The sequence below is a fragment of the Schistocerca cancellata genome, chromosome 4 (assembly GCF_023864275.1).
Source record: "Schistocerca cancellata isolate TAMUIC-IGC-003103 chromosome 4, iqSchCanc2.1, whole genome shotgun sequence".
Taxonomy (NCBI): Eukaryota; Metazoa; Arthropoda; class Insecta; order Orthoptera; family Acrididae; genus Schistocerca; species Schistocerca cancellata.
In genome coordinates this window covers 297,220,534-297,327,920 of record NC_064629.1, presented here as the reverse complement: position 1 = coordinate 297,327,920, position 107,387 = coordinate 297,220,534, and the positions used below count along the sequence as shown (strand labels likewise).

Sequence of the window (107,387 nt, the reverse complement as noted above, 5' to 3'; positions counted from 1 at the left end):
CAAGAAACCGCTGCTATTGAGGATATTGATCTGCTGAGTGACAAACCTTACACACAGTGGACTCGTGGAGCAAAAAATGAGTAATGTCAGCATGCATATGGCATTTGTCTTCGATGTATAAGTGGAATCTTATAGGCTTCTCTATTATGTGATTTACGATGTTCAATTACATTGGTAAAACGGAACCTGCAACTGTGTAGAACACAACAATGTTCTCTTGAATTACAGTCTGTTGTTGCCAAATGTAAAATTATTGTGTTTTCCCAACATGTAAACAGTTGGCATCAAAGGCTGTATTCTGTAATGTTATTTCATGTGTCTGAAATGTTTCCGATATTCACGTGCATGTTAGCTTCTTTACAGGCACGGATTTGAACGTAGGGACGCTCTCAGACCATCTACTTCAGAGTTCTCACTTTTGCTGTGCTCTGATGACAGTTTCGAAATAACGAGGACATTCTTCAATGATGGGTAGTTTTTGCAGCAAAATAGTGGATCGTTTTTTCAATTTTACGCAGGGTGGGCTTGTTTAGGAAGTGTGAGGTAAGGTAACAGATCTGGCAGATGTATCACTATAAAGCACCGACCTCTGAAGTTTGGTCATCTGTAATTGACAGCAGCGTTTCAGTTTTTGTTTCCACGTAGTTAGATGTGACAAGATATCGGGAGGCAGGGGAAGAGAGAGATTTGAACTGTATCTTGCAGTCGGAACTAAATAATTACACCGATTTTGCTGACATAACTAAAGGAAAATGTATTGCGCCTATTTTCGTGGAAACAAGCTTGTTTTTTGTTGTCCCGGTTGTGTGTTCTTTTAATAGGCGATAGCTTATGCTTACTTCCCCTGCAACGGATGTTTGGAAAACCCATCTGGACAGTTTTCCGGAATTTCGCTGTTTATCCATAGAAGTCCAGCCTTTCTGAAAAATGCGTTTAAAGGCATGCAGGAAGCGCCCATCTGCGATTTCCACAGATCGAAGACAGTACGTCACTGCCAGAAGATGGAACTCGTTGTGGACCATCAGCGACAAGATAGAACATCAGTTTAATTGATTTGCATATCAATTTGATGGCTAAAGTGTCCTCGTGCTGCCATCACCCTGCTCCACCTGTATGAATACTGGCATTGACCCGTTCATGGACATCCATGAGAAGTTCAGTAGTGTATTCCTGGACAACTTATTCTTTTCCACCACACCTGAGTTTTCGTAGGATGTAATGCTAAAGAAGACGCATGTCACCATCGAATTTTTATTGATGTTGATACGTTGCTCATCTTCGAATACAGGATTTGTGGGGGGCCTTTGTCAGTACATGCGCAGGTACAGGTACACCAAGGCGAATAACGCATGAATGAGTGATGATTAGTACAGGCCTTCTGATGATTTAAGTTACATCCTTTACCTGAATGTAAACACCCTCTGTAGGCATGCCATACAATGATGTCTACCATATGGAGGGTTCCAATGATTATCCAAGCAGGATATCCGTATATTTATGGAAGGAGCAGTCCCTGATGTGACTGAGGAGCTGATGAGTGATACATTCTGGAGGTAGAGCTGGAATATTCCAACCATATGCACACTGATCACAGTGACTTGCCTCCGTATCTGGAGTACTTATCCCAAGAAATGGTTCCTTCCCGACGCTGCCGACAACGCTGGGGAACAAAAACCGATTTATTGTTGGCTACAGAAGCCTCCAGTCCTGTCTCAGGATTAAACATGGGAATAGTCGCTGTGGAGGTGAGAAGATTTCAGTGCAGTTCACGAAACCTGCCTATATCAGCATGTGTTCTCAACCTCTCCAAACTCCCCATTTACCAGTTTAACTATGACTTTGCTAAGGGAAGATTCTCAGACCCCAAGTTAGTTTATATGGAAACAGTTTCATCTATTGTGTGGAAGGCTGCAATCCATACGAAGGAATTAGGTACAATTACAAAGAATTCGACACGTCTGATTATGCAGCCAACAATCCTTTTAAGATAACAAAAAGGTTATCAACCTGATGAACACAACGCAAATTGTTCACAGACTATGAAGTTTGTGGAGCTCAGATTCAAGATGAATGCCTACTGTGTAGACACAGCCAGTACCCAGAGGTGGGGTAAGGACGTGCATCATGCAGCCTCAATGGCTCTCACGACTGAAGATTATAAGAAGTGTCTTCTCGAAAGCATTGGTGCAGCTCCACGTATGGTGCGCCAGATAATGTTTCATGAGGCCATGAGGTCCACACCGCACTGGAACAGGAAGTAAGGCTGTCCCATCATGATGGCAAACAGTTTATCAGTGGGTATGGGATCAGGACCCTGCGGTACTCATTATCCCCTGGAGTGTGAGTGTGCGACTATAAATAGTTGGTGTCTATGTGTGAAAGTTTGACGAGCCATATTATATATCACTGTATATATTATAAATAGGAAGACTTGATTAAGAGCTATTAAAAGAAACCAGATGTAAATATTGTATGAAAGCGTGTATACAAATATGGGAAATGTAGTATTTAAGTTCTCGTACCTGATAGTCATAAACTTCCAGAAAAAAATATTTTGGAAGTGAGAAATATGTATGTTTGCAAATGCAAAATTTCAGTTTTTTGGTGTATATAAGGAAAAAATTGCTTTGTGTAAGACAACCTCACTATATGTAGGTTAATTCTTACAAAGAAAAAAACAGCAACCAGCCACTATTAATAGTGGCGGATTGCTGTTTTCTTCTTTGTAAGAATTAACCTACATTAATTTTACACAGCCACGGTCTCACCATGTCAGTTTCAGACAAAATAGCAACCTCACTGTATGTGAACAAAGCTTTGTAAGGAAAAAATTGTTAACAAAAATGATAGTAATTCAGAAATATGCGTTGTGTATCTCACAAACAAATAGCCCTTAAATAAAAAATTTAATAAACAAATGATTGTAAAAAATCTATTGCATGTGAAAGAACAATGTTAACAAAAATTAGCCAATAAATTGCAAGTTATTTCTTTATATCACTTATTTAGAAACCCTTTTACTACAGAGTACAAGTGAACTATATGTAGAAAAATATTGTTATTGTTTGTAACGAACTAGCACCTGTCCCCATGAAGCTGAGACACGCAGTTGAGCTAGTTATAAAAGATGCTCAGGGGCAGGACGAGGGGGGTGCTCAATTCTCATAGGCCCAGATGGGGGTTGCCTCTATTTTTATGTCATGTGACGATATTAACTTGAATGCATGTAGCACAAATGCCTGAGTGATTCCCCTGGATGACTGATCAGTTCCTGGTGGCTGCCCAGGGGACAGGAAGTTTGTTTTTGTTTTGTTTTGTTTTTGGGCTGAAAAACAACTAGGGTCATACGTGCCCATGTCAGAACTGTAAAGCACGAAGTCAAAGAGAGGAGTTAAAAACGACTACACGATAATCCCAATCAACAGAAGGGAAGACAGCTAAAAGCAAGGACGTGGAGAAAGGTCTATAAAATATACCGTAAACAAACAGAGGTCCTGAACTGAAGATTAAATGTCCTTCGCAATATTGCTACGACGGATAAAAAGTAAAAAACGCGGTCGAGAGTCCGCTCGTCATCCGTTAAAATCGCCGATAACTCAGACGGCCAACACAAATGAGAACGTAAGTAGGTAAAGAAAGGGCATTCCGTCAGGAAATGGTTGAGGGCAATGAGCACGAATGCGATGGCTAAAAGACAGTGCCCGATATGCAACCTAGTTAATTATTTCCTCATGGCGAGATGGCGTAGGAGGAGGTCGTCCAAGTCACTGGGAGGAGCTTAATAACGCGGTGGTCGTTCCCATGAATGGAGTGCCAGTGGTGATGCCAAACTGACACCACCTGCTGACAGACAGCAACACGGAGATCAGAGGGAATGTGAGAACCAGCCAGCTGAAATACAAGGACTGCAGCCTTGGCAGCAGCGTCAGCAACTTCCTTTCCTGTCAGATCGACATGGCCAGGAATCCACATAAACATCACAGTGGCTCCATCAAGAGTGAGCAAGTGACAGCTTTCCTGGACCCGTTGCAATAAGGGATGGACGGTGTACAGCACACTGTGGCTCTGAAGAGCACTGAGGGAATCGGAGCAGATGACTCAATTGAAAAGCCTGTGTTGTTGATACAGGGCAAAGAGCACTGGTGTAAATATTGAGCAACATTCTAGCAGCCAATACCGGAAAACGTTGGTGCCAATGACGAAGGCGCACCTGACACCAAGGACTATCTGAGAGCCATCAGTGTACAAAAAGATACTATCGGGAAGTTCCGTGGGAAGTTCCGTGCGAAGGTCGTGAAACTGAAGGCGATAGAGCGATGCTGGAGTAGTGTGCTTAGGAAGCGAATGAAGGCCAAGGTGAACATGGGCCGCCACATGAAGCCAAGGTGGTGAAGGGTTCACACCCATTGCGAAAGTGACAGGTAGCGTGAAGGTAAGGTGCTGGAGCAAGAGACGAAATTGAACTCCAGGAGGTAACAGGAGAGGGACGCGCCCCATACTGGCAATCAAAGGAGTCATCAAAGGAGGCGGCATAAGGATGGTTGACCACTCATGGCAAACAAAAGACATGCATATCTGCTGAAGAGAAAGTCACGGCAGTAGGACAGAGGTAGTTCAGCAGCTTCTGCATACAGACTCTCAACTGGGCTAGTGTTAAAGGCGCCAGTGGCTAAATGGATGCCACAGACGTGCAGATGCATCAACGAAACACCCTTAGTCTAGTTTCGAACAGACAAGGGACCAGTACAGATGGAGGAGGGTGGTTCGATCTGCTCCTCAGGAAGTACCACTGAGATCACATAGGACATTGAAGGAACGCATACAGTGGACTATCAGGTAAGACATGTGGGAGCATCACGAAAGTCTCCTATCGAGCATGAGCCCCAGGAATTTCTTTGTTTCAACAAATAGAAGAGCAACAAATAGAAGAGCAACAAGCCCAAGACGTAAAGATTCAGGAGGACACCAACTGCAGCACCAGAAATTCATACAAATCGTTTTATCAGTGGAAAAACGAAAGCCATTGGCGATGCTCCATGAGTAAAGACGATTAAGACATCGCTGAAGAAGCCGCTCAAGAGACCAGTCCATGCAGAAATGCAATAGATTGCAAAATCACCAGCGAAAAGGGAGCTGGAGATGTCCTGCAGGAGATATGCCATTTTAGTGTTAATGGCGATAGCTAAGAGGACGACGCTCAGGACGGAACCCTGAAGCACACCGTTTTCCTAGATGAAGGTGCCTGCAAGGCAGGACCCACACGTACCTTGAAAAACCAGGTCTTTTAAAAATTCCGGAAGGAAATGGGGCATGTGGCCACAGAAGGCCCACATGTAGAGAGTACGTAGGATATCAGTCCTCCAGCAGGTGTTGTAGGTTTTCTCCAAATCAAAAAACATGGCCACAGTCTGGGATTTCCGCAGAAAACCATTCATGACATGGGTGGACAAAGTGAATGCAGAATGGCGCACTAAATCCACATTGTGGAGTTGTTAGCAAACTGCGAGACTCAAGCCATCATACTAACACCGGGCAAGAATTATACACTGCATGACCTTGCGAACATCTGGTGAGAGAAATGGGGCGGTAGCTAGAGAGCAGGTGTTTGTCCTTACTGTGCTTAGGTATGGGTGTGACAGTGGCTTCACGCAGTGTGTGGGAAACGTGCCCTCTGCCCAGATGCAGTTATACGTATGAAATAAGAAGTGCTTGCCCACAAGAGGTGCTGCAACATCTGAATGTGGACGGCGTTTGGCCCTGGGGCGGAGGATGGTGATTAACAGAGTACGATCTAGCTCAATGACAGTAAATTTTGCATTATAGCACTCAATATTCAGACAAGAAAATGGTATTGCCTGAGTTTCCTCTGCTCGTTTCCGATGGAGGAAGGCAGGGTGATAGTGGGAAGAGCTCTAAACCTCCGCAAAATGGCGGTCCATGGTGTCTGAGATAGTAATAGGGTCCACTATGACATCATCTGCTACAGTCAGGCCGGAAATTGGGGAATGGACCTTGGTCCTGGAGGGCCATTGGAGGGTGGCCCACAGGACAGAAGAGGGAGTGAAACTGTTAAAAGAACTAGTAAATGAAATCCAGTCAGCTTTTTTGCTATTCCAAAGAATTCGACGACCAATATCGCTTATAATGAATTCAGTTTGCCGTCGTAGGATGTCTGTCAAAAATGCAGAGAGCACGTCTCCGAGCGCGAATTTTGTCGCTGTCCCCCTCAGTCCACCAAGGAACCAGGACACGGCGCAGTGAAGAGGAAGTGAGAGGAAGTGAGAGGAATTGATCGTTCTATTGCGGTAAGGATAACATTTGTAACGTATTATACCTGGTCATCACAACTGGGGATTTCTACCTTGATCAGACTATCGAGCAGCCTAGTGTAAATAACACTATGGGAAGAATTGAGTGTTCTGTGGGTCTCGACATGAATGGGATAGCCTTGGAGGAGCGGAACAGCAAGCAGTTCTTGTGCTTGAGAATCAGAAGTAGTAGCCAAAAGCGAAATGCCATATCGTAAACGAGAGGAGGATTTCACAGGGCCAGAAATTGCATCAGCACCTTTCTGAATAAGAAACGAATTTGCCATTGTAAAGGACTGACCGTCTTCAGTACGTGAAACCACGAGGAACCGTGGTGCAGCTGGGAGGGTCTTTGAATCAGGCGCTCGATTCCGTTTACGTTTCATGGATGTTGACTATGAAGATGATTGGCTCACTGCAAGAAAATCCTCCACGATTGCCAGTGTCCCTGATAGCGCGCTCCTTCTTACTGGTGGGCCCTCAGGGGGGGAGGGGGGGCTCACCGACTTTAGGTGATTGTTTACACCTCAGTTCACACCTCCCCAACACCTGACACATGGACCAATCGGCAATTTTTGAAGGTAGTAGCTCAGGCAATAACCCCTCCCTGGGCCGGGCCTGTATTAGGGGTAAGAGCAAACCCTACCTGTAGACCTGGGGCTGAGAATTTCGCGTTACCCGTCGCCTATTACGCGTCGGCCGACCTTTAGGAGGGCACAGGAAGGAAGATAAAATAAAGGGACCTCGAACGCCGAAGCAGAAGAAGGATAGAAGAAGGCGAAGGAATAAAGAAAAAAGGAACGAAAAACAGTGGTGAGACTCTTCTGATGTCAGCTACTGAAAATGTGGAACACATTCCCAGAAACACACCAGACATATTCTCCAAGGAAGGGGATTAGCAAGAGGACTGACACGCAGGAAGAAGGGAAAAAATGGAGCAAAGGCTGGGGCCCTGTGGTAACCAAACTCGAACCCGTCAAAGAGCGGAGAGCCCCCATAGGGGGGCGGGGGTGGGGAGGAGGGAGGGAGAGTGGGGGAAGCAAGGTGCCCAAGTGTGTAACCCGACCTCAGATGTTTAACACGACACCAGATGCGATAGGATCGTTATCTCAGCTTGAATGCTCATTGGATAGCTAGTGGCGTCAGGCTCTACTGTGGCTGCCGGCGGTCTCGTGACAATCAACATGCTAAATAAGTTGTCTTGACAGGGGAATTCCCTGTTGCACAGCTGGGAGGCAGGTGAAATCATCCTTATCTAATGGTATGGGAGCATGACAGGCAAAACTCTTCTCTCAACTGACAAATTTCAGCTTTTACAGGACTAAATCTTTTGTCTAAAAATCTTTCAAGATGGCATCAAGATTAAATTCACCTTTTATATCGTTTCCGCGACAAATTATTCACAGCTGTTAATGACGTAAAGAAATTATCTGCAGGAAACTTCATGAACGAATTGTCCATCTGATGGAACCTGTTTTTAGAGTTCAGTGCCTAAACGAATACTTTAAGTTACGCAAAAAAGTATTATTAGGAAGTACTGTCTACAGACAGACACGGAATTCTATAGTGAGAATGAACAGTTGCGACGCAGTTACAGGCATTATTTGTTTTTTTCGCAGTAACTCCATGAAGAACAATCGGAAGACCTGTAACGTGCGGAAGAGCTACACATCAAACTTTCTGCTTTAGACATCATTATTATGTTTCCTAATTTATCTTGCGCTAGGACCCGTACGAATTATACGGCGTTTATAATAAATAAATTATTTGGATTATACAGTGTAATAAGTTATTTAAGTTTTAAGGATGTTCTAATAAACGATGCAAAACAAGTTTGAAGAGCTCGATAAAAGGAGTCTCAATTTTCCAGGATACCAAAAAATTCATGACAACTTCCTAAGTTCTGGGAAAGAACTGTAATGCAACATTTAGAAATAGAGCTTGCCTATAATCATGTTTCTTTTAAAAAATGAAGGGCGATGAAAACGTAGTTCAGATTCAGAGCACGCCAAGAACGCTGAACAATGGCATATAATATTGTTTCCATTTTCAAATCATATTTTTAGGCATTGTTAGTGGTTGGTGACATGGACAGACTGAAGTAAAGGTACATCATTCTCTGAGAAACCTGTATCAGCTATTTATTGTTTGTTCATGCTTCCTGCAAACCGCACGAGTTCATAGTGCAACGGAATGCCACACGTTTTACCAGCTGCCGCGCATTACTAAACAGTCCCTCTGAAATGGAAGTTTAATACAAGATACAAATTACTTTTGCATGCATGGTGGACAAACTGTTCTTAATGCGGCTGACCTCATATTGCGTGTTGCCTTTCACAGATAGACGTCTCTAATGCATATATTTTTCTGGAATTCAGTAATTTATAGAATTTTTTCTTCAAATACAAAACATGCCGAAATGTTATTCACAACTTGAAAGCATCAGTTATACTAAAACGTTTGAAGATTTTGTGATTTGACATTGAGCTTGCCTCCCCCTTCGAATAAATAAAGAGGTTTCCTAATGGCAGACATTGCAACGCCTTCAGCCTATCATTTTCATCAGAGATATGAATTTGCTGAAGTGTTTTTGGTACCACATGGATACATATAGTATCTAATAAAAATTAAAGTTTTCGAACTCTTTTTTGAAAGTATCTGTACGCAGAGAGCATTGTACAGGTTTGAAGCGTGGACGATGAACCGGCTGGACAAGGTAACAGATGATTCTGAAATTTGGTACTACAGAAAAATGCTGGAGATTGATTGGTATACCGAATAACCAGTGAAGTGCTGAATCTAACTGGGGTCAAAGATTTATGGAACAACTTGACTGCAAGAAGGGATCGGTCGAAAGTATACATCGTGAGGCACTAGGAATCAAATTTACTAATGGGAATGAATTTTAGGGGAGAGGGAGGAGGAGAAGAGAGAAAAATTGTAGACGGAGAGCAAGGCTTGACTACAGCCAGCAGGTTCAAATAGATTAAGGCTGCAGTCGTTATGCAGAGATGGGAGTTTCACAGGACAGACTAAGGTGCAGACGTGGTACATCAAACCAGTATTTCGGCTGGAGACCACAACAATGGACGCTCTCAACAGTGAAGTGATTGATGGCCGTTACCTTAACAGTGGAGCCTTGGCCCCACACAACACCGCCTAGCTGCGTCTCAGGAATAAGCTGCGTCGGAGGATGTGAGCAGATAATACCTGCGGTGTGTGCCACATCGATACACAGATCCGCTGCTGCGGCCAAGACTTAGTGCTACATTTCCAGTAGCGAGCCGCTGCATTTTATGACCGTTAATGGTCCGATAGATGGGACATCTGCAGCTGCTACTGCTACGACAGTTCACACTGTGCTCCCTATGACGTGTTGTATGTGGCCAAGCCTCTGATGCTCATGGCGGATTCACCATTTTAACCACGTTTATTTGAAATGAAAAACTTTTTACAATTTATTCCAAACAACGTTTACTTTGTCATCCATATTTCGCCAAGCCACCATCTGTTTCACAATACTTGTGGACGAATGGGTAGGTAGGGACTTAATTCTATAGCTACTACTAAGACATATCTTCTCTCTCTCTCTCTCTCTCTCTCTCTCTCTCTCTCTCTCTCTCTCTCTCTATCTATCTATCTATCTATCTATCTATCTATCTATCTATAAACAATACCCGTTTCTTTTATTTGTACATTTGTATCTTACTACGTGCCATACAGCCAATCAGAAATCTATTTTTAAATACTTGGTGATTACCTGGTATTTTGCAAGGTAACGCTCTCCTTGGCGGTCACTACACAACATCGTTTCATTCTTTTAGTCTTTGGACCCTTCACCATACATAAATTATGCTTTATGTAGGTACATACGTGTGTAGGTAAGTGAATAATTACTTAAACAAAATGAGGTGGAAATCTAATATCCTGCTTTCAGTTCCTTATAGGAGATTCTAAGAGTACCCTCTGCCGTACACCTTAAGTTGGCTTGCAGAGCCTAATTTTAGATGGAGATGCAATTACATCCCTAATAAGTCAACAAAACCATGCTAAGTACGGTAACAGCGTGTTTGTGGAGTAGCTTGAAAATTCCAGCTAAAAATTAGTGTCATATCACCTTGAAATGAATCAGTAACTTATTGTCACAGATTTCTAGTTTTAAGAAGAATACAAGGAGTGCACGTTTTATCATCGTAGCAGCATATGCAAAACACGAAATAACTATTAGCTCTGAACTGGAGACAAGTACTGTGTCGTCAACGTATTAGAATCAAATAGGATGCAAGTCAACGAACTTGGGATCAGAACCGTATCGTCAAAATATAAAAACACAGAAACATATACAAAACTTACAGTGACTTTGTTATACTGTACGAACATAAGTAATCTAAAGGTTCTACAGAGGAACACTCTTAAGTCAAAATATATGTTAAAGGAATATAAAGCAGTAAAAACATGATAAAAGGGAAGAATATTTTATTGCACATTTGAGGTGTAAACAGCCAACAAAATTTTTGTATTAACTGTAGTATAATAAAATACCATATGATGGCTCTAACACAAATAAATTATCAAATGCAGATAGACAAAAAAGGTGGGATACCCTCTAGTATGTTTCTTCCAAGTCTCTACGAACAGAGGACCTTTGATAGTCCCATGTCCATACGAACACAGTTTCGACAGCCTGAATTAAGACATCTTGAGACTTCTGTCCATTTCAACAGGCTGAATATTAAAACTAACACACAACTATTATTAAATAACGTAAATTAACATTTATCTCCACAAATCGAGGAGTACTATAAAAGGCGAATAAAGTGTAATCGTGGTCCGTGGCAGAAAGGTAAGCTCCAAACATAGGAGAGAATCAGATAAAAATGTTATTGTTTCAGAGTTACAGAGAAATTGCCTAGAAGAACCTCCGTTTCTTATTTTATCCAAAAATTATTGAAATGATTGTAATTTAAAATTTGTTTCAATATGTCAATAACGCGTCAAATGGCCAACTGTGTAGCATATGCAAAGCTTCATCTAAATTTTTACGACTTGCCTCTTCCTGTAAAGCTGAGAAAGCTGAGCTTGCTCGCACTAGGTAGAACGTGTTGTCCGAATCTTGCAGTAAGTGATCCTACAATCTGTGAAATGTAAGAATAAAAATCTTCAAGTGTACCACAGACGTCTTCATAAATCCACAACTCGGTGAATTGGTTACTTTGCCTGACTGTTGCGAAAACTAATACGCAGCCCCGTTTTGCTATTTTATCAAATATTGTTTTAATAGGTAAATAGAGTTTCTTACCTTTTCTCTGGTATATACACAACTAATTCGGTTGCCCCTCATTGTAATGATATGTCTGGGGAAAGGTGTTACGTACAAGAAACGGTTGATCGTTTTTCCATTAGAACCACAAAACGTTTGAAATAATCAACTATCGTGTTTTCACATTTTCAGTTTTAGCAGGAGTTAAGAGCAGCATCACTGCAGCATTATTTATTAGCACATAATGCCATTAATATCGCTGCACTAGAGGAAATAATTAGAATCCTACACTTTTAGGAACTGGACGTTCTAATACATTCCCAATTGTCGTTGCTCTTCCAGGCAGCGTATCTGCAGTTCTGACTGCTGCCGAATTGAGCACAGGAGGGAAGAAAGTCTCACGTTCAATAGTTGGGCCACTGTGAAACATTGATTCAGGGATTCGAGTAACCGAAATCTCTTCTCAACATCTACTTCATCTCGACAGCCAACCTTTGGCTATATGGAAACTGACGATTTACGTTTTTCATCTGCTAGTAGCACATTTACTGAAGAAATTGAGAAGAGAACGAAAAAATTAATCGTTCTGAGATAATGAAATGATTGGGCGATTAACACAGTTAAGCGTGGAGGATTGGGAACCATGGAGTGTGTGTGAAAGACGATTCATACGTTCATGAGTATAACCATCTTACTCTTTAACGGAAGTTAAAATTCCTAATAAGCATAGGAAAACATAAATACAGTACTAATTACAAAAGTGAAGAACTAAAAGTGTCCTAGCTTATTCAGGCTATTCTACGTATATCTCTAAAATAAAAATATTTAAAGATTTCTTCTGTGATGTTTGTTATTGTCTCAGCTCTTCTCAGTGTATTGTCCTTTACAGTGAGGATTTCAAATATTCCCGACTGCATCTGAAACAAAATTTTGTGATTAGTCTAGAAGTATCGCGAAAGTTATTATTCAGCACAAACGGGGCACACCATGTTACACAAAGACAACATGCAATTATCCTTTAGAAATTTACTCCTACGAGTCTTACTCATAATAACAAGGTTAAGAAAAAAAAGCAATTACACAGATTTATAAGCCTCAGAAAAGAATACTGCTTGCTTTCTAACTACTAGTTGTTATTACAATGGGGCATTAATAGAAACAGTAACGCGCTCAGGCCATGTTGTTCAACAGTCAGTCATTCCGTGCTCTTAACATTATGAAAAACAGTTTATCTTCAAAAATAGGTTATATAATTAGGGGTGGGGGTTTAAACTTTTGAGGTAACGTGCACATATGAAGATTTCGAGTTCCTGCATTCACGTCGTTGGTGAAAGTTACTGTGAACATTTGGACAATGGCAACAACAACAACAACAAACCCCGTTTACATTACCACGTACCTGAAGCTCCCGAAGAAACATTTCTAGAGGTGGCTTATTAAGAAACATGAAGAATGGAGAAGAAATATATGGAGACAGAAACATTATGAGTAGTGTAAAAGAATAACGTCTTGCAGATATGAAGCAAAGCACTGAGTGCACCGCAGTACTGAACCAGTGGCTGGACTAGCGAAATTTCTGGTAAAAACCACTGCATTTTTTTTATCGTTACATAGTGAGGGACGCGTACTGTTTAGTTGCGAGATGTGCCTAGGAGTGACGTTCTCACGGCCTGCGGGTAGGCACGAGTTGTCAGCTGTCTGAGAATCAGTGAGGCTAGGGACTGATTTACGGCAGTTCGACGGAAAGAAAGATTTTTCGGTACAGCGCAAGGGTGAATTGTACACGTCTGAAGTACGGCGTTAAATAATACACCGAATTTGTCGTCGGTATCTGAAAATAAATACGAAGTTGCACATATTTGCCGGATAACACAATGCATACAATCAATCCGCATAAACTTATTCGTTCCCTCACTAGAGCAGAGAGGCACCATTAGACGGTAGTAATCTCACGCAGGCTACGCTTTCTCTACCATGTCTTAGTGACCGAAAAAAGGTAGTCTTTAAAAGTCGTGCTTCAGAAATTTTCTGAGTAATTCCAGCAATGTTAGAGGCAGAAAAAATTTCAGGAATTTGGGAGAAATCAGGAAGTGAGTCCCAAAGAGTCCTATTTTTCGTTACTCCTATTCCCTATGTAGTTGGTTGTTTGTTTGTTGGGGAAGGGGACCAAACACGAGGTCGTCAGCCACATGATCTAAGGCGGCAAAAACGAAGGGGGGAACTACTCGAACAGCATAGCCCAGTTAGGGGGAAGGGGAAGGGAAAACGGAAGAAAGATAAAAGGAACATTGGGGGCAGCAGAAAGTGCAAAGAATGGAGGAGGAGGAGGGGGGAGGAAGGGGAAACTACGAGAGCAGGGGTGACCCAGAGACACTAAGTGCATTGGGGCACCATCTCCACATCATACTATGATCATGACACAACAGGGACAACAAACGTGGAAGAAGACACCAGAAAAGGAAAACAAAACTGAATGAAAGGCCATACAAAACACAGGGGAAAAGGTGAGGAAGAACCTGGCCAGTGTGTATGCAAGGCCAAGGCCTCAATAACCAACCCCATGATAGCAGAGGGATTTCAGTTGCAGAGGAAATTTTGGTACTAAAACCTGGGAGGACAAACCACTTTTGCAAAGAAAACAGAGGAGAGACCAATGTTAGGGTCGCCCACAAACACCTGGGACAAAGGTGAGAGGGCATAGTCAGTGCGAAGCGCCATAAGGCAGGGGCAGTCCAGCAAAATATGGATCACCATGAGCAAGGCCCTGGAACGACAAGGGGGGAGGGGGGGGCAGAATAAGCAATCGTGGTTGAGCATAGTATGACCGATATGAAGACAACAGGAATTTATAGGTTCCTGCAGCGTGACGTGGAGGGAAGAAAGCCATACGGTGGGTGTCTTCTCGATTGCAAGAGGTTTATTGAAGAGAGGGATAACCACCACTAACACCACCACCACCACCACCACCACCACCACCACCACCACCACCACCACCACCACCACCACCACCACCTCAAAGTCACCCCATGACTGAGAAAAAATGCAGTTGAGAAAAAGCCACAAATTGGCCTCTGGGAGGGGTCACGGAAAATGGGGATACCAATGTGTTCGAGAACCAAAAGAAAGTCGACCTAACAAACAGCAATGCTAAGATCCACGAGAAGGTCATCCACAGCAGAGACCAAGAGGGTGGTGGGAAAAAAACACCAAATGATAACATTCCAAAGCTGAAAAAAATAGGAGAGTTGAGCAGGGGGAGTGTGGATACTGATGGCATAGGGAAGCAGGATCTGCGACCACCAAACCGAAAGGGGAGGAATCCCAGCGCCACCAAGAGGACTATTGACAGGGCTACTGCACAAGGCACTGGTGGGCAAATGGATAACATGAAGGTGGACTGGGTCTATGGGGAACATTGTAGAATGGTCAGATGATCCATAAACTTCACAACCACAGTCCAAAGGCGACAGAACCATTGCCCAATAAAGGTGGAGCAGAGTCTAATTATCCACACCACAAGATGTGTCGGTTAGGAAGAGAATGACTGAGGTTATGGGAACAGCTAACCTTCAGAAGGCAGATATGGGGTAACCAAGTAAGCTTGCTGTCGAAAAGAAGATCCAAGAAATGGAGTGAAGGGGGATCATGGTCAGGTGTTTGATGTCGAGGTATAGCTCCGCACCTCAATGGACCATTGTACAGGGAGAGAAACTCACCACCCTCGACTTAAGGGGAGATGACTGAAAACCATGAGAGAGTGTCCATGCACGAAGTTGCCAGATAACAGGTTGGAGCTGTCACTCCACAGAAGCTACTGAGTTAGAGGTGGCACAAATAAATAAATCATCCACATACAGGGCTGGGGATGACCAACAATCCAGCAGGGGCCAGAAGTATACAAAAGTGATGAGGAAAGAAGGACACTTAATACAGAGTCCTGTGGAATGCTATTCACCTGGGTCTGAGGAGAGCTGAGAATGGTGTGAACTAACTCTGAACGACCATTAGGGCAGGAATTGGTGAATAAAAATCAGGAGGGAGCCCCAAAGACCCGCCTATGAAGCACTAGTGGGGTGTGTCAAGCTATGTCATAAGCATTGCTAAGATCAAAGGAAATTGCAACAAGATAACAGCACTGAACTGCAGTTTCCAACTGAAGCAGATGATCAATCAGACTGTCCCTCCTGAAGGCTGCACTGGTTAGGAGATACATGATTCTGAGAATCAAGGACTGAGCTGACAAGTCATCATACATTCGAATAACTTGCAGGGGGCATTGGTCAGACTGACTGGCTGGTAACTATCAATGAACGATGGATCCTTGATGGGCTTAAAGACAGAAAACACAAGTTCGTTGTAGGATTCCGCCTGACAGTATGTGAAACATAAATGGGTAGCTTCTGGCCATAACCCACTGTTTATAGAGGAACACCAGTCGATAGGAAGCGAACGCTGATGCCATTGCAAAATGGGCCAGAAGGTGTTCTACAAGAATTGATGGATCTGTACAGAAGTCACATGGAAGGGCAAGGCCCAGAAAGGAAGACCGCCACTGACAACATGTAAAGTTGCAGAGTGTAGCCCACACCCACGACGATGCGACCGAAGAATCTAGGGAGGAGGCAGAACATTCCCCCACCTGCCTGCTCTGTTTGATTAAGAAACGGTCTTTGTCACAAAGATGTTTAAAGGTAATAAGACCAGTGGAGGACAGGTGCCACTTAAGATGTTGCGATGGTGATCACAGATGGGGATGGCAGTGGCAATGGTTGTGCTCCACCAGGGAAATGACCTGCTGCAACTGGGATCCACTGAGCAGGCAACGGCAATGCTGGTGGTGCCAATTATCTTATTGGACAAATCACAATCGACTTCATCAATATAACCTGACAAAGAAGATTTAAACACGACCTGAGAGGTATATAGAGACCAGAACGATAGAAGACTCACTAGGGTGACATGACCATTGGGAGGTGGGAGGGGAATGAGAGAATCAACAGGAAGTGGTCACTATCTTAGAGGTCACCATGTTGCGAAGAGTCTAAGGATGGAAGAAGGGGAGGAGAAATGAGTGAAAGATCAGTGGTATTGGAAGTGCAGTAGGTGGCACTAAAATGAGAAAGGGATCGATAATTAAGAAGGCACAGGTCGTGGTCTGCAAGAAATTGGTGAGTGAGGAGGGCAGTTAGGGTAGCAGGGCTTCTCAGGCGGGAGACAGATTGCAAACCGTGACTATAGGAGTTCAAGTGCTCCAGATGGCCACTACTTCCCATGTTGTATGGAGGAGGATCCATGTACTAAAACTGCGCATACCGATCAATGAACAAACGCCACTGGAAGCCCTTAGAGCTCAAACCCAGTTCTGACAGAATTAATGGAACCCACTAAGGGTCAGTGAGTGCGCATCAGTAAAATGAGATTTCTGGAGAATGACAAGCTGCTGAGAAGAAGGAAGTAAGTGACAGTATTATCTATTACAGTTCCATTGTATAAGCACAGTGCTGGGATACAAATGGGAGGTGAACTAACTGGAGCCAGTCACGCTGCTAAGCTACCATCTGTTACCAATGGGGATAGGGTGACATTCGTAAATAAGAGGTCAGACTTGTGAGGGGAGGAGGTGGTACCTGTGGGGGCACTGGAAGGGCCTTGTCCTGGGACTTACGTTTCTCCTCCTCCTCCTCCTCCTCCTCCTCAGTTCGACGAGGGCAAAGCTTCGGCAAGATTCGGAACTGAGAGAATGGGCGGCCTTGGAGCACATGTACTGTGAGTCCTGCAAGCAAGTTGGGGGCAGCAGGCCTCTGGCCTGACGCGGACGCTGGGGAAGAGGTCCCTGGAGGGAGCCCCACCACTAGCAGGAGCTGAAGAAGGGCAAGGAGAGGGGTTGACACATGGAGGGTTGGTGTGGGAGGGAAGGGGGGAAGGAGAGGAGGGCAGGACTGGGGTAAGGAGGGGGAGGAGGGGTGAAAGGACGTAACAGAGGCCAAATTAGATGTCAACAACACAGGATGAAGACTGTCATATTTTGGATAAGCCTCAGTGTAAGATAATCTATCAAGAGACTTAGACCCCAATAACTTGTTCATTTCTTATAAACAGGCAAGCACAGAGAGTGACAGTCATGAGAATTCACACACACGGGTGGCAGAACAGAGGCCTCCTCATTGAGTGGATGGCCCCATTCACCACAAAGAGGGTCCGTCATACAGCGAGAAGGTATGAGCGAAACATGATCAAAAAACCTTCGTGGGTAGCAGGATGTACAGGTCCATGTCACACCTGTAACACACAACCTTGAGCTTCTCCAGGAGGGTCTCTCTCTCTCAATTGCCAGAATAAAGGCACTGGTATTGATGCAATTGTCCTCATGACCTTCATGAATGCACCAAAAAATAAACTCCCATTATAAAAGTTCGGCCCAGAATTCATCACCAGTTCGAACGATTAAGCCACTTTGAAACATGACTCTCTGAGCCATATTCAAAGACTGGTGAGGAGTAATGGACACCCACTTTAGAGTGGGGTGGCAGGAGAAGTTCTGATCACCAGTGAACCTTACCTCATCTTACTGAGAGACTCCACTTCACCGAACTTGTCTTCGATATTTTCCACAAAAAATAATGATGCTGGTGAAAGTGTCCTCATCAGTCTTAGTGCAGACCAGGTAGCCCCAGGGCATAGCCAGGCAAGGGAAGGCTGCATTGTCATAAGAAGCAGCATTAAATGATCAAATACCAACTGAAGAGATGGCCAGAGAGGAACAGCCAGTTTTTTGGAGCTTAACGAGTTTCATACGCAAAGCACCCGTCCTGATACCTCCCACTCCGATTCCGTAGGCGCCACCCAGCCACAGCAAGGCCTGTGTGACAGCAGCTGTTGCCACGAGTTCCGAGGCACCAAAGTGACAAGCAACCACTCCTGAGCACGTGCAGGGAGGCCTCACCTCAGGCATCAGAAGTGTGATCCTCTTGTTGTCAAAGGGTTCAGCCATATGGGTACCTAACAGCCCCACCAAATGGACTGGCAATACATCCTAGTGACCTAGGGGGGTGAGGGGGGGAGGGGGGGAGAGATATGGTGGGGAAGGAAGAGGGAAGACGAAACCATACTATAGATGCTAGGGAGCGGGTTTTTCCCCCAAATGGCTCACACTACAGAGAAAATTCGGACGCTGAGGTGAAACGCCGAAGGGGAACCAAAAACACCAAAAATGAAAGGTGAAAAAGAAGGCAATTGGAACAAAACTGTAAGGAATACGGGAAACCAGGTGGAGAGAGGTCGACCTAAGTAGGAACACAGAGAGGGAAAGGAGGAGGCAGAGGGGAAGTAGTGAAGACAATGGGGGCAGGGCACAGGGAAGGAAATGCAGCCTGGGAATGAAGACCAGGCCGCAATAGGTCGGGGCCCTGTATGCACCATGCAGAAATTCACGAAAGCCATGAGCCCTTGGGGGGGGGGGGGGGGTAATCCATACATATGGTGAATAACCTTCGACTTAATATTCATCACGTATTATTGGTTCTTTTTGCAGCTGTATCAGAGTTTTAATGAATATTATCAGAGAGAAAGCCACAGAAGTAATTATTCATGGTATTTTTGGAAGAATACCCTTCAAATGTCTTCTCCCTCATTTTTGAGGGCACACACTATCTTCGGCTGTATGCCGCAATTAGTCTTACAAAAACTTGTTGTAGCACATGAACAGGAGTCAGTAAACACTAGAACGATCTAAATTTTTGCCTTCATGTATTGATAAAAAACTGAAAGCACCGTAACACTGAGCTGTTCAAATAATAAAGTTCAGCTACATTTGCTCTTTGTGTATTTGCTAACCTTAGAAACGAAGGAACCATTCTCGCAACCTAATTTGCTATTTCCATTCAATACCTTATGGAATAATTTTCTGGGGTAGTTCATCGTTTAGAAATGTGTGTGTATGTATATTGCTAATGAAATTACACATAAATAATCCATTACAGTTTCACAAGAACAGAATACCTACACTGAAGAACCAAAGATACTGGTACACCTGCCTAACATCGATGAGGACCCCCAAGGGCTCGAAGAAGTGCCGCAACACAACGTGGAATGGACTCGACTAATGACTGAAGTAGTGCTGGAGGGAATTGACACCATGACTCCCGCAAGGCTGTACATGAATCTGTATGAGTAGGAGAGGCAGAAATCTCCTCTGAACTGCACGTTGCAAGGCATCCCAGAAATGCTCAATAATGTTCACGTCTGGGGAGTTTGGTGGCCAGCAGAAGTGTTTAAATTCAGAAGAGTGTTCCTTGAGCCACCCAATAGCAATACTGGACGCGTGGGGTGTCGCATTGTCCTGCTGGAATTCCCCAAGTCTGTCGGAATGCACAAAGGTCATGAATGGATGCAGGTGATCAGACAGGATGCTTATGTTTGTGTCACCCGTCACAGTCTTATCTAAACATATCAGGGGTCCCATCTCACTCCAACTGCAGACGCTCCACACCATTACAAAGCCTCCACCAGCTTGAACATCCTCCTGCTGACATGCACGGTCCATGGATTCATGAAGATGTCTCCATAGCCGTACACGTCCATCCGCTCGATACAATTTGAATCTAGACTCGTCCGACAAGGCAACATGTTTCCAGTCAACAACAGTCCCGCGTCGGTGTTGACAGGCCCAGGCAAAGTGTAAAGCTTTGTGTCGTGCAGTCATCAAGCACGCACTAGTGTGCCTTGGGCTTCGAAAACCCATATCGATGATGTTTCATTTAATGGTTCGCACGCTGACACTTTTTGATTTCCCAGCACTGAAATCTCAAGAATTTGCGGAACGGTTGCACTTCTGTCACGTTGAGCGATTGTCTGCAGTCGTCGTTGGCCCCGTTTTTGCAGGATCTTTTTCCGGCCGCAACGATGTCCGAGATTTGACGTTTTACCGGATTCCTGATATTCACGGTACACTCTTGAAACGCGGGAAAATCCCCACTTCATCGGTACGTCGGAGATGCTGTGTCCCATCGCTCGTGCGCCGACTGTAACACCACGTTCGAACTCAAAACTTGATAACCTGCCATTGTAACAGCAGTAACCGTTCTAACAACTGCGCCAGAACCTTATTGTCATATACAGGCGTTGCCGACCGCAGCGCCGTATTCTCCTGTTTACATATCTCTGCATATGAATACGCATGCCTGTACTAGTTTCTTTGGCCCTTCGGCGTATAACATTAGAAGAAAAAATGACCTTTAGTATCTACTATTAAAGCTGTCAGTCACAAGGAGTTTAATGTGCATCAAAATATTTTTGATGATTTATCCAACAACGTAAAATATCTGATAGGTAGAAACGCAAGTTTGAAATCAGATGTATGTTTGGATCGTCATCTTTCACAGCGTGTGTTATGATCTGTCGCTGGTTTTCCGTCTTAAGCTCACTGCAATTGCTGAGTATTTTTACACCAGATATGTTTCTATTTTATTTACCTACAATTTACTTGTGGCGTTTGCGTCTTCTACATCTCCATCTACATATATACTCCGCTAGCCACCAAGCGGTGTGTGGCGGAGGGCACAATTCGCGCCAAAATCATATTTCCCCCCTCTGTTCCACTCGCGGATCGCGCGAGGGAAAAACGACTATCTGAACGCCTCAATACGATCTCTTATTTTCCTTATCTTTGAATTATGATCATTACGCGATTTGAAAGTTGGTGGTAATAATATATGCTCTACATCCTCGGTGAAGATTGGATTTCTGAATTTAGTGAGCAGCCCCTTCTGTTTAGCGCGTCGTCTATCTGCAAGTGTGTCCCACTTCAAACTTTCTATGAGATTTGTAAAGCCCTAAATGTACCAGTCACGAATCTTGGCGCTCTTCTTTGGACCTTCTCAATCTCTTGAATCAGACCCAACTGGTAAGGGTCCCATACAGACGAACAATACTCTAAAACTGGACGAACTAACGTATTGTAAGCTATTTCCTTTGTTGAAGGACTGCATCGCTTCAGGATTCTACCAATAAACCGCAATCTAGAGTTCGCCTTACCCGTTGCTTGTGTAATCTGATCATTCCATTTGAGATCATTTCGAACAGTCACACCCAGATACTTGACTGATGTTACCGCTTCCAAAGACTGATCATTTATTTTGTACTCTTACATTAATGGGGATTTTCGCCTTGTTATACGCAGTAGGTTACACTTACTAATATAGAGATAACTGCCTGTCATTACACCACGCATTTATTTCCTGCAAATCCTCATTGATTTGTTCACAATTTTCGTGTGATACTACTTTCCTGTAGACAACAGCATCATCGGTAAACAGTCTAAGGCCGCTGTCAATACAATCAACCAGATCGTTTATGGCCGGCCGGAGTGGCCGTCCGGTTCTAGGCGCTACAGTCTGGAACCGAGCGACCGCTACAGTCGCAGGTTCGAATCCTGCCTCGGGCATGGATGTGTGTGATGTCCTTAGGTTAGTTAGGTTTAATTAGTTCTAAATTCTAGGCGACTGATGACTTCAGAAGTTAAGTCGCATAGTGCTCAGAGCCGTTTGAAGATCGTTTATGCAAATCGTAAAAAGCAGAGGACCTATTACGAAGCCCTTGGGCACACCTGAAGTTACTCTTGCTTCTATTGAAGTTACCCCGTTCAGGACGACATATTGCTCCGTGTCTGTTAGAAAACTTTCTATCCAACCGCATACGTCATTGGATAGACCGTAAGCGCGCACTTTTTGTAGCAAGCGACGGTGCGGAACTGAGTCGAACGCCTTTAGAAAGTCGAGAAATATGGCATCAATCTGGGAGCCAGTATCTAGAGCCTGTTGTGTATCATGCACAAAGAGGGCCAGCTGTGTCTCGAATGACCGCTGTTTCCTAAAACCGTGCTGGTTTCTGCACATGAGCTTCTCAGAGTCTAGAAAGGTCATCATCTCTGAACATAAAATATGTTCCATGATTCTACAACAAATCGATGTCAGTGAAATTGGCCGGTAATTACGTGCATCCGATTTTCTACCCTTTTTATAGATTGCTACGACCTGGGCCTTCTTCCAGTCCAGTGGAACTTTCCGCCGTTCCAATGATCTCTGATAGATGACGGATAAGAATGGTGCTAACTTTGTAGTATAGTCAACTATAAAATCTTACGGGGATACAGTCTTGGCCAGATGCCTTTCTGACGTCTAAGGATCGTAACTGTTTTACAATCCCAGATACACTAAACACTGTCAGCCATCCTTTCGTTTGTTCGATAATTGAAAGGGGGAATGGTGCTGCAGTCCTCTATCGCAAACGAGTTTTTGAAAGCTAGGTTTAGAATTTAGGCCTTCTGTTTATCATCATCAGTTACATTACCCGAATTATTTGTAGCGTTCATAGATTTTACGTACGACCAAAATTTTTTGGGGTTATTTTTAGAATCTGCAGATAAAATATTGCTTTCAAATTAGTTAAAAGAGTGTCTCATTGTTCTTCTGATCGCTGCTTCCATTTCGCATAATTTCTGTTTGTCAGCGGGGCAGTGACTACGTTTAAAACGACTGTGCAAAATTCTCTGCTTTCTCAGCAACTTCCTAATATGTTTTTTGCACCGTGGTGGATCCTTTCCTTCCCATATACTTTTGCTAGGCACATACTTCTCTAGCACATGGTGGATAATACCTTTAAATTCCGACCAAAGATGCTCAATATCTTTGTGTCCTGCGGTGAATGCTTTGAGCTCACTATGAAGATATTCATTAATGACACTTATTTGCTTTTCCAAACAAGAAAACTCTACGCTGTTTTTTTTCCATCTTCCACTGACATAGAAGCCACAACGACATTATGGTCGCTAATACCTTCTTCTAGATTAACTTCCTCAAAAAGATCAGGTCTGTTTGTCGCCAAGATATCTAACATGTTCCCATCTCGAGTTGGTTTTCTAACCAATTGCTCAAGGTTGTATGTTGAGAGCGCTCCTAGAATAACTTCACACGAATCTTTGCCTCTGCTTCCTGTGATAAACGTATAGTTTTCCCAGTCAATGGATGCTAGATTAAAGTCTCCACCTATAACTAATGGATAATTTGGATATTTACTTCCTATGTACTCAAGACTTTCCCTGAAACGTTCTGCGACGTTTGTAGCGGATGCTGGTGGTCTATAAAAACATCCTAACACAATGGTCAATCCTTGTCTGACAGCTTTATCCAGACTATTTCACAGTCCGACGCAGTATCGACCTCAACTTTGTTTAAATAGCTCTTAACTGCAATGAACACACCACCTCTTGTTCACCTACTCCGCAAACCACCGTTTTTTATTTCGCTGTTACAGGAGAATGAGGTATAACGAAACGGTTTCACATTCACTCTTGACAATTTTTTTTAGTCTTTTTGAAACCAGTTGCACCTCACTTTGTAAAACTTAACAGAATCATCTAGTAATGTTTCATGTTTTCAGCACTCAGCGCAACATTTTTGTCTATTAGTTTGTTTTCTGTGAAGGTGTGAGCGTTACCAACCTGTGAACACAATAATTTGTTTCTTCGTGTGCGCGCGCTCGAGAGAGAGAGAGAGAGAGAGAGAGAGAGAGAGAGAGAGAGAACAAATGTCATATGTTCAGCACAGATGTGGATGGGTGGGCGAGAGTAATAAATCGAGTTGGTAGGGGGGGGGGCAGTGATAACAGGGAAAGCAACTGGCAGACGACTGTGGTGGTCGTCGGTGGAAACTAACAGGTGCAGGACGGATATGCACAAGAACATGGGCGATGGCTACCATCTTTGCAGTGAAAGCACTGCAGCCATCTGGCAAGGGTTGTTCATTACTTCCTATGTGAATAATCAAAGCCAGCATGGCCAGCAACCCTGAAGGCACCTGTGTAGACTATTTCTGAACACCAAAATGTGCCAAGAATTTGTGGAGAGCCTCAGCTTGTAATGAGTCTTTTGGGTCTTGTGATAGGTCGAGACAGAAGTGTGGAATAGAAATGCACCATGGATGTGTACACGAGCAGGCCCAGAGAACAGGTGGTAGAGGAAAAAGGAAAGGAAAGGAACTGCATTCAGATGGCGATCCTAACTAGACCTCAGCTGCCATTGCAGGAGGTGGATCTCCGTATCTATAAAAAGGAAATGGTAGTTCAGTTGCTCCATGTAGCAGTGGACATTTAACATAAAAGCGATCAACTGTTGTTGGCGCAGAACCTGCCATGGTGGAATCCCTGCCTCTGCTAGGAAGCTGGTCATGGAGCTAGTCTGAAATGCGCCAGTTGCCAGCCATACCCCACAACTGTATCAGGCACAGCATCTGTAACGTCAAAGGTGATGTTGAGCCGTGTGTGTAATCTAGACAGAACTCTACTAATGCTTTTTAGAGCTTTAGCACAGTAGAATGATCCACACTCCAGTTGTTGCTTACGCATTGAAGAGCATTGAGGTGTCACCAACACGTCTGGTTTAATTGAAGATGGGGGAGCCGTATCAACCAGGCGTCAGAGACCAATCCCAAAAAACCACATTGAGGGACTGGTCATCAAAGTACAGATCCGAATAAGGATGACTGTACAACAATGACAAATGTATAATACAGGGCTTGATAGCCAAAAATTGGAAGCCATAAGTGAGAGCCCAAGAATGCGCTCTGTGTATTACTCCTTGCAGTCTGCATTCAGCAATGCCCATCACAAACGATCAAAAATAAATGGAAAAGCCATCAGCTTGGAAAGAGGGGGCACTTTAGACACCACAGCCGCCCCCAAACAGTTGATAGTCATAATAATAAAAAAAAAGAGGTACACTCAAAACAGAACCCTGCAGAATCCCATTCTCCAGCAGATGAGAGGTGCTATGGGAGGAGCCAAACTGTACCTGGACATGAAAGAAAGTTCTGGATAAAAACAGAGTGGGCCACGGAGGCCCCAGTCATGTGAGGTGGCAAGGATGTGATATTGTAAGCTTTATGGCGATCAAAGAACACTGCAGCAAGAGACTCCAGGTGGACTAAATTATTTGCAGCACAGCAGCCTCATCGAAAACCACACTGAGTCGAAGTCTAAAGATCCTAGGATTCTAGGATCGAATACAACCTTAAACTTCCAATTCCAAAAATGGAATAGCGATATTTTCTCGCCATTGGGAATGGAATTCTCTCTCGCTCCAGAGACAAAGGGCAAGTAGATGACATTGGCTAGCCACTGAGTAGTGTAAGCTTTTGATTGTGCACTCACTGGAGTGCACGATGGCAGTCTTTAATAGCTGCAGCAATTTCAGGGGTCCACCAAGCGATAATCATCCATCAAGGAGAACTAAGGAAGAGGCAAATGTTGAAGCAGCTGTCTAAAGGATGGTGTCATTCGAACTCCATATGGACTCATCAATGTTGTGTTGTGGTAGAGCAGTTTGGGTAGTAGCCAATGAAAAAACATCCCAATCCGCATTAGTGCAGGCCCACATGGGAGGGCATCAAGGCGAGTGATGATGAAAAGTAAGACGATAGGAGAATGACCACTGCTGCAAAAATTGCCAAGCACACCCCTTTTGAATGAGTGGGGGGGGGGGGGGGGAAGAATCCAGGGCTACAGATTGAAAGGTCAGTGACTGAGCAAGTGCCATGCACCACACTTAAGTGTGTGGGAACTCCAGTATTTAAGAAGCAGAGATCAATCCCTGCTAGCTGTGTTCAACAATCTTGCCCCAGCTGTCACTCCTCACACTACCACCCAACACAGGGTTATGGGCGTTAAAATTCCCAACGAGAAGGAAGGGAACTGTCTAACAAGGGTAAGAACAGCAGGAAGCTTAGGAGGCTGGTCTGGATGGAAATGGAAACTGTGTATCCTTACAGCAGAGTCTAAATGGAGCTGAACAGCCGCCACTTCCAGCACAGTGTGAAGAGAAACCCAGGAACTAACAATGCCCGTGTGAAACAATATACAGACACCACTGTAGGCTTGTCGAGGACTGACTCGCTTCCACAGAAGTCTTTTATACCACGAAGAGTCGACGCATCAGTATCCACGAAACTAAATTCCTGCGATACGTTACAGTGACATGGGAGGAGTCATACAATAGGCCGAATGGATGCAAACTGGCCAGAATCCATGAATGATAAGATTGGACCCTGATTAACAGGGAAAGGGAGACACCCCCTGGTATGTATGATGTGGGTTCATCTCGAGACTTGCGCATCACCACCACCACCACCACCACCACCACCACCACCACCACCACCACCACCACCACCACATGGATGAGGTGTGGTTAGGAAGAGAGAAGCTCACAGCAATATCAGGATCTGAAAGAACGAGTGGCCTTTAAACTCAGAAAGCCTGTGTCCCCCATTTGAGGCTAAGTAACATGTTTCTTAGCCCGGAGACGCCAGAGAGGGGTTTTCCTAGATGAAGTCCAATGCCTCGAAGATGACAGGGAAGAGTGTCTCTTCTTCAGCTGAGAAGGAGTTGTTCCGTGAGAGGAGGTAATGGGAATCGACAGAGGAGGAAAGGGAAGGCGGAGAGGATGGAAGTAAGGAGGAATGAGGAGGAGGAAAGGATGCAACAGAAGCAAAAGTAAACTTTAAAGATACTGGGTAGAGACGATCGAATTTCTGTCAGGCCTCAAAGTAGGATAGACGGTCGAGACTTTAATTCCTGAACCTTCCTTTCCCTTTTATAGATCAGGAAATCTGGTGGGCTAGGAGAATGTGGGCCAGAACAGTTCACGTGCTGGATCGATAAGGTGCAAGGACTTCGTACATTGAGACGGTCGCTACCAACTGGATTAGACTCACAGCACTAAGACATGTGAGTGGTGATGGTAAGGATGATATTTGGTTTGTGGGGCGATGAACTGCATGGTTATCAGCGCCCATAAAAATTTCCAATCCTTACATGGTTCAGTCTCGAATGGAGATGAAATGATGGGAACAACACGAACACCCAGTCCCCAGGCAGAGACATGTGAGTGAAATGTGAACACCGGAAAGGGTGCATTGAAGTTAGGATATAGGCTTCATGTCACAACCTTAACTATAACTTTAACTTTGTAGGGAATGGTATCCCTCTCAAAAGCCAGTATCAGCACGATTGTCCTTAGGACCTCTTGGGACTCGCCAGACGAAATGAATGCTGCACCATGCCATATTAGTCCCGAGTTCCTAATCAGACTGAAGAATTAGCTTCCTAAGGAAAATTATGCCCTGGGCCATATTTAACGTCTGTTGAAGAGTAATGCTACCTGGGATGTCTCCTAAGCACTCATAAGCACAGAGGGAACCCTACTGACTGGCAGAAGACGTTTTAATGAGTAGGAAGCCAGATACCATAGTACAAAGGGAATGAAATTCACCAAACTTATCCTCAATATGTTCTACAAAAAAAGGAAAAGCAGTTTCATAGTGGTGCAAGTCTTCCCATTATCCCAGAACGAACGAAGTATTCATCGCAACTGGCGGGCCTGGCGATCCTCCCATGGCATTGCCAGGGAGGGAAGGCCAAACAAGCAAAAGTAAGAAACCCAAGAGAACCAGTCCCATCTGAAGGTATGGCCGCAAGAAAGCAGCCATAAATATGGAGCTTAGCACACTTCATGTGCAAAGCGTCCACCCCAGTATCACCCGCTCTGATCAGGGGCTCACCTCGTAGGCGTCACCCAGCCGCACCTAGGGCCACCTGGCACAGCTTCTGTTACTGGGATTATTGATGCCCAAAAAGACAAGGAAACACTCCTGGGCATAAAAGAGGTGGTGACAGCTTAGATACTGGATGAGTGAGCTCTGTGTTGTCAGGGGCCCAGCCAGATTAGTACATGAGAGTCCCAACACAAGGACTGGCTACCATCCTGATGACCCAGCGAGGGTTGGGGTGAGGGGTGGGGGAGTGTGTGTGGTGGGGAGGAAAGGAGGAAGCGGAATCCACGCCATAGACACTAGGGAGAGAGTTCTTCACCAAATGGCTCATGCTATGGAAACAATTTAGGAAAGGATGTCAAACCCCAAAGGGGATCAGAAAAAACCGTAAAGAAAATTGAGAGAGGTAACATAAGGTCATGAAGGAACAGCGGAAACGAGGGAATAGCTGGGTTGTTATTAAAGGAAACACTGAGAAAGAGAGAGGGGAGGGAACACCGAGAGAGAAAGGGGGGAGGGGGCAGGACGGGGAAGGTGAAGGACGGAAAGAAGTGGGTATGGGGAAGGGAACGCAGCCTGGAAGAGAACAAAGGCTGCAGCAGCTTTTGGCCCCATGCACGCCACACATGTACCCACAAAAGAGCTGGAGCCCCTATGACATAATCATGAAAGAAAAAGCAGTTTTTTCCAGAGTATGTGACGGGAGGTAAAAGCACCGAAGTAAATTGTATGTAAAAAAAACCAAAACACTTTTGGCGTAAAAATACTGAAATTGCGGTAAGCTGAAGACAGACCCAATAGTAACTGAAGTTTTAAATCTAATGTAAGATGATTCCTTCTGGACGTATCCTCTTATTTCCCAGCTGAATCTTTGTTTAAACGTGGTTGTCCGTGGAAAGAAACCTAGTTTTACGTGTAGTTGCGAAATTCAAATTACAAAATAGAAGTTCATTAGTGTTAAAACTGATCATTTATCCGTATCCTGTAAGCTGACTGGTTCCACGTCATTTCGGTAAAAAAATGGTCGTACAAATGATCTATGGAACATTAACTGTGAAAGGAGGTCTAGGGTTTAACGTCCCATCAACGACGAGGTCATTAGAGAGCTCAAGTTCGGACTGGGGCATTGTCCTTTCAAACAATGCCTTGGCATTCATAGGAAGCGATTTAGGGAAATCATGGGAAACCTAAATCTGACTAGCCATAAGGGAATTTCGAAAGCAACCTACCGAGATCCTAAGAGTTTGTCACTGGTGATGTGTATCGACAACCTCAGCAGAGCTACGCGCACAGCCCATGTACTATGATCTTGAAAACACTCCTTTCAATGAAGTAGGAAAATATATTTTACTTACCCTCACACTGGAGAGTGCAAAAGAATGAGGGGGTGTCACACGATCACTCATCAGTCTCGTCGAACTCGTCAGACCCCTCATAGTCTGACCAGCTGAAATCGGACTCGTCGCTGCTAGAATATTCTGAGTCAGAACAGCTGTTTCCACACGACATGTCATGCAATTCAGTGCAGTCTTCAAAACTGGTGATGCAAAAGCTATTGGAAGACTCTTCGACGCCATTGCTTTCAGAGTGTGCTTTCACCATGTCGTTTTCTCCTGACCAATCACTGGATTTGCTCGAGGCGCAGCCCAACGGCTCGCTAGAACTGTCTTCTTTGTGGAAGGTGCTGCTTGCACAACTGCATTCTCCGACTGCAGGGGAACTGTCAGAAGCACGATGTGCTACGGCCTGTGGGAGCGATAGCAGTTCACCTGTTTCTGACTTCATAGTCTCATTTGACTCAGATATCGAGCCACCAATCTCTGGCTCCTGGCAGAGTGCTCTGCTCTTGGCGCACCAGCTGTTCCATAAGGCAGTTCGAAGCAGATGCTGCCGCTGCTCCTGGCATTTCTTACTCCGCTCCTGCGCTTCCCGTGCACGTTTCCTTATTGGATCCTGCAAATGAAAATTCTTTAATGTTCTAAGGAATTTAACAACCGACTAAGAAATATGAAGTCCTTATCCTAGCATTGCAACAAAAAATTGTTCAAATGGCTCTGAGCACTATGGGACTTAACATCTGAGTCATCAGTCCCCTAGAACTTATTACTACTTAAACCTAACTAACCAAAGGACATCACACACATACATGCCCGAGGCAGGATTCGAACCTGCGACCGTAGCAGTCGCGCGGTTGCAGACTGAAGTGCCTAGAACCGCTCGGCCACCGCGGCCGGCAGCATTGCAACACAACGTGAAATTAAAATGCATTATGAATGTTTTTTTTCACACACTATCGGTTTCACCTGTTAATAGCTGATGACATCAGAGATTGCTACAAGGGCGACTCCTGTTTACGCAAGATGTTACAGCATACAGCCCCTTTGACTATGCATAAGAATCTGCAGATTTTTTTCGTGTAGTCCGCTATATACCGAATATCCATCGGGATATCGCCTGCAATTTATTTATTCCATTGGTTGGTTGGTTGTTGGCGTTAAATAGACAAAGTGCAAGGTTATCGGTCCATTCATCCTGTATGCAAGGAAACAGGAATAATCCTCAGAAGAAGGATGCAAAAGGCAAATCTGGGGAAGGGTGATTTTAAGCAAGACACAATGAGAAAAGAGGTAAAATCAAGGAGAAGTACGGGAGGAGTGAGAGGGAGGTAGGTTGGCGAGCCGCTCTGCCCAGAGTCGAGTTGAAGGTCCCCAGAGCATGGTATGTGGTGGGAGATGCACCCTCTTCATCCTACCAGCACCACCACACCATCTTTTACTCCAAGAAAACGAGCAGCACCGACAAGATGATTAAAGGTCAGGGAAGATACAATATTAAAAACGGTACACATAAAAGAACAATGAGAATAAAAATGTGGGAAGAGTAGGGGCCAGGCCAGACAACAGGGCAAGGGCCGCTATGGGACCACTCAGCTAGAGCAGTTAGGGGTGCCCCTTCACAGCCTCAGGCACTCAATGAGGCCAAAGTGTCCCACCTCACAGAGACTAGTAGAAACCACTTTCGTGGGTGAAACGTAAAACTGGAGTAGCTGATTCGGCATCGTCTACTAGCACCAGAGATAATGTGTCAGGAGGATTAAGAGATCGCCTCAAAGCAGCCAAATTTGGTCTGTCTTTTAAGACGTGGTTCGTCAGGTGGGCACCACATTGACAGTAAGATGGGTCCTCACATCGGAGAATGTGGATGTGGTTCAGCCAAGTGTGGTCAATGTGCAGCCAACAAAGGACAGTGGAATGCCTGTGAGAAGTGTGAACATGGTCATAGTCTCCTTTATTGCCCTGAGTGTGGTGAGTCCAGGATGGACCATTCCAAATTCCAGATATCCAACAACTTATAGCGTAAAGTCGACCGAAGGTCCAGTTCTGGGACCCCCATTTCCTAAAGTGGCAGCCGGCCATTGTGGCCGAGCGGTTCTAGGCGCTTCAGTCTGGAACCGCGCGACCGCTAGGGTCGCAGGTTCGAATCCTGCCTCTGGCTTAGATGTGTGTGATCTTAGGTTAGTTTGGTTTAGTTAGTTCTAAGTGCTAGGGGACTGATGACATCAGATGTTGAGTCCCATAGTGCTCAGAGCCATTTGAACCATTTGAACCTAAAGTGGCATCCTGGTAGCCAACTTTTCCAAGTGGTCAGCATGTCCAGTCCCTGAGATCCCAATATGTCCAGGGTTCCAAACAAAGATGACTGACCCTCCAGCTTGACTGAGGTCATAAAGATGACCCTGGATAGCATGACTAATAATAGGTGACAAGGTTAGGGCTGGCCTACAGCCTGAAGGCAGCTCAGGCAGTCGCTGCAGATTAGAAACATCTAGCTGGTACTAGAATGGCCACGACTAAGTTCTCGTTTCACAGCCACCATTTCATCAGTGAAGACACTGCATCCATTCAGCAATGAGGATAGTTCACTGCACTTTGCATGTGTGAATGCAAAACCAGTTTGTACATTGGCCATTGAACTGTCAGTTTATACCACTTGTGAACCTGTAACTGCATGAAGGACAGCCAGGAACAGGTAGCAAAACACCATGGGGTCAACAATCTTTTAGTCCAAAGATAAATCTAGATAGACTGGAGGCCGTGGTGAATGCCATGGAAGTGTACGTGATTACTCCCTGACAAGTGGTAACAGTGGGGAAGTTTGAGTTCAGAGTAGAGATACTGTAGTGTAACAGCAATTACGACCGCAGTTAGGGTTCTCTGTTGTGGGAAGTTGGCCGCTCTACTAGGAAAACAGGCAATAGTTTGGATGCTTATTGGAACTGCAGATTTGTATAGCATTACAGAATAACTGTTGTTGATGCCTGATCCATAGTGGAGGGACCACAGCCTCTGTGAGTAGGCTGTTCACAGGGCTAGTTTGAGAAGCTCCTGCTGGAAGTCGGACCCCACAGTTTTATATCAGGTCCAATACCCGCAATGCTGAGGGTGATGCCAAACCATATGCCACACTCTCATAATGAAGACATGACAGGATCAGGGCTTTGTAAAACTGCAGAATTGTAGCGCAGCCTGCACACCAGCTGTTGTTACTGACACAGTGAGTGTATGAAGGTGTAGCCAGCACCTTTGCTGAAGTTTATGAAGATTGGGAAGCCACATCAGCTGGGAATTGAAGCTAGCTGCTGCTGCTGCTGCTGCTAGACCTCTGATACGCTCTAAAATGAGAGAGATATTTGATAGAGAGCCTCACAGGACCCCATTATCTTTGGTATGGGGGGGGGGGGGGTGGTTACTGTGGGAAGCATTAACTCGGAACAAGAACTTCTGGACAAAAATAGGTAACGAGCCCCAGAAACAATAATCATGTAAGGTAGCAAGGATTTGGTGCTGCTATGTGATGTCATAACCTTTTTGGAGGTCAAAGGAAACAGCAGTAATGTGTTGGTGTCCGACAAAAGCAGTCCAGATGGCAGACTCCAGGCAAATCAAATTATCAGCAGTAGAACAGCCTCAGTGGAAACCATCCTGGGACAGAGACAGAAGGTCCTGGACTCAAGGAGCCAACACAGCCACTGGCTCATCATGCATTTGAGCAACTTACAGATGATCTCTAGAGGATGCTTACTTGGTTTCGGTACGAGGACAATGGTGCTTTCTCGCCATAGAGGTGGTAACTCACCCTCACTACAGGTACAGTTGAAGATTGTAAAGAGATGATGCTGATCGTCCACTGATACGGGTTTGAGCATTTGATTATGGATGCAGTCTGGCCCTGGAGTTGTATCAGAGCATAGGGCTAGGACACTGAAAATTCCCACTCACCAAATAAAGCATTATAGTGCTGAAGGTGGCATTTAGTGGAAGTTAAGTGCAACTGCACCACCCACTGTTTAAGGACGCGAAAAGTGGGTTGATAGCTTTCAGATGCAGCAGACCAAGCATAATTCAAAACCAGTTTTCGGCTTTACAGCGTCTAGATTAGTGAAGCCAGCACCACTCAAATACCAAGTATACCTGCACAGGACTGGAGTCCATAGAGGCGTTTGATCTTCACCCAGATCTACAAAGAAGGTGTATATTGTCCAATGGTTGACACATACCACTCCCAGTATTCTTGCTTATGTCATTTTATTAAGCACTGGACCTGGACACAGAGCAGTTGAAAGGCAATAAGGTGGATGCCATTTATGATGCTGGAGAACCTGCCTGAAATCTCTTATGGCCTCAGTGATTTCCAGAGTCCACCTTCCCACATGGCGATACCGAGGAATAGGGGATTGCTAAGTCGGCTGCCAATAGAATGGCTGCTGTTGCATTCTGGACAGCATTGTTAATGCTTCCATTTAGTGGGGAGCTCAGAATGACAGTGGAGGTGAGAGCATCCCAGATGGCGTTGTGGGGAGCCAGTCTAGACTGACAACCAGGTGAGTGATGTTGAGGGAGGCACAGGAAGATAGGGAAGTGGTTGCTATGACACAGGTCATTGTGGACCCTCTAGTGGATGGATGGTAAAAGACCAGGGCTGCAAATAGAAAGATCAATGGCCAAGTAAGATCCATGTGCCACACTGGAGAGAGTAGAGACACCAGTTTTCAAGAAACAGAAGTCGAGATCCGCTAGTAAGTTTTCGGTAACTTAAGTGCTGCCAGTGATCGTGACTCCACCCCCAATGAGTTATGAGCATTGAAGACTCCAAAGTAAGGAAAGGTGGGGGAGGCTGACAAACCGATGCAGACAATACGTTATGAGGCACTCCACCATTGGGATGACGAAAATGTTTTGATTTGTGGGACACTTAACTGCATGGCCATCGGCGCCTGTACAAAGTCCCAATTTTTACACTGTCCATCTTCTATTCACAATTCAATCTACTCACTCTCACAAATAATGAAGATGAAATGATGAGGACAACACAAAAACACATCCCCAGGCGGAGAAAATCCCCAACGGCCACAGCCTGAAAATTTGTATGAAGAGGCACAAGTTCGCTATATACAGAGTTCAAAACATATGTGCAAACTCCACTTGACACTATCATGATCAGCACGATTCTTAAAATATCTCCTAAGCCTTGAAGGGGTGGGGGTCCATGTTGCTGGAAACCAAGTTTCCTGAAGGGTAATTCAGAAAGCAGGGTATGAGCATAAGAGATCTTACCTCAGCCAGGTAGTGGGAAAAAAATCATAACTCCACTGGAGAATTGTGCTGTCAGTTACTGTGAGGGCATGAAGGGACCAAGGAAGCAGGTTATGTTCCATGTTCGCCTGCTGCCACTGGCTGAGAGGTTATCAACACACACAGGTTCTGAGTCATGTTATGTTGGCATTCCCCAAAGAAGTGTTATAGGTCCTTTGCTGTTCCTTATCTATATTAACGATTTGGGAGACAATCTAAGAGCTGTCTTAGGTTGTTTGTAGATGGGGCTGTCGTTTACCGAATAACAAAGTCATCAGAAGATCAAAACAAATTGCAAAACTATTTAGAAAAAACATATCTGAGTGGTGCGAAAATTGGCAGTTGACCCTAAATAATGAAAAGTGTGAGGTCATCCACAGGAGTGTTAGAAGGAATTCGTTAAACTTCGGTTACACGATAGATCAGTCGAACCTGAAGGCAGTAAATTCAAGTAAATACCTAGGAATTACAATTACCAAAAACTTAAATTGGAAGGAACTCACTGAAAATGTTGTGGGGAAGGCTAACCAAAGGCTGCGTTTTATTGGCAGGACACTTAGAAAATGTAACAGATCCACTAAAGAGACTGCCTACACTACGCTTGTCCGTCCTCTTTCTAGAATACTGCTGCGCGGTGTGGGGTCCTTACCAGATAGGACTGGCAGAGTACATCGAATAAGTTCAAAGAAGGGCAGTACGTTTTGTATTATCGCGAAATAGGGGGGAGAGTGTCACTGAAATGATACAAGATTTTGGGCTGGACATCACTAAAAGAAAGCAGTTTTTCGTTGCGACGGAATCTTCTCACGAAATTCCCATCAGCAACTTTGTCCTCCGAATGCGAAAATATTTTGTTGACACCGACCTACATAGGGAGAAACGATCACCATGATAGAATAAGGGAAATCAGAGCTGGTATGGAAAGATATAGGTATTCATTCTTTCCGCGCGCTGTACGAGATTGGAATAGGTAATTGTGAAGGTTGTCGATGAACCCTCTGCCAGGCACTTAAATGTGATTTGCGGAGTATCTATGTACATCTGGCCACAGAAGCAGAACGTGTGGGATCTGATGGCGTGGGAGCCGCCGGAATTTCGTTCGTCTTTGAAGACTTCCTTTTCGTCTTTATTTTCTTTAGCAGGTTTGGATGACTGGGAGGGATTCTCTGAATTAGTTTCAGGGACTGACAAAGGTTGTGAAGCACTATGACCAGCAGCCTGTCGCTCTTTCAGCGACTGGCCGCTATCTGGTTGCAGGTCGGCAGAAACCTTTGAGGGGAGTCTCCCAAGAGACCCCACCTGGCGTGAGAAGCCATACGCGGGTGATGTGTCTCCAGCTGAAGGATGAGGAACAGTACCCCCAGTGGGTGGAGAGCCATTGCGCCCATAGGCTAACAGCCCTGAAAGCTTGCTGTACGAGCCGTAAAAAGACGAGAATACTGTCTACAGAGAGGGCGACATTTTTCAAACTGTAGCGTATAACATTGTCATGCACACAGAATGTAGATTCTCATACTTTTTTCTTCTCCTCTTGGCATGTCAGTCTGTCCAGAATCTCATAGTCTTGTATTTTTTCTCACTAAAAGACAGTGCAGTCTGGTGAGTAGGGAGAATAGTGCTTTCCACAGTTGATGCAGACAGAGGGGTAGCACTAGCACTGTTCACATGCATCAGTCGTCCACGATCCCTACAGGCTGCAATGGCATCGCAGAGTGGGACATGTGCCCGAATTCCACACATTTCAAGCACTGCATGGGGGACACACGTGGTTTCACATCACATCATTATACCATCCCCTTCACCTTTTCAAGCAACAAATCACTCTGAATAGCCCAGATTAAGCAACCCAGTAGCGACCCTGTTGTACTTTGCCCCCTATGGACGTGATGGACGAAGTGTACACATCATCATCATCATCATCATCATCATCATCATCATCATCATCATCATCATCATCATCATCATCACTGCAGGACGTGGCTACGATAGAAAATGACTCTTTGAACCATATACGAGTGCAGGCTTACTCGGCGAATTTCATATATGAAGTCTTCACGGGTTGTCAGCCGAGTAACATCGTCGTCTCGTAGCAACGTTTCGATGGAATGTGTCTCCATCGTCTTCAGGCGAAGTTCAAATAGCTCTGAGCACTATGGGACTTAACATCTGAGGTCATCAGTCCCCTAGAACTTAGAACTACTTAAACCTAATTAACCTCCGGACTTCACACACATCCATGCCCGAGGCAGGATTCGAACCTGCGACCGTAGCAGTAGCGCGGTTCCGGACTGAAATGCCTAGAACCACTTGGTTACCACGGCCGGCTGCAGGCGAAGCGTCGGGATATCGTCGGTCGAGGGCTTATATCTCTGTTGGACCGCTCTCCGCTTCCCATGGCCTGCCAGTCACGAGCCCGCAGAATCGCCCGATGCGCCCAGATCGGTCGGTGTTGGAGAGGGAGGAGGGGGGGGGGGGGGCGCGTGCGCGAGGTTCGAGTCCCGGCGTCCGTCTCTGTCTGCTCCGTCCGCGGCCCTTGGTGGAACGGAACGTTCTTCTCTGATTTTCCTGATTGCAGGCTCCCAGGCTGTGCTGAGATGGTAGGCATTGTCGCGGTTGATTAAGTTGTCGTGTAATCTTATTTCTATGGACTATTTGATTACTGAGTCCCAAAAACCGTTTGTACTGCATATTTTCTGTGTGTCCTCGAAATCGAAGGTGTGCTTCTCGTCAATACTATGTTCCGCCACAGCAGATTTGTTGGTCTGACCCAAGCGTACATGCCTAATGTGTTCACTGCGGCGCTGTGAGATGCAACGCTGCGTCTGTCCTATATATTGCATCCCACATTCGCAGCCGATCTTGCACACACCTGGTGCCGTCATACCTAGTGGATCCTTGGTTGAACCGAGAAGGTGTTTGATATTTCCTGCTGCGCGGAAAATGGTCATCACTACGTTTCGTGACAGTTTGCGCGATCTTGGACGTCAGAGGACCCGCGTATGGCGAGAACGCACAGCCCATTGCTTCGTCTTCATCCGGTCTCTCTTCTCTCTTCTTGTGGTCGGTCTTCAGAGCTCTCCTTATTTGTGTCTCACTGTATCCATTTTTCTTCAAGGTGTCCTTTAGGTGTTGCAATTCTCCTGGCAAACTTTCCTTATAGCAGACGGACCTGGCCCTGTGCACTAACGTGTTGAGTAAAGCAGTACGTTGCGCAGGGTGGTGGCAGCTATTGGCGTTAAGATAGAGGTCCGTGTGTGTTTTCTTTCTATACACTGAGTGTCCCAGCGTGCCGTCCATGTTTCTTGTGATCAGGATATCCAGAAAGGGTAAGCTTCTGTTCTCTTCTATCTCCATGGTAAATTTGATATTTCCATGTATGCTGTTGAGGTGTTGATGGAACTCTAGCAGTTTGTCCCTGCCATGTGGCCAAACTACAAAGGTATCGTCATCGTACCTGTAGAAGGCTTTTGGCTTGTGTTTAGCAGTGTCCAGTGCTAGCTTTTCGAAGTGCTCCATGTATAGGTCGGCTATGCCTGGTGCCAGGGGGGGAGCCCATAGCTACACCATCTATCTGTTTGTAGAACCACCAGACTATAAATAGGTGGTGGTTAGAACATGGCGAAAGAGCTTGATGATATCCTCCTCAAAGTGTTCTTCGAGTAAAGCCAGGTAGTCTTCTATTGGTACTCGTGTGAATAAGGATGTCACATCGAAGCTGACTAGTAGGTCTTCATTTTCCAGCCTCATTTCCTGTAGTACTTTTACAAACTCAGCCGAGTTTTTCACATGGTGTGGACCGTAACCCACCAAGGGTTTTAACATCTGTGATAAATGCTTAGCAATACCCTATGTCGGCGAGTTAATAGTGTTTAAAATAGGTCGTAATGGGAAATCATCTTTGCGGACATTTGGAAGGCCATAGAGACGTGGTGGTGCCGGTACTTTCGGGTACAGCTTCCTGATGATATCTTTCTCTAGTCCGGAGTTGTTGAGCATCTCGACGGTCTTGCGGCTCAGTGTTGTGGTGGGGTCCTTCCTTAGTCTTTCATAGGCAGGAATTTGCAGGAGGGCGTCGATTTTCTGCCAATAGTCTTCTGATTTAAGCAGCACCGTGGCGTTGCCTTTGTCCGCTGCCAAGACCACTGTATCCTGGTCTTCCCTGAGTGCCTGTAGCGCCCTTCGTTCTGCCGCCGAAATGTTATTCTTCGGCATCTTTGATTTGTCTAGTACTCTGCAGACGTCTCTTGTTACTTCTTCTGCAGCTTCTTCAGGTAGTCTCCTTATGGCTTGCTCTACCCCACTTATGATGTCCCGTTTCGGCAGGGTGCTCGGAATCGGGGCGAAGTTTAGGCCCTTGGACAGCACCTTCTCTGTTCAACCAAGGATCCACTAGGTCTGACGGCACCAGGTATGTGCAAGATCGGATGCGAATGTGGGATGCAATATATAGGACAGACGCAGCGTTGCATCTCACAGCGCCGCAGTGAACACATTAGACATGTACGCTTGGGTCAGACCAACAAATCTGCTGTGGCGCAACGTAGTATTGACGAGAAGCACACCTTCGATTTCGAGGACACACAGAAAATATGCAGTACAAACGGTTTTTGGTACTCAGTAATCAAAGAGTCCATAGAAATACGATTACACGACAACCTAATCAACCGCGACAGTGTCTACCATCTCAGCACAGCCTGGGAGCCTGCAATCAGGAAAATCAGAGACGAATGTTCCGTTCCACCAAAGGCCGCGGACGGAGCAGACAGAGACGGACGCCGGGACTCGAACCCTGCGCACGCGTCCTCCCCACCACCGGCCGGTCTAGGCGCATCGGGCGATTCCTCGGCGCGTGGTTGGCCGGCCGCGGGAAGCGGAGAGCGCTCCAGCAGAGATATAAGCCCGCTACCGACGATATCCCGACACTTCACTTGAAGATGATGGAGACGCAATCCATCGAAGCGTTGCTACGAGACGACGATGCTACTCGGCTGACAACCCGTCAAGACTTCATATATCCTTGAACCATGTTTAGACCATTATGGTGAGTGATAGTCACTGGAATGTTACGCAGCTTGTTACAAGCCTATGACCGGGCATGGAATACTCTTAATCAAAACTGACCACTCTATTTAGAAAATGGCTCGAACTTCCTCAAACTTGTCCTCTGTAGTCTGGCTTTGTGGCCAGAACAGAACCCCCCCCCCCCTGTCCTCTTACAAACAGGGTATTGGGGTAGTATTTCTCTGCTTGTCACTTAACCTGATGTTTCTCCCTCGCCATGGCCAGAGAAGGGAATATTTTGGGGTCCTTGCATTGAACGAGTTCTTTCCTTCTGAAGAGATTGCTGGGGCCATATGACCAGTAGTGGGAGGAAGCTTTATTTACTTCATATGCGAGTCATCAACCATGGTCCCACCCATCCCGAACTAGGGCTCTCAACAGGGGCGCCACACAGCCTCAGCGATGGCTACCAGGCCAGCAATCCATTGCTTAGAGTGCCCATGCCCCTGTTATGATCAGCACATAATCCTTGGCATACAAGGGAAAGTTACAGCTGAGGCACCAACAGTGCGATCCCTGCATAATTAGGAGCTACAACCGTGCACGTATTCTACGACCACCCCTCGCCCACACCCCCACAATGGGATGGCTACCGTGCTGGATTTTGAGCATATTACCTTACCTGGAAGGAAGGGTACTAAGATGGAGAGGCACAAAGGTGGAATTGGCATGACAGTGGGTGACCTTCCCTGCACGATCCACACTTCTCGGACATTTGGAAAAGTAGTGGCAGGTCAAACGCAACAATGGGGACAATTTATGTATTAATGAAAAGTTGTAGAGAGCACCGGAAGTGAAATAGAAAACTAGGGTAAATCATGTACCAGGTGCAAACAGGTTCTGCACCAGAAAGACCATTCGATGGAAAGACAGAAGTGGAATTATAGGCTTGCAACACAGAAAGGAAAGTAGTGCTGCAAAGGCTGGGCCCCTTGGTAGCCAAGCCCATACTCTCAGATGGGTTGTGAGCTACCTAGGGGATAATTCTGTGACTCAGTTCTTGCAGCTATAATTTTTTTATTTGTGTGTTTATATCGTTACTGACTAGCAATTTCAAGGCAATGTGGTCTAACATTCAGGGACCTATAGGGCATGCCTTGTAAATCCAGTGCCGTAAGAATTGAAGCTGTACTTCCATCAAGGAAGGCGCCAATAATGCGTCTGCCACACAGTTCGGAAATTCGTGTCAAACAACATTCTCTGCCTCGCAGAGGGTGGAGGATGTTTGACACATATTATCCATTGTGTGGCAGACGCATTATTGCCACATTTCTTGATGTTATGGCATTCACAGTGTTTTAGGCATTCGATTCCTAGCACATGGAAGAGATACCTGCAGATATTACAATATTATCTTCAAGTTGATAGTTCATGTACGATATTATCATCAAAATAAAATAAAAAGTACAACCTCAAGTTAACTGATTTTCACTAGAATGAAAAGAAGTTCTGAAGATGAGCAGTGGTGGTTTAAACCCATCAGCTGTGAAATAATAAGTCTCTCACGTAATAAAACTGTCAAACCAAAGTAGTCGTCCTTTTGACACTATCCATTTCTCCAAAATGGAAGTGACTGCACACCTTGTGTCTAACGTCAGAAGTTTTAAATTTTGGAAGAATAAAAGTAAAATTGCCGTCCAGCCATAGGTTAGTTTGGACACCACGGTTGTGTACTTATTACTGTTTTACTGGAGAATCCCTTGCCTTCCTCCGGCCACAAACTACTTCCATATCCCCTTCTACGACGACCTCCTCCTCTTGAACGAAGTATGTCCTCGGGTAAATCTACATCTGCGACATATTCCTCTGGCCACTGTAAGGTGCAGGACTGATGATGTCTTGTACCACTATTAGTCATTTCCTTTCCATTCGCAAATGGAGTGAATAGAAAAATGATTGTCTACATGCTTCTGCAAGAGCCCTTATTTCTCTTCTGTTCACCGTCCTTATTTGACATGTACGCCGGCCGCTGTGACCGAGCGGTTCTAGGCGCTTCAGTCTGGAACCGCGCGACCGCTACAGTCGCAGGATCAAATCCTGCCTCGGGCATGGATGTGTTTGATGTCCTTAGGTTAGTTAGGTTTAAGTAGTTCTAAGTTCTAGTGGACTGATGACCTCAGATTTTAAGTCCCGTGGTGCTCAGAGCCATTTTTAGCAACATGTACGATGGTGTCAATATTATATTTCTATTTGCCGCTAATGCCTCTTCTCTAACACTTGTCAACAGTGTTGCGCGAACGTGGCCTTTCCTCCAGGGATTCCCATTTCCTTATCATTCATTTTTATCGAACCTACCGGTAGCAAATCTCTGAATTACTTTGATGTCCTCCTTTAATCCGATCTGGTGGTGATTCGAAACAATTCAGCGGTACTCAAGATTGGGCGACAAGTGTTTTGTATGTGGTCTCCTTTATGTATGAGCTGAACCTTCTTAGGAATCTCCCAATGAACCAGCGTCCACCATTCGCCTTCGTCAGTTCCGAACTCACGTGCTCATTTTATTTGGAATCTCTTTGCAACATTATGCTTTGATATTGCCTGTGTCAAAAACTGTAACACTAATATTACATTCGAACATTGAAGCATTATTTTTTCTAGGACTCTGCAACCTGATTAAGGACAAAACTCTTACGATCTATAGAGAATTGAAACCCTGGCCCATTTATCTGTGGTCTTACGCTCTGCAAGCCTTCGAGCCGGTTTGAATCAATAATGAGTGTGTGGCGTTGTTTTCCTGTGCTGTATTTACCCATAAATGCTTGTGTGGAAGTCAGTTGCATTTGGTCGACGACTGTTTGATGCTGGAGCTGCAAATTTTCTGTTTCTTATTCTTGAAGGCAGGAGGTAGTTTGGGGGCCCATAGGTTTTATTGATAACGTGTTTACTTTCTTCACATAATAAATGCAAACGCATAGATGAAGAGTAGCTTGAAAGCATACAGACTTCCTCGCTAACTTCTGTATCTTATCGTTTTTGGGTCTTCAGGCTGCCGTGTTATGCCTAATTTCTCTGCACAAAATTTCGCGTCCTTCTGTAAGACACCATCAGAGGCCATGAAGATGAGTCGATGGCCTGTGTCAGGTAGTCTCCTCATATTTTTATTTCTGTTTATATAGCGACTTGCATACGTTTTTCCGGTCACCTACATTCTATCTTTTGATTCAGACGGTATTTGCTTTCCATGATCAAATAGTTTTCACAGTTGCGTACATGAGTGGTCAAGAACAGCAGTGCACTTAGTTGAACTCTATTCTGATACTGGGGAAACTTGTCATTACTTGAGTTTAGAAGATCTTCTGCATCTTATTGTTTTTGACTCGCAGAGTCCTCCAAATTCGAGGATGAATCACCCTTTCTCACGGCCAGCCACGTTAACTGCAGCTCATAAGCACAGTTCATCGCACTGGCAGGAGTAAACACGTTTCGCCCCTGCCAACCTAATCAGGGGCTTAGTCAGGACAAAAGTGTTCCGTAGGACAGGTCGATTGAACGTCCAGTTCAGAAAATACGGAACAGGAGGCTCAGAAAAATGGAGAGGTGTAAGCCTCCTAAGTTAGTAAACTGCCACAGAGGGCCTGGACACACAAAAAGATACTCTTTCGTCTGGGTGACCACTTGTTGGACCCTACCGTTTCGTCGAGCTTCCTGGACAGCGCTCTCAATTCTGGTGCATTGCCACACCTGCCCCTGAAGGTGCGTACACACTAGGCTAACCAAGCCTAACGAACGGCAACCAACCGCTTCGTTGGCTGAAATTTGTTTAGTGTGTGTGGGCGGCATCAGAGCCAACGAAGCGCTTGGCCCCGGTTGCAGTTACATCTTCTGGCGGTACAATCGAGGCGTTGGCGGTTGGCTAGCGTTCAAACACCTCTTTAGTGTGGACGCCAGGTCGAATGTTCGTTGGTTCGGTAGTGATTAGTTATGTCCCTAGAACCTGTGTGTATTTAAGTTTTTCAGGACAGCCAGAAGTAGAACTTAGTATGTTTCATTGTCCGATTTCGCTCTAATTTAACGAGAGCATGATCAGAAACTTTGAAATTTACAGTTTAAATAACAGTAGCTGATCGTTAAATTTAAGAGCGAAACCAGTGAACAAAACATACAAACTGCGACTTGGGGCTGTTCTGAAAAATTTAATTTCAACAGTCCCTGTTTCCCCTGCAGGCAACACCTGCTTTCGATGAGAATGTGTATTTATTATGTTTAAAAATAATAAAGTATAGAGTGGTCTATGGAGAAAGCATTAAAACTTATGAGTTTTATCGTGAACGAGAATGCTTAGAATGTATATGAGTCCCTACCAACTGTACGGACAAGAAGCTTTGAGGCAAATAACTCAGCTATTGGAAAGTAATATGCACGATGTGAAAAAGAAACTGCTGTCTTTACTAACGTCTTTTCACCGCGAACAACGAAGAGGAACAAGTAAATCGGAGTGACTACACGTACAGCTCTCCTAAAAGAGGAGATCTTAGGAAATTCAGGGCCTACATAGTTTAATAACAATTCGAAATATGTAGCTTTGAAGTGGCCCATATTCAGCTTTAAGGTAGACATTTTTTCCCATCACACGACTCCCTGCTTTTTAAATGAGAGGTCGTCCACCTGCGTCGTTTCTTCTCTGGTGATCAGTAAATGCTGCACATGCGACACTGTTAAATTCTCCTCTTCCCTCTTCACATCGACCGGCTAAATTTGAATTAAAGCGCTACTTTACAGCAACGACCAAATGCGAGCAAAGTCGAAAGTCTTAAGAGGAAACTGCGATTCCACTTGGCCAAATCCCTTAGCCCCAAGTTCTTCGTTTGGTGTGCATGAGACGAACACAAATGCATTACCAACGTTCGGCGGAATCTAGTCTCGGTCGTTCGTTGGCTTTCATTGACCTAGTGGGTACACGTCTTGAGAAAATTTCCACTTCAGTTTTCTATGGGAAGGATAGAAACTAGTCGTATGTTTGCTGTCGTGGGACGCTGAAAAATCAACTGAAACCCTATAGGCCGCAGCTGCGTATGTAACTAACAGTACGGCGTAAGACGGTGTGCTGATAACGTCTGCATGGAGATGGGCTCCGCCTTGGAGACCAGTCGAAGCGCGAAAATAAGTGTTTGTCCGGATGGTCAGAGACCAATGAAACAGCGTATCAAGCTTCTCTGCAGCAAGGGGAGCTAAGAACCCGACCGACTCCTTCGACGGCCAGGAACCAACAAATTCTCTTCCGCCCCGCGCCCAGAGAGCGACCACTCCACTTGCCAGAGCTCTGCCAATCGTCGCCAATAATCAAAGCTTTCGCCAGTGATTGCCTTACCACAAATTGATCTACACTCCCACACTCCGTCAGTCAAGGCACCAATACCGTTCCTTCCCACCAATTCCTGACATGACTGCAAATATCTGCTGACGTAACAGTCGAACAGCCTATCATAGCCTCCTCCAGGATTTTGCGCGGGAAGTTTGCTGGCAACGGGCGCCAATGGGATGTGACAATTAGAGAGTTACGTGTGGCGCCGTTCTGTCAGCTATTCCGTGGAGCTCTGCGACAATTTCTCCGAAACGTCTGAAACGATAGCACAGCCGTGGCGCCGAGTTAGCGTGTTCATGCCCAAACATGAGGCTTTCGCGAGAATACTGCCCCAGCCATTGTAACATCAGCTAGCGTCCGTCGCTCTGGTCACTGAGACCTGACTTCAAATGAGAAAGCCGCCAGCCAGTGATCGGGACTGTCCGCAGTCCCTCACCACCTGATATTGTGAGCGATTGCACTCCTCTCAGCCCTGAAGTTCCCACTCGTCTCCTGCGTGAAATGAACATAATCACGATATGCACGCATCCTACTCCCGGTCATGTAAATGCCGGTATATACCATCAGATTACCTACTTTGCGTGACAGTTTAATACGGTAATGAAATGTCATTAATTTGCCTATCTGCAAATTTACGTCTTAGAAATGAAAGATAGGTTGGTTTGATGGGCCTTAAGTGTATCAAGAGACCAGAAGACCTGTCATCTTGCTAGGGCAATCCGAAAAAATACGTTCATTCAAAGAAATCCCGCGAAAGTTGCTTTGCCGTGAGAACATGGTTTCGGGCCTTTCTCGGGTGTGAGAGAAAGTTTCTGACGGTGTTCTGGCTCTTTTCCAATCCCCTTATCGGAGGGACAGCTCAGCCTTTTTGGTGACCAAATACAGTGTCCCGAGCGGAGACACCGAGATTTGAGGGGAAGCAAGGAGTGTGAGACCTTGAGACATTCCTGGAGCCAGCCGATGTGGCCGAGCGGTTCTAGGCGCTTCAGTCTGGAACCGTGCGACCGCTACGGTCGCAGGTTCGAATCCTGCCTCGGGCATGGATGTGTGTGATGTCGTTAGGTTAGTTAGGTTTAAGTAGTTCTAAGTCCTAGGGGACTGATGACTTAAGAAGTTAAGTCCCATAGTGCTCAGATCCACTTGAACCATTTTGAACACTACTGGAGACATCGCGCTGGGTGCTACTCTCAGGTCTGCTGCGACTTTATTACGCAGATTTTAACTTCAGCCTTATGGCATGTCGCTGGAGTTTGATTCAGCAGCTCTCGGGATTTAGAAAAATTTCGCACGATCGTGTCTGAGAAGATGTGTGCATCCCACGGCAACAGATGCGAAGACCTGCTCCACGCCAGCCAGTAATAGCGATTGCAGCAACACAATTAGGGCGTCATCAATCAGATTCATTGCGATCGATCGATGACAGGAATTTCAGTTGTTTGAGAAGACAAGTTTTCATTCCTACGTTTTAGCTTCCGTTGATCTCTTACTGTAACATGCGTTTTCCTGCAACTGGTTGCATGTTTCTTTCTTTTCCTATTACATTAAATTCGGGGACGCACCACTTACGTATCGTCGTTGGAATGATTATTAATTACTTTGGGATTATGCTGATATGATTATTTCCCTCTCTTTATTTACATAGTGACGTGTACTCAGTTCACCATCTTGTTTTTCTTTGAGCATTTTGAAGATACACTGCTAGCCGACAGTAACTGAACATTAAAATCAGTCAGCACTGTCCAGCAGTATTTTGGTGGCGACCGTAATCTGTTTTTCTAAATAACGTGATCGTGATTTGTTTTATTAGTCAATGCCTAAAAAATACACTACTGGCCATTAAAATTGCTACATCACGAAGATGACCTGCTACAGACGCGAAATTTAACCGACAGGAAGAAGATGCTGTGATATGCAAATGATTAGCTTTTCAGAGCATTCACACAAGGTTGGCGCCGGTGGCGACACCTACAACGTGCTGACATGAGCAAAGTTTCCAACCGATTTCTCATACACAAACAGCAGCTGACCGGCGTTGCCTGGTCAAACGTTGTTGTGATGCGTCGTGTAAGGAGGAGACGTGCGTACCATCATGTTTCCGACTTTGATAAAGGTCGGACTGTAGCCGATCGCGATTGCGGTTTATCGTACCGCGACATTGCTGCTTGCGTTGGTCGAGATCCAATGACTGTTAGCAGAATAAGGAATCGGTGCGTTCAGGAGGGTAATACGGAACGCCGTGCTGGATCCCAACGGCCTCGTATCACTAGCAGTCGAGATGACAGGCATCTTATCCGCATGGCTGTAACGGATCGTGCTGCCACGTATCGATCCCCGAGTCAGCAGATGGGTACGATTGCAAGACAACAACCATCTGCACGAACAGTTCGACGACGTTTGCAGCAACATGGACTACCAGCTCTGAGACCATGGCTGCGGTTACCCTTGACGCTGCATCACAGACAGGAGCCCCTGTGGGTGCATGAATGGCAAACCTCATTTTTTCGGATGAGTCCAGGTTCTGTTTACAGCATCATGATGGTCGCATCCGTGTTTGGCGACATCGCGGTGAACGCACATTGGAAGCGTGTATTCGTCATCGCGATACTGGCGTATCACCCGGCGTGATGGTATAGGGTGCCATTGGTTACACGTCTTGGTCACCTCTTGTTCGCATTGACGGCACTTTGAACAGTGGACGTTTCATTTTCAGATGTGTTATGACCCGTGGCTCTACCCTTCATTCGAACCCTGCGAAACCCATTTCAGCAGGATAATGCACGACCGGATGTTGCAGGTCCTGTACGGGCCTTTCTGGATACAGAAAAAGTTAGACTGCTGTGCTGGCCAGCACATTTTCCAGATCTCTCACCAATTGAAAACGTCTCGTCAATGGTGGCCGAGCAACTTGCTCGTCACAATACGCCAGTCACTACTCTTGATGAACTGTGGTATCGTGTTGAAGCTGCGTGGGCAGCTGTACCTGTACACGCCATCAAAGCTCTGACTCAATGCCCAGGCGTATCAAGGCCGTTATTATGGTCAGATGTGGTTGTTCTGGGTACTGATTTCTCAGGATCTATGCAACAAAATTGCGTGAAAAAGTTATCATGTCAGTTCTAGTGTAATATATCTGTCCAATGAATACCCGTTTATCATCTGCATTTCTTCCTGGTGTAGCAATTTTAATGGCCAGTAGTGTGTAATTGTCACGTGTTATTCATGGATCAATTAATGCATGTTATTAGCAGATCGAATTATGGTTCAAGCTGTCACGTCAGAGTTATAATTAAATTGCCAACGCCTTCCAACCATGAACACTGAAGTGACGCCCTTCCCGATGAATTCATGAGTTAAACTGACAATTCCTGCAGGCGCCACAGTTATATCGATAATCACTCTTAGCGTTTTACAGGGACATGCTACCGCTTTCTGATCTGCGGCGGTAGTATTGGGAACTGAATGAATTTACCAATCTATAGAGATTCGTAACAAGTTGTTGGTTGTATTTCCGAATATGTCCGACTTATGTCAAGATATATACGGAATACTTATGCTAACTCCATCGGAAAAACCATCACTTTGTAAATGATAGCAAAAAACTAACAGTGCAGACGAATTCGCAACTACGGCAACCTTATTTTCAAGTCTCAGACGTGAGTCCCATGGCACGTTAGGTGGACGACGGGGCGCTATACAATTGACTATTTAACAACAAAGGTGACAGCTGAGTTCTATGATTGAAGTTTTTCTCATCTGTAAGAATGTCATCTGTCTAAATTTTTTGTAGTAGTGGTTAGACATGGACAATTTTTTTTTATTTGTTAGTCCCTGGTCCAACTGCATGATATGCCGAATTACCTATGTTGCTTAGGTGAGAACTGCCTCAATTGCTCGATTGTTCCTGAAGCTTTCTGCTCCTTCTTTCTGAAGTTTTCCCGAAGTCAGTGGTGCGCTTTATCATCTTTCCTTTATTTTCAGAAAATAACGACCCTTTAAAGACGCTTGTGTCTTTTCACAGATGGCCGTGGGAGGACTCGAACCTCCGCCGGGACCAGCCGCACAGTCCATGACTGCAGCGCCCTGAGAACGCTCGGCTAATCCCGCGCGGCTTTTATTTCTGCCATTGCTACTTCGAGTACAGGTTGGAGAGAATACATGCAATGCCTTACGCCTTATTGATCCGAGCACTTTTGTTTTTATTTTCCATTCTTATTGCTCTGTTCTTTCATGTGTTTTATATTAATTGTCCTTCCTGATAGCTTATACCTATATTTTTATGACAATTTCGAATACCTTGCACCGTTTTACATTTCAAAAAGCTTTTACGAAGTCGACAAATCCTACGAACGTGTTGACTTATCTTAAGTCTTAGCTTCCTTATCAAGCGCCAATTCGGAACTCCGCGTTCCGTGCCTTTACCTTCTGTGAAGCCTCATTGATCGTTATTAAATAGATGCTCAGTTTTCTTTCCCATTTTTCTGCGTATCGTTCTTGTCAAACTTGGATGCATGAACTGTTCAGCTGTTGTGCGATAATTCTAGCATTTATCTGCGTTTACTATCTTTGGGATAGGTTGGAGGATGATATTCCTGAAGACCGACGGTATTACTCCAGTCTCAGTCTACACATTAACTTTTATAACCATTTGTTTACCAACCCACATTCCCCTCCCCAGTGAGTCTGGAATTCAGAAGGAATTTTATTGATCCCTTTTGCCTCGTTTGATATCATGTCATCCGAACTCCTCTCTAAACTGACTAACGCTGAATATTATGTCTTCCAAATCGATGCTCATATCTTCTATCACTTCAGCAGGCAGTTCCACTTTGTAGAGGCCTTCAGTGTAGTGTTGAAATATTTCTGCGCATTGCTTGGAGTTAAACAGTGAAATATCATTGCTCTTAATTTTACCCAAATTTATGTTGACTTTCCTATATGCTGAATCTCTCTTGCCTACGGCTGTTGCTTTTTACATTCCTTCACATTTTTCTTTCAGCCAAGGCGCTTTAGCTTCCCTGCACTTTCTACTGATTTCGTCTCTAAGTGATAGACGTAACCCTTCCTTTTCTTGAAAATTCGTGTACATCCTTCCGCCAACTGATGAATGAGCAAATAGCGAATATTTTTCTGCGAAAAGTACTCCAGGATCCAATTACACCCGAGTACGCGATCTTTTACATCGTTCAGGCGACGTCATAACGCAACAAGATAGCTGTCACTCCAATCTGGTTGTGTGGAGGAGGTTAGAAGGATTTTGGCGTCCCGAATTTAAGACTGAGAATCAGCGCTGATTGTTCGTATGTGGAACAAGGAATTTCCCAACTCACGTCAAAGTGACAATCCACAGGAATCCCACATCTGGATTAGATTCTAACCATCAATGTCTTTGGCATATACCACCTTTTTAAAATTAATTATCCGTTTTAGTTTTGCAGCCATCATCAGATCTGATAATACTGCATTAGCGACACGTAGGCGTGTAATTATGTATTTATTACGTGCTTACGTGTCGGTCCTGTAGCTATTAAATTTGGTGACAGCTGCGAAGCCGAAACCGATCGTCTATTTTAATGAAGTAGCATGCGTCCGAGACACAGTTTCACTATCTACTCCGATGCGAAGATCACAGGTCGTCATCGCAGGTTCAAACGCCTAGATTTCGCTAAATCAGGACGACTGAATAGGAATATGTCTGCCCTTCTACTTCGAAGCAATTACGCGTGCTAATTTCAACACCTGTTTGCCTAACCACTGACTTATCTGGCAACAATAAAAGAAATTTTATACCTAACATTTACGGTTGAAACCATCGGGGGAAAAATATTTTAGTTACACTAAGAACTGGCCATGAATAACTGCCGTTTCTAGGTATTACCACTCATTCGCTTAGTGAGTATTACGTGGAGGCCTGTCGATTAATTTTTTGGGTCCTCTAGATTATAACGAGTGGGTATAACATCGTTGCTTCCTTCGGAGAGCTGACGCCAATCTTGAGCTGTGTACCATTCAGAATAGTTACGATGCACTATTCCCCCTCATTTAAAAGCAACTTGAAATGGCTGAGGCTGTCTGAGTTCCTAATATACTAGCCTGAAGAAACGGTTGCGTCTTGCTCCAAATTTTGTAAGTCCGGCTTCTTTGTTTCACGGAAATATCATTGAAAGTGAAAGCAGGCTCGCTGAATATACGAATGAGATGCATCCATGAGAGCTGGAATTAAAGCTTTTTATGCATCCGGCTGTGTAGAAGCAGGTAGAATCCTCGATCCTATGTAACCGGGTATTGCTTCAAGTAACATTGTTTGAACTAAGGAGAGGAATTTTATGATTTTTTTAGGAGAAGACATGAAGCACTATTAATGTTTAACACAATTACTCCGTGGAAAGTCTTGGGTTAACTAAGCAGTCCGTAGGGATTAGCAGGAAGTGTGATCCGAGCGCAACTTCCTTCATTGTGAAATTGTGTTCAGTAAGTTGGGACGATGACTTGCGCTTGCACTGCAGATACGGGATACCGTTTCCCAAGCTGTGATTGGTCTAGACGTAGTGACAATGGCTGGTAGATTTTAAAAGTACCTTCTTTTAAGATAAGATTAATTTTTCCTTCAAGTTTCGTCTGCTCAACTATAGTGTCATCTTTCGATCTTCGATCGTCATTGAGGCGCTGTAGGTGTAAAAACACTTCGAATGTCTTCGTAAAGTTAAGTAAACATTTATAGCTTCTTGAGAAAGTGGACTTATGATGACCTTAGACGGGTTGGTCAGGCACAAATGTTCAGTCGTGACTACGTATTCATTACATTTTAAGTTCACCATATCTGAACGGTTTACAGTATTATCGGTTCATGTCGTCTCATCTCCGTTGACTTCATCTCCTTCGATCGATTCGTTCCAATTCAATTACTTTACTTCGCTTCTCTTCTCTTCTCTTCTATTACGGTCGGGTAAATTCATAGCGACTGCTACGCTTCGTCGTACCTAACTTTGAAGGCGAACTTTCGGTGACTGCCATACAGCATTGTTACGGTGCCTCCTACTACTACACAAAAAACTTTAGTAATCGCCGCCGGAGTGGCCGTGCTGTTCTAGGCGCTGCAGTCTCAGGTTCGAATCCTGCCTCGGGCATGGATGTGTGTGGTGTCCTTAGGTTAGTTAGGTTTAATTAGTTCTAAGTTCCAGGCGACTGATGACCTCAGAAGTTAAGTCGCATAGTGCTCAGAACCATTTGAACCAAGCCTTTAGTAATCTGAGTGTCACGCTACGCTACAGGGTGGCCCACGGAGAAATTTAATGTGTTCTATTAAGGTATTACATTAGCACAAATTTACATATTACAACACAGATGGCTGTTCTATACCCATTGCCATTACTGGAAAGCTAAACCTAAGAAGTTCATCACACACATAGCTTTTATCATTGGCGATGCATTGCTGGTGACATTCGTGTAAGCTCCTCATCACGTTCTCCAACTTTTCCTTAGAAATGGCCACTTTCTCTTCCCGTATTGCAGCTTTCGGCTCATTAGTATTGCTGAGTCGCCGTAAAAAAAAAATCGGTTCTTTGAGATGATCCCACAACAAAGAGTCAGGGGCTTGAACGACAGGTGACCCGCAGGCCATGCTTCGTTTCTGAAAAATAATATCTCCGACCCAGCCGGGAATCGAACCCGGGCCCTTAGGATTGACATTCTGTCGCGCTGACCACTTTCTTTTATTTTTTTTCATTTTGTTCGGTATTGTTCGTTGTGTTTGCTCTGGGCGGACGTCACAAGACATCCGTTCAAGTTGATCATTGATTCCTTTACTCTGTTTTTTACTACAGAGGGCGAGCAGCCCTCTGACCGAACACGCTGAACTACCGTGTCGGCGGGCTGGTCAATGCTGTCCAGTAATGGTGTGCAGAGATTGCGCCTACTCACTTTATCCCCTGCCGTAACTGTTGAGCCACATGCATCTTATAAGGAAGGAATTTTAAATCCTGTTCAATAATCATCTCAGAAGATCCACGATGTATTTACGATGTTCCAGAATGGCGACAGATATCGCTCTGGGTTTCGTTTCAGATCTGCACGCAGTCTTCAAACGTTTTCCGGTGTTCGAACTGTCATTTCAGCTCCCATATGCTTCACAATGATTATAGATGCCTTCTCACGACATTGTTTGATCTATCTGTGTATTGTCCTCCTGTCTGATACATGGAAATTGCGTTTCATTCCACGGCGCTTTGTGTGACAGATGTAGCGTTCAGCTCAAGACAGAACTCGTCCACGCCCTCAAATGCACCTGCACTGGCGAAGTTCCATACTGAACTGAACAGCATACTATGCGGGTCCGATTAGATGCACTAGATGGCGTGAGTACATCTACATGTTAGCAAGTTGGCCAGTTGAAAATATATTTCCCGTGGGCCATCATGTACATGGCAGAGTTCAGAGTGCAGTTCAAATGGCTCTGAGCATTATGGGACTTAACATCTGAGGTCATCAGTCCCCTAGAACTTAAAACTACTTAAACCTAACTAACCTAAGGGCATCACACACATCCATGCCCGAGGCAGGATTCGAACCTGCGACCGTAGCGCTCGCGCGGTTCCAGACTGAAGTGCCTAGAACCGCTTGGCCACACCCGCCGGCTAAGAGTGTAGTCATACAACAATTAGTCGTCCATTTGAGAAGTAACATTTGTGAGAAAATATGTTTCTGTATCGGTGCAGTGCATCTTATTTATTAGCTTTGTTATCAGTAATTTGAAAAATAACAGCATTCATTCACTAAATGGAAGACAGAATAACAATCTGCATGTTGACAGCAAATCCTGAAATAATGTTGAGAAAGTTGTGCAGCACTTCTCAATATTTTAGCACCCTTCCACAAGCATTCAAGCCAGTTAGTTACAAACCACATAAACTCAAATCCACGTTGAAGACATTCCTTTTAACAACCTCTTATATCCTGCAGATAACTTCACGCTCTTTACGTTGTGCCATTACGGGCCTGAAATTCACTGCAATTTCTGGAATAGGGGAAAATGCTGCACGCTACTATATTTTCGCATGATTGCGTTTTTACATCTGTTCGTTGCTAAAACGTGTACGGATGTAGGGAAGCTGTTCATGTAGGGATAATCGCCTTGTGTACGTGATCCATCCATCCTGGTTTGAGTTATCCACAGTCTTCCTCGGCAAATTCCGCTATGGTCCCAACTAATAGGCCATGGTCGACACTTCCAAGTCCATCGCCCATTATTAAGACTTAAAAAGAAAAAAAGTATGAAAGTGTTACTTCCATTCTGAAATATCGTTTCCAGTTTTATTGTTCCAGTTAGTTTTATTTCAATACCCGATGTGCATGTTATGACGTGTTCTGTAACATCCCGCTGATTAAATGTTAAGTTCGTAAATATCAAGAGAAAAGATTTACATTTCCAGTTGACTTTACTTCACGTTGGACTACGTGTGAAAACAGAGGGCAGGAGGGTCGGCCTCTGTGACCGCAGGCATTGGCAACTAATATCTGTGAAACAGTGGTGGTAGTGGTAGTAGTAGTAGCAGTAGCAATAGCAGCAACCACACACACTGTGGGACCAAGCACGGAGCAGCTGCCGCAGAGCGTAGTCAATCCCTAGCGCCGCAATCCCGTGTCAACAGCATGCAGTCAACTTGGCCTCGCTGCGTCCAGTAGGCAAGTTCGTTCTCGGCTAGAGATATCGTTTGTATATTTTATGATTGTCGTTCTTCCTAACTTACTAAATTGGTGTTCATCTCAATTCAGTAACAAGAAAAGTGTCAAAAATTCGTAAACATCAGGAAATAAATTTTGTATATCTATTTAAAAATTTGTTGCTGCAAATAGAAGTAAATTAATGCTATTGATAAGTGACGTCTATTTTTATTTTGGTCGGACCGGTATCAGTCTACATGCCCAATCTTCATTGTTGGCGTAATTTATTATTTTGCCTTCAAATCATTACTGTAGATTTTGTGGAGATTTTACTCCAAATTTTTAACTGAATTTTAATACGTCCTCATTGTATCCCATTTGAGACAGTGGTAAGTTAAAGCAGTATCTCCAGTAACGTCTACAGAAATGTTAAGAGAAGTTAAAAAGACTATATAAAATTAGCATGGGGCCCAACACTGATCACGCCAAAATAAAAAAAAAGAGTATCCTTTATATATACAGAGTGGTTAGAACCAATCTGAAAAGCTTGTAACGGTGCTGCAGGGCAGACTGCGCTTAAAAATAATTGTTCAGAAAAAATCTGATACATGGCGCCTTTTCCGAGTTAATTAACAGTGGTTAACTTCAATCAGGCAGTTGCATTTGAAAATTCAAGAGGCTCACTATCGTCAGTATGCTGTCATTTTTTGTGGAGTTCATTTTGTAGCACAAACGCCGTGTCCCACGAACGATCATTACAATTATTTTGCTAATCCATAGAAGTCGCTGATCCAGGGTTCGGCTCGGGAGGGTGAGGCTTACAGTATTACTATCTACATCTTTAATACACGACAGATGCGTATGATTTGTGTAATAATAATAATAATTATTATTATTATTTTTCATTTTGTTACATCTAAGTAACTGCCATTCAGGGAAATATTGCAAATTAAGAATAATGGCATCCAACTCTTACAACGTCATAATTTTCACAGTGTAATGCAATTATGCACTCACCATTATCAGCAGTATTTCACTCAAATCGTAGTGCTAACACAGGTCTGGAGCCCATGGTTGTGAGTGTGTAAATTAGGGAAATGCTGTTTCTTCGGTTGTTAGCACCTACTTTCACGAAGTCAGCCTTACGTCTTTAGTGGACGATCTTTCCTTTTGTCTTCCTTCATTGAACTTCCTGTAATTTGTCGCTTCTACTTGTGGGCATAACTAACTGTGGCGGATTTGTTGTAGATAGCAGGTAAGGTCAGCCTGGCTATGTCTTTACATGATTAGAATGTTAATGATCACGTCGTAAGCGCATTCACATGGTCAGTCCCCTGCTCAGGCAATTGGAAAGTATGCCATGTTGAGTGTAGCTTTTAATTTTTTAAATTATCTGCCATTTTAAAGATACTTCAATGTTCATGCTACTTTATTTAGCGAATATTAGCTGTGGAATCTTGAGATTGATGCAGTAGGCCTATGCGGAAACAAACGCTTTTGCCGGATTTCTTTCATCTTCCTTTGAGTATGGGAGGGGGAAGAGTCATGACCATTAGCACGCCCTCTCCCTTGGATCTGCGTCTTCTCTACATTACACTGAAATGTTCAAAATGTGATGTGTAGGGGTTTGAGAAAGGTACTTAACTAGAAGGAATAGCGCCGAGACTAAGGCGGCATAGGAAGTCATGCTGGAGTTCTCTCAGGCATTTTCTGCGCATCGATGGCGTCCCGCCGTGCCTTTATAGACATGTAAGTATGGATTGGTGGTGGTTGCGATGTCACTAACTGATGTTAGCACGGAGAGTACGAAGCGAGATGGTGCAGTGCTAGAACACTAACAAGGGGAGGGCACGACGTTTGGAACGCGGATTTATTGCAAACTTCGTACACTCGTAGTACTCCATTAGGACAACAAAATGTGTAAGCAGTAACGCGTACTTCTCAAGCGTTATTGAGAAAATAACAAGGTAATTTCGATCGTCAAATGTCGTCCAATATATACACCAGTGCGTGGCCGTTTTTACCAGGAAGCGCCGGCAGGCGAGTGGTTAGCGTTCAAGACCCGTAACTGTGGGATCGCTGGATCGAGTCCCGCTCGTCAGTTTTTTTTATTTCTAACAGTCATTTTCTTTACTATTTATATTACAACTGATGTAATGGGAAAAATACGTGTAATCGGATGAACTTTTATTAAATTTGCAATGTTATTGGCAGTCTACAAATTTTTGTTGACGAAAAGTAATGTAGTATTCATAACTAGATACTAGTAAACGGCCAAACGCATGAAGTGATACTGAAAATGTATGCTTGTCTGTTCCTTCAAAATTGTTCGTATGTAATCGAAAGAGAACGAGAAATTGCTTCTCGTGAGGACACTATCACAATACACTCGATACTGCATGACCAATGATCAGCGCCGATATTTAAGGCAATGCTGCGTTATGCATGGTTTGCTTCCAAATTATCGGCTGAAAGAGAGGGTTTTGAAAATGTGAACTAGGTTTGTTTGTCAACGGAAAACCTCAAAAGGCCTTGCGTGTGCGGAAACATAGCATTTATTCAATGCAGCTGGTGCCGTTTAACTTTGTTTTTCATGTTTTTACGAAAAATACCATCCCGCAACTTTTAATCGTAGTGTCGAAAGCGAGATTAATTGTACATCTTTCGAAAGCCGTCTGTGCCTGTCAAAACTTGGAGGTAACAAGTCGTTTCGGGCTCCTTCCAGGTATAAGGGATTTCTCAAATCACGGACAATCATACATTTTTAGTATAACTTTATGCGTTTGACCGTTTACTAGTCGGTAGTTATGAATATTATATTATTCGTGATAAAGATTTGTAGACTGCCAAATAACATTGTAAATTTAACAAAAGTTCATCCGATTACACGTATTTTTCCCATTAAATCAACTGTAATACAAATAGTAAAGAAAATGACTGTGTTAGAAAGAAAAAACTGACGAGCGGGACTCGATCCAACGACCCAACAATTACAGGGCTTGAACGCTAACCACTCGCCTGCCGGCGCTTCCTGGTAAAAACGCCCACGCACAGGTGTATTTGACATTTGACGATCGAAATTATCTTGCTATTTTCTCAATAACGCTTGAGAAGTACGCGCTACTGCTTAAACATTTTGTTGTCCTAATGGAGTACTACGAGTGTACGACGTCTGCTGTAAATCCGCGTTCCAAACGTCGTGGCCTCCCCTTGTAAGACACATTCGGTTGAAATCTCCGACCCGCCCTCGAGATGCAAGTTTTTCGTCATTCCTCTAAATAGCTTAAGGCGAATGCAGCTATGGTCCGTTCGAAATGTCACGGCCGATTTCCTTCCACGGTCCGAGCTTGTACCCAAAATGGAACGGTGCCTACTCGTAATCATTGAGTACACACGAATTTATTGTATATGCAGTACTTGGCCGGAAGTGAAGTGATAAAAGTGGGAGCTTCAGAAAAAAAAAAAAAACATTTTTATCACGGATCGGCCGAAGCGCGATCCACTTGTGTTAGTATGATTTCCGGGAAGTGGTTGGCGCAGCGGAAATAATATAGAACGGTAATATGGATGTCGCGGTATCTAGACCCTAGTTATTTTTAGTTTTCAGTTTTTGCTTTACTTACACTGCAAGTAAACCGAAACAATACTCACTGTGTTGTATTTATTCACGCCTTCAAAAAATACACGATATTCATGAAGAAGGCTAGAAGATTGTTTATGCTAGAAGGGCAGGTAAGCAGTTTTAGCATCCCATTTAGGTAATGAATGGACATCATTTAGCTCCAATACGGTGGACGTACAACAATTATGGGCAAAGTTTAAACAAATAGTAAATCTTGCTTCGGAGGAGTATGTGCATAGTAAGTGGATTAAGGGCGGGAAAGATCCGCCGCAACTTAACGAGGAAATTCGGAAAAAGCTGAGGAAGCAAACGCTGTTTCATTCTCGGTTCAAAAAGAACGCACAGATGACAGGCAAAGGTAGGTAGAAATTTCTGTGGAAAGACCTACGCACGAAGCATGTAACAGTTTCCACAGTCATTCATTAGCGAAAGCTCTTTTAGAGCACCCAAGAAAATTCTGGTCCTACATAAAATAGCTACGCGGGTCGAAAACTTCTATCCAGTCAGTCGTCGACCAGTCCGATGTGGCAGTAGGAGAAAGCAAAAGGAAAGCTGAAGTTTCAAATTTCGCATTAAAGAAATCATTCACGCAGGAGAACTGTACCGGCCTTTGCCCCTTTATTTAACTTTCATTTATCGCGAAGTTCCAAGCGACCAAAAAAAGCACAGGTGACTCCCGTATATCAGAAGGATAAAATTACGGACACGCACAGTTACAAACCTATATCCTTGCCTTCAGTGTGCTGCAGAGTTCTTAACCAAAGTCTCAGGTCGAACATAATTTCCTTGAGACAGAAAAATTCGTGTCCACAAATAAGGGCGGATTTCACCGATAGGTTCGGTTAGCACACACGTGAGCTCAAATGGTAATCTGTAGAGGGAAGACGATGTGCTTTTCGCGAGGGACTATTAGGAAAATTGAGAGAACTGGCATTTGAGAGTGACTGCAGGACGGTTCTACTTCTGCCAACGTATATTTCGCGTAAGGAACACGAAGATAAAAAATTAGGCTCTTGCGGAGGCACAGACAGTTTTCTCCCGCTCTGTTTGTGAGTGGAACAGCAAAGGAAATGACAGCACGCAGCATAAGGTACGCACCGCCATGCAACATGCAGTTACTTGCGGAGTGTAAATTTAGATGTAGAAAAGTAAATGTAAAGGCAAAACACAGAAATGTCATTCTTACATCTGAATCTGGGGAACTTAACAGCCATATACAAAACTATTACGACAGATGTGATAAAGCACTACGTGCAGGAGAACAAATTTATTCTGTTAATTGACTCTTGGTGAGGTCAAATCCACAACTATACGTCGAGATTTGTTAAGATATGAGACGTCGTGCAGTATTAGAGTGAGTCACCCCATATCCACTTCTCTAGTGCTGACTTGCAATGTCTGTTTTTATAGGCTGGGAAGTAATTTTATCAGGAAGTTTCAAAACTACTCTTATCGGGAGAGAAAAAGGAATTTCATCCAGAGAAGACTACATGAAAATTCCGAGTGATTGTAATTACAGTGCAGCTACTCACGGAGAACCAGTGTGGGCTGTCATTACCCTTCTGGTGCTGCACACTGTATGACGATATGGTGTCCACAATATCATCTGACAACACATAACATGAGTGAACGGTATGGTTATCCAGGAGAGAGACCGTGCGCTGTTACACTACTGGCCATTAAAATTGCTACACCACGAAGATAACGTGCTACAGACGCGAAATTTAACCGACAGGAAGAACATGCTGTGATATGCAAATGATTAGCTTTTCACAGCATTCACACAAGGTTGGCGCCGGTGGCGACACCTGCAACCTGCTGACATGTGGAAAGTTTCCAATCGATTTTTTCATACACAAACAGCAGTTGACCGGCGTTGCCTGGTGAAACGTTGTTGTGATGCTTCGTGTAAGGGGGAGAAAAGCGTACCATCACGTTTCCGACTTTGATAAAGGTCGGATTATAGCCTATTGCGATTGTGGTTTATCGTGTCGCGACATTGCTGCTCGCGGTGGTCGAGATCCTTTGACTGTAAGCAGAATATGGAATCTGTGGGTTCAGGAGGGTAATACGGAACGCCGTGCTGGAACCCAACGGCCTCTTATCACTAGCAGTCGATATGACAGGCATCTTACCCGCATGGCTGTAACGGATCGTGTAGCCACGTCTGGATCTCTGAGGCAACAGGTGGGGACGTTTGCAAAACAACCACTATCTGCACGAACAGTTCGACGACGTTTGCAGTAGCATGGACCATCAGCTCTGAGACCATGGCTGCGGTTACCCTTGACGCTGTATCACAGACAGGAGCGCCTGCGATGGTGTACTCTACGACGAACCTGGGTGCACGAATTACAAAACATTTTTTCGGATGAATCCAGGTTCTGTTTACAGCATCTTGATGGTCGCATTCGTGTTTGGTGACATCGCGGTGAACGCACCTTGGAAGCGTGTATTCGTCATCGCCATACTGGCGTAACACCCGGCGTGATGGTATGGGGTGCCATTGGTTACACGTCTCCGTCACCCCTTGTTCGCATTGACGGCACTTTGAACAGTGGACGTTACATTTCAGATGTCCTACGACCCGTGGCTCTACCCTTCATTCGATCCCTGCGAAACCCTACATTTCAACAGGATAATGCACGACCGCATGTTGCAGGTCCTGACGAGCCTTTCTGGATACAGAAAATGTTAGACTGCTGCCCTGGCCAGCACATTCTCCAGATCTCTCACCAACTGAAAAGTCTGGTCAACGGTGGCCGAGCAACTGGCTCGTCACAATACGCCAGTCACTTCTCTTGATGAACTGTGGTATCGTGTTGAAGCTGTATGAGCAGCTGTACCTGTACACGCCATCCAAGCTCTGTTTGACTCAATGCCCAGGCGTATCAAGACAGTTATTATGGTCAGATGTGGTTGTTCTAGGTACTCATTTCTCAGAATGTATGCACCCAATCAGTTCTAGTATAATGTATTTGTCCAATGAATACCCGTTTAGCACTGTATTTCTTCTTGGTGTAGTAATTTTAATGGTCAGTAGTGTAGTTAAGCCGTTCGGCGTTAACGGCAGCAACTGAACAACGTTCCGTTAAGAGGCTATCGCCGACCGACTGCTCTGAGGAGAGATTCGATGTCATCAAATGGTTTGAAGGATATGATGGAATTCGAAAACACTCATGAGTTTGGTGTGGCACATGGGAGAGGAATACGTCCTATGCCGGTGGAAGTTACTGACGACGTTGCTGTTGCAGTAAAGCTGCGTTTTCCTAGCTGCGGGAATTTCCCGCAGCGTGCTGCGTAAAACGCGTGCATGACCCCGCTGCTCACTCGCACGATGCAAACATACGAGACAGTTTCCCTAGGGTGCAGGCAACGCAGTGCAGCAGCGGGCTCCGTTTGCGAGAAACGCTTGCGTGCTTCGGGAGGTGGTCTCCCGCACGTCGCAGCGATTTACTTGGCCGGAGGAGCGGGGGTAGTCGAACTGGGCAGCAGCGAGACGATAGCTCCACTTTTTTTTCGCGCGCACGGGCAACAGACAATTTTTAACAGAGTTGTTATAGAAACAATCACCAGAAATGTCGGCTGACCGCTTTTCTGTCTCAGAGGATGAGTAACTTACCGAACTGGTTTCCGAAAAGCAAATTTTGTGGAATATGGCCGACGCCGAGAGGGGAGATCAAATTAAAAAATGACTTAATTTGGTCAGAAATTGGAAGAAAAATGAATAAAACTATTCGCGAGTGGAACAGGGTTGGAGGGATCAGATAATGGTACCAAAAGTACCGTCCGCCACACATTAGGTGGCTTGTGGAGTATGATTTAGATGTCTTACGTCTAATGTAATACATTTTCCCAGTTTGTCTTCAATTAACTTAAGAAAATAACGAAACTGGTTGAGTGTGAATCTCAAAAATGCCGTAAACTTCTCCGCATCGTCGAGCAAATGCTTAACTAAAATTTTGTATGCTCCTTCTGCACGACGGAAGAACATTCGTCTCACTCCATTGCGCTTCCTGAGTACTCTTCCCAGTAACACACAGTCCTCCTCTTCCGTAACTTCCATGAACTTTTGGAGTGCCAAAACTAAGTTTTTAGCTCGAGCGCTGCGCTGCATTTTTGGCCTTCCCTGTCTCCGCTGGTACTGCCACGCTGCACTGCACTGCCGCGGGCCTAGCAGAAAGTTCCTTGCAGTGCACAGGAAATAGCGTCGCGCCCAACGAACCGCACGAAACTGCTCTCGTCTAGTAGAAACTATAGCACCCACTGACTTCCAACAAACGGTAAAATTATTGCAAACCTTTCCGAAACTTTTTCTTGCTTTCGCCCCCCCCCCCCCCCCCACACACACACACACACACACACAAAATGTAACGGGAAGAAGTCTGTCGTTTACATTTTGGACGTTGGTTTGGTAAAAGTTCCGCGTCAGATGTTACATGTTAATTTATTACTTCACTATTACCGTCTCTGGGCCAACGGCCTTGCCGCAGTGGTAACACCGGTTCCCGTCAGGTCACCGAAGTTAAGCGCTGTCGGGCTGGCCTAGCACTTGGATGGGTGACCATCAGGTCTGCCGAGCGCTGTTTGCAAGCGGGGTGCACTCAGTCCTTGTGAGGCAAACTGAGGAGCTACTTGACTGAGGAGTAGCGGTTGCGGTCTCGGAAACTGACATACGGCCTGGAGAGCGGTATGCTGACCACATGCCCCTCCATATCCGCATCCAGTGACGCCTATGAGTGAGGATGACACGGCGGCCGGTCAGTCCCGTTGGGCCTTCATGGCCTGCTCGGGAGGAGTTAACTTTTTTTTACCGACTCTATTAGCGAGAACTTTTGCAGACGTTATCGACATATACCACTGAAGGCACCTATAAAGTTAGTTAGAACGTTGTATTACAGTTTAGGAGATACGGCGTGATAGATAGTAGCGCGAAAAAAAAAAAAAAAAAACTTTAAGTCCCAAATTTTTATTTCAATAGCACAAAATTTTCATAGTGAAAGTAAGTATCAGGAGGTAGTTCCTGTATCACTATCACATGCAGTTGCCCAATTCTAAAAAGAAATTCATTCCTTACGTTCTGACGCGCACCGCACCGCGCCAAAGAAAACGTTGCACGCAGCACCCTGCGGCCCGCATCGTACAGCGCAAGACGTAAGCGTATTCCGCAGCACACTGCGACGAACTCCCGCAGCTAGGAAAACGTAGGTTAACTGGCCATGGCCGGCCCTTGTGACCGAGCGGTTCTAGGCGCTGCAGTCCAGAACCGCGCTGCTGCTACGGTCGCAGGTTCGAATCCTGCCTCGGGCATGGATGTGTGTGATGTCCTTAGGTTAGTTAGGTTTAAGTAGTTCTAAGTCTAGGGGACTGATGACATGTTAAGTCCCACAGTGCTTAGACCCATTTTTGAACTGACCATTCAGCATGTGCAGTGTCAAGAAAAGTTTCCGTCCCGTGGGCAACGGCACGGAAAGTTGCGCCGTCTGTTTACACCGGTACACTAAAAGATACAGACGATGCAGCAACTGAAACCTCATGATTCGCAGCAACGTTCTGAATTTACTATTAGGTTTCTGTCACGGATCGAAGTTTGACACGTTATATTCTGCATAGTGACCAGGCACATTTTAAACTACGAGGTACAGGGAATACACAGATATGCCGAATTAGGGGTACTGTTAAACACTGATATACACGAAGAGCAGTTTCATTCGCCATATGGAACGTCTATTCTCGATCCGTTCTTCTTTGAAGAGAATGTACCCAGAGGGCCTGTCAGGTATACCGTGACACCCGCACGATATCGACACCTCCATGTACAGCGTGTGATTCCTGCTTTGAAAGAGAGCAACTATGTGGAAACTACCTCATGTCACTCACTCAACGACAGATCTATTAATGCAAACTTCCGAGAACATATCTCCAAGGGTTTTCCAGATGCATGGCCTGCGATATGACTTTACCTGAATGTGGCTTTTGGCTCTGGGGATATCAAACAGCGTTTTTACCAGGCCATGTTCGATCTCTACCTGACCTGAAAGCGTTGCTCATATTCTACCCCAACTACTGCGAGAAACTGTTGATCACGTTTTACGCATGCAGGATCTCATCGGCGCCTCCGATGCTCAAACTGAACAGATTGTGTAAGGGGGCGGTTAGTAATCAAATCAGCATTTCGCCTTCCTCAAATGTTTGACCTTATCTACCCACGTCCTGTTCCTAATCCATTGCGTTTGGGGATATTTCTATACGTATTTCTCTCAGATTTGCACCTGATTGCCGAAATTGTTGCTATATTTTCCAGCATAAATCTGTTCCGCATTAACGCATAAGCATATCTACCAAGTTTCGATGCCATACACTAATTGAAGCCCACGCTGGACCTCCGTGAGTGGCTGCACTTTAATTTTGACCACATGGTACATTCCTCCGATTAGAACCAGCTGTCCTCGCCAATATTTAACTACTTGGTGCGTTACGCGTAGTTTGGTACCAAACTCTTCAATGAGAGAGAACGTTTTATGAACGTAGGGTAAATTTGTTTTCCTATAGAAACTTAAAAACTGAACTCCTTTCGAACAGGACATGAAGTCCCAACAGTACCGACCGGTTGCCGTGTCGTCCTCAGCCCACGGGCATCACTGGATGCGGATATTGAGTAGTATGTGGGCAGCACATCGCTCTCCCGGCCGTATGTCAGACAGGTGCCGCTACTCAATCTAGTAGCTTCTCAGTTGGCCTCAAAAGGGCTTATTGCACCCCGCTTGCTAACAGCGCTCGGCAGACCGAACGACAAATTTGAAAACAACCTCGTAATTGTGGAAATGTGGCAGTTATAACGTGTACAAGATGCCGAGAAAACGACTGCTTCCATAGTTTTTTGATGTGTATCGCCCCTGCACGCGTAAATTAGTAAAGTTTCAACGGTAATATAGTAAGTGTAATTTTATATGGGATGTTCTCGTGCATGGCTTATAATCCCTTCCTGTAAATTATAACCGGTACTAAATTTTCCTTTGCCTTTCTCTTTCCCTTTCATGCCGTGTATGAAAATATTTATTAATAAAATACATTGGGTATTATTTTGGTTGATTCTGCAGTGTAAGTGACGTAAAAATTGAAAGCGAGTTTCCGCACTGGGCCTCGACTTCACGACCTGTGGACTACCGTTCTGTACTCTCTCCACTGCGCGAACAGCTGCTTGGAAACTAAGGTAACATAAATGGTCCATGCATCGCACGCCCTGCTCACAGTATATTTTTTCCTAGACGCTTGGTCACCTGGAGAGCCCATTTCGGTCACAAATTCCTGGCCAGTCTCTGCATACACCGTAAGTTTGGATGAACAGCTTTACTGTATGATTAAATGATGGCGTCCTCTTGGGTAAAATATTCCGGAGGTAAAATAGTCCCCCATTCGGATCTCCGGGCGGGGACTACTCACGAGAACGATGTTATCAGGAGAAAGAAAACTGGCGTTCTACGGATCGGAGCGTGGAATGTCAGATCACTTAATCGGGCAGGTAGGGTAGAAAATTTAAAAAGGGAAATGGATAGGTTGAAGTTAGGCATGGTGGGAATTACTGAAGTTCGGTGGCAGGAGGAGCCTGATTTTTTGTCAGGTGAATACAGGGTTATAAATACAAAATCAAATAGGGGTAATGCAGGAGTAGGTTTAATAATGAATAAAAAAGGATTGCGGGTAAGCTACTACAAACAGCATAGTGAACGCATTGTTGTGGCCAAGATAGACACGAAGCCCACGCCTACTACAGTAGTACAAGTTTATATGCCAACTAGCTCTGCAGATGAAGAAATTGATGAAATTTATGATGAGATAAAAGAAATTATTCAGATAGTGAAAGAAGACGAAAATTTGTCATGGGTGAATGGAATTCGATAGTAGAAAAGGAAGAGAAGGAAACGTAGTACGTGAATATGGAATGGGGGTAAGAAATGAAACGGGAAGCTGCCTGGTAGAATTTTGCGCAGAGCATAACTTCATAATAGCTCACACTTGGTTCAAGAATCGTAAAAGAAGGTTGCATACATGGAAGAAGCCTGGAGATACTGACAGGTTTCAGATGGATTATATAATGGTAAGACAGATTTAGGAACCAGGTTTTAAATTGCAAGACATTTCCAGGGGCAGATGTAGACTCTGACCACAATCTATTGGCTATGAACTGTAGATTAAAACTGAAGAAACTGCAAAAAGATGGGAATTCTAGGAGATGGGATCTGGATAAACTGACTAAACCAGAGGTTGTACAGAGTTTCATGGAGAGCATAAGGGAACAATTGACAGAAATGGTGGAAAAAAACACAGTAGAAGAAGAATGGGTAGCTTTGAGGGATGAAATAGTGAAGGCAGCAGAGGATCAAATAGGAAAAAAGACGAGGGCTGGTAGAAAACCTTGGGTAACAGAAGAAATATTTAACTTAATTGATGAAAGGAGAAAATAAAAAATGCAGTAAGTGAAGCGGGCAAAAAGGAATACAAACGTCTCAAAAATGAGATCGACAGGAAGTGCAAAATGGCTACACAGGCATGGCTAGAGGACAAATGTAAGGACGTAGAGGCTTATCTCACTAGGGTAAGATAGATACTGCCTACAGGAAAATTAAAGAGACCTTTGGAGAAAACAGAACCACTTGCATTAATATCAAGAGCTCAGATGGGAACCCAGTTCTAAGCAAGGAAGGGAGAGCAGAAAGGTGGAAGGAGTATATAGAGGGTCTATACGGGGGCGATGTTCTTGAGGACAATATTATGGAAATGTAAGAGGATGTAGAAGAAGATGAAATGGGACATTTAATACTGCGTGAGGAGTTTGACAGAGCACTGAAATACCTAAGTCGAAACAAGGCCCCGGGAGTAGAAAACATTCCATTAGAACTACTGACAGCCTTGGGAGAGCCAGTCCTGACACCCTCAGACTTCAAGAAGAATATAATAATCCCAATCCCAAAGAAAGCAGGTGTTGACAGATGTGAAAATTAGCGAACTATCAGTTTAATAAGTCACAGCTGCAAAAATACTAATGCGAATTCTTTACAGACGAATGGAAAAACTAGTAGAAGCCGACCTCGCGGAAGAGCAGTTCGGATTCCGTAGAAATGTTGGAACACGTGAGGCAATACTGACCCTACAACTTACCTTCGGAGAAAGATAAAGGAAAGGAAAACCTGCGTTTCTAGCATTTGTAGACTTAGAGAAAGCTTTTGACAATGTGGACTGGAATACTCTTTGAAATTCTGAATGTGGCAGGGGTAAAATACAGCGAGCGAAAGGCTATTTACAATTTGTACAGAAAGCAGATGGCAGTTGTAAGAGTCGAGGGACATGAAAGGGAAGCAGTGGTTGGGAAGGAAGTGAGACAGGGTTGTAGCCTATCCCCAATGCTATTCAATCTGTATATTGAGCAAGCAGTAAAGGAAAGAAAAGGAAAGTTCGGAGTAGGTATTAAAATTCATGGAGAAGAAATAAAAACTTTGAGGTTCGCCGATGACATTGTAATTCTGTCAGAGACAGCGAAGGACTTGGAAGAGCAGTTGAATGGAATGGACAGTGTGTTGAAAGGAGGGTATAAGATGAATATCAACAAAAGCAAAACAAGGATAATGGAATGAAGTCGAATTAAGTCGGGTGATGCTGAGGGAATTAGATTAGGAAATGAGACACTTAAAGTAGTAAATGAATTTTGCTATTTGGGGAGCAAAATAACTGTTGTTGGTCGAAGTAGAGAGGATATAAAATGTAGACTGTCAATGGCAAGGAAAGCGTTTCTGAAGAAGGGAAATTTAACATCGAGTATAGATTTAAGTGTTAGGAAGTCGTTTCTGAAAGTATTTGTATGGAGTGTAGCCATGTATGGAAATGAAACATGGACGATAAATAGTTTGGACAAGAAGAGAATAGAAGCTTTCGAAATGTGGTGCTACAGAAGAATGCTGAAAATCAGATGGATAGATCACATAACTAATGAGGAGGTATTGAATACAATTGGGGAGAAGAGAAGTTTGTGGCACAACTTTACAAGAAGAAGGGACCGGTTGGTAGGACATGTTCTGAGGCATCAAGGGATCACCAATTTAGTACTGGAGGGCAGCATGGAGGGTAAAAATCGTTGAGGGAGACCAAGAGATGAATACACTAAGCAGATTCGGAAGGATGTAGGCTGCAGTAGGTAGGTACTGGGAGATGAAGCTTGCACAGGATAGAGTAGCGTGGAGAGCTGCATCAAACCAGTCTCAGGACTGAAGACCAGAACAACATATGATGAGTAGGCGCAGTTACCTTGTCAGTCTCTAATGACCTCGTTGCTCACGGGACATGAAACACTGATTTGCCTTTCATTCTAGAAAATGTGCTCGTAGTCTCTGGATGAGGAAGAAGAATATGACGTCACGCCCCGTCGACAGTGGCACTATACAGTGAGCACAATGTCTGATAGCTGAAACATGAGGAAGGAAGTTGTGTTCTTGGTAAAGGAAATATCCCAGCATGTATGTTAAGCGATGAAAGGAAACCACGGAAAACCTGTCTGAATTTTGCTACCGTCATGTGCGTACCATTACTTGTAAAATAGTGTGAACTCCGCCGACGAAAAAAAATCGTTCGTTTATCCGTTAGCGCCATCTTTCTCTCAAATCGGAAGGACTCGTTTGATGCCACTTCGTAGATTCGAATTTCTGATGCTTGTTTTATTAAAGGCCCATTTAATGAAGTGGTCTGGACCAGGAGGTTTGTTTCTTCGAATTGGATTATTTTCCAGGCTGTGCTCTCCCAGTGGAGACGTATTTAGTTACCTGCTACGAATTGTGTGTGTGCTCTTCGAAGGTTCTGCTATAAATTTCTTATGTACTCTTCGAACAACTCGCTGCAGGTCGGTTGGGGAGGCTCACCATATACACACGGTGTTTTGTGCACTCCTGGTACCCTAAGAAACAGTCGCAACACATGTCTGTTTTGGCGATCAGAAAACAATTTTTCCCCGTGAAGTTTTAATGTATCGCTTATTTTGCCAAATGTATGATGGAGTCAAATTCTGAGCCTTTCCCGTTAGACCGTTCCCCTTGTTAATTGTAACGAAGTTCTGCTTTCCATCTACTGGAACACAAGTTTCATGTGTCCCAATTTGGACTTCAGGGTAATCATCATAAAGACTGCCTTTGCTCTGTTCGCAAGGCAGTTAACTGATTTGAAACAGCTTACATACACGCAAAATATGTATTGGCAACAGTCTCTCTACAATTAAACTTTAGTACACTTGTCCTTCATCACTATTACAATCAGTTTCCAGAAAAATAGTTATGGTACGAACAAAATATATACAGTGTTGTCTAGTGGTCGAAACGTGTCTCAAATTCAATAGGATAATTGTGGTCGAGACAAACATACACATCAGTCAAAGTTCGTTATTACTATACTCTTCTCTGAATTAGTCTTAGTGGTCTTCAGTCCGAAGACTGGTTCGCTATTCTATCCTGCCCGAAACTCACTTCCTCTGCGTAACTACTACAAACTCCATCCATATGAACCCGCTTACTGTATCCTAGCCTTTGCCTTCCTATACATTTTTTAATTCCCTCCACTCCCATCTATTATCAAACTGGTGAGTCATTGATGCCTCGGGACGTGTCCTATGAACTGATCCTTTTTTTACTATAGTTGTGCCATAAATTTCTTTTTTCCTCAAAGATTCAGTACCTCCTTATTACTTATTGTATTCACTCATCTAATTTTTAATATTCTTTTGTAGCAACACATTTCGATTGCTTTTATTTGCCTTCTGTCTGAATTTATCACCATTTACATTTTTACTCACAAAATATCTTCAGGAAAGATATCCTAACAATGTACATTCGATGTTAACAGATTTCACCTCTTCAGCAATGCTTTCTTGCTGTTGCCAGTCTGCATTTTATATCCCCTTTACTTCGGCAATCTTGTTATTTTGCGGTCAAAATAGCAAATCTCAGCAAATTTTACTGTCTCAGTTCCTAATGTAATTCCTCAGCATCACCTGATTTCATTAGACTACACTCCATTCTCACTGTTCAAGTTTTTTGTTACCATACAACCTCTGTTCAGGGCTGTACGTCTTCCGTTCGACTACTGTTAAGTCCTTAAGTCCTTTGTCGTCCTCACACAATCACATTGTCATCGGCGAGCCGCCAAGTTCTTATTTCTGCTCCCTGAACTTCATTTCACTTACCAAATGTGTCCTTGGTTTTCTTTCCTACTCGCTCAATTTGCAGATTGAATAACATTGGGGAGAGGATAAAAACCTGTCTCCTCCCCTTTGAATTACTACTTCCCTTTCATGTCCTTCGATTTTTCCAAATGCCTGGTTTCTGTACAACTTCAAGATGGTATTTTACTCCCTGTATATTACATCTTGTACTTTCAGAATTCCGAAGAATATATACCAGTCAATATCGTGAAAGAGCTATCTCTAAATCTACAATTGCTATCAACGTATGCTTGCGTTTTTAAACTATCTTTTAAGGTAATCCTAAAGTTGTTTTAAATTTCTCCGGAACCCTGAATGATCTTCCTCGAGGTAGACTTCTTACAGCTTTTCCATTCCTGTGTAAGAAACACCGTACCCGCAACACGTAGGACTGATAGGAGGGACGGAAGGGGGGAGACAGAGACAAAGAGGGGGAAGAAGATCAAACAGTGATGCTCAAATTCCAATGGCAGACGCTACTAAGGAGACTTCGTGCATTTCGGAGCGGTTTAGTATTGAAATTTCAAAAGAGCACTTTCCGGGAAGAGTCGGTCAAGATATTACTTCCTCCCACATACATCTGGTGAAATAACTAAGATGAAAAACTAGAGGAATTAGTCACTACAGAAGCTTACCGACGATCTCTCTTTCCTCGCGTCGTTCGCAAGTGGGAAAGGAAAGGGAAAAGGGAAAAGGGAAAAGGGAAAAGGGAAAAGGGAAAAGGGAAAAGGGAAAAGGGAAAAGGGAAAAGGGAAAAGGGAAAAGGGAAAAGGGAAAAGGGAAAAGGGAAAAGGGAAAAGGGAAAAGGGAAAAGGGAAAAGGGAAAAGGGAAAAGGGAAACACCGTCAGGTGGCTTGCGGAGTATTGATAGATGTAATGCGTGTAAGTAGTTTGCAACCATGGCGTATGAAATTAGTTATTAGAGTCTGATCTATTTTCGTTCATAGGAGAAGTAATCTAATCCATTTCCTTACATCATCAGACAACTGCGTACACTGATGAGCCAAAACATTATGACCACTGCCCACTGCGAGACTGAATACTGACTGGTGGTACTGCAGGCAAGCGAGGTAGCATGGAAAGGTAGTAACGGAAAATTATTCTAGCAACGATACAAATTGCAAATGAGGAAATCTCTTGACAGACGACTATGACGAAAGGCAGACAGCTGTTACTCTGCGCATGGCAAATGATCATCCCAGAAACAGGAAAGCTCTTTGGTTGTTCATGAATGGGAGGCAGTTTGGAAGCCAACGTCGTATCACAGAATGTGGATGCCGGAGGCTTCCTCGCTCTGTACAGCAGGCTAGGTGGCGATCTGTCTGCCTTTCGAAGTTAGAAGCAAAGCTGCGGTACATCCGTGGCATCGAGCGTTGTGGCTGCAACTCTAGTCTCATTCGCGGCTTCACAAAGTTGGAACTCACGTCGTCCCACAATCCATATCCACTATCTACACTATGTGATCGAAAGTATCCGGCCACCCCCAAAAACATAAGATTTTCATATTAGGTGCATTGTGCTGCCACCTACTGCCATGTGCCCCATATCAGCGGCCTCAGTAGTCATTAGACACTGTGAGAGGACAGAAAGGGGCGCTCAGCGGAACTCGCTGACTTCTAACGTGGTCAAGTGATAGGGTGTCACTTGTCATACGTCTGTACGTGAGATGGCCACACTCCTAAACATTCCTAGGTCCACTGTTTCCGATGTGATAGTGAAGTGGAAACGAAGGGACAGGCACAGCACAAAAGCGTGCAGGCCGTCCTCGTCTGTTGACTGACAGACTGCCGACAATTTAAGAGGATCGTAATATGTAATAGACATCTGTTCAGACAATCACACAAGAATTCCAAACTGCATCAGCATCCACTACAAGTACTATGACAGTTAGGCGCGAGGTGAGAAAACTTGGATTTCATGGTCGAGAGGCTGCTCATAAGCCACACATCATGCCGGTAAATGCCGAAAGACGCCTCGCTCGGTGTAAGGAGCGTAAACATTGCACGATGGAACAGTGGAAAAAGGTTGTGTGGAGTAACGAATCACGGTACACAATGTGGCGATCCAATGGCAGGGTGTGGGTATGGCGAATGCCTGGTGAACATCATCTGCCAGTGTGTGTAGTGACAACAGTAAAATTCGGAGGTGGTGGTGTTAAGGTGTGGTTGTGTTTTTCATGGAGGGGGCTTGCACACTGTTTTGCGTGGCACTATCACAGCACAGACCTACATTGTTGCTTTAGGCACGTTCTCGCTTCCCACTGTTCAAGAGCAATTCGGGGATGTCTACGGCATCTTTCAACACGATCAAGCACTTTTTCATAATGCACAGCCTGTGGCAGAGTGGTTACACGACAATAACATCCCTATAGTGGACTAGCCTGCACAGACTGAATCCTACAGAGCATCTTTAGAATATCCGTAGTTGGCTCGCCACTCGGCGGGTTCGTGTTGGCTACCACGGGGCCCCAGTCTTCGCTGCATTTTTTCCCTTCCGTGCTACACGTCTATCCTCATGTTATTCTTTTTTCGCCCTCCCTTGGGGAGTCTCGCCTTTGTTTTTTCGTTCCCTTCTCCTCGCGTTCCTTCGCTTCGGCGTTTGAGGTTCCTCTTCTTCCTCCCTGTGCGCTCCTGAAGGCCGGCCCACGCATCTGACGCATAACAGGTGACTGGGTAATTGTGGTGGGTCGGCAGGTAGGGTTCGCACGTACCACCTGGTACGGGCCAGGCCCAGGGAGGGGTGATTACCTGAGCTGCAACCTTTCCAAAATGCCGATTGGTACCTCTGTCAGGTGTTTGGGATGTGTGGGTGTGACCTGAGGACACTGGCAATCACGGGGGATTATCTCGCAATGAGTCAATCATCTTCCCACTCAACGTCTACAAAACGTAAAGGTAATGAGGCTAATGATTTGAAGACCCTTCCCACCGACCCATGGCTCTTCATGGTCTCTCATACCATACTGAAGACGGTCGGTCCTTCACCACGGTAAATCCGTTTCTTATTCAGAAAGGTGTTGATGCAATTGCCGACAATGTGCAATCCCGCTCTCGTTAACGGAATGACACTTTGCTTTTGGAGACTGCTACTGATTCTCAAGCACAACTGCTTCCTGCTTCACTTCTGCTAGGTTACCCTGTTCGTGTCATGGCCCATAGAACTTTAATTTCTTCCCATGGTGTAATTTACACCAGGCTGCTCGACGGTCTAATAGAGGCCGAAATCCAATCTTACCTCTCCGATGAGGGTGTCATTGCCGTCGATCGTGTAACGATAAACGCAGATTCCTCCTTAGTGCCCACCCACACTCTCACCTTTGATAGACTGGTCCAAGATCAAAGCAGGCCATGGAATTATCACAAAATAATGGTTCAAATAGCTCTGAGCACTATGGGACTCAACATCTGAGGTCATCAGTTCCCTAGACTTAGACCTACTTAAACCTAAGGACATCACCACATCCATGCCCGACGCAGGATACGAACCTGCGACCGTAGCAGCAGCGCGGTTCTGGACTGGAGCGCCTACAACCGCTCGGCCACCGCGACCGGCGAAATTATCACAGTCTGGCCATACATTCCGAACCTGAAGCGCTGCTATCAGTGTCATCGTTTCAATGACACTAGAATGTCTTGTTGACACCCAACCAGATGTGTCACCTTTGGTAGGGATGTGCACGAGGGCGATTGTCCACATTCAAGTATCAATTTCATTTTTACTTCTGTTGAATTTCCTAATTAGTTCATTAACTGTAAAAAGTCGGGTGGTTGGCTGAGTAAGGGAAGAACCTGAGGTTCTGAGAACTGGTAGAATGCCGATAGGTTTATAGAAGTGTGTGACAGTATTACCCAACTACATGTGAATGGGCCCATGTTCTATAACCTGAGATGGCATAGGCAGGCAGCGTTTCTTGTGGGAGTCTTAAGATATTGTTTCCGAGCAGAGAGATGCTGGCTACTTCTCTGTAAATGCTGCAGCAGTTTGTCTCCGAACAGTACTGTGTATAGAACATAATGTACAGCAGATTAGCTTTTGTTGCAACTGTGGATTTAACAGCTCAGTGAAGTTTCTACATTTTGTGTGAGTAGTGAAATTTTTATCTTGTTTTTTCGTGCGTAACAAAATTCGTCTGACGTATTTCACTTGCCCACGAATCACCATGCGTTTGTAGAACTGTGCAATATTGTGAGAGAAAGACTGACTGAAGATAAACAGACTTGGAAAGTGTGCGGTCAATTTTCGGATTGGTAGGTCATGTGTATGAAACGAACGCTGGTTACTGGCGCAGATTGAAAGTGCGAAGGTAAATGCTGCGTACCAAGAATTGCGTTTTGACCAGATTTGACAGATGTTCGTGAGTTTCTGAATTTATCAGTATAATGAAGCTGAAATGCGTAGTTCCTGCAGTCAACGTGAATAGTAACTCTTACATTTTAAATAGTATGAATGTTTTCTAAAATCATTTCCAGAATGGCTTAACGACACTTGCTGTCATTTTTTCAGCAGCTATTTTCGTGACAGGTTGCCATCTATTGTCACTTTAGGAACGAGACACACTACGAAACGTACTAGCCGGAACAATAGGCAGACAGATACTGGTAGGGTGCTAACAAGAAAAAGAGAAGCAAGCTACTCGTTCTGTATTTGGGGACGACCTTGCCTCACTCCTAACACTCCTCCTCTCAATCCTCTTAAGGCTACCGCCAATGGGAATACAGCTGTATATTGCATCGCAATTAAAGCGTTTAAATGAATTATTGCCCTAACAAGCCGTCGCAGTGACGATACGAAAGTAAGTTACATGGTGACTTCGGCTTAATCGACCGATACGTCAACGCAGTCCCTTGCTAAATAAGCACACCAGACAAAAAATTTGTCGTTCCAGTGCGTATGCACAGATTGATAGTTAAGCCTTCACAGATGTCGCAGCGATAGGGTAACGTACTCAACCGCGCGCGCACTGCCTCTAAGTCAGGCTGTTCCAGCTGGTCGGCTCCGGTGTGAGCCGCGGAGCGCTCCCTGCTCCAGGGAGCCGCGTCGCTCGCTGTGGCCACTCGAGTGGGCCGGCACGCCGGCGCGTGGCACGGCTGCCTGAGGCAGGCGGCAAGGCAAGCGTTTTGATGTGCCAGCTGCGTCTCACAAGATCGACAACCACATACTCTTAGCTGATAAGTCGTGATGACATGCTACACCAGGAAATACGATGTTCGAGAAATAAATAAGAAACAACTGTTTTATAAGAAATTGCATACTAAATTTATTGGGCCTCTGTAGCTTGATACTTTCTTTTCATTACAAGATCGGAAATATCAGTCGTCAAAGTGTTCGCAGCGTTAATGCGGAGGATGAGCTTCATTGTTACATCCTGAAGAAACGATCGTTCCTTACTATTTACTCTTTTCATTGCTGAGTAAAGCTGCTGACAACAATACGTGCCAACATGCACATGATCTGAGTGGCATTTTTGTGAAGCTTGGGAAATGTTTTTTGCTGTAATGAACGATACCATCGTGACAGATCCGACGTGTTGTAGTACCTCTCTTTCAACAAAGTTGAACTTTGCAAATCAATAATCTCTAATTGAAGTGACAATGACAAGCATCGGGGGAAACAAACACGAGTGCTGAACACCTTAAGTTCCATTTCCAAACTAGTGAGGTCTCGGAATCGTGTTTCAAACGACGTGATGAGCTGCTTTAACTTTGCTTGGTAATCGCCGAAAGTAGTACCCTCAGGTATTTTTAAAGAAGCAAGACGATTGAAGAACGTTAAATGTTCGTTACTCATCTGCCTCTCAAATAAATGTAACTTTTCCATGAACGCTTTGATCTCGTCGTGCATGTCAACGATTAGCTGCCCTTTGCCCTGCAATGACAGATTTAATTTATTCAGATGCATAGATATGTCAGATAGGAACGCCAAGTCAGATATCCATTTTATATCTTTCAGAGAACGCATTTCTTCCCCTTTCATTTCGAGAAAATGGGATATTTCCTCACGAATGGCAAAGAAAACATCAAGAACTTTTCCCCAACTTAGCCAATGAACTGCACTGTGGTAAGGTATATCCCCATACTCCGCTTCCATATCTTTCAGGAATCATTTGAATTGGTGATGATTCATACCGTGACGCCGCACAAAATTCACGCATTTCACGACATCTTTCATTACGCCACCTAGCTCTACTGTTGCAGCACACAGTGCCTCTTGGTGAATAAAACAATGAAGAGTCAAAATGTCTTTCCCGAATTCATCCCTGAGTTTATTTTTCAAACGAGACGCAAATCCTTGGTGACGCCCAATCATTTGTGGTGCACCGTATGTCGCTACAGAATGGAGCTTATCCCACGGCAAATTCATATTGTCCACTGATTCACAAACAGCTTCAAAAATGTCACTTCCTGTTGCGGTGTCATCGAGTGGTACCACATCCAAGAGTTCTTCAGTTACTTTCAGCTCCATGTCGACACCACGCACAAAGACTGCAAGCTGAGCACAGTCAGATATGTCGGTGCTTTCGTCAAGCGCTAGCGAAAATTCAACAAAGCTCTCCGCCTTTTTCCTGATCTGTGTTTCATAATCCGCTGCCATGTCCAGGATTCGACGAGACATTGTCTGCTTCGACAGGCAAACCCCATCGATTGCCTGCACCTCCATTGGAAACAAACATTCTGCAACTGCTACCATGCACGATTTTACGAGTTGTCCCACCGAAAACGGCGTGCCGCTCGTCGCAATGATGTGAGCGACCCTGCAGCTTGCTCGAACTGCAGATTCAGTAGTGTTTTCTCCGCTCTCATTCACCTGAAAATTATACACGCATTACAGAACACGAACTATGTTGCATATTTTGATACTTTTCGTATTACGAAACCGTTTTTAAACTTAAGTCTCCTGGTATGTCGTTATTAAGCCTGGCTAAAAGTTCTCTGCGTGAAACGCCTTCTACCTGATCGTAGTGCGCTGCGTGAAGACGCGTATAATGTCGTTGTATATTGTACCTCTTCGCAGAATTAAATACTTTATGACATACAAGACACTGCCGACGACCATCCCTCTCAATGAATAGAAAGGTATCCTCCAATAGAAGTACAGGGCTCCCGCAGCTAGTCATAGCTGTCATTGAACACTGATTATTGCGTCAGTTGCGGCTGTATGCGGCCAGGGGTCAGTGAGTTCGTTTTCCCCCTCCACGCGGGCTCCGAGCTGCCGCAGTGAGCGCTCCGGAGCGCTCCGGCTCCCTGGAGCTCGGTTGGAACAGCCTGCTCTAAGTGAACATGAGGCGGTAGCGATCACTTAAAAATTTGCATTTCAAGCGGACATGGTGTGTAAACATGGGTAAATGTAAGGACGTGACGGAGTGAAAAAAAATTGCGATCTTGTTTGGCCGTGCCCGTGGCCACACTGTGTAAAGTTGCTGGATTCGTTGGTCTTTCGCGGCTGGCTGTTCAAAATGTCTACATGCAGTGGTGTAACAGGCTTCCAAACCAGACAGTAATTGCTGCAGCGAGTGAATGAAGGTCCATTCAAACCTGTTAGCGAGAGAACATTCTGACGGGAACTGCGTGCAGTGAACCTTAGGAGTATCACCTTGCAAGAGGCCATTGTTTACACAGGCACACAACAACAGCAGAGTTCATCGGGCTGTAAGAACATGTGACTGGTTTCCTGAACGCTCAGCCACACTTACATCTCGACTGGCCTGCAAAATCATTTTATTTGAACCCTGTAGAAAATCTGTGGGACATCATGGAACGGCTGTTAAAGTGCCGAGATCATCATCCCGCAATTTGGTGGAGCTATGCGATCAAATCCTCAACGAGTGGCTGAAACTGGATACGATGTACCTGCACAAACGTGTGGACTCACTTCCTAACAGAATCCAGGTTGATATTGTGTCGATAGTCGGAACTACACGGTATTAAAAGATACATGTAATGATTTCTGTAGTGGTGACTAATCTTATGTCTGGTGAGCTTAGTACTGCTACTGAAAACACCAAAGTTGGCCCTCCCCCACACTAGGAACATCACGCTAATAATGTGTAATACCGCCTTTTCCCCTGTTAATGACCGCAATTTGGAGAGGATGAGAATCCCCAAGTTTTTTTCAGGTATACCACATGCAACTGTAGCCGCTCTATAATTAGATCTCACAGAGTTAGGTATTGCAACGATGTCCAAATTTGTGTTTAGTCTTCTGCTTCTAATAGTTCTAAACATTTTTGCAGTATTAAGTTCAGGCGATTTAGCGGATGGGTCGAGGTGCGACAGTGTGCCGGAGTTTTACCGACTATATTGAAATAAGCACCCTGAGCATTGTTTATGATAAACGGATGGAGTAGGCCCAAGACATCCTACGGAAACACACACACACACACACACACACACACACACACACACACACACACACACACACACAAACTGTCACAGATCCAGACAACCTCATCCTGCAAATATTGCAGGTTGAAAGCCTCAATGGGCAGTGTTTCAACTCTACAGTTTTTACTATTTGGGAAGAGCTGAAACCGCGACTCGTCGTACCAAATGACACGCCTGCTGTCAGACGGGTTCTATATTTGGCGCACTGAGGACATGCAACTGAAAAATGATCTTTAGCGAGGTACGGTACTGTTAACGTCCATCGCTTGCTGTTCCGTCGGCATTGATTTGTCAACGTGGTTAACGTGAAGCTGTATTCACTGCTAATGGCAGTTTCGCTCGGGTCTGAAACAGACTGTTACTGACAAGCCGTGACACATCTAGTCCCTATCGATTACGATGTTCTTACGACCGTGTTACATGGCTGCGAATGGTACACCACTCCTTAGACATACAGAACTGTCCTCGCTGATGAAACAGCCAAACGAGGAACCTCGTCAGGCGTGGTCATAGGCACACCCAGACACGAAAGCTCCGTTCTGCCATTCTGTCATCTCCATATCGACTCATCTTACCGCACAATTCCAGACAACCTACTGGCACATGTAACTTCAATTACGTCAGCGTGGTAGCTTCCTATGAGCGTCTGGTACTATCTCTAGACCGTCTACGGCGTTCGAAAGCTAACAGTGTGCTCTTTTGAGGGAGGTGACAAATGTTTTATCAGATTAGCTCATCTACAGACTATTGCACACGGCATTTTATGTGACTGTGCAATCTGTTGTTGGAACAAGTTTTAGAGCCACACATACAATTGAAGGTCTTCGAAAGTCTTGGCAAGCATTTGTTAGTGTAATACCCCTTAACGTTCAGCCTGTGTATTAAGAGAGAAGGAAATCAACCAGTTAGTATTCTTTTACTGGAACGTGAATGGCATTCGTGGCTAGCAGTGAACTTAGACTGGATCAGAGCGTGTTTTAACTGGACATTAATCGCACACAAATGGTTTGGTTCAGTTATGGTAGTAGTGGGCGAGCTCCGTGTTTATGGCTTTAATTACAGTAAAAATACTTCAAATGGCTCTGAGCACTATGGGACTCAACTTCTGGGGTCATTAGTCCCCTAGAACTTAGAACTAGTTAAACCTAACTAACCTAAGAACATCACACACACCCATGCCCGAGGCAGGATTCGAACCTGCGACCGTAGCGGTCTCGCGGTTCCGGACTGCAGCGCCTAGAACCGCACGGCCACTTCGGCCGGCTAATTACAGTAAGAAACACAGTAAACATTACTTTTATATAACTTCCTTAATGCTAAGACGATTTTTGGATCCTGTCCAGAGATTCGGCGTCCATTTGAATGGTAAGTAGCTGCTGTACTAAAACCTGTCGTGTAGGGGTGGACAAATTAACCCTGTCTCGTGGGTGAAAGCGTGGGTGATAGGCCATATCTCAACAACTTAAGCCTAAAAGAAGGGAAGTGTAGAGGTGGAGCAGTTCACGAGCAGATTGTTTCATCCCTTACCAGCCGCAGCGTAACTACGTTGTTCATCAAAATATCTTGTTTCGCTTCGACCACATAGCCGATGGCAGCGGGTGTTTGTCAGGGCACTTCGTAAAATGAAAAAGGAACTTTATGTACTGTTAATGTTCTGCAATAATTAATTGATGTGTAGAAAGAATTTCCGGAAATGAGCAGAGAGTGGTCACAAGATAATTTCTGATATTCAAACTGTCCAAAAAGCGTTTTCATAGAAAAAAATTAAACATTACTGAGACAGGTATAAGACTTACCTCGAAGTAGGCTACCATTTTGCTTTGTTGTTTAGATCCAGAAACGTCGCAAGCTACGGCAGTGCAGCACAGGCACTCCTCCGTAGTTTCTGTTCCGTCCATTTCTGACCAGCGTCCAACATTGTCTGGATTGCCTGCGGTACCGCCTCTCTCCTTCTCACATTCGTAACATCCGCTGGGGCAAGTCTCGTCTGACTCCATGTCACAATACAAGCAGGGCGCGCTGGTAGATCCTAAAATCGCTCCCCCCTCCGACGTGGAGACCCAGTGCCAGTCCTCGGAACTGCTGCTCGTACTGGACCCGCTCGAGGATAAGTCTCCACCTAAGGCGCTGTTAGGGTCAGTACCAACGTCGACAGAAGGCTGATCGACGTAAGGACGAAGATCGCCGCCCTGCATACGCCAGGTGTTCCAGATGGCGTAGCGGAGCAGCTCTTCCCGACCCTGTTGGCACCGCTCGCTCCGGCTGTAGCTTTGTTCTGCCATTTGCTCCTCGCTCCGTTACGTCCTGCAAACAGACAAGATACTAAGTCCGAAAACTATCTGCGAAATTCGAAATCTACGTAAACTGTGGCAGTTATTTTCATATAAATGAATGTGAAATCAACAAATTCTCTCTATACGCTATAAAATAAATACAGAAGACATATCTTACCGAATAAATACAGCGTTTAATAGTAAAAAAGGTAAGGAAAGTTTAGACTAATGTGTGGCGTAACTGAAAATTTAACACGGTACTGCGTTTCTGAATGAAATTTTCATGGTTTGGAGGACAGCAAGGAATGGAGATCAGTTTGCTTAGCTGGGTAATTCCAGTCATTTCTCTTGACTAAAACAACATAAGGGAAGACGCTCAATTGTAGGCCGCGTATTAATAAAATTTAACATGTGTTAGTCACAATTAACCTAGAATTATGACCGGTTTTTGCTCAACAATGCATTATACTTTGCTTTATAAAATCTACGCAGCTTATGCTTTCGCATGTCCAAATGAATGTAACTCCCGGGCGGGCCATTTTCGTTGCATAATGGCGGAAGAGTCATGCTCCGGATTTGCGAAGTGGCGTTAAAGTGTGTGCCGATTATGATGCAATGTTTTCTTATATAGAAATATACTTTCTCATTAAAAATATCTGAATTTCATATGGACCATATGACGAGTAGTAACTTCGTCTTTTTAAACCAGTACAGTTATTGTGTGTTCCATTCCATTGTACCGGGTGATCAAAAAGTCAATATAAATTTGAAAACTGAATAAATCACTGAATAATGTAGATAGAGAGGTACAAATCGACACACATGCTTGGAATGACATGGGGTTTTATTAGAACAAAAAAAAAAATACAAAAGTTCAAAAAATGTCCGACAGATGGCGCTTCATCTGATCAGAATAGCAATAATTAGCATAACAAAGTAAGACAAAGCAAATATGATGTTCTTTAAAGGAAATGCTCAATGTTCACCAACATTCCTCAACAATAGATGTAGTCGAGGAATAATGTTGTGAACACCACTGTGAAGCATGTCCGGAGTTAGGGTGAGGCATTGGCGTCGGCTGTTTCCTTTCAGCATCTCTAGAGATGTCGGTCGATCACGATACATTTGCGACTTCAGGTAACCCCAAAGCCAATAATCGCCCGGACTGAGGTCTGGGGACCTGGGAGGCCAAGCATGACGAAGGTGGCAGCTGAGCACACGATCATCACCAAACGACGTGCGCAAGAGATCTTTCACGCGTCTAGCAATATGGGGTGGAGAGCCATCCTGCATAAACATCGTACGTTCCAGCAGGTGTTTATCAGCCAGGCTAGGGATGATGCGATTCTTTAACATATCGGCGTACCTCTCACCCGTCACGGTAGCAGTTTTGCTGTCCAGAGCCATCTGACGGACATTTAGTGAACTTAGTTTTTTCGGTGCTAATAAAACCCCATGTCATTCCAAGCATGTGTGTCAATTTTTACCTCTATCTACATTTTTCCGTAGTTTATTAAGTTTTCAAATTTATACTGACTTTTTGATCACCCTGTATATTAAAGTTACCTCAATTTGTGTCAAATGAAACTGCATTATTACACAACATTAACCTAATGTTGCCTCAAACGTCCTGTTTCGTGATTGCTGGAACGGTACCTGTCTTAAAAATAGCAGAAAGAAGATATGGCAGTACCCAGCACTGGAAACGAGCGGCCCGCATTGACAGTTTTACCGAATCAAATGAATGAAACTGTAATACTAAAATGGTTATTGTTTGTCAAGCAATACAGAACCAAAGGCTAGACATTTTTGGTATGACTCATTTGCCTCTCGTCTGCGGGTGCGTCTCGTTAAGTCGTTGTAGTCGTTAGGACTTGGACTGAACTCAAAACTTTTACATAAATTTCCTGAAAACTACTTTCTGCTGAGGCAAAAGCTGAAATAGGTGTAAAACAAAACGAACGTCTGTTCGAAGTTTTGCCCTAATTCGTAACGTACAATTGAAGATCCCCTTGTTACATAAGAAATGCGGTAATATTTTTATCGCTGAGAACCTTTCCATAACGTTCAGTAGTTCATATTAAATATAGCTAGGGGACGCGGGAAACTTTCAATGAGGTGTGTCAACATCTGTTGAGAAATAGCAGTTTATTCTTCCTTACGAGCCGAAAACAGATGTTGGACGCAGGAGGCTGGAGTGAAATCAATGTCCCAATTCACCCCAAAGGTGTTCCATTGTGTTAGAGCCGGGACTCTTGGGAGGTCAGTACAGGAATGTTATTGTTCCACAGATCATTGCTTCACGCTGCATGGTAAATATAGATACGAGGCTGTAGTAGTAACATGCAGTTAACTGCTATTAATTGAAGTTTTTCTAAACTAATTTCCAGTAGAGAAACTATTTCAAACTATTAATTCAAAGACATATCAAAGTTTCATTTCTCATCCTCAGGATGCCACCAACACCTCGTTTCTAGTGTTACGCTTAACTCTCTCTACTTGTGTATCGCGTGTGGAAATGTCGACCTATTCGACGTAAGGATAGTCGAATTTGAATTCCGCCGACTTTCGTCCGAAGTCTGTACGTACGGATGTTGAGATCGGTTGCAATGAGACCACACACGTGCTGGTATAACACTTTCAAAAAATCGGCCGTTTTTGGCCGATGTCGGTCATAGCGAAATGCACTGATGTCTGCCACTGTGACTGCAGCCCAAGATAAGGATTTGACGTTATGACGAGGTCGAAAACTCGAAGTGCGGAAAAGATACAGATGGGAAGATAATAGATTGTGTCACAGGGAACAACCAGGCACTTGCCTTAATTTAGTTAAATTACCGAAATTCTTGTTGCGGGACGTGGCGAGCGCTCATTGTGGTGGTGAATTTTACGAACCAGCGTTAACAGCTCCCAAGTAAGGAAAGAATTTGACTTTGTAAATTATGACGAGCCAAAACTGGTAAGTTACTTGGGTAAGTTAGTGATACTGCCCAGTTCTCTTTAATACTGGCCATTTTCTCTTATTAGATGAATAGACATTTACGTTATTGTGTTGTGATCTTGCTACGTAACACTAAATTAATATTCGTTGTTTGAGCTAACATTGATACAAGCAGCTATGAGAAATATGGAATTTCTTAACGTTCTTCGAAGTTTATGGGATCGATTCTTAGCTGTTACGCCGGTGAGGGATTAGAAGCGGAAAATAGTGTGGAGAGGGGGAATGGAGGCTACAATTTGAGAATTTAAATAGGAGTACCCTTCCGTGTCAGCTATTAAGGGAATGAGTTTAGCGATTTGTATAAGCTGGTAACAAATGAAACGACGCACTGGTTTCCCGATCTGAACCAACGTTTCAAATAGTTTGTGTAACGCTTCGTCAAATAGTGTAGCAAGACATAGGACGTGTGGAGAACGATTCCAATCGTTTTAAGCTGCATTCATGTGTCACTTGACTGTTCAGCTCCGGGCTAAGACTTTGCGCACGGCAGGAAATAGTACATAGCTTGCATTGTACGTGTTTTAATTAATTCTATTTATGATTGTTGAGGGAGTTTATGATACTCAACGGCGAGGTCCTCAGTCCCCTGATTCAAAAATTAATTGCGTAAGAGAAAGGGTGCAGTCAGAGATGTCACACTATAAAGCGAAGACGTTAAAACACCACCGTAGAAGGCATAAAACGGTAGGCCAAATCTGAAAACTGGAAAAAGAGGGATAAAAGGCCGGTATTTGCACGGGAGAGTGGTCATGGGTCCCGGGCCTAGAAAACACGCAGAAGGGCCCCGTGTTATTTATGACCTTCAGATAGCCCTCTAACATGCTCTTTGAAATTACAGAGGGCTCGTCCTCAATAACCCCTTGCATTATGGTTCAAAGGGCTCAAATGGCTCTGAGCATCATGGGACTCAACTGCTGTGGTCATCAGTCCCCTAGAACTTAGAACTACTTAAACCTAACTAACCTAAGGACATCACACACGTCCATGCCCGAGGCAGGATTCGAACCTGCGACCGTAGCGGTCGTGCGGTTCCAGACTGTAGCGCCTTTAACCGCTCCTTGCATTATGAACATGCTTCCGTATACTTGACAAAAGAGATTCCGACATCAGGTGCAACCTGGTATCGAAATGAATCCCGTGGCTGACATGTGCAAATGTCTGCCGGTCCGGGACTTTAATCCGGATATCGCGCTTATCCCGACTTCGGCTATATGAGCACGCTTTCCATCCAACCTTAATTTTCTTCTGTCGCACGCTACATACATAGTCCCCTGTCCATTATCCTCATTGCTCGCAGCCTCACCTGGTTCTAGCAAAACATCTAACGAAGCGTACATCCACACTGAACGTATCGTTTTTGCCGTCAAGGCGCAAATATGTATCTATGCGAGTTATTTCGTACATATGGGAAAGAAACACCACACACGTCAATCCTTCAGTATGTTGCCTGAAACTTAGACATCATATCATTTTCTTTTACTGAGTGCCATATTTGCCAGAAAAAAAAACACCAAAAAATCATTATCTTTGTCTCATGGGTGGTCCGCAGCTCGTTGTTGCTACCTCTGGATCACGGGGTCCCGGATTCGATTCCCGGCCGGGTTCGGGATTTTCTCTGCCTGGGGACTGGGTGTTCGTGTTGTCTTGTTTCATCATCATCATCATCATCATCATCATCATCATCATCATCATCATCATCATCATCATCATCATCATCATCATCATCATCATCATCATCATCATCATCATCATCATCATCATCCGTAGCAGTAGTCTGATCGAACTGTGAAGAAAATTGGACTGTGAACAAATTGGGACTTTGTATGGGCGCTGATGACCGCACAGTTCGGCGCCCCACAAAGCCATCATCACACTCGTTTCATGGCTGAGTCCATCTAGTTCAGTTTCCAGTAACAGGGGTCTGGTATGTAACTAACAGAAACTGTCGCAAAGCGTTATACTCTTCTGAAATACACCATCCATCGCTTCACTCTCACAGCCTATTTCATGTATCACATACGACATTAAAAATACTCTGTATAAAATCAATGAATCTAATCATTTACCTTAATTCTGCTTAAAAGTATGCTATGCGAGATTATTACAATGAGGTACACTCCTCAATGCGCGTTAACATGATTTATCGTACATTCCATAAATCTATCTTGTTACTGAAGCAACGGTATGCGCCGGCCGCGGTGGTCTAGCGGTTCAGGCGCTCAGTCCGGAACCGCGCGACTGCTACGGTCGCAGGTTCGAATCCTGCCTCGGGCATGGATGTGATGTCCTTAGGTTAGTTAGGTTTAAGTAGTTCTAAGTTCTAGGGGACTGATGACCACAGATGTTAAGTCCCACAGTGCTCAGAACCATTTGAACCAGTTTTTTTTTTTTTTTTTTTTGCAACGGTATGCACCGTGTGGCCACTTTTATCATGACTTCACTAATTTCTGATACTGAGGAAATACTCCGCCAAATATTTCACAAAGCTAGTTTCAGCAATTATGACGAAGCTGTAAATTACAGACTGTATCAAAGAATATGAGAGCTAAGACTTATTATAATGATCATTGGCTCGACATTCTCAGTGAAGGATATTCAAAGTCCGATTTCAGCAGACGAAATTTAGGCTGTAGTCCTGACGCCAGAGATTCGACATACTGAACAGTTTGGAGGGGTAATTTTTTTCCGCGAATGCAGATAAGGGACTTAAATGTGGATCTCATTTCTCCTATCAGCACAGACTTCTAAGACATTTTTGTCGGGATGAAGTCTTGTTCCTAGCAAGCTCAAATAAACTGGACCCGAATTTATTTTAGCATTAAACGGGATTCAGTTCGCCTTTCGGCCAACCAGGATTTTAAAATTTTGTGTGAGGTCTTCTGAACTTTTTCAGACATTTAAATAACCTCGCAAAAAACTCAACTACAGAATTGCGTTTTATTACTTTTGCAGTGCATTTTATAACAGCATATAGAAGTTTTTGTTCAGTAGTAAAGACAAACTGCAACCCTTGGTACGGGGGTGTGTATAGCATCACATGCAACCACTATGAGAAGTATACACTTGTCACTCAAGCACAGCTGAGGCTGTAAGGTTATCTAAACACGGGATGATCTGCAGACTAAGAAAGAAAGATTCAACCTTTGACGATCATCTTTCAACATAAAATCACTCAATGATTTACAACGAGGTTTTACATTCTGTTTAGAAAGCAGAACGATGACCCTACTAGTAATACTTTAAGTCAACATCGGACGACACAGAATTATTAGTATTAAATGACCAAACTTAATTTCTTTCTTCTCCCTACTCTATTAAATTACTACAAATACTAGATTAAATTTTTTAATTAAACTGTTTCATCAGCAGTTAAATGTAGCTCCACAGAAAAACGGTCTTCTGTTGATTAATTTAACAATTTCTGTGTTATAAAATTTGATACATTCCTATGCAAACACTATACCTAATTATTGGATATATTACAGAAATAATCAGTGTTAAGTCGCACGTCGGTTTTTCTGTGTTTGTGACATTCAGGAGTCACCCAACTACGGCCTAAGAATCTGAAAGCGGATTCGTGACCAAATTCAGTTTTGCAGAACATCAGGCAGTTTTTCTTATTTAATATTATATTCTGCCAAGCACCGACGGAAAATTCAATTAATACCGTTTAAGTTATTAATTTGTCGCTCTAATTTTAATGTACGCTGTTAACATCACTACAACGGAACAACTATGCCATCTAATGGCATATATTTGTAGTTTCTGAAACGGTAGCGCGCCACCAATTTAGAACTGATGTCTAGAATATAAATAACGTGACAGTACTGTGTGTTAAGGAATTTTATGTGGTATGGTAACTGTGGATGTTAAATATTTTTACACTTTATGTAACGTAGACCTATACGTTGTGCTTGTAGGTTCATGGCAGTTACAACGTTTAACTCACGCTGTTCCGGTAGGGTATGTCCAAATCGCGAAGGCGAGTATTTTTAAGAAGTAGTGGCTGACTGCTACGACCTAATACGCCGGTGATAGAAGACGTGCTGAGGACTTTTAACGCCGTCCGAACTCCATACGAAGCGCCTGCTCGCGATACACTGCAGATATCGGCAATGCCTTTCTGTGTGATGGTTTGTGGCAGCCAGGGGGAGGGTGGTACAGGGTGACTTAACTCCACACTTTCCAGGACATCGTATTATAGGGTTTCTCTAAATCCTCCCGGCTGCATTACTGACCTGTTCTTAGTGATCACTGTTATAAATGATAATCCCACGAATTACTTTAGATAGTTCAAATTCCCTGCCAGACAACTCTCAGAGTTTTCGTATAATAATTGATACTATTGTGTAAGCCTTTTCTGTTTGTGCTTGTACGGAAAGAAAAATGTCCGAGGAGAGGAGAAAGAATGACATGGCCTACGCTTCTAGAGGGCTCGTGAGAGTAGATTTTTACTTGTTTCTCGATCACTACTGGCAACCTAAGTATGCTGCCCTTGCCTCTTACCGACTAGCAGCGATGGTATAATATTAACACGGAAGTAACAAGGACGAGCGAAAGTGTGTTATGGAGACAATGCTTGAATACATCCGTTACGGTACATTATTTATTCCTCGATTGACTCATTTCACAACGCTTCGAAAGAGCCAACATTTTTAATCGCTTAAGTTGGCAACCATTTAAAGCAGAACATTCAACACGAAATTGTCAGATTTGCGTAGTCTCTAAGTAATTGTACCTATTATAATCTTCAGCGTTGATGTTTGTTTGTAGAGTTACTCCTAAATGATACCGTATGACAGAGTAAAATAAGCAAAGTATGCGTTTTATAATTTTATCGGTATTGGTACCCATGCCAAGAAAATGTGATGTAGTTGTACAGCTGAAATTTACTGTGACACTCTCCCTTGAAATCCTGGCCAGGTAGTCATCTCCCATAAAACAGTGATCAAATTGGTCGCCCTAGGATAGTGTGTGGTAGCCGATGATAGACTGTCAACCAGATAAAGTCTTTATGGCGCTAATTTACAAATTACGCGCGTTGTGTGGGCGGCCCTGTCTTAACTTTCTGATTTTTCACTATACAGGCGTCTGTTGCGGAAGGACTGAAATAGATTATAAAGTGTGGAAGTATGTTCGGAGTGGCGGCACTGATCGAATTACTCTTTGTATCAAGGGCCTCGTGTGTTTGCGGCGAAAGCCGTGAAGAACTGAAGACTTTTCTCTTGCTGCCATATACAGCACGTCTGCACTGTATGTTGCAATGTTAATGATTTTGTCTTTAAGGCGGAATAAAGGTTGTGGTGACACTTATCGAGCATAGCGCGAGGTCTAGGTTATTTTGGGAAGTGGGGTTCTTTTGCGATTTTCTGTTTACTTTCTTCCAGAGTAATGCAGTATTTTAAAAATGATATGTTCCGCTTGGACTTCATAAATTTACTGATTGCAGGAGGGTCCACGCATTGCAGGTAACTTGACATTCCATCACCATGAGAATCCTATAATTAAATTTTAGCATAGAAGAGCCTAATCTGCTGTACATCTCAATTACAACTGTACGCGGCTGAAGTAAAGGTGAAGGGTTGTCTACGAATCATCAGTAATTCTTATGAGTGTTTAGAGTAACAAAATTTTATACTTTACACGAATTAATTGGCCGAGTCCGTTACCGCGATGGAGACGGTGTGCTTCACACCAGTTCATTAAGAACTATTTCAATATAGAAGTATTGTATACATCAGGGGCGGGCAAACGTTGCACGCGGCTCGTGAGCACACAGCGCTGCACGTGTGCTGCTCGCGTGCAATCGTCGAATGGGACTGTGGTGACAGCTGGCAGGGTGCGGCAGTGTAGTACCGGGCTAAGCTGTGGACGTTGAAGCGAAGCGACCACTACGGAGTGAACGTTGTATTTCAAGAACCGGAAAATGCAGAGTGAATCAAGGAAACGGAGAAGTGGAGATCTGCCAGCTTTTAAAAAGGAATTGCTATCTTTTAAAAAGGAATGGGAGAATCATTTTTTCTTTGTGCAAATACAGGAAAATTCGAAATGACAGTATTCTCGCTGGTCAGCGGAAGTTTAATATTGAACGCCATTATAATAAATTTCAATATGTTCCCGTACTTAGTGCAATAAAAGAGGAAATTCTCAAGCGATTTGGGGATATATCATACTTATCCGAAGGTTTTGAATAGTTCTCGAGACAATTTGTTGTTTCTGTAGATGATATTCATCCCAGTTTGCAAACTGAATTAACAGATCTACACTGTAGATTCTACAGCGTAATTCTCGTATGAGAGACAAGTTCCTTTTGGCAAGACGTGTAATAGATTTTTATCACAATTTTCCACAGCAAGAGTTTCCTCGTCTCCATCGTGAAGCCGCGAAGATAACATGTTTGGCTCGACATACGTTTGCGAGAGATTTTTTTCTGTTATGAAAATTAATAAGCCTCGGTTAAGAGTAAACATCAGTAATGAAAATTTACGCAACTGTTTGCGTTTGTATGTAGAAATTTTGTTCCAGACATTAAACGTATTGTAAACTCCACCTGTGATAATTAAATACAACGTATCGTAGGTAATAGGTACTCTTTCAAACCATGATTTCTTTCAAGCACTCGTACTAACCTTATTCCTTCATTCAATAAAGCAGGCCAGGAAACAAAACTCATTACAGAGGAAGAAGCGGAGAGACGGTATGGAGGGGAGGAGAGAGAGGCGGATGGCCAGCTTGCCCCTGTGTGCACGCAGAACACCTGTTTACTGTACACGTGCAAGTGCACCGCACACGTACAGGATTCCTGCCCGCCCCTGGTATACATAAATATCAGACGCAAAGATACGACAAAAGAAAGTAAAACTCAATGTTAAGTCAGTACGGGTTTGTGTACCCTGCAAACAGATAGTTTTTCCTTTTGGAAATAGTCTTACCGTAATCTAGGACCTAGTATGTAAACGCTGTTCCTTCCACAATCTAAACTAACATATCGTTACATCCTTAGCTATAAAATACTAGTTTCGTTATCTTAACATCCCATGATCGCTCATAGCAGGCCTTACTAACATCCAGTTCGCAGCAAGAGCGCTGACGGCTACTCGCAAAGTTTTAACTAGTAACGCCGCTGAGTTACCTTATTCAATTACTCTCAATTGCAAGTGAAACGGTTAAATGGCGAATTGATTCTATACTCTTACAAAGCTTTGTGGCACCATTCACTAGAATATAACCGAAAAATCCGCAACGCAGTAAGCTAGTCCAACGTTGGCACATTATTAGCAAATACATCTTAAAGCAGTAAAAACAAAATCACAAAACCTTGTCCGCTACATGAAGATGTCTACGCGATTTCACATTGTTTACTAAGGAAACTGGATTTGTAATTGGAGCTGGGTCTAACAGTAACGAGACGAAAATACGTGAATTAACGCCATTCACTTCAAAGAATGTAGCCTAGTTGCAAAAATTTGTGAATAAAAATAAAGGATCGCAAGAGTACGCGTTAACATGATGTAAAGTACCAGAATTCAAAACACCAAAAATTGCAAATTACCATAATCACGATGATATCACAATCGATACACTGCAATGAAACGGTTGCAGGATTGAAGAATAAAAGAACAAGAATCGTAACACGATAGACGAAAATTTCAGCTCAGCACTAAACTTAAAACCGTAGGAAAATACTTATTTTAGCAGACGAAATTCGTGTATCAACAAACTGCACCTTTCGGGCAAAGACTGCCGTCGTCTGCGGTGGCCCGGCGAGCACTGCCCGGCTTGATCAAAGCCTTGCTGCTTCGGCTGCCTGTGTGTATCGATAACTGTTGTCGTTACTCATGGATAGTTTGTCTGCACGAATTTATTCAACCAAACACGTCAAATAGCTGCATTCTTATGGTATAATAACTATCGGAGCGACAGTTGGCTGGTGCATGTTGCGCGATAAATTGAGGAAGATTGCTATATCGTCGGTGTAAAAGTATTTGGGCCCCTTGATATTTCAGCAGTGTAGACTACATAGGAGACAAATCAGTATGCTCACACGGGCGTTGACAGCATATTTTACATCATGTGGTATTTGTATTTCGCGAGAAGTAACAGACATAAATTAAAAATAGTGCGACTTTCGAAACAAAGCTTTACTCAGATTTTTTTTTTTTTACTTGTAATGTGGACTGCTGACAATAATTTTCGCAGCTTACGTGATTCATGTTTACACAATAATTTTAAGTCGCACTGTAATGTTCAGGTTGCAGCTTGAGTGGGAAGCAAATGTTGTAAACCGTGCGAGGTGGCGCAGTGGTCAGCACTCGCATTCGGCGGGACAGCGGTCCAAATCCCCATCGGGCCGCCTAGAATTAGATTATCTGTAAATTACTTCGGCAAACGCCGGAGTGGTTCCTTTGAAAACAAGGCCGATTTCCTTCCTCCCTATTGACCCCATAATCTATGGGATATTGAATATTGCAGTTCCTTCCTTCTTGAATTAGTACATCAGCATAATCATACAGGAAGGCTACATATTTGAGATGACATGACGTCTATTTCAAAAACCGGCATAGAACACTAAAAAAAGAATTTACATTCTGTCAATTTAAGCGAGGTCATAAACAAATGTCTATATATCCTGTGTGAAAGAAATTCACGAAAGTGAAAAGGGAATCGTAAACTGCTACTCTGTAACAAGCGTTGAGGTTATATCTGATTCAAATAACCTTAAATTCATTCTTCCGTGTACGTCTAAGTTCACACACTTAATTCATTCCCACACAACCTTCTTGAAGGTGGCTGTGACAGTTCACTTTTTTTAATTTCCCAAATGTAACTGAGCCACGTTTTCAACAGTAATTCGACCATAAGTATAATTAAAAACTAAACATCTTTGGCCACCGTCCAAAGAGAACCGCGAATTATCTGTTTTAAAAAACTACTTGTCTATTAAAAACTAATATTTATGTCACTGTTTATTACATATGCAAATCCCTTGTACAAAACTATCTCATGGTATCTGCACCGGGAAAGGATAGGTGGTGCTTTGAAAGGTGGGTTGGGAAATTTAACTGGTAAACTGGTATGTCGGGATGTATGTTCGAGGCCAGGCTATGGTATATGGGGAGACAATAAAGAATAGGATAAGAGTAGAAGGAGCTATGATGTATTGAACGAATGGGTTGAGCCTAAGAAGGATAAATGGCAGGGCGGATTTCATTGTCTGGGAGACAAGGCTATGGAAGGTGTGTTGCAGACGACATGGAGAGTGTGAAGGTGTGAGGGCGGTGGAATATGTCGGTACGGGTAGAAAGGCGGGATTGGTAACTAAGGGGGAGGATAGAGTTGTTAGTCAAGTATGCGGTTTGTGTAAGACATAAGATGTTCGGTCGTGCGGTAGCGTTCTCGCTTCCCACGCCCGGGTTCCCGGGTTCGATTCCCGGCGGGGTCAGGGATTTTCTCTGCTTCGTGATGGCTGGGTGTTGTGTGCTGTCCTTAGGTTAGTTAGGTTTAAGTAGTTCTAAGTTCTAGGGGACTGATGACCATAGATGCTAAGTCCCATAGTGCTCAGAGCCATTTGAACCATAAGATGTTCCCCGTGCCGCCCCGATAGCTGAGTAATGAGCTAATCGATCAACAACGAACTTAAACGGATGTCTTACGACGTCCGCCCCGAGCAGATGCAACAAACAAAAGCGTGTTGGCTTACTCTTTGATTAATTACAGAGAATTCAACCGTTGTTGCAATAAAGATAGTTCTATTAGTTCTTCATTTGCCACGCGTTTCACCGTAAAGGCATGCCTTTTAAATAAAGGTGAAAGGCGTCTCTGCAACACTACCACGGTTGCTGTACCAGTGCCACAGAGTCCGAGAATGGAGTGTAAAGACCTTTATTTATTGGAATTTCTTGTGTTAACTTATATTTCACATGTAAAACAAAGTTTATCTTTGCATACATACGTTGAACAACTTGAATCAGGTGTTAGAGGTATCCATTCTTTTTCATTATATTCGATAACTACAGTCTACTTGCCATATCTAAAGCTTTTATGTAATCAACGAAGACTGTTAAGGTTTTTAAGTTTAATTCTCTTTTCTGCAATATCTGTCTCAAGCTAAATGTATTACCTGTGCAAGATCTGCCTTTTCAGCGTCCACATTCTCCCAGTATAAGAACATGTGCTATAATATTAAGCTTATTGTTTATTATTTTAGCATATATTTTATACCTATTATCTAGCAGATATAATCCACAGTAGTCCTTACAAGAACTTCGGTCACCTTTCATGAAAAGTGAGGTTTGCTTCTCTCCATTCTTCAGATTAACTTTTTCCTCAGCAAAAGTTAAATATAAGTACCTGAATTCAGTAATCATACCATCATAGTCGAGGAGCTCCAAAGTCATTTTTTTCTAATTTTGGGGCTTTCCTATCTTAAGGTTTCAGTACTTCATGAAGTTCCTCTATCTCTATTGCGTTAGCCTCTGCAGCACCTCTATCTACACTTGTCTTTTGAATATCTTCATAGCTTTCATTGTACCGTAGTTCTTTATACTGCTGGGCACATGATTCTTCAATTACATTATATTGGCAGTTTCACTTCCATCACCATTAAGATGGTTCATTCATTTATAAGCCATATCTTGCCTACCAGACAGTCTCCTGTTGAATTTTTCAATCTATCCCAAGATTCATGGTTCATGTTTCTTGTTATTTACTTAGCACTATTTCTACATATTTTACTCTCCTCCACATTTTCTGGATTCCGTTTCTGCAACATTTTATATAAGTTACTCGTTTCTGTTTGACAGTTTCTGAAATGTCTAAATTTCACATTTTTAGTCCAGCCTACCTCCTGAATTTACTTTTCTTTCCGATAGCTTCATCTGCTGCTTTCATTGTCGTTAAAATTGTTTTCTCACTCTCTGTTAATATCATTGATTATTGGAATCTCAACTAAATATTGCTGTAACAGCCTCTCATACTGGTATTTTGTTCCTTCATCTTGCAAGAAGTAACCTATTTATTTTAACGGTTCTGGAAAAACAAAACTGTGAAGTGAATAGAAGACGCTTCCTAACTACAAACGGGTATAACCTCTTCGGAGATGGTATTTCTAACCTTTTGTGTTAAAAAGGAACAGAAGATACAGCAGTCCAAATGATTCACCGATACCTACATCCATAATCAGCAAACCACTGTGATGATTATGGTAGACAGTATTTTTCATTCTGGGGCGTATTTGAGTTCCTTCCCGTTCCATATGCTTTGGGAGCACGGAAAGAATTACTGCTTATACGCATGCTGCCTACGCGGTCCCCATGGCTGCGATACGTAGGAGGCTCTAGTACATTCATACAATCTTCGTTTAATAAAAGTTCTTCAAACTCTGTACGACAGTTTGTGTAATAGCTAACGTCTGTCTTCACTCTTCTGCCAGTTCAGGTATTTATTCATTCCTGACAATCTACCGCGAGTCAAACTCATGTGATCGATCATTCGTACTCACCTTTGTATACTAGTATTCCCTATTAGATAAGCATCCCACACACTTAAGCCGTTCTCCAGACAGGATCGATCTGGTAACTTCTAAGCAGTCTCCTTACCAATGAACCGAATTCTGGCAGCTACTTCACCTTACGATTGAGCTTATTCCATCATTCAATTTCATGTACCAACAAATTACATCCAGATATTTCTATGACCTGACTGATACCAGTTGGTACTCACAGTTATTATAATAATTGGATACTACTTTCCTGTATTATTTAAAGATAACTGACGATCTTACACGACTTAGAGTTTTATCGGGATCTGCTAAATATTTCTGAAAATTCTTTCACATAGGACATCAGAACAAGGAGCGATCAAAAAGTTTCCATTCGAAGACCGTACAGCCCAGAATCAGTATGCCAATCAGGCAAAACCACAATGAACATTGAGGCAATCATCCTTCCGACGCACCAGGTCGTTTGTTAAAACACTGTCTTCTGCACCGTGAAGAAGCCCTAACTGCCTGCTACATATCCTCGTCCGACAGGAATCGGTGAGCCTTCAACGCTTTTGAGCTAGTTGGCGTAACATCTGCGTTACGACATTGGAGATATGGGGAGGTGTATTATCATGAAGCACCAGCAGCCGTCGCACGGAAGTTGGTGCACCATTTCACAACGATGGTTTTCGACACGCATGTTACCCCATACACATTTTTCACTCTCCGATGAATCTCTACTGGTGTTGTTTCTTTGGCAGCCAAGAAAAGAACAGCAGCACGTTCGCCCTGTTTGGACGCATTTTGTAATAACGTCGCCATAGTTCGTTTACGCGTTTACTGCACGCACGTCAGAAAGACACGAACATCACATTAATCCTTTACCTACATGTCGGTGCTTATATATCCCCATCGAAGCAGCGCTACGTTGCACCTAAGCTGCAGCAAAGCCATCAAATGGAAACTTTTTAAGCTTGAACCCGTGACTGTTAATTGAACGTAAATAAGTTACATAAAACTACAACCAGTCACTTTTTTGAGTAATTGTTTTATTCCATGAACCGGTTTTCGAACCTTTCCAGGTTCATCTTCAGATGAAAGTGACTGGAAACTTTTTGATCGACTCTTATAGATAAGTGCATTAACTGCGAAGTCTGAGGTTATTATTAATATTGTCGCCAAGGTCATTAAAAAAAATAAGAACAGCAATATGCCAGTATGCTTTCCTGGGACACGCCTAAAGTCACCTGTATATCTGCTAATGTCTCTCCATCCACTATAATATGCTGACAGGAAGACCACAAGACAATCGAATTTTTATAATTTTTTAATTTATGGTACGTAAAATTCAGAACTTTAGCATTAATCATGCAAAGCATTTCAATGCAACCCTCAAAAATTCTTTAGAAAAATCGACTTTGAAGTTTTTTCGAGCGTTGTTAATACCCTAAAGGAAGATCATCTATTTCGACAGACAGGGTGGGTCTGTGGTAGAAAGCGTACTTGCAACATGAGAGACCCAGATTCCATTCCCCGCTGTTGTAAATTTTTAAATATAGGTGCGTGTTTTACAAGCATTTCCGTGAAAAGTGAAATAGATAAAGATGAAAAAATGTAATGTTTTATTCAAACGATCTTTGTGAACAATTTTCTATGAAATATCGATAGTAAAGAATTTGTTTGGAGTGAAAACTAGATTTTCGTGTGTGATATGTAATTAGAAATAATACGACCTGGATTCTTCATAAAATGGCATCCATTTGTTAATAAGCATATATGTGATGTGTTTTATATTTAAAGGACTAACGTATTCTAAATGCACGGAAGAAAAATATGAAGTAAATAAATGACCGAAACGAGGCTTGAACTAGTGATCCAGCGGATAACAATCTCGAATGCCCCTGATTTTTTCCCCTCTTAATCTATTTTGTGCCTCACCGAAACGTTCGTAGAACATGCTCCGTCGTTTAAAAGTGTACTATGGGTGGGAGTCGAACCTGGGCCACGCACGCAGCAGGAAAGCAGTCTACCACAGAGCCATGCTGTTTCGCAAAACATAGCCCTTACTTTGGGGTATCAAAGTTGATTTTCTCGACAATTCTTGAGAGTTGCGTCGAACTGATTTGTGACTTTGAACTTGTTCTGAAATTTATCAAAGATATTAAAAAGTTACAAAACTCCAAATGCTGTGTGGTCTCCCTTTATCATCTCAACCAAGAAATCCTCAATCCAGGCAGAAATTTCGTCTGTACTCCATATGATATAATTTATCTAATATGTGTTGCTCTAGTACTGAATGAAATGCTTTCCGGAAGTCAAGAAATATCCCATTCATATGATTTACTAGATCCATGGCTTTCTAGATGTTTCGTCAGAAGAGAGCGAGTTGGGTGTGCATGAAGGATCTTTCGGAATCCATACAGGTTGGCACAGAGGAGATCCTCATTCGTATGATATCAAAATATGTCATAAGATTTAGCACCAGGTTGATTTCAATGACACAGGGCGGCAGTTTTATGGGTCACTTCTGGTATAGTTCTTGCAGAATGGTGGGCTTTCTTCCCACCAGTGGTCATAGTTCTTTGCTAGCTGGATTTGCGGTATATTATAGTCAATGGAGCTGCTAACTCAGGTGAGAACTGTATATGGAATCTAACGATTCCATCAGCCTTGGGGTCTTCTTCAGTTTTAGCGAAATCAGCTGCTTCTACTCTAACGCTACCTAAACTAATATCTATATCAGTCATATTTGAAATAGTGTGAGAGTTAAACTCTGTCAGTACACAAAGACTCTTCTTTGTAAAGGAAGATTCGAAAACGGAATTCTGCATTTCTACTTTTACTTTGCTAACCACCATTGCGTTTATGTGTCTTCCCTGAGTGATTGTACGCTAAATTCGGTGACGCTGAGATCCTTAAGATTTCACGAGAATTTCTTGGGATTTTGTAAGAGATCTTTCAATAAGATGCTGTTACGGTAGTCGTTGAAGGGTTCACACATTGTCCTTGTAGAATCATATGCGTACATTAATTTCAAACAGGGAACGTCTTGCTCAAGCACAGTGCTGTTGGGGGGGGGGGGGGGGGGAGAGAACTGATGTAATGAGCAATAAAAACTTTGCTTTCTTTCATGAAAACTCAAATACTTTCTTCACGAGAAGCGCGGTTAGGAAAATCTCCAGACGTTGCCATTCGTTTCCCATTCGAAAGTTCACTGTTCGAAAGTGTGAGAAACCGGATGCTGGACATAAAGCGCATATAGTGGAGATGGTCTCCGATTGTGTGGTAGGCTCAACAACAACAGCAACAACTACTACAAAAACCACTCTCCACATTTTTCGTGACATTCCAAAGAGGAAAACCCTAGTTTATCGGTGCACCAGAAGTTGAAAACAACAAAAGCAGCAAATAATGTTTCAAATGGCTCTAAGCACTACGGGGCTTAACATCTGAGGTCATCAGTCCCATAGAACTTGGAACTACTTAAAACTAACTAACCTAAGCACAGCACACAACACCCAGTCATCACGAGGCAGAGAAAATCCCTGACCCCGCCGGGAATCGAACCCGGGAACCCGGGCGCGGGAAGCGAGAACGCTACCGCGCGACCACGGGCTGTGGACCGACCGTAGCAACAGCGCGGTTCCGGACTGAAGCGCCTAGAACCGCTCGGCCACAGCGGCCGGCAACAAAAGCAGCACCTATCCTAACTACCCTTAAAATTGGCTAATTGGTCGCACTGTCTTTGTAAGACCTCCCGTGCATAACTGACAGGGTCTTGAGAGATGTGCTATAAGGGGTAGTCAAAAAGACACAGATGGCAAAAAAGTAAGTAAAGTGTTCATTATTTCAAAAGTAATCGCCATACCTGTCAATACATATACATTGCTGTGAGACAAGACGCTCAGTACCTTTATGGAAAAATGTTTGCGGTTGCATTGTAATTCCGTGCAACACTTCGTTTAAGTTCCTTAAAGACGCTATGACTTTCTTGAGAAGCATTAGCAAATGCTATGGTCTTCTTCATTGTCGTTGATGCGTTGCGACAGACAGTGACCTCAAGAGCAATGTTTTGCGTGAATAGCTGTCTTGGTAAGCTTCTGAATGACACGCTTTGCCTCAGAAACCGTAAGTGGGCAGCAGTCAGTGTCAATTACAACACACATGTTCAGATAAATATCAAATTTCCTACAAAGATCTTTTAACTGTATGAGTAAGAACAAATCCAGTAAGACGTCGCTCTTCATTCCCATCTTCAGGGCGAATCTTCTCATAAGCATTAAAAAATACAATAAAACATTCCCTACGAATTCCTTCGTCAAGGTAACACACACAGAGCTGATCAGCGTGAGAAATATAAGTGGTTACGTCAAACACAATGGAAAACTTCGTTTAGCTAACTTTATAAGTGACAGTCAAATGAAAACAAAACAGATGGCAAAAAAGTGAGTAAAGTATTCATTATTTCAAAGGTAATCGCCATACCTGTTAATAAATTTATACTATTGCGATGCAAGATGGTCGGTGCATTCATGAAAAAAAGGTTTGCGGTTGCCTACGGAACCATGATTGCACCCAGACTTGCATCTCCTCATCCGAAGCAAATCGATTGCCACGAATATCATTCTTCACGGCTTCAAAAGTATGAAAATCGCATAGGGAGAGATCTGGACTCTATGCACGATTGTAAGGACTTCCCAGAAAAATTTCTGCAGCGTAGTCCAAATGACTTGCCAAAACTTCCAACCCACGTGTTGCCAATGTTTAGAGTACGCTGCGGAAATTTTGCTGGGATCCCCTTACACATGCTCCACACAATCCCGATTTCCCGCCATACAACTGGGGCGATGACATTAGAAATGCGCAGTCAGGCTACCATCAGAAATCAACTGAAATGTAACTGTATAGAATTTTTTACTATTTTCTCTTACAAAAAATAATTGTATCCCTACACACATGTATGTTCCGTACATGCGAGGAAATTTTAATTGAAAGTCGCTGCCTGGTATCTGTGGATAAAAGACATTGCAGTGCCTGTGTTGTTCGAACGTGCGTGCATGTTCACTATGTGATCAAAAGTATCCGGACACCCACAAAAACATAAGTTTTTAATTTTAGGTACATTGTGCTGCCACCTTCTGTCAGGTACTCTATCAGTGACCTCAGTAGTCATTAGACATCGTGAGACAGCAGAATGGGGCGCTCCGCGGAACTCACGGACTTCGAACGTGGTCAGGTGATTGGGTGTCACTAGTGCCATACGTCTGTACGCAAGATTTGCACACTCCTAAACATCCCTAGGTCCATTGTTTCCAATGTGATAGTGAAGTGGAAACGTGAAGCGACACGTACAGCACAAAAGCGTACAGGCCGGCCTCGTCTGTTGATTGACAGACCGCCGCCAGTTGAATGGGTCGTAATGTGGAATAGGCAGACATCTATCCAGACCATCACACAAGAATTCCAAACTGTATCAGGATCCACTGCAAGTACGTGACAGGGGGGAGGTGAGAACTTGCATTTCATGGTCGACCGGCTGCTCATATGTCACAAATCACGCCGCTGAATGCCAAACGACGCCTCGCTTGGTGTAAGGAGCGTAAACATTGGACGGTTAAACAGTTGTAAAATGTTGTCTGGAGTGACGAATCACTCTACACAATGTGGTGATGTGACGGCAAGGTGTGGATATGGCGAAGGCCCCGTTAACGTCATCTGCCAGCGTGTGTAGTACCAACAGTAAAATTCGGAGGCGGTGGTGTCATGGTGTGGTCGTGTTTTTCACGGAGAGGGCTTGCACCCCTAATTGTTTCACGTGGCACTATCACAGCACAGGCCTACATTGATGTTTTAAGCACCTTCTTGCTTCCCACTGTTGAAGAGCAATTCGGAGATGGCGACTGCGTCTTTCAACACGATCGAGCATAATGTTCGGTCTGTCGCGGAGCGGTTACACGACCATAACATCCCTGTAATGGACTGCTTGCACAGAGTCCTAACGTAAATTCTATAGAACACCTTTGGGGTGTTTTGGAACGCCGAAATCGTGCCGGGCTTCACCGTCAGACATCGATACCTCTCCTCAGTGCAGTCCTCCGTGATGTACTGCCATTCCCCAAGAGACCTTCCAGCACCTGACTGAACGTATGCCGGCGAGAGTGGAAGCTGTCAAGGCTAAGGGTGGGCCACCACCGTATTGAACTCCAGCATTACCGATGGAGGGTGCCACGAACTAGTAAGTCATATTCAGCCAGGTGTCCGGATACTGTTGATCACTTAGTGTATATGAATGGGGTAATATGATACTTGAATCGTCTTGGAACGCGCACTCTCGAAATTGTATCAGTAAGCTTCAACGTGAGACACACCACCTCTCTTGTAGGTTCTTGAACAACTAGTTTTATTTGGTCTTTCCACTCTGCACTTCTCCACTTTAATATGTCTAAATATTGAACGTTGTACAAGACTCGGAATATTTTGTGTGCTTCATAAACCGTGGTTCCAAATTCGCAGGCAGAGCTTTAAACTGCTCAGTTTCAGATTGTGATCCTCCTATACTCCTTTAGACATTTCATGGCTCTGGTTGTAGATAAATCACATTTATGAAATTTATACACAGAGGTGATGAAACTCGTGGCATATCTCCTGATAGAGGTGAATTTTATTTTGGCTGACGTAGTGTAGCAGCTTGATGTGGCATGGGCTCAACAAGTCGTTGGAAGTCCATTACAGAAATATTAAGCCATGCTGCTTCTAAGCCGTTCCTATTTGCGAAAGCGTTACTGGTGCAAGATTTTGTGTGCGAACTGACCTCTCGATTATGTCCCATAAATGTTCGATGTGATTCATGTCGGGCCATCTGGGAGGCCAAATCATCCGCTCAAATTGTTCAGAATGTTCTTCAAACCAATCTGGAGAAAATGTGGCCCAATAACATGGGGCGTTGTCCATAAAAACGCCATCGTTGTTTGGGATCGTGATATCCATGAAGCATAACTGTTTCCAGTCAACTGTCAGCTGAGTCCATTCCATCCAAACACAGCCACTACCAGATTTCAGACGACAGAGGGATAGAGAAACAATTAAAATCGCTCAAAAGAGGAAAGGCCTCTGGACCTGATGGGATACCAGTTCAATTTTACACAGAGTACGCGAAGGAACTTGCCCCCCTTCTTGCAGCGGTGTACCGTAGGTCTCTAGAAGAGCGTAGCGTTCCAAAAGATTGGAAAAGGGCACAGGTCATCCCCGTTTTCAAGAAGGGACGTCGAACAGATGTGCAGAACTATAGACCTATATCTCTAACGTCGATCAGTTGCAGAATTTTGGAACACGTATTGTGTTAGAGTATAATGACTTTTCTGGAGACTAGAAATCTACTCTGTAGGAATCAGCATGGGTTTCGAAAAAGACGGTCATGTGAAACCCAGCTCGCGCTATTCGTCCACGAGACTCAGAGGGCCATAGACACGGGTTCACAGGTAGATGCCGTGTTTCTTGACTTCCGCAAGGCGTTCGATACAGTTCCCCACAGTCGTTTAATGAACAAAGTAAGAGCATATGGACTATCAGACCAATTGTGTGATTGGATTGAGGAGTTCCTAGATAACAGGACGCAGCATGTTATTCTCAATGGAGAGAAGTCTTCCGAAGTAAGAGTGATTTCAGGTGTGCCGCAGGGGAGTGTCATAGGACCGTTGCTATTCACAATATACATAAATGACCTGGTGGATGACATCGGAAGTTCACTGAGACTTTTTGCAGATGATGCTGTGGTGTACCGAGAGGTTGTAACAATGGAAAATTGTATTGAAATGCAGGAGGATCTGCAGCGAATTGACGCATGGTGCAGGGAATGGCAATTGAATCTCAATGTAGACAAGTGTAATGTGCTGCGAATATACAGAAAGATAGATCCTTTATCATTTAGCTACAAAATAGCAGGTCAGCAACTGGAAGCAGTTAATACCATAAATTATCTGGGAGTACGCATTAGGAGTGATTTAAAATGGAATGATCATATAATGTTGATTGTCGGTAAAGCAGATGCCAGACTGAGATTCATTGGAAGAATCCTAAGGAAATGCAATCCGAAAACAAAGGAAGTAGGTTACAGTACGCTTGTTCGCCCACTGCTTGAATACTGCTCAGCAGTGTGGGATCCGTACCAGATAGGGTTGATAGAAGAGATAGAGAAGATCCAACGGAGAGCAGCGCGCTTCGTTACGGGATCATTTAGTAATCGCGAAAGCGTTACGGAGATGATAGATAAACTCCAGTGGAATACTCTGCAGGAGAGACGCTCAGTAGCTCGGTACGGGCTTTTATTGAAGTTTCGAGAACATACCTTCACCGAAGAGTCAAGCAGTATATTGCTCCCTCCTACGTATATCTCGCGAAGAGACCATGAGGATAAAATCAGAGAGATTAGAGCCCACACAGAGGCATACCGACTATCCTTCTTTCCACGAACAATACGAGACTGGAATAGAAGGGAGAACCGATAGAGGTACTAAAGGTACCCTCCGCCACACACCGTCAGGTGGCTTGCGGAGTATGGACGTAGATGTAGATGTAGATGCCTTGTTGACAACTTGGGTCCATGGCTTCATGAGACCTGTGCCACACTCGTACCTTACCATCAGCCGATTACCAAGTGAAATCGGGACTCACCTGAACAGGCTACGATTCCAGTCGTCTAGGGCCTAACCGATGTGGTCACGAGCCCAGGAGAGGCTCTGCAGGTAATGTCGTGCTGTTAGCAAAGACACGGGCATCGATCGTCTGCTGCCATAGCCTATTAACACCAAATTTCGCCGCACTGTCCTAACGGATATGTTCCTACGTCACACATAGATTTCTGTGGTTATTTCATGCGTTGTTGCCTGTCCGTTAACACTGACACTCGACGCAAACGCTGCTGCTCTCGATCACTGAAAAAGCGCTGTCGGCCACTGCGTTGTCTGTTGTGAGAGGTAATGCCCGAAATCTGGTGTTGTGGATCTCAAAATATCGAATTCCCTAACGATTTCCGAAATGGAATGTACCATCCGTCTAGCTAGTTCAGAGCCTGTTAATTTCCGTCGTACGACCGTAACCCCGTTGGAAAACTTTTCACATGAATCACCTGACTACAAATGACAGTTCCGCCACTGCAGAGCCCTTTCATACCTTACGTACGCCATGCTACCGCCATCGGTACATGTGCACGTTGCTATCCTATGACTTTTGTCACCTCAGTCTAGCTCTCCCTTTTGTCCAGTTCTCCATTGCTGTACACAACAAACCCCCAACAACAAATAACATAATTGATGGTGATATGTAAGTGTGCACACTTTAAACAAAAAAAAAAAAAATACTGCTTCCGCCCTGACACGTGATAGTAGTGCTGTCGGCGAGAGAAGCACAAAACAAAGGTAAGAGCAAGATGGGAACATTAACGGTTAAGGATAAAGATCGATATTGCACTGCAATACAAAATACGGTATTCTCCACCCTTAGTGGACAACGCTGGCAACTCCTCGGCAATACGTTGGCAGCTACCTGAAACAAATTGCAACATCAGCAATATTGATCGGCCATACTATAAAATTACTGTTTATTGCAGTCACATTGCAACAATGTTACCGGAAATTTTATTGCAGCCAAATATTGCCGTAAAATATGTCCCGTGTAAACGCACCTTAACACGTTGGTATGATTAACAGCCAATCAGGTAACGAAAAATAAATTTCTTTCCCGGTTCTTTATGTGCAATGCGTTACATTTGTGTTTCGAGTCAATTGTAAATCCTTGCACAAACCTCTTTCCTTTTCCCGCCTTTGAATACCATGTTTTTGGTGTTGCAACTGTTCTATTTACGACAACTTTATCCGGGAACAGCCTCGCGTGGGATTTCGGTCGTTACCCATGAGGTCGTATAGAGGGTGTCAATAATTAAAGTTCCAGTTTCAAAGCGGTGTAGAAACAGAACTGTGGCTCAGAATAACGTCAAATTTGAACAGAATGTTATTGGCGCACGGGAGAACGTTATGAAAAAAAGAAATGAAATTTTTACAAATTGCAGGTGGTGTAGACTTCTCCATTCAAATGGGGTCAGCTACAAATTATAGATAACTCGCAAAAGGACGGCTATGGTTTGAGTTACACAATATATCATCCGTACTGTTCAATGAACCTCACGGCACATGTTCGGCAGTCAAGTTACCGGCACTGTAAGGTAAGCCCATCCACCACGCAAGGTCGTACCACGTCGGATGGGAAAATCGGTTTCTAACTGTCCCGAGGCCAAAAACCGCATAAAATGCAAAATGACATCGGTTTCTAATTGTCGTGAGACCGACACAAGACACGTTCAATATGTTGTCCACAGTTTTCTACCACAAGTTTTGAGAAACATGTTTCACAACAGATCTGAATAACTCGGCCGTGATATTCAGAATGCGTTGCGCAGAGCGTGCCTTCAAGTCAGCTATGTTCGTAATTGGATCACTGAACACCACATCTTTCAGATAACCTCACAGAAAGAAGTCGCACGGGGTAAGATCACGTGATCTGGTAGGCCGTACTGTGAGGAAATGATGGCTGATAACTCTAGCATCGCCGAACTGCAGCAGCAGTTTCCGTGGCAGTACAATGTGTAGAGAAGCGCTATCTTGCATAAAAATTATCCTACCCACACATCCACGTTGTTGAAGTGTTCGAATCACGTCGGTGCGCAGAAGAAACTCACAACTTTTACTATTGACGGTACAGGTAACAGGATCTCCACGACTCATCTTTTCGAAAAATTGCAGCCCTACAGTTAACAGTAACCCGCAACAGTCACCTTTGCAGAATGAAGTGGTAATGGCTGAAGTGCATGTGCGTTTTCCGTTGCCCATATTTTGCAATTCTGCGTACTGACATGTCCTTTGAGATGAAAATAGCCTTCGTATGTCCACACAATATTCCATGACCATTCTTAGCCCATTTCCGTGCGAGAAAGAACTTCCAGACTGAACGTTTGAATTGCTGGCAGGTCAGCGGGAAGCAGCTCCTGAACATAGGTGGTTTTCTATGGATAACAAAGTAATATGCTTCGTAGGATTTATGCACCGTGCTAGCAGTCATTTCGAACGTTTGGGTATTCCCCATGCACTGCCTGTTTGCACATCACCATTCGACCCCTCCGGCAATGCAGTGGCCATATATTCGACAGATGTGGGATGAACTGCTTTCCTCCCTCTCCTATTGCCATTCAGAAGAACCTACCTGTACGAAATTTGAAATCAATTTCTCCACATGTTCCAATGTGTGTGAATTCCTAAGTGACCAAACTGCAGGTTCGAATCTTGCCTCGGGCATGGATGTGTGTGATGTACTTAGTTAGGTATAAGTATTTCTATGTTCTAGGGGACTGATGACCTCAGCAGTTAAGTCCCATAGTGCTCAGAGCCATTTGAACCATTTTTGAACCAAACTGCTGAGGTCTCTAGACTTCCACACTAGTTAAACTAAATTACGCTGAGAACACACAAACATACACACACAAACATACACACACAAACATACACACACAAACATACACACACAA

At 43.9% G+C, this 107,387-nt stretch overlaps 1 protein-coding gene and 1 pseudogene across 1 annotated transcript; one reads left to right on the top strand and one right to left on the bottom strand.

Moving 5' to 3' along the window:
• Positions 1–29,564: 29,564 nt before the first annotated feature.
• Positions 29,565–81,341, bottom strand: LOC126184177 (uncharacterized). The gene is made up of 2 exons (XM_049926545.1): positions 80,856–81,341; positions 29,565–30,119 (listed from the first exon to the last, which is right to left on the bottom strand). Exons 1-2 carry the CDS (start codon positions 81,339–81,341, stop codon positions 29,565–29,567), a joined length of 1,041 nt encoding a protein of 346 aa, XP_049782502.1.
• Positions 62,915–63,032, top strand: LOC126185871 (5S ribosomal RNA; annotated as a pseudogene).
• Positions 81,342–107,387: the final 26,046 nt, after the last annotated feature.

What these genes read in the sequence shown, in the direction of transcription:
- LOC126184177 (XM_049926545.1), bottom strand. Translation starts at nt 81,341, where the DNA reads ATGGCAGAACAAAGCTACAGCCGGAGCGAGCGGTGCCAACAGGGTCGG. An exon ending in AAATGGTAGCCTACTTCGAG is followed by an intron (nt 30,120 to 80,855) that starts GTAAGTCTTATA and finishes TTTCATTTGCAG; the next exon opens with GATCCAATAAGGAAACGTGC.